Genomic DNA, 144,179 nt, shown 5'->3' with positions numbered 1-144,179 from the left:
CCACAGGTTGGCCAGGCCTGGGATAGATCATAAACATATGTGGATATCGGGGCCGGATGCCCAATTTTTTACCTCGTAGGGGCGGAGCGTACCTCCGTCCCTACAGCTGTTGGTGGGCAGGGGTAGTGGCAGAAGGTCGACCCCTGGCCTTGGATTTTGGATTTCCGATATCTGGGATGGAGGCAGGAGGCCGATCCCGGAACATCTGGGGCAGAAGGCCCCCTCACACATATGTTTTTATTGCTCAGGATGGAGGCAGGAGGCCGATCCCGGAACATCTGGGGCAGAAGGCCCCCTCACACATATGTTTTTATTGCTCAGGATGGAGGCAGGAGGCCGATCCCGGAACATCTGGGGCAGAAGGCCCCCTCACACATATGTTTTTATTGCTCAGGATGGAGGCAGGAGGCCGATCCCGGAACATCTGGGGCAGAAGGCCCCCTCACACATATGTTTTTATTGCTCAGGATGGAGGCAGGAGGCCGATCCCGGAACATCTGGGGCAGAAGGCCCCCTCACACATATGTTTATTGCTCTATTTTTGTCATGTAATTTTGGATCACCCTTATTAAGTTGTTTATCATGCTTAACCGTTCTTCTCCGCGCCACCTTAGTTAGAGAGGGAATTCTGCATTTTTAGTTTTAGTATTAATAGGCCTTCCTCTCAGTCAAAATAAAAAGCTGACCCCTTTCACGCCAATTACGGTTGTTGTGTCTTTATTTATTAGGATAAGTGTGCTTGAGTGGCGTGCGAATGCATCTGACGTGTGAAGTTTAATAAATCAGCCAGTATTATTTACCCTGCACAGAAACAAAATAACCCACCCAAATCTAACTCTCTCTGCACGTTACATCTGCCCCATCTGCAGTGCACATGGGGGGTCATTCCGAGTTGATTGCTAGCTACATTTGTTCGCAGCGCAGCGATCAGGCTAAAAAACGGCAGTTCTGCGCATGCATATAAGCGCAATGCGCACGCGCAACGTACGGGCACAACAACCGATGCAGTTTTGCACAGGGTCTAGCGATGCATTTCAGTCGCACTGGTGGCCGCAGAGTGATTGACAGGAAGTGGGCGTTTCTGGGTGGCAACTGACCATTTTCAGAGTGTTCGGAAAAACGCAGGCGTGCCAGGGAAAACGCAGGCGTGCCAGGGAAAACGCAGGCGTGGCTGGGCGAATGCTGGGCGGGTGTGTAACGTCAAATCCGGAACTGAACAGTCTGAAGTGATCGCAAGCGCTGAGTAGGTTTTGAACTACTCTGAAACTACACAAAAGATTTTTGCTCCAGAGGGCGGCGGCATAGCGTTTGCACGGCTGCTAAAAACTGCTAGCGAGCGATCAACTCAGAATGACTCCCCCCCCATGGTTTTGCCCAACTGCTAACAAATTTGCTGCTGCGATCAACTCTGAATTTTCCCCTTACTCAGCCGCTGCGATCACTTCAGCCTGTACGGGACCGGAATTGACGTCAGACACCCGCCCTGCAAACGCTTTGACACGCCTGCGTTTTTCCAGACACTCCCAGAAAACGGTCAGTTGCCACCCACGAACGCCCTCTTCCTGTCAATCTCCGTGTGATCGCCAGTGCGATGGGATTTTTCGCACCATCCCGCCGCTGCCCGTCGCGCCTGCGCATTGCGGTGCATACGCATGTGCAGCTCACACTTAATCGCTAGGCTGCGTTTTCGCACAGCCTGCGATCAGGTCTGAATTGCCCCCATTATCCGGTAATATGTAGTATTTCTGTAACTATTTTATTTCTCGTTTCTTCGCTCTGGTAATTATAGATGATAGAAGCCCCTAAACATCAACATTCCCAATATGTGGATCAGGGGAGCGTAAGATTGCCGACGCAGCCTCTGTAGACCTCAGAGAATAACCAACAGTGACAACTGGAAGCGACTGTCCTACTCAGAGACCCCATAAGATGCTGTGATGAACGCGGCGTGTCATTTCCTGTCTGACACGTTCTGCGTGGCCTGTAATCCTGCTGACACTTGTCCGCCATGAAGGTACCGCCTGGATCTGGCAATTGTGTGGCCATGCGGAACTGCCGGCATGCTGCATATATATTCCGAGAGTCACGTCTGATCCTTCAGTGATCAGGCTGAATGTCTAGATCCTAATGTAGCAGTTTAGGGGGAGATGTACCAAGGCGTGGTGAGTGATACAGTGGTGAGAGATAGTGGGGCCCATTTATCAACGAGTTTTAGCTATTTAAAAGTCGTTGCGTTTGATAAACGGTGCTCCAGCCAATCAGCTCCTAACTGCCATGTTACAGACTGTGGGGTCTATTTACTAAGCTTTGGACGGGAGATAAAGTGGACGGAGATAAAGTACCAGCTAATCAGCTCCTAACTGTCATGTTACAGAGTGTGTTTGAAAAATGACAGTTATTATCTGATTGGCTGGAACTTTATCTCCATCCAAGGTTTAGTAAATAGACCATGACAGGAGCTTGTTGGCTGGTACTTTACCTCTCTCCAAGGCTGCGTACATCTGCCCCTTAATGAGAGACTGAATAGGTGAACATCCTAACCTATAGGGAGCTGCCTCATATCAATGAATGGAGTAGGATGAAGACTGATAGAAATAATTCCGGAATAGAATAACTGTACGGTGACATTAGAACGTTAGCGCACATAGATTATACCATCCCTAAATACTTCCTTTACTCATTATAATCAAGGCTTTTGGGAGATTTATGACAATAGATAGAAAAAATAAAACTAATAAAACAAAGAAATTACAATGTAACATTACATTATGTCAAATCACCTATTGCATTGTATTTTTTAATAAAGTCATATTTTAAATAAAAGTAAAAGTAGCCATACTGCTTTCTCTGTCCAGTTCAAATGGATAATCATGCAGCAACAGTGCCACCCAGTGGCAGGTAAAGGTAATCCAGTGATTGTAACAAATTGTGGAGCTCGTTGAAGCCAATAACGCTTGATTGCGGCATAATGGGGAGACAGCGACCTCTGAGGTGTTATTATTATTATTATTATTATTATTATTATTATTATTGTTATTATTATTATTATTATTGTTATTATTATTATCATTTTTAAATTGTTTTATATTATTTCGTTTTCAAGGATATGTAAATGTTTGACAAGCAGGAGAAGAAGCTGAGGATATTTATGTGTCTCCTAGTAACAAGTAGTAGATCGTTAGCCGCCCAAAGAGATGTTAATAATGAAGATAATACCTGGCCGGACAGTCAGCTCCTGGGGCCAGGAGGATGTTTATAAGAATCAGCGCTAGCATATAATGTATGGTAAACACTGGCTGTCAGGATATGGTGTATGATGTGAATAGGCCCCGTTTTCTTCCTAATTAAAATCCACCCTTACTCTGAGCCTCACTGAGCTCCTGTAAGTAGCACCCTGCACTTCCCACTCCTGGGCAGACGCAGGGTTCCAGGAGGGGGGGGGGTTCCAAATGTTTGATTTCAGCGCGACCGTCGCCAGCCCATAAGGACGCATAATGCGTATGTAACAAGCTACAGTCTGCCCCCTGAAGGTGCAGTGTATGTAATACAGTGCGTCAGACATATGCTGTCCCAGTGATCACAGTGCAGTGTATGTAACACAGTGCGTCAGACATATGCTGTCCCAGTGATCACAGTGCAGTGTATGTAACACAGTGCGTCAGACATATGCTGTCCCAGTGATCACAGTGCAGTGGATGTAACACAGTGCGTCAGACATGTGCTGTCCCAGTGATCACAGTGCAGTGTATGTAACACAGTGCGTCAGACATATGCTGTCCCAGTGATCACAGTGCGGTGTATGTAACACAGTGCGTCAGACATGTGCTGTCCCAGTGATCACAGTGCAGTGTATGTAACACAGTGCGCCAGACATATGCTGTCCCAGTGATCACAGTGCGGTGTATGTAACACAGTGCGTCAGACATATGCTGTCCCAGTGATCACAGTGCGGTGTATGTAACACAGTGCGTCAGACATGTGCTGTCCCAGTGATCACAGTGCAGTGTATGTAACACAGTGCGTCAGAAATATGCTGTCCCAGTGATCACAGTGCGGTGTATGTAATACAGTGCGTCAGACATATGCTGTCCCAGTGATCACAGTGCGGTGTATGTAATACAGTGCGTCAGACATATGCTGTCCCAGTGATCACAGTGCGGTGTATGTAACACAGTGCGTCAGACATATGCTGTCCCAGTGATCACAGTGCGGTGTATGTAACACAGTGCGTCAGACATATGCTGTCCCAGTGATCACAGTGCGGTGTATGTAACACAGTGCGTCAGACATATGCTGTCCCAGTGATCACAGTGCGGTGTATGTAACACAGTGCGTCAGACATATGCTGTCCCAGTGATCACAGTGCGGTGTATGTAACACAGTGCGTCAGACATATGCTGTCCCAGTGATCACAGTGCGGTGTATGTAACACAGTGCGTCAGACATATGCTGTCCCAGTGATCACAGTGCGGTGTATGTAACACAGTGCGTCAGACATATGCTGTCCCAGTGATCACAGTGCGGTGTATGTAACACAGTGCGTCAGACATATGCTGTCCCAGTGATCACAGTGCGGTGTATGTAACACAGTGCGTCAGACATATCCTGTCCCAGTGATCACAGTGCGGTGTATGTAACACAGTGCATCAGACATATGCTGTCCCAGTGATCACAGTGCGGTGTATGTAACACAGTGCGTTAGACATATGCTGTCCCAGCGATCACAGTGCGGTGTATGTAATACAGTGCGTCAGACATATGCTGTCCCAGTGATCACAGTGCGGTGTATGTAACACAGTGCGTCAGACATATACAAGCCCAGCGATCACATTGCAGTGTATGTAACACAGTGCGTCAGACATATACAAGCCCAGTGATCACAGTGCAGTGTATGTAACACAGTGCGTCAGACATATGCTGTCCCAGTGATCACAGTGCAGTGTATGTAACACAGTGCGTCAGACATATGCTGTCCCAGTGATCACAGTGCAGTGTATGTAACACAGTGCGTCAGACATATGCTGTCCCAGCGATCACAGTGCGGTGTATGTAATACAGTGCGTCAGACATACGCTGTCCCAGCGATCACAGTGCGGTGTATGTAACACAGTGCTCAGACATGTGCTGTCCCAGTGATCACAGTGCGGTGTATGTAACACAGTGCGTCAGACATATGCTGTCCCAGTGATCACAGTGCGGTGTATGTAACACAGTGCGTCAGACATATGCTGTCCCAGTGATCACAGCGCGGTGTATGTAACACAGTGCGTCAGACATATGCTGTCCCAGTGATCACAGTGCGGTGTATGTAATACAGTGCGTCAGACATATACAAGCCCAGCGATCACAGTGCGGTGTATGTAACACAGTGCGTCAGACATATACAAGCCCAGCGATCACAGTGCAGTGTATGTAACACAGTGCGTCAGACATATACAAGCCCAGCGATCACAGTGCGGTGTATCTAACACAGTGCGTCAGACATATACAAGCCCAGTGATCACAGTGCAGTGTATGTAACACAGTGCGTCAGACATATGCTGTCCCAGTGATCACAGTGCAGTGTATGTAATACAGTGCGTCAGACATATGCTGTCCCAGTGATCACAGTGAAGTGTATGTAACACAGTGCGTCAGACATATACAAGCCCAGTGATCACAGTGCAGTGTATGTAACACAGTGCGTCAGACATATGCTGTCCCAGTGATCACAGTGCAGTGTATGTAATACAGTGCGTCAGACATATGCTGTCCCAGTGATCACAGTGAAGTGTATGTAACACAGTGCGTCAGACATATGCTGTCCCAGCGATCACAGTGCGGTGTATGTAACACAGTACGTCAGACATATGCTGTCCCAGTGATCACAGTGCAGTGTATGTAATACAGTGCGTCAGACATATGCTGTCCCAGTGATCACAGTGCGGTGTATGTAACACAGTGCGTCAGACATATGCTGTCCCAGTGATCACAGTGCAGTGTATGTAACACAGTGCTCAGACATACGCTGTCCCAGTGATCACAGTGCGGTGTATGTAACACAGTGCGTCAGACATATGCTGTCCCAGTGATCACAGTGCAGTGTATGTAACACAGTGCGTCAGACATATGCTGTCCCAGCGATCACAGTGCGGTGTATGTAACACAGTGCGTCAGACATATGCTGTCCCAGCGATCACAGTGCAGTGTATGTAACACAGTGCGTCAGACATATGCTGTCCCAGTGATCACAGTGCGGTGTATGTAACACAGTGCATCAGACATATGCTGTCCCAGCGATCACAGTGCAGTGTATGTAACACAGTGCGTCAGACATATGCTGTCCCAGTGATCACAGTGCGGTGTATGTAACACAGTGCGTCAGACATGTGCTGTCCCAGTGATCACAGTGCGGTGTATGTAACACAGTGTGTCAGACATGTGCTGTCCCAGCGATCACAGTGCAGTGTATGTAACACAGTGCGTCAGACATATGCTGTCCCAGCGATCACAGTGCAGTGTATGTAACACAGTGCGTCAGACATGTGCTGTCCCAGTGATCACAGTGCGGTGTATGTAACACAGTGCGTCAGACATATGCTGTCCCAGCGATCACAGTGCAGTGTATGTAACACAGTGCGTCAGACATATGCTGTCCCAGCGATCCCAGCGATCACAGTGCGGTGTATGTAACACAGTGCGTCAGACATATGCTGTCCCAGTGATCACAGTGCAGTGTATGTAACACAGTGCGTCAGACATGTGCTGTCCCAGTGATCACAGTGCGGTGTATGTAACACAGTGCGTCAGACATATGCTGTCCCAGTGATCACAGTGCGGTGTATGTAACACAGTGCGTCAGACATATGCTGTCCCAGTGATCACAGTGCGGTGTATGTAACACAGTGCGTCAGACATGTGCTGTCCCAGTGATCACAGTGCGGTGTATGTAACACAGTGCATCAGACATGTGCTGTCCCAGTGATCACAGTGCGGTGTATGTAACACAGTGCGTCAGCCATATGCTGTCCCAGTGATCACAGTGCGGTGTATGTAACACAGTGCGTCAGACATGTGCTGTCCCAGTGATCACAGTGCGGTGTATGTAACACAGTGCGTCAGACATATGCTGTCCCAGTGATCACAGTGCGGTGTATGTAACACAGTGCGTCAGACATATGCTGTCCCAGTGATCACAGCGCGGTGTATGTAACACAGTGCGTCAGACATATGCTGTCCCAGTGATCACAGTGCGGTGTATGTAACACAGTGCGTCAGACATATGCTGTCCCAGTGATCATGGTTCGCTACTCTCTGGAGCAGTGGTTCTTAAACTCGGTCCTCAGGGACCCCGAGCAGTTCATTGGCTAATGATTTCACTTGTGATTCTGCAAGGAGACCTGGAAAACATGCACTGTCTGGGGTCCTGAGGACTGAGTTTGAGAACCTGTGATCTGGTGCGATGAATGAGTCCTCAGATCCGCAGACACACACACACAGGAGACCTGGGAGGAAAATCTACTGCCACCGGGCACGTGCCGCAGCCCCATTCTGCATTCTGGGGCGTCGGAATGGGGGAGGGGGGTAAAGGGGGCAGCCCACCCCCCGCAAAGATGAGAGAGGCGCCTATCAACTATAGCAGAGGAGCGGCAGACGGTCAGGTGAAATACCGCTGCCGGCTGACGCACTTTACAGCTGAGGTGCAGCAGCTTCTCCTGCTTCCTCATCGCACCACGTCACTGTGTCTCAGGCTCCAGCCTTGTGTGTCTCAGGTGGTCCCGAACTCCTCCATGGTGCCACCTCCTTCCCCCACAGTGGCTCCGCCTCCTACCACAGTGGCTCCACTCCCTGGTCCCAGCGGCTCTGCCTGGAAACTCCCCTGCAGCCATGGAGGATGTAGTGGGAGAGGGAACACCAAGCCTGATCCGGCCTGCGCTGCCCCTGCCCTACCTGCCCTGGTCGGCTCACGGTGGCAGTGCCGTGGTTTGCTGGCATTTAGGGGGCGAAGCCTAATGCTGCAAAGTGCTCGCCTTTCAAAAATGTTCTATGGGAACCACAAAGTTCTAGTTACTCCCCTGCCTCTCACCGCCCTGCATCAGCCGCCTCGTCACTGCCTATTCTCCCACCATGACTGATGTTCCCGTAGATTCTGCGATCTTGGACACCGGATCACTGAAGCCGGTAGGAGGCGTCTGTGTACACAAGGACTGGTGCTGCGCAATGAGGCGACTAACCCACGGGGCAGCTCTGAACATCTTCCTCACCCTTAGTATAAACATATCGCCAGGGCCTTGGTGATGCCAGGAAAGGCTATGTGCGGGCAGTGCCTACCTGTGCAACACCCGCTCTGTGAATACATAGTCTCATAGTAAATATTACAGCGCTACTGATTTTGTGGGAAATTGACGCATTTCTAAGGCACAAAATACAGGCCAACACTAATACTACGTCAGCGCTGCTGGAGAACATTATCTGCTCCATATTGGGCAATTCCGCAGCACTGTGCGCGGCCCGGTACATGTGCACCAATGCATTAATAACAGTAATAAAATCTCTGATCTATATAATAAAGGCCGCCACGATTTGTCTGTATTGTTTGGAATCATATGGAACATGAAGGACAATCAGTCATGCAAATTACATAGGATGAAAAATATAATAAATGAGATAAATTATTGGGGTGATTTACGCTGACAAGTAATGTAGAACGCGGTAATGGACTCTGCACCAGGCCATTATGGGGACAGGCATATAAACATTGGGGGTCATTCCGAGTTGTTCGCTCTGTAAATTTCTTCGCATCGCAGCGATTTTCCGCTTAGTGCGCATGCGCAATGTTCGCACTGCGACTGCGCCAAGTAAATTTGCTATGCAGTTAGGTTTTTTACTCACGGTTTTTTCTTCGTTCTGGTGATCGTAATGTGATTGATAGGAAGTGGGTGTTTCTGGGCGGAAACTGGCCGTTTTATGGGAGTGTGTGAAAAAACGCTACCGTTTCTGGGAAAAACGCGGGAGTGGCTGGAGAAACGGAGGAGTGTCTGGGCGAACGCTGGGTGTGTTTATGACGTCAAACCAGGAACGACAAGCACTGAACTGATAGCAGATGCCGAGTAAGTCTGGAGCTACTCAGAAACTGCTAAGAGGTGTGTAATCGCAATTTTGAGAATCTTTCGTTCGCAATTTTAAGAAGCTAAGATTCACTCCCAGTAGGCGGCGGCTTAGGGTGTGTAAAGCTGCTAAAAGCAGCTTGCGAGCGAACAACTCGGTATGAGGGCCCTTGTTATTTGGAATTTTGATGTATTATTTCCCAATGAACACCCATCTTGCTGTATTAATAGAGCAGCACCCCTGGTGCCAGGCCCTCTCCGCACACGTTACAGAACCCCGTACACGTGTTTATACTGCGGTGATGCCCTCGCTGACACCAACCCCTCTGTACTTCCCAGCCTTCCTCCAGCACCAGCTCAGTCCGCACAAGAGCTTGTACTTTTAGAATTCCAGGAGTTCTTTGCAGCGGTGGTTGAAAAAGAATTTGATGACAAATCAAGTATTTAATGCTGTCTCGCGAGCCTCGCTCTCTGCCGCTGCGGCACTGAGGAGTTGGCAATCCAGCTAACACAAATACTGAGGGAAAACCAGGATTCAACTGGCGGACGCTGCACGGCTTCAGATATTCCACATTACACATTCCTCCTGATCGCTCAGAACACGGAGCCCGTGTTACACAATAGGGAAGACTGGAATGCCTTTCATTTATTGCAGAAATATTTTCTAGATATTTGTTTTAATAATGTAAAATCTGTTTCCTCCCCCCCGTTTTCCAGCGAGAGTTCCGCTTTTATTCTACAGCTCAAATGGAAAGAATCCATTTCCACTAGACATGAAGCATTGGACAACATAGGAGGCGAATCAGCGGCTAGACGGCTGCGGAGTCAGCCCAGATGAATGCAGACTGAGGATTAGGCGCTGGGCTCATTCACAAATTGCAGAGTGCAGATTTACGACGCTTATAAAGCGTACACCCACAGCGACTTTCATCTGCGGAACTGGCATTCAGCTAACTGGAAACCACGGGCAACGAGCGCCTCGTGCCTCAGTAGCTAGAGTATATGAGCGCCCACAAAATGGCTGCCCACGCCGTCTGTAGGTGCCAGGTGGGATGGGTCACTCAATTTGGACGATTGGGATTTTCAGCATCTTATGATTTGCAAATGAATTAGCAATTGCCCCAGATTTACACGCACAAGAGATTCCGGCCAATCACAGTGCACGGAACACAAAGAAGCCAATCAGCAAGCATCAGGAAATGTCACATGACCTAGTAAAGGAAGATGGCGGCCCTTTTGGCACTTCTTCTTCCTTCTTTGTTCTAAGGGAAGCCGTCTGTGACTTCTATGTGGCCTGGGGTAGGACTGCTGAGACTTACAGCGCACCGAGGGGGGCACGGCCAAACCATGGGCCTCCTTGTTCAGTATGTATCTATGGTGGGACACGTGGCTTGGGTAATCTGCCCCAGCTCTACCCCTCTTGCTGCCCCTGGCCAGGCCTCTTATTACCCTCATCTTCCCATCTGCACTGTGCGCCATACATCCCACGCAACTCATAGACCTCCATATAGCCCAACACGGAGGTCTCACCAAGAAGAATGAGTCTCCCGTGCCTTGTACTTCTGTCTAATACTTCTGTGTGTGCTCAGACCCTCTGACAGAGACTGATGAGACCTATCTTACAGCCACTGGTGTATTAGTATATAAGGGAAGGCTTGCTATGTACTGTATGCCCATCTTCAGGCCCTACCACCAGTAATGCCACCTCCGTCCATCTCCTGAGCACCAATCACATTCAGCGGGAGACAATTAAGGGAGATGAGGCGGACAGTAATAATAGGACCCTGCCAGCACATAACCATGTCCAGTGGTCGCTCTCCCTACCTCCTGCCTCACGCCTTGGTCATCTGTGCCTCGCTTACTTCCCGCCATCAGGCCGCCTTCTGCTTGCTCGTGCCTCAAGTCACCTATCTGTCTCCCTCTAGATTGTGAGCTCCTCGGACCAGGGCCCTCTCCCCTCCTGTTCAGTGGCGTAAGTTCGCCCCAGTCGCCCGGAGGCATGATAAATGTTGGTGCCCCCCTACATACTGTATACACACACACCCTTCATATGTAGCTATCCGGCACTCGTGTTGAACAGTAGTAGCGTGCTCAGGTGCCTTTCCCAATAGTAATATAAATACGGGATGCGGTCAAGATGCCGCCGTCCGGAATCCCGGCGGTCGAAATACCGACGCCGGAATCCCGACCACCACAATCCCGACATATTCTCCCTCCGTGGGTGTCCACGACACCCATAGAGGGAGAATATAATAGTGTGCTGAACGTAGCGAGGCACCGTGCCCGCAGCGTGGCGAGCGAGTGCGTTCCGCTCGCCACCCCTGTCGGGATTGTGTGGTCGGGATTCCGGAGTCAGTATTTCAACCGCCGGGATTCCGGCCGGCGGCATTTAGTACTGATCCCATAGATACACATACAAAGTGGAAGGCACTCCAAGTCAGTCATCACAATAAAATAGACACCAGCATACTTTTATAGCACACCTACAGTACTCCCTCACCCAACAGCGTGTCACAATGTAGATGCTTTGGCACAGTGGTGTGCCGATATACAGTATATATATAAAAAAAACACAAACGCCTCTTTCACTTAAACACACACACAAACACCTCTTTCACTTAAACACACACACGCCTCTCACTTACACTCACACCTCTTACTTACACACGCCTCCTTAGCTTAAACACACACATGCCTTCTTCACTTAAACACACACACCTCTTTCGCTTAAACACACACAATCCTCACTTACACACACGCCTCTCACTTACACACACCTCTCTCACACACGCCTCTCACTTACACAAAGGCCTCTCACTTACACATGCTTCCTTCACTTAAACTCACACACACGCCTCCTTCATTTAAACTCTCACACACACGCTTCCTTCACTTAAACACACAAACATGCCTCTTTCACTTATACACACACACACACATACACCTACACACACACATCTCCCTTACACGCACACACGCCTCTTTCATTAAAAAACACACACACACACACACACACAAACAAAAACAAACTTATGTTTTTTTCACTTACACACACGCCTCCTTCATTTAAACTCACACACACACGCCTCCTTCACTTAAACACACAAACATTCCTCTTTCACTTACACACACACACACGTACAGATGTGTCCACATACATCTTTGCTATATCCCGCCATGTATGGCAGTTTTGCATGCCATAGACTCAGAGATTTAGCCATGCCTTGTGATTTTTAATAATTTGCTTCTTTAATATGTTACTTTATACATATTCTATTATGGCAAACAAAAATGTAAAAATTCATCCACTCGCTACTCGTGAAAAACAGTTTAGCCGTGTTTTGCATGTTGTGACAAATTCAGAAAAAAGCAAAGATGTAAGTGGACACATCTGTATGTCTCTCACACACATACACACACACGCGCGTCTCCTTTACACGCATACACGCCTCTTTTACTTAAAAACACACACAAACAAAAACAAACACATGCTTCCTTCACTTACACACACACACACACAAAAACAAACACATGCTTCCTTCACTTACACACACACACACACACACACACACACACACACACACACACACCTCACTTAAACATGCACACATAAAACACAGTGCTGCCAACATTCATTAAAGACCCCCCAGCACCCCTCCCCTTTCCAACTACACCCCCCCCCCCCCCCACAGTGCAGCTTGAGGCAAGTGCTGCCAGTGCCTACCTGCTGCTATCAGCCCAACGGAAGAACAGAGAGCATCACTCGGCCAGCTCATCTGGAAGGGCCTGGCAGGAGCTGCGTTCTGGAGCTCCCCCTAGCTGTAGCCACAGCCAGCTCTCTGTATATACTAGGACAGGGGTGGCCAACCAGTCAGAGGTAAAGAGCCAGAAAAGATCTGTAGTCAAGGACAAGAGTCAGTATCATGCGCGCGCCGAAGGCGCGCATGCAAAAATGGCGTCGTGGCCTAGTTTTCACAAAGCCACACCCCATTTTGTGCACACACCTTTCGTTATGACGTTTGTAGGAGTATGACCTTGTGTCATAACTCCGTTTTTAGTCATGTTGTACAGTGCCAAATACATATAATGCCTCAGTACAGTGCCACATACATATAAAATTGTCAAAAAATGGGTGCCTCCACACTGCCAGAAACATATGTCCCCACAGTGCCACATACACATATGTCCCCACAGTGCCAGATACATATATGTCCCCATAGTGTCAGATACATATATGTCCCCACAGTGCCAGATACATATATGTCCCCACAGTGCCAGATACACATATGTCCCCACAGTGCCAGATACACATATGTCCCCACAGTGCCAGATACACATATGTCCCCACAGTGCCAGATACATATATGTCCCCACAGTGCCAGATACAAATATGTCCCCACAGTGCCAGATACACATATGTCCCCACAGTGCCAGATACACATATGTCCCCACAGTGCCAGATACATATATGTCCCCACAGTGCCAGATACACATATGTCCCCACAGTGCCAGATACATATATGTCCCCACAGTGCCAGATACATATATGTCCCCAGTGCCAGATACATATATGTCCCCACAGTGCCTGATACATATATGTCCCCACAGTGCCAGATACATATATGTCCCCACAGTGCCAGATATACATATGCCCCCACAGTGCCAGATACATATATGTCCCCACAGTGCCAGATACATATATGTTCCCACAGTGCCAGATATATATGTCCCCACAGTGCCAGCTATGCCCCCAATGACAGTGTCCCCACAGTGCCAGATATGCCCCCCCAGTGCCAGATATACATGTCTCCCCAGTGCCAGCTGTGACCCGTGCTAGGTATACATGTCCCCACAGTGCCAGCAATGCCTCCAGTGCCAGATATACATGTCCCCACAGTGCCAGATATATATGTCCCCACAGTGCCAGATACATATATGTCCCCACAGTGCCATATACATATATGTCCCCACAGTGCCAGATACATATATGTCCCCACAGTGCCAGATACGTATATGTCCCCACAGTGCCAGATACACATATGTCCCCACAGTGCCAGATACATATATGTCCCCACAGTGCCAGATACACATATGTCCCCACAGTGCCACATACACATATGTCCCCACAGTGCCAGATACATATATGTCCCCACAGTGCCAGATAGACATATGTCCCCACAGTGCCAGATACACATATGTCCCCACAGTGCCAGACACATATATGTCCCCACAGTGCCAGATACATATATGTCCCCACAGTGCCTGATACATATATGTCCCCACAGTGCCAGATACATATATGTTCCCACAGTGCCAGATATATATGTCCCCACAGTGCCAGCTATGCCCCCAATGACAGTGTCCCCACAGTGCCAGATATGCCCCCCCAGTGCCAGATATACATGTCTCCCCAGTGCCAGCTGTGACCCGTGCTAGGTATACATGTCCCCACAGTGCCAGCAATGCCTCCAGTGCCAGATATACATGTCCCCACAGTGCCAGATATATATGTCCCCACAGTGCCAGATACATATATGTCCCCACAGTGCCATATACATATATGTCCCCACAGTGCCAGATACATATATGTCCCCACAGTGCCAGATACGTATATGTCCCCACAGTGCCAGATACACATATGTCCCCACAGTGCCAGATACATATATGTCCCCACAGTGCCAGATACACATATGTCCCCACAGTGCCACATACACATATGTCCCCACAGTGCCAGATACATATATGTCCCCACAGTGCCAGATACACATATGTCCCCACAGTGCCAGATACACATATGTCCCCACAGTGCCAGACACATATATGTCCCCACAGTGCCAGATACATATATGTCCCCACAGTGCCTGATACATATATGTCCCCACAGTGCCAGATACATATATGTCCCCACAGTGCCAGATATACATATGTCCCCACAGTGCCAGATACATATATGTCCCCACAGTGCCAGATACATATATGTCCCCACAGTGCCAGATACATATATGTTCCCACAGTGCCAGATATACATGTCCCCACAGTGCCACATACACATATGTCCCCACAGTGCCAGATACATATATGTCCCCACAGTGCCAGATACATATATGTTCCCACAGTGCCAGATATACATGTCCCCACAGTGCCACATACATATATGTCCCCACAGTGCCAGATACATATAAGTCTCCACAGTGCCAGATACATATATGCCCCCACAGTGCCAGATACATATATGTCCCCACAGTGCCAGATACATATATGTCCCCACAGTGCCAGATACATATATGTCCCCACAGTGCCAGATATATATATATATATGCCTCACAGTGCCAGATACATATATGTCCCCACAGTGCCAGATACATATATGTCCCCACAGTGCCAGATACATATATGTCCCCACAGTGCCAGATACATATATGTCCCCACAGTGCCAGATATATATATGCCTCACAGTGCCAGATACATATATGTCCCCACAGTGCCAGATACATATATGTCCCCACAGTGCCAGATACATATATGTCCCCACAGTGCCAGATACATATATGTCCCCACAGTGCCAGATACATATATGTCCCCACAGTTCCAGATACATATATGTCTCCACAGTGCCAGATACATATATGTCCCCACAGTGCCAGATATATATATGCCTCACAGTGCCAGATACATATATGTTCCTACAGTGCCAGATATACATGTCCCCCCAGTGCCAGCTATGCCCCCAGTGCCAGATATATATGCCGCCACAGTGCCAGCTATGCCCCCAGTGCCAGATATATATGTCCTCACAGTGTCAGCTATGCTCCCAATGCCAGTGTCCCCACAGTGCCAGATACATATATGTCCCCACAGTGCCAGATACATATATGTCCCCACAGTGCCAGATATATATATATGCCTCACAGTGCCAGATACATATATGTCCCCACAGTGCCAGATACATATATGTCCCCACAGTGCCAGATACATATATGTCCCCACCGTGCCAGATACATATATGTCCCCACAGTGCCAGATACATATATGTCCCCACAGTGCCAGATACATATATGTCTCCACAGTGCCAGATACATATATGTCCCCACAGTGCCAGATACATATATTCCTCCACAGTGCCAGATACATATATGTCCCCACAGTGCCAGATACATATATGTCCCCACAGTGCCAGATACATATATGTCCCCACAGTGCCAGATACATATATGTCCCCACAGTGCCAGATATATATTTGCCTCACAGTGCCAGATACATATATGTCCCCACAGTGCCAGATACATATATGTCCCCACAGTGCCAGATACATATATGTCCCCACAGTGCCAGATAAATATATGATACATATATGTCCCCACAGTGCCAGATACATATATGTCCCCACAGTGCCAAATACATATATGTCTCCACAGTGCCAGATACATATATGTCCCCACAGTGCCAGATACATATATTCCTCCACAGTGCCAGATACACATATGTCCCCACAGTGCCACATACACATATGTCCCCACAGTGCCAGATACATATATGTCCCCACAGTGCCAGATACACATATGTCCCCACAGTGCCAGATACACATATGTCCCCACAGTGCCAGATACATATATGTCCCCACAGTGCCAGATACATATATGTCCCCACAGTGCCTGATACATATATGTCCCCACAGTGCCAGATACATATATGTCCCCACAGTGCCAGATATACATATGTCCCCACAGTGCCAGATACATATATGTCCCCACAGTGCCAGATACATATATGTCCCCACAGTGCCAGATACATATATGTTCCCACAGTGCCAGATATACATGTCCCCACAGTGCCACATACACATATGTCCCCACAGTGCCAGATACATATATGTCCCCACAGTGCCAGATACATATATGTTCCCACAGTGCCAGATATACATGCCCCCACAGTGCCACATACATATATGTCCCCACAGTGCCAGATACATATAAGTCTCCACAGTGCCAGATACATATATGCCCCCACAGTGCCAGATACATATATGTCCCCACAGTGCCAGATACATATATGTCCCCACAGTGCCAGATACATATATGTCCCCACAGTGCCAGATATATATATGCCTCACAGTGCCAGATACATATATGTCCCCACAGTGCCAGATACATATATGTCCCCACAGTGCCAGATACATATATGTCCCCACAGTGCCAGATACATATATGTCCCCACAGTGCCAGATATATATATGCCTCACAGTGCCAAATACATATATGTCCCCACAGTGCCAGATACATATATGTCCCCACAGTGCCAGATACATATTTGTCCCCACAGTGCCAGATACATATATGTCCCCACAGTGCCAGATACATATATGTCCCCACAGTGCCAGATACATATATGTCTCCACAGTGCCAGATACATATATGTCCCCACAGTGCCAGATATATATATGCCTCACAGTGCCAGATACATATATGTTCCCACAGTGCCAGATATACATGTCCCCCCAGTGCCAGCTATGCCCCCAGTGCCAGATATATATGCCGCCACAGTGCCAGCTATGCCCCCAGTGCCAGATATATATGTCCTCACAGTGTCAGCTATGCTCCCAATGCCAGTGTCCCCACAGTGCCAGATACATATATGTCCCCACAGTGCCAGATACATATATGTCCCCACAGTGCCAGATATATATATGCCTCACAGTGCCAGATACATATATGTCCCCACAGTGCCAGATACATATATGTCCCCACAGTGCCAGATACATATATGTCCCCACCGTGCCAGATACATATATGTCCCCACAGTGCCAGATACATATATGTCCCCACAGTGCCAGATACATATATGTCTCCACAGTGCCAGATACATATATGTCCCCACAGTGCCAGATACATATATTCCTCCACAGTGCCAGATACATATATGTCCCCACAGTGCCAGATACATATATGTCCCCACAGTGCCAGATACATATATGTCCCCACAGTGCCAGATACATATATGTCCCCACAGTGCCAGATATATATTTGCCTCACAGTGCCAGATACATATATGTCCCCACAGTGCCAGATACATATATGTCCCCACAGTGCCAGATACATATATGTCCCCACAGTGCCAGATACATATATGATACATATATGTCCCCACAGTGCCAGATACATATATGTCCCCACAGTGCCAAATACATATATGTCTCCACAGTGCCAGATACATATATGTCCCCACAGTGCCAGATACATATATTCCTCCACAGTGCCAGATACATATATGTCCCCACAGTGCCAGATACATATATGTCCCCACAGTGCCAGATACATATATGTCCCCACAGTGCCAGATACGTATATGTCCCCACAGTGCCAGATACCTATATGTCCCCACAGTGCCAGATACATATATGTCCCCACAGTGCCAGATACATATATGTCCCCACAGTGCCAGATACATATATTCCTCCACAGTGCCAGATACATATATGTCCCCACAGTGCCAGATACATATATGTCCCCACAGTGCCAGATACATATATGTCCCCACAGTGCCAGATACATATATGTCCCCACAGTGCCAGATACATATATGTCCCCACAGTGCCAGATACATATATGTCCCCACAGTGCCAGATACATATATGTCCCCACAGTGCCAAATACATATATGTCTCCACAGTGCCTGATACATATATGTCCCCACAGTGCCAGATACCTATATGTCCCCACAGTGCCAGATACATATATGTCCCCACAGTGCCAGATACATATATTCCTCCACAGTGCCAGATACATATATGTCCCCACAGTGCCAGATACATATATGTCCCCACAGTGCCAGATACATATATGTCCCCACAGTGCCAGATACGTATATGTCCCCACAGTGCCAGATACACATATGTCCCCACAGTGCCAGATACATATATGTCCCCAAAGTGCCAGATACATATATGTCCCCACAGTGCCAAATACATATATGTCTCCACAGTGCCAGATACATATATGTCCCCACAGTGCCAGATACCTATATGTCCCCACAGTGCCAAATACCTATATGTCTCCACAGTGCCAGATACATATATGTCCCCACAGTGCCAGATACCTATATGTCCCCACAGTGCCAGATACATATATGTCCCCACAGTGCCAGATACATATATGTCCCCACAGTGCCAGATACATATATTCCTCCACAGTGCCAGATACATATATGTCCCCACAGTGCCAGATACATATATGTCCCCACAGTGCCAGATACATATATGTCCCCACAGTGCCAGATACACATATGTCCCCACAGTGCCAGATACATATATGTCCCCACAGTGCCAGATACACATATGTCCCCACAGTGCCAGATACACATATGTCCCCACAGTGCCAGATACATATATGTCCCCACAGTGCCAGATACATATATGTCCCCACAGTGCCAGATACACATATGTCCCCACAGTGCCAGATACATATATGTCCCCACAGTGCCAGATACATATATGTCCCCAGTGCCAGATACATATATGTCCCCACAGTGCCTGATACATATATGTCCCCACAGTGCCAGATACATATATGTCCCCACAGTGCCAGATATACATATGCCCCACAGTGCCAGATACATATATGTCCCCACAGTGCCAGATACATATATGTTCCCACAGTGCCAGATATATATGTCCCCACAGTGCCAGCTATGCCCCCAATGACAGTGTCCCCACAGTGCCAGATATGCCCCCCCAGTGCCAGATATACATGTCTCCCCAGTGCCAGCTGTGACCCGTGCTAGGTATACATGTCCCCACAGTGCCAGCAATGCCTCCAGTGCCAGATATATATGTCCCCACAGTGCCAGATACATATATGTCCCCACAGTGCCATATACATATATGTCCCCACAGTGCCAGATACATATATGTCCCCACAGTGCCAGATACGTATATGTCCCCACAGTGCCAGATACACATATGTCCCCACAGTGCCAGATACATATATGTCCCCACAGTGCCAGATACACATATGTCCCCACAGTGCCACATACACATATGTCCCCACAGTGCCAGATACATATATGTCCCCACAGTGCCAGATACACATATGTCCCCACAGTGCCAGATACACATATGTCCCCACAGTGCCAGACACATATATGTCCCCACAGTGCCAGATACATATATGTCCCCACAGTGCCTGATACATATATGTCCCCACAGTGCCAGATACATATATGTTCCCACAGTGCCAGATATATATGTCCCCACAGTGCCAGCTATGCCCCCAATGACAGTGTCCCCACAGTGCCAGATATGCCCCCCCAGTGCCAGATATACATGTCTCCCCAGTGCCAGCTGTGACCCGTGCTAGGTATACATGTCCCCACAGTGCCAGCAATGCCTCCAGTGCCAGATATACATGTCCCCACAGTGCCAGATATATATGTCCCCACAGTGCCAGATACATATATGTCCCCACAGTGCCATATACATATATGTCCCCACAGTGCCAGATACATATATGTCCCCACAGTGCCAGATACGTATATGTCCCCACAGTGCCAGATACACATATGTCCCCACAGTGCCAGATACATATATGTCCCCACAGTGCCAGATACACATATGTCCCCACAGTGCCACATACACATATGTCCCCACAGTGCCAGATACATATATGTCCCCACAGTGCCAGATACACATATGTCCCCACAGTGCCAGATACACATATGTCCCCACAGTGCCAGACACATATATGTCCCCACAGTGCCAGATACATATATGTCCCCACAGTGCCTGATACATATATGTCCCCACAGTGCCAGATACATATATGTCCCCACAGTGCCAGATATACATATGTCCCCACAGTGCCAGATACATATATGTCCCCGCAGTGCCAGATACATATATGTCCCCACAGTGCCAGATACATATATGTTCCCACAGTGCCATATATACATGTCCCCACAGTGCCACATACACATATGTCCCCACAGTGCCAGATACATATATGTCCCACAGTGCCAGATACATATATGTCCCCACAGTGCCAGATACATATATGTTCCCACAGTGCCAGATATACATGTCCCCACAGTGCCACATACATATATGTCCCCACAGTGCCAGATACATATAAGTCTCCACAGTGCCAGATACATATATGCCCCCACAGTGCCAGATACATATATGTCCCCACAGTGCCAGATACATATATGTCCCCACAGTGCCAGATACATATATGTCCCCACAGTGCCAGATATATATATGCCTCACAGTGCCAGATACATATATGTCCCCACAGTGCCAGATACATATATGTCCCCACAGTGCCAGATACATATATGTCCCCACAGTGCCAGATACATATATGTCCCCACAGTGCCAGATACATATATGTCCCCACAGTTCCAGATACATATATGTCTCCACAGTGCCAGATACATATATGTCCCCACAGTGCCAGATATATATATGCCTCACAGTGCCAGATACATATATGTTCCCACAGTGCCAGATATACATGTCCCCCCAGTGCCAGCTATGCCCCCAGTGCCAGATATATATGCCGCCACAGTGCCAGCTATGCCCCCAGTGCCAGATATATATGTCCTCACAGTGTCAGCTATGCTCCCAATGCCAGTGTCCCCACAGTGCCAGATACATATATGTCCCCACAGTGCCAGATATATATATATATGCCTCACAGTGCCAGATACATATATGTCCCCACAGTGCCAGATACATATATGTCCCCACAGTGCCAGATACATATATGTCCCCACCGTGCCAGATACATATATGTCCCCACAGTGCCAGATACATATATGTCCCCACAGTGCCAGATACATATATGTCTCCACAGTGCCAGATACATATATGTCCCCACAGTGCCAGATACATATATTCCTCCACAGTGCCAGATACATATATGTCCCCACAGTGCCAGATACATATATGTCCCCACAGTGCCAGATACATATATGTCCCCACAGTGCCAGATACATATATGTCCCCACAGTGCCAGATATATATTTGCCTCACAGTGCCAGATACATATATGTCCCCACAGTGCCAGATACATATATGTCCCCACAGTGCCAGATACATATATGTCCCCACAGTGCCAGATAAATATATGATACATATATGTCCCCACAGTGCCAGATACATATATGTCCCCACAGTGCCAAATACATATATGTCTCCACAGTGCCAGATACATATATGTCCCCACAGTGCCAGATACATATATTCCTCCACAGTGCCAGATACACATATGTCCCCACAGTGCCACATACACATATGTCCCCACAGTGCCAGATACATATATGTCCCCACAGTGCCAGATACACATATGTCCCCACAGTGCCAGATACACATATGTCCCCACAGTGCCAGATACATATATGTCCCCACAGTGCCAGATACATATATGTCCCCACAGTGCCTGATACATATATGTCCCCACAGTGCCAGATACATATATGTCCCCACAGTGCCAGATATACATATGTCCCCACAGTGCCAGATATACATATGTCCCCACAGTGCCAGATACATATATGTCCCCACAGTGCCAGATACATATATGTCCCCACAGTGCCAGATACATATATGTTCCCACAGTGCCAGATATACATGTCCCCACAGTGCCACATACACATATGTCCCCACAGTGCCAGATACATATATGTCCCCACAGTGCCAGATACATATATGTTCCCACAGTGCCAGATATACATGCCCCCACAGTGCCACATACATATATGTCCCCACAGTGCCAGATACATATAAGTCTCCACAGTGCCAGATACATATATGCCCCCACAGTGCCAGATACATATATGTCCCCACAGTGCCAGATACATATATGTCCCCACAGTGCCAGATACATATATGTCCCCACAGTGCCAGATATATATATGCCTCACAGTGCCAGATACATATATGTCCCCACAGTGCCAGATACATATATGTCCCCACAGTGCCAGATACATATATGTCCCCACAGTGCCAGATACATATATGTCCCCACAGTGCCAGATATATATATGCCTCACAGTGCCAAATACATATATGTCCCCACAGTGCCAGATACATATATGTCCCCACAGTGCCAGATACATATTTGTCCCCACAGTGCCAGATACATATATGTCCCCACAGTGCCAGATACATATATGTCCCCACAGTGCCAGATACATATGTCTCCACAGTGCCAGATACATATATGTCCCCACAGTGCCAGATATATATATGCCTCACAGTGCCAGATACATATATGTTCCCACAGTGCCAGATATACATGTCCCCCCAGTGCCAGCTATGCCCCCAGTGCCAGATAAATATGCCGCCACAGTGCCAGCTATGCCCCCAGTGCCAGATATATATGTCCTCACAGTGTCAGCTATGCTCCCAATGCCAGTGTCCCCACAGTGCCAGATACATATATGTCCCCACAGTGCCAGATACATATATGTCCCCACAGTGCCAGATATATATATATGCCTCACAGTGCCAGATACATATATGTCCCCACAGTGCCAGATACATATATGTCCCCACCGTGCCAGATACATATATGTCCCCACAGTGCCAGATACATATATGTCCCCACAGTGCCAGATACATATATGTCTCCACAGTGCCAGATACATATATGTCCCCACAGTGCCAGATACATATATGTCCCCACAGTGCCAGATACATATATGTCCCCACAGTGCCAGATACATATATGTCCCCACAGTGCCAGATATATATTTGCCTCACAGTGCCAGATACATATATGTCCCCACAGTGCCAGATACATATATGTCCCCACAGTGCCAGATACATATATGTCCCCACAGTGCCAGATACATATATGATACATATATGTCCCCACAGTGCCAGATACATATATGTCCCCACAGTGCCAAATACATATATGTCTCCACAGTGCCAGATACATATATGTCCCCACAGTGCCAGATACATATATTCCTCCACAGTGCCAGATACATATATGTCCCCACAGTGCCAGATACATATATGTCCCCACAGTGCCAGATACATATATGTCCCCACAGTGCCAGATACGCATATGTCCCCACAGTGCCAGATACCTATATGTCCCCACAGTGCCAGATACATATATGTCCCCACAGTGCCAGATACATATATGTCCCCACAGTGCCAGATACATATATTCCTCCACAGTGCCAGATACATATATGTCCCCACAGTGCCAGATACATATATGTCCCCACAGTGCCAGATATATATTTGCCTCACAGTGCCAGATACATATATGTCCCCACAGTGCCAGATACATATATGTCCCCACAGTGCCAGATACATATATGTCCCCACAGTGCCAGATACATATATGTCCCCACAGTGCCAGATACATATATGTCCCCACAGTGCCAGATACATATATGTCCCCACAGTGCCAGATACATATATGTCCCCACAGTGCCAAATACATATATGTCTCCACAGTGCCTGATACATATATGTCCCCACAGTGCCAGATACATATATGTCCCCACAGTGCCAGATATACATATGCCCCCACAGTGCCAGATACATATATGTCCCCACAGTGCCAGATACATATATGTTCCCACAGTGCCAGATATATATGTCCCCACAGTGCCAGCTATGCCCCCAATGACAGTGTCCCCACAGTGCCAGATATGCCCCCCCAGTGCCAGATATACATGTCTCCCCAGTGCCAGCTGTGACCCGTGCTAGGTATACATGTCCCCACAGTGCCAGCAATGCCTCCAGTGCCAGATATATATGTCCCCACAGTGCCAGATACATATATGTCCCCACAGTGCCATATACATATATGTCCCCACAGTGCCAGATACATATATGTCCCCACAGTGCCAGATACGTATATGTCCCCACAGTGCCAGATACACATATGTCCCCACAGTGCCAGATACATATATGTCCCCACAGTGCCAGATACACATATGTCCCCACAGTGCCACATACACATATGTCCCCACAGTGCCAGATACATATATGTCCCCACAGTGCCAGATATACATATGTCCCCACAGTGCCAGATACACATATGTCCCCACAGTGCCAGACACATATATGTCCCCACAGTGCCAGATACATATATGTCCCCACAGTGCCTGATACATATATGTCCCCACAGTGCCAGATACATATATGTTCCCACAGTGCCAGATATATATGTCCCCACAGTGCCAGCTATGCCCCCAATGACAGTGTCCCCACAGTGCCAGATATGCCCCCCCAGTGCCAGATATACATGTCTCCCCAGTGCCAGCTGTGACCCGTGCTAGGTATACATGTCCCCACAGTGCCAGCAATGCCTCCAGTGCCAGATATACATGTCCCCACAGTGCCAGATATATATGTCCCCACAGTGCCAGATACATATATGTCCCCAAAGTGCCATATACATATATGTCCCCACAGTGCCAGATACATATATGTCCCCACAGTGCCAGATACGTATATGTCCCCACAGTGCCAGATACACATATGTCCCCACAGTGCCAGATACATATATGTCCCCACAGTGCCAGATACACATATGTCCCCACAGTGCCACATACACATATGTCCCCACAGTGCCAGATACATATATGTCCCCACAGTGCCAGATACACATATGTCCCCACAGTGCCAGATACACATATGTCCCCACAGTGCCAGACACATATATGTCCCCACAGTGCCAGATACATATATGTCCCCACAGTGCCTGATACATATATGTCCCCACAGTGCCAGATACATATATGTCCCCACAGTGCCAGATATACATATGTCCCCACAGTGCCAGATACATATATGTCCCCACAGTGCCAGATACATATATGTCCCCACAGTGCCAGATACATATATGTTCCCACAGTGCCATATATACATGTCCCCACAGTGCCACATACACATATGTCCCCACAGTGCCAGATACATATATGTCCCCACAGTGCCAGATACATATATGTCCCCACAGTGCCAGATACATATATGTTCCCACAGTGCCAGATATACATGTCCCCACAGTGCCACATACATATATGTCCCCACAGTGCCAGATACATATAAGTCTCCACAGTGCCAGATACATATATGCCCCCACAGTGCCAGATACATATATGTCCCCACAGTGCCAGATACATATATGTCCCCACAGTGCCAGATACATATATGTCCCCACAGTGCCAGATATATATATGCCTCACAGTGCCAGATACATATATGTCCCCACAGTGCCAGATACATATATGTCCCCACAGTGCCAGATACATATATGTCCCCACAGTGCCAGATACATATATGTCCCCACAGTGCCAGATACATATATGTCCCCACAGTTCCAGATACATATATGTCTCCACAGTGCCAGATACATATATGTCCCCACAGTGCCAGATATATATATGCCTCACAGTGCCAGATACATATATGTTCCCACAGTGCCAGATATACATGTCCCCCCAGTGCCAGCTATGCCCCCAGTGCCAGATATATATGCCGCCACAGTGCCAGCTATGCCCCCAGTGCCAGATATATATGTCCTCACAGTGTCAGCTATGCTCCCAATGCCAGTGTCCCCACAGTGCCAGATACATATATGTCCCCACAGTGCCAGATACATATATGTCCCCACAGTGCCAGATATATATATATGCCTCACAGTGCCAGATACATATATGTCCCCACAGTGCCAGATACATATATGTCCCCTCAGTGCCAGATACATATATGTCCCCACCGTGCCAGATACATATATGTCCCCACAGTGCCAGATACATATATGTCCCCACAGTGCCAGATACATATATGTCTCCACAGTGCCAGATACATATATGTCCCCACAGTGCCAGATACATATATTCCTCCACAGTGCCAGATACATATATGTCCCCACAGTGCCAGATACATATATGTCCCCACAGTGCCAGATACATATATGTCCCCACAGTGCCAGATACATATATGTCCCCACAGTGCCAGATATATATTTGCCTCACAGTGCCAGATACATATATGTCCCCACAGTGCCAGATACATATATGTCCCCACAGTGCCAGATACATATATGTCCCCACAGTGCCAGATAAATATATGATACATATATGTCCCCACAGTGCCAGATACATATATGTCCCCACAGTGCCAAATACATATATGTCTCCACAGTGCCAGATACATATATGTCCCCACAGTGCCAGATACATATATTCCTCCACAGTGCCAGATACACATATGTCCCCACAGTGCCACATACACATATGTCCCCACAGTGCCAGATACATATATGTCCCCACAGTGCCAGATACACATATGTCCCCACAGTGCCAGATACACATATGTCCCCACAGTGCCAGATACATATATGTCCCCACAGTGCCAGATACATATATGTCCCCACAGTGCCTGATACATATATGTCCCCACAGTGCCAGATACATATATGTCCCCACAGTGCCAGATATACATATGTCCCCACAGTGCCAGATACATATATGTCCCCACAGTGCCAGATACATATATGTCCCCACAGTGCCAGATACATATATGTTCCCACAGTGCCAGATATACATGTCCCCACAGTGCCACATACACATATGTCCCCACAGTGCCAGATACATATATGTCCCCACAGTGCCAGATACATATATGTTCCCACAGTGCCAGATATACATGCCCCCACAGTGCCACATACATATATGTCCCCACAGTGCCAGATACATATAAGTCTCCACAGTGCCAGATACATATATGCCCCCACAGTGCCAGATACATATATGTCCCCACAGTGCCAGATACATATATGTCCCCACAGTGCCAGATACATATATGTCCCCACAGTGCCAGATATATATATGCCTCACAGTGCCAGATACATATATGTCCCCACAGTGCCAGATACATATATGTCCCCACAGTGCCAGATACATATATGTCCCCACAGTGCCAGATACATATATGTCCCCACAGTGCCAGATATATATATGCCTCACAGTGCCAAATACATATATGTCCCCACAGTGCCAGATACATATATGTCCCCACAGTGCCAGATACATATTTGTCCCCACAGTGCCAGATACATATATGTCCCCACAGTGCCAGATACATATATGTCCCCACAGTGCCAGATACATATATGTCTCCACAGTGCCAGATACATATATGTCCCCACAGTGCCAGATATATATATGCCTCACAGTGCCAGATACATATATGTTCCCACAGTGCCAGATATACATGTCCCCCCAGTGCCAGCTATGCCCCCAGTGCCAGATAAATATGCCGCCACAGTGCCAGCTATGCCCCCAGTGCCAGATATATATGTCCTCACAGTGTCAGCTATGCTCCCAATGCCAGTGTCCCCACAGTGCCAGATACATATATGTCCCCACAGTGCCAGATACATATATGTCCCCACAGTGCCAGATATATATATATGCCTCACAGTGCCAGATACATATATGTCCCCACAGTGCCAGATACATATATGTCCCCACAGTGCCAGATACATATATGTCCCCACCGTGCCAGATACATATATGTCCCCACAGTGCCAGATACATATATGTCCCCACAGTGCCAGATACATATATGTCTCCACAGTGCCAGATACATATATGTCCCCACAGTGCCAGATACATATATGTCCCCACAGTGCCAGATACATATATGTCCCCACAGTGCCAGATACATATATGTCCCCACAGTGCCAGATATATATTTGCCTCACAGTGCCAGATACATATATGTCCCCACAGTGCCAGATACATATATGTCCCCACAGTGCCAGATACATATATGTCCCCACAGTGCCAGATACATATATGTCCCCACAGTGCCAGATACATATATGTCCCCACAGTGCCAAATACATATATGTCTCCACAGTGCCAGATACATATATGTCCCCACAGTGCCAGATACATATATTCCTCCACAGTGCCAGATACATATATGTCCCCACAGTGCCAGATACATATATGTCCCCACAGTGCCAGATACATATATGTCCCCACAGTGCCAGATACGCATATGTCCCCACAGTGCCAGATACATATATGTCCCCACAGTGCCAGATACATATATGTCCCCACAGTGCCAGATACATATATGTCCCCACAGTGCCAGATATATATATGCCTCACAGTGCCAAATACATATATGTCCCCACAGTGCCAGATACATATATGTCCCCACAGTGCCAGATACATATTTGTCCCCACAGTGCCAGATACATATATGTCCCCACAGTGCCAGATACATATATGTCCCCACAGTGCCAGATACATATATGTCTCCACAGTGCCAGATACATATATGTCCCCACAGTGCCAGATATATATATGCCTCACAGTGCCAGATACATATATGTTCCCACAGTGCCAGATATACATGTCCCCCCAGTGCCAGCTATGCCCCCAGTGCCAGATAAATATGCCGCCACAGTGCCAGCTATGCCCCCAGTGCCAGATATATATGTCCTCACAGTGTCAGCTATGCTCCCAATGCCAGTGTCCCCACAGTGCCAGATACATATATGTCCCCACAGTGCCAGATACATATATGTCCCCACAGTGCCAGATATATATATATGCCTCACAGTGCCAGATACATATATGTCCCCACAGTGCCAGATACATATATGTCCCCACAGTGCCAGATACATATATGTCCCCACCGTGCCAGATACATATATGTCCCCACAGTGCCAGATACATATATGTCCCCACAGTGCCAGATACATATATGTCTCCACAGTGCCAGATACATATATGTCCCCACAGTGCCAGATACATATATGTCCCCACAGTGCCAGATACATATATGTCCCCACAGTGCCAGATACATATATGTCCCCACAGTGCCAGATATATATTTGCCTCACAGTGCCAGATACATATATGTCCCCACAGTGCCAGATACATATATGTCCCCACAGTGCCAGATACATATATGTCCCCACAGTGCCAGATACATATATGTCCCCACAGTGCCAGATACATATATGTCCCCACAGTGCCAAATACATATATGTCTCCACAGTGCCAGATACATATATGTCCCCACAGTGCCAGATACATATATTCCTCCACAGTGCCAGATACATATATGTCCCCACAGTGCCAGATACATATATGTCCCCACAGTGCCAGATACATATATGTCCCCACAGTGCCAGATATATATTTGCCTCACAGTGCCAGATACATATATGTCCCCACAGTGCCAGATACATATATGTCCCCACAGTGCCAGATACATATATGTCCCCACAGTGCCAGATACATATATGTCCCCACAGTGCCAGATACATATATGTCCCCACAGTGCCAGATACATATATGTCCCCACAGTGCCAGATACATATATGTCCCCACAGTGCCAAATACATATATGTCTCCACAGTGCCAGATACATATATGTCCCCACAGTGCCAGATACCTATATGTCCCCACAGTGCCAGATACATATATGTCCCCACAGTGCCAGATACATATATTCCTCCACAGTGCCAGATACATATATGTCCCCACAGTGCCAGATACATATATGTCCCCACAGTGCCAGATACATATATGTCCCCACAGTGCCAGATACGTATATGTCCCCACAGTGCCAGATACACATATGTCCCCACAGTGCCAGATACATATATGTCCCCACAGTGCCAGATACATATATGTCCCCACAGTGCCAAATACATATATGTCTCCACAGTGCCAGATACATATATGTCCCCACAGTGCCAGATACCTATATGTCCCCACAGTGCCAGATACATATATGTCCCCACAGTGCCAGATACATATATGTCCCCACAGTGCCAGATACATATATTCCTCCACAGTGCCAGATACATATATGTCCCCACAGTGCCAGATACATATATGTCCCCACAGTGCCAGATACATATATGTCCCCACAGTGCCAGATACGTATATGTCCCCACAGTGCCAGATACACATATGTCCCCACAGTGCCAGATACACATATGTCCCCACAGTGCCAGATACATATATGTCCCCACAGTGTCAGATACATATATGTCCCCACAGTGCCAGATACATATATGTCCCCACAGTGCCAGATACATATATGTCCCCACAGTGCCAAATACATATATGTCTCCACAGTGCCAGATACATATATGTCCCCACAGTGCCAGATACCTATATGTCCCCACAGTGCCAGATACATATATGTCCCCACAGTGCCAGATACATATATTCCTCCACAGTGCCAGATACATATATGTCCCCACAGTGCCAGATATATATATGCCTCACAGTGCCAGATACATATATGTCCCCACAGTGCCAGATACATATATGTCCCCACAGTGCCAGATACATATATGTCCCCACAGTGCCAGATATATATATGCCTCACAGTGCCAAATACATATATGTCCCCACAGTGCCAGATACATATATGTCCCCACAGTGCCAGATACATATTTGTCCCCACAGTGCCAGATACATATATGTCCCCACAGTGCCAGATACATATATGTCCCCACAGTGCCAGATACATATATGTCTCCACAGTGCCAGATACATATATGTCCCCACAGTGCCAGATATATATATGCCTCACAGTGCCAGATACATATATGTTCCCACAGTGCCAGATATACATGTCCCCCCAGTGCCAGCTATGCCCCCAGTGCCAGATATATATGCCGCCACAGTGCCAGCTATGCCCCCAGTGCCAGATATATATGTCCTCACAGTGTCAGCTATGCTCCCAATGCCAGTGTCCCCACAGTGCCAGATACATATATGTCCCCACAGTGCCAGATACATATATGTCCCCACAGTGCCAGATATATATATATGCCTCACAGTGCCAGATACATATATGTCCCCACAGTGCCAGATACATATATGTCCCCACAGTGCCAGATACATATATGTCCCCACCGTGCCAGATACATATATGTCCCCACAGTGCCAGATACATATATGTCCCCACAGTGCCAGATACATATATGTCTCCACAGTGCCAGATACATATATGTCCCCACAGTGCCAGATACATATATTCCTCCACAGTGCCAGATACATATATGTCCCCACAGTGCCAGATACATATATGTCCCCACAGTGCCAGATACATATATGTCCCCACAGTGCCAGATACATATATGTCCCCACAGTGCCAGATATATATTTGCCTCACAGTGCCAGATACATATATGTCCCCACAGTGCCAGATACATATATGTCCCCACAGTGCCAGATACATATATGTCCCCACAGTGCCAGATACATATATGATACATATATGTCCCCACAGTGCCAGATACATATATGTCCCCACAGTGCCAAATACATATATGTCTCCACAGTGCCAGATACATATATGTCCCCACAGTGCCAGATACATATATTCCTCCACAGTGCCAGATACATATATGTCCCCACAGTGCCAGATACATATATGTCCCCACAGTGCCAGATACATATATGTCCCCACAGTGCCAGATACGTATATGTCCCCACAGTGCCAGATACCTATATGTCCCCACAGTGCCAGATACACATATGTCCCCACAGTGCCAGATACATATATGTCCCCACAGTGCCAGATACATATATTCCTCCACAGTGCCAGATACATATATGTCCCCACAGTGCCAGATACATATATGTCCCCACAGTGCCAGATATATATTTGCCTCACAGTGCCAGATACATATATGTCCCCACAGTGCCAGATACATATATGTCCCCACAGTGCCAGATACATATATGTCCCCACAGTGCCAGATACATATATGTCCCCACAGTGCCAGATACATATATGTCCCCACAGTGCCAAATACATATATGTCTCCACAGTGCCAGATACATATATGTCCCCACAGTGCCAGATACCTATATGTCCCCACAGTGCCAGATACATATATGTCCCCACAGTGCCAGATACATATATTCCTCCACAGTGCCAGATACATATATGTCCCCACAGTGCCAGATACATATATGTCCCCACAGTGCCAGATACATATATGTCCCCACAGTGCCAAATACATATATGTCTCCACAGTGCCAGATACATATATGTCCCCACAGTGCCAGATACCTATATGTCCCCACAGTGCCAGATACATATATGTCCCCACAGTGCCAGATACATATATGTCCCCACAGTGCCAGATACATATATTCCTCCACAGTGCCAGATACATATATGTCCCCACAGTGCCAGATACATATATGTCCCCACAGTGCCAGATACATATATGTCCCCACAGTGCCAGATACGTATATGTCCCCACAGTGCCAGATACACATATGTCCCCACAGTGCCAGATACACATATGTCCCCACAGTGCCAGATACATATATGTCCCCACAGTGTCAGATACATATATGTCCCCACAGTGCCAGATACATATATGTCCCCACAGTGCCAGATACATATATGTCCCCACAGTGCCAGATACATATATGCCTCATAGTGCCAGATATACATGTCCCCCCAGTGCCAGCTATGCCCCCAGTGCCAGATATATATGCCCCCACAGTGCCAGCTATGCCCCCAGTGCCAGATATATATGTCCCCACAGTGCCAGCTATGCCCCCAATGTCAGTGCCCCCACAGTGCCAGATATGCCCCCCAGTGCCAGGTATTCATGTCCCCACAGTGCCAGCAATGCCCCCAGTGCCAGATATACATGACCCCCCCTCTTCCCCCGTGGTGCTCACCGCGCTGCTGCTGCTGTCTGTGAGGAGAGGAGAGCGCAGCTTGCGCCTCTCCTGCCCCTCACTCTCCGGCGGCTGTGTCTCTCTTCAATTAGGCGCCGGTCCATGAGCCAATCAAAGCTCACGGACCAGCAGCCTTAGCTGCCGGTCCGCGAGCTCTGATTGGCTCACAGACCGGTGCTGAATTGAAGCGTGACGCCACGGCCGGAGAGTGAGGGGCAGGGGAGGCGCACGCTGCGCTCTCCTCTCCTCACAGACAGCAGCAGCAGCGCGGTGAGCAGTCAGGCAGTGGGAGACAGTGGAGATGTGCCCCCTTGAGGTCAGGAGCCCGGCGGCAGCCGACTCCACTGCCTCCCAGAGTTCCGCCCCTGCTCCTGTTCTCACAACCGTCTTCTGTTGAACTTCTCACCTACCCCGCGTCCGTCTCACCCGCACCTCCTCTCGCTCGTAGCCGTTCATCTCTCCCAGCGGCTGCCTGCCCCTAGTAGTACGCCCATTACTCCTTCGCTCACATTATTATTCTGCGTTACCTGTGCTCCATTTAGTTTTGTAATGTGATGTCGTGTGTACCCTGTATTGTTCTAATGTCTGCTATATGTACGGCGCTGCCAACCACATGTGGCGCCTTATTAATAAAATATAATAATAATAATAATAATAATAATAGGAAGGAGACTAATCGCGGTGACTGTGGCTCTCCTGCCTCAGCCAATCACCATCATTATGTGTAGCGTCCGGCACTCAGGGGTTTCTGTGCGGCGGATATAAGGATCCCCCAGCGTGACATAAGTATGATGTAATATACAGACAAGACTCAAACAGGTTTCTCCCGTCCTGGCAGCGAGCCCGCAGACGTCTGGGCAGAACATACACACAGAAGCGCTATTATTAGAACTGCCACTTACTGTACTCCTGACCGTGAGCGTAGAACAACGCAAAAGAATGACCTCAATATATTTATATATTCAAAAAACAACAAAGATCTGTGTCTGACATCGAGAAACACACAAATAAGTAAGACAGATCAATAAATAAAAAGAAAGATTTACAGTGATGCGTAGGACATAATATACAGGAGATTTTTATTTACAGGTATAAAGATAGAGGAGGAACGTTATAGGTTCCGAGTTTTCAAAAACGCAGATTTGTCTGCGAATATGCGTCGGGAATAAAGCGGCGAGCGGGTTGGCTTTGCCTGTAAAATAATCGCTGCGGTGAGATGTGCACTTCTGCAATCTGGACGCCCGCAGTGTAACATTCCCGCGGTCAGTCTGGCGTAAGCGTCGGTCCATCCTGAGTACTTGTATAATTCATCATGTTACCGTATTGTTGTGATTGGGTGCCGGCTCCCCGGGGTACTGACATGTAACAGGACACGTGCTAATCTCACTGTAAACATCTGGATTACGGAACACTACATTCGCACTACGCTGGTGTAAATCGCAGTGTTACTAGTAACGTACACATACGCAGTATATGTAAATGGCGCAGGCGGGAAGAATGCAGTTACTGATAATTAACGTGATGCGTCTCTCTAATGGTCATTGTAAAGAACACACATGTTGTCTTTGAAAATTGCACGTCAGTAAATGTATCATGACTTGTCTGTGTCAGTAAATATGGCGGGCATTTTCTATGCAGCTTCCCACATAAAGGATTGTTTTTTAGGTAACTGTAGACGGAGCGGCGATTTATCACTAGTCCTGCGGGTGACAGCTGAAGAACCCGTAATAAAAACGAGTTCAACTTTTATTAAAAGAAAGGAGAGTTCTGGAGAAACCAGACCCCCGGCTCAGCGCTCATGTTACTCACCACGGAGGCTTTGAAGAGACAATCACTAAACGCGGGGAGAAATGTCTTTACCAGCCGGAAAAGCGTCTGGTGACATCAGCACTTACTGCTGAAAAAATATACTGCCAATATTATATATATATATATATATATATATATATATAAAAATATATATATATATATATATATAAAAATATATATATAGCGGAACAGGTGGTGCGGCACTCCTAGTGACTACTTAAATCAAACACATGACGCCATTTTAGCAGACAACGTTTCGATGCCTTTATCGTGGCATATTCGTCAGGTCACACAATGAACGACAGTAATCTCACCTTATAACAACTAGTGATGAGCGGGTTCGGATCCTCGGAATCCGACCGCCCGAACTTCACCTTTTTTTTACACGGGTCCGAGCGACTCGGATCCTCCCGCCTTGCTCGGTTAACCCGAGCGCGCCCGAACATCATCATCCCGCTGTCGGATTCTCGCGAGACTCGGATTCTATATAAGGAGCCGCGCGTCACCGCCATTTTCACACGTGCATTGAGATTGATAGGGAGAGGACGTGGCTGGCGTCCTCTCCGTAATAGAAAAGACTAAGTCTAAGAGTGACATTGTTATAATTGTGGGGAGGATTGGGGACGGGGAGCAGCTGTTAGGGAGTACAGTGCAGGGTTTTGATTATACCACCAGTGATTTTAATCCTTTGTTTCTCTGCCTGAAAAAAACGATCCACCATATCTGTGCTTCTGTGGCTGTGCTCACTCAGTGTGCTGCACTGCTGCATGATATATCTGTGCTGAGTGCACTGCTCTGCTCACACTGCCTAATTGTGGGGACTGGGGAGCAGTTATAGCAGGAGTACAGTGCACAGTTTTGCTGACAGTAACCACCAGTCCAGTATACGTTTGTCTGCCTGAAAAACACTGTGGTGTTTTTTTTTTTCTTTCTTCAGGTCCGTTATACAGTATATTATATAAGCAGCAGTACGGTAGGCCACGGCTGTACCTACCTCCGTGTCGTCAGTGCACTCGTCGTCCATAAGTATAAGTAATACTATACTATCCATCCATCTACATTGTATACCTGTGGTGTTTTTTTTTCTTTCTTCATACTAGTTTAGCAGTCTGCTGACAGTGTCCACCAGGTCCGTTATACAGTATATTATATATATATAAGCAGCAGTACGGTAGGCCACGGCTGTACCTACCTCTGTGTCGTCAGTGCACTCGTCGTCCATAAGTATAAGTAATACTATACTATCCATCCATCCATCTACATTGTATACCTGTGGTGTTTTTTTTTCTTTCTTCATACTAGTTTAGCAGTCTGCTGACAGTGTCCACCAGGTCCGTTATACAGTATATTATATATATATATAAGCAGCAGTACGGTAGGCCATGGCTGTACCTACCTCTGTGTCGTCAGTGCACTCGTCGTCCATAAGTATAAGTAATACTATACTATCCATCCATCTACATTGTATACCTGTGGTGTTTTTTTTTTTCTTTCTTCATACTAGTTTAGCAGTCTGCTGACAGTGTCCACCAGGTCTGTTATACAGTATATTATATATATATATATATAAGCAGCAGTACGGTAGGCCACGGCTGTACCTACATCTGTGTCGTCAGTGCACTCGTCGTCCATAAGTATAAGTAATACTATACTATCCATCCATCTACATTGTATACCTGTGGTGTTTTTTTTTTCTTTCTTCATACTAGTTTAGCAGTCTGCTATCAGTGTCCACCAGGTCCGTTATACAGTATATTATATATATATAAGCAGCAGTACGGTAGGCCACGGCTGTACCTACCTCTGTGTCGGCAGTGCACTCGTCATCCATAAGTATAAGTAATACTATCCATCCATCTACATTGTATACCTGTGGTGTTTTTTTTTTCTTTCTTCATACTAGTTTAGCAGTCTGCTGACAGTGTCCACCAGGTCCGTTATACAGTATATGATATATATATATAAGCAGCAGTACGGTAGGCCACGGCTGTACCTACCTCTGTGTCGTCAGTGCACTCGTCGTCCATAAGTATAAGTAATACTATACTATCCATCCATCTACATTGTATACCTGTGGTGGCTTTTAGTTGTGCACAAAATATGGAGAACAAAAATGTGGAGGTTAAAAAAATAGGGAAAGATCAAGATCCACTTCCACCTCGTGCTGAAGCTGCTGCCACTAGTCATGGCCGAGACGATGAAATGCCATCAACGTCGTCTGCCAAGGACGATGCCCAATGTCATAGTACAGAGCATGTAAAATCCAAAACACAAAAGATCAGTAAAAAAATTACCCAAAAATAAAAATTAAAAGCGTCTGAGGAGAAGCGTAAACTTGCCAATATGCCATTTACGACACGGAGTGGCAAGGAACGGCTGAGGCCCTGGCCTATGTTCATGGCTAGTGGTTCAGCTTCACATGAGGATGGAAGCACTCATCCTCTCGCTAGAAAAAAGAAAAGACTTGCGGCAAAAGCACAGCAAAGAACTGTGCGTTCTTCGAAATCCCAAATCCCAAAGGAGAGTCCAATTGTGTCGGTTGCGATGCCTGACCTTCCCAAAAATGGACGGGAAGAGCTTGCGCCTTCCACCATTTGCACGCCCCCTGCAAGTGTTGAAAGGAGCACCCGCAGTCCAGTTCCTGATAGTGAAATTGAAGATGTCAGTGTTGAAGTACACCAGGATGAGGATATGGGTGTTGCTGGCGCTGGGGAGGAAATTGACAAGGAGGATTCTGATGGTGAGGTGGTTTGTTTAAGTCAGGCACCCGGGGAGACACCTGTTGTCCGTGGGAGGAATATGGCCATTGACATGCCTGGTGAAAATACCAAAAAAATCAGCTCTTCAGTGTGGAAGTATTTCAACAGAATTGCGGACAACAGGTGCCAAGCCGTGTGTTGCCTTTGTCAAGCTGTAATAAGTAGGGGTAAGGACGTTAACCACCTCGGAACATCCTCCCTTATACGTCACCTGCAGCGCATTCATAATAAGTCAGTGACAAGTTCAAAAACTTTGGGCGACAGCGGAAGCAGTCCACTGCCAACTAAATCCCTTCCTCTTGTAACCAAGCCCGCGCAAACCACACCACCAACTCCCTCAGTGTCAATTTCCTCCTTACCCAGGAAAGCCAATAGTCCTGCAGGCCATGTCACTGGCAAGTCTGACGAGTCCTCTCCTGCCTGGGATTCCTCCGATGCATCCTTGAGTGTAACGCCTACTGCTGCTGGCGCTGCTGCTGTTGCTGCTGGGAGTCGATCGTCATCCCAGAGGGGAAGTCGGAAGACCACTTGTACTACTTCCAGTAAGCAATTGACTGTCCAACAGTCCTTTGCGAGGAAGATGAAATATCACAGCAGTCATCCTGTTGCAAAGCGGATAACTGAGGCCTTGACAACTATGTTGGTATTAGACGTGCGTCCAGTATCCGCCGTTAGTTCACAGGGAACTAGACAATTGCTTGAGGTAGTGTGTCCCCGTTACCAAATACCATCTAGGTTCCACTTCTCTAGGCAGGCGATACCGAGAATGTACATGGACGTCAGAAAAAGACTCACCAGTGTCCTAAAAAATGCAGTTGTACCCAATGTCCACTTAACCACGGACATGTGGACAAGTGGAGCAGGGCAGACTCAGGACTACATGACTGTGACAGCCCACTGGGTAGATGTATTGCCTCCCGCTGCAAGAACAGCAGCGGCGGCACCAGTAGCAGCATCTCGCAAACGCCAACTCGTTCCTAGGCAGGCTACGCTTTGTATCACCGCTTTCCAGAATACGCACACAGCTGAAAACCTCTTACGGCAACTGAGGAAGATCATCGCAGAATGGCTTACCCCAATTGGACTCTCCTGGGGATTTGTGGCATCAGACAACGCCAGCAATATTGTGCGTGCATTACATCTGGGCAAATTCCAGCACGTCCCATGTTTTGCACATACCTTGAATTTGGTGGTGCAGAATTATTTAAAAAACGACAGGGGCGTGCAAGAGATGCTGTCGGTGGGCAGAAGAATTGCGGGCCACTTTCGGCGTACAGGCACCGCGTACAGAAGACTGGAGCACCACCAAAAACACCTGAACCTGCCCTGCCATCATCTGAAGCAAGAGGTGGTAATGAGGTGGAATTCAACCCTCTATATGCTTCAGAGGATGGAGGAGCAGCAAAAGGCCATTCGAGCCTATACATCTGGCCACGATATAGGCAAAGGAGGTGGAATGCACCTGTCTCAAGCGCAGTGGAGAATGATTTCAACGTTGTGCAAGGTTCTGCAACCTTTTGAACTTGCCACACGTGAAGTCAGTTCAGACACTGCCAGCCTGAGTCAGGTCATTCCCCTCATCAGGCTTTTGCAGAAGAAGCTGGAGGCATTGAAGGAGGAGATAAAACAGAGCGATTCCGCTAGGCATGTGGGACTTGTGGATGGAGCCCTTCATTCGCTTAACCAGGATTCACGTGTGGTCAATCTGTTGAAATCAGAGCACTACATTTTGGCCACCGTGCTCGATCCTAGATTTAAAACCTACGTTGGATCTCTCTTTCCGGCAGACACAAGTCTGCAGAGGTTCAAAGAACTGCTGGTGAGAAAATTGTCAAGTCAAGCGGAACGCGACCCGTCAACATCTCCTCCTTCACATTCTCCCGCAACTTTGGGTGCGAGGAAAAGGCTACGAATTCCGAGCCCACCCGCTGGCGGTGATGCAGGGCAGTCTGGAGCGGCTGCTGATGCTGACATCTGGTCCGGACTGTAGGACCTGCCAACGATTACTGACATGTCGTCTACTGTCACTGCATATGATTCTCTCACCATTGAAAGAATGGTGGAGGATTATATGAGTGACCGCATCCAAGTAGGCACGTCAGACAGTCCGTACGTATACTGGCAGGAAAAAGAGGCAATTTGGAGGCCTTTGCACAAACTGGCTTTATTCTACCTAAGTTGCCCTCCCTCCAGTGTGTACTCCGAAAGAGTGTTTAGTGCCGCCGCTCACCTTGTCAGCAATCGGCGTACGAGGTTACTTCCAGAAAATGTGGAGAAGATGATGTTCATTAAAATGAATTATAATCAATTCCTCCATGGAGACATTCACCAGCAGCAATTGCCTCCACAAAGTACACAGGGAGCTGAGATGGTGGATTCCAGTGGGGACGAATTAATAATCTGTGAGGAGGGGGATGTACACGGTGATATATCGGAGGATGATGATGAGGTGGACATCTTGCCTCTGTAGAGCCAGTTTGTGCAAGGAGAGATTAATTGCTTCTTTTTTGGTGGGGGCCCAAACCAACCAGTCATTTCAGTCACAGTCGTGTGGCAGACCCTGTCGCTGAAATGATGGGTTGGTTAAAGTGTGCATGTCCTGTTTATACAACATAAGGGTGGGTGGGACAATTCCATCTTGCACCTCTTTTTTCTTTCATTTTTCTTTGCATCTTGTGCTGTTTTTGAAGTATTTTTTGGAAGGGCCATCCTGCGTGACACTGCAGTGCCACTCCTAGATGGGCCAGGTGTTTGTGTTGGCCACTTGTGTCGCTTAGCTTAGCCATCCAGCGACCTCGGTGCAAATTTTAGGACTAAAAATAATATTGTGAGGTGTTCAGAATAGACTGGAAATGAGTGGAAATTATGGTAATTGAGGTGAATAATACTATGGGATCAAAATGAACCCGAAATTCAATGATTTAAGCTGTTTTTTAGGGTTTTTTGAAAAGAACACCCGAATCCAAAACACACCCGAATCCGACAAAGAAAATTCGGTGAGGTTTTGCCAAAACGCGTTCGAATCCAAAACACGGCCGCGGAACCGAACCCAAAACCAAAACACAAAACCCGAAAAATTTCCGGTGCACATCACTAATAACAACCATGATCACCCGGTGACTACAGCCAGCCTGTAGTATTGTGGAGCGCGATGTACAGCATGTTACTATGATGTCAATGATGTGTATTGCTTTTTCAGTAGAAAGCGTCATGTTGTCATGGTGATGGGGAGCACTAGGATGACGGAGCCGCTGTACGCGTCACCATCTATGCGCCAGGCGGAGCGGGCGTGTGATCCGCCTTCCGGAAGAGGCCAGTCACTGGGTGATCATGGTAAAATAGTGGGATAAAATGCTTGCACAGACTCCAATATGTGCATGTACACAGGTCACTAGTCAGGGCCCCAGCAGTGCAGGTTTTCCTGATGGCCTAGCTGGTGCACAGGTGTCGTCATTACTGACACACTATAGAATATGTGGTGCATCCATTCCTAACTGACATATTATACAGATCCACAAGTGGTCTGGAAATCATGAACTGTTGGGGTTCCTGGGGGCTGAGTGTTGGGGCTCCTGAGGGTTGAGGTTTGGGGTTCCTGAGGCTGAGTGTGGGAAACACTGCTTTAGAGAGTAGATATTCCGCTACATTCATACACAAAGTTATAATCAAGCCCAGGTCCGGCCCCAGGTCTAGTAACACCGTGTGAGAGGAATTTGTGGAGCCCCCATTCCAACGGCATCCCCTCCCACAGTAACAAAGAACACACATTGCACCCCAGGAATAAAAACAGACATTGTTTCCCACAGGAAAAGAAATCACATTAATTCCCCCACCGAAGACTGAGCAGATAAGAAGACAGAGCTTTCATGGAACATGTTGCAGAACTTGCAGTAGAGGCTCCCTCACTTGCCCTCCCTTACCCTTAGCAGCAGCCTCAGTGAGTCAGTCACTGCAGTGCAGTGTGTGGCTGTGTGACCTCCATGATGTAATGCCACCATGTCGCTGTTTGCAGGTCATGCCCCGGGCCGCATATGAGCAGCACGGAAAATGAGCCCAGTGATGTACGGGCCAGAAGTCAGTGTAATAGGCACTGCGGACACGTTGCTGCTGGTTACCACCAGTCCTCGGTTCCGGCATTGGCTGCACTGCACCGCTGTGTGCCCACTCTACTCGACTGGCCCTTGAGCCTGACCTGATCAAACTACCTATTGCAACATTCAACATTTTAAACTGCTTTACCTCTTGATCTGGTGGTGAAGCTGGTGCAGAACTGACATTAATACAATTGCTCCTACATGATAACTGAGGTAACACTGTACCACCAAACCAACATCAAAGCAGCCAGGTAGTGCCCCCCTCAGTGTGCCACATAGCACCCCATTTTTATATTCTCCCAGTGCCCCCCCCTAGTATGCCACATTGGCCCCAATATTGATATTATTCCAGTCACCCCCCACCCTCACCCCCAATATGCCACACAGAGCCCCCCCATTTTATGTCAGTGCTCCCCAGTATGCTACAGGGCAGGGGTGGATTGGGATGGAAAACCAGCCCGGGAAATTTTTGGAAGCAGCCCTACTGGGGGTGGAATAGCAAATTGTTTTCTACCAAGGTAAAAAAGATTCAGGCGCTTATTGGATGTTGCGTTTCTAATGCTGCTGCTATAAATTGGGGTAGTCACACCCAAAACCACAAGGAAAAATACACAGATAAGATAGCAGCGCTAAAATGAAAATGAATAACTTTGAAGGTTTGAGTGAAAAATTAATCACAATTTAATAAAACATGATTCTAAAAAGCACATCTTAAACTATATAAAAGACCGTATAATACACCACATTATGGCCACACATATGCTAAATCAAATAGTGTTAACAGCTGCCGTTAGGGTGTAGTCCGTTCCTGATGGTATATGGACTGGCAAAGAATTCTTTGTATATATCACTAGAAAATGAACCAAATAGATAGTCCCACATAGGTTGTTACCACTTTCAAGCCGCTGGAGGTGTAGTCCCTTGGAATTGTCCCTTTGTTGGTCTCAGACCCAGACGAGGGTTATTGTGGGATCCTCACTGCATTGCGGTATCCTCCTGTTATGAAAGGATGGGTGGTATTCCAAATGAGATGGTTCTTTGTGGGTTCAGTGCCCCAGTCCTGGTCCGGACACCCTAGGCAGCTGGATTTAGCAGAGAGTGGTGGTCTGGCAAGCCTCCTGACGCGTTTCACTGCAAGGCACTGCAGCTTTATCAAAGGTAAAGGTACCTTTGATAAAGCTGCAGTGCCTTGCAGTGAAACGCGAGGATAACAGGAGGATACAGGAGGATACCGCAATGCAGTGAGGATCCCACAATAACCCTCGTCTGGGTTTGAGACCAACAAAGGGACAATTCCAAGGGACTACACCTCCAGCGGCTTGAAAGTGGTAACAACCTATGTGGGACTATCTATTTGGTTCATTTTCTAGTGATATATACAAAGAATTCTTTGCCAGTCCATATACCATCAGGAACGGACTACACCCTAACGGCAGCTGTTAACACTATTTGATTTAGCATATGTGTGGCCATAATGTGGTGTATTATACGGTCTTTTATATAGTTTAAGATGTGCTTTTTAGAATCATGTTTTATTAAATTGTGATTAATTTTTCACTCAAACCTTCAAAGTTATTCATTTTCATTTTAGCGCTGCTATCTTATCTGTGTATTTTTCCTACTGGGGGTGGAGTCTGTTGAGGGGGTGGAGTCTGCTGAGGGGGTGGGATTCCTCCTTATAGGGTCTGATCCTGAGTTGGGCGCAGTTGCGGCCTGTCTTGCATCTTTCGCTGCAGTTGCGTCTGTGACTTTATGCTAATGACGCTACAATGCCCTTCCCTGGTGTACAGCCAGATATACAAGGACAGAGACGCCACTTTCAGTGTCTACAGATGCTGCAATAACGCTTTGTGAGTCTTTACACGCCATCAGTCGCACCATTGTAACGTTCACCAGCCCTATGCTACTGTAGGTGCAGATCATCCATCTGAGGAGCCTCCAATGTGAGCAATTCCATGGGGAACATTTACTAAGGTGGGAGGTTTTTTAGAACTGGTGATGTTGCTCATAGCAACCAATCAGATTCTACTTAACATTTATGTAGCTGCTTCTAGAAGATAATAGATAGAATCTCATTGGTTGCTATGAGCCAGTTCTAACAAAAACTCCCACCCTAGTAAATTTACCCCAATATCTCTATATGTAACCAGTTTCAGCAACACGCCCCCACTACGTTATATCTGCGTCTGATTAGCCAGCCCCCGGTAACCACACAGGAATGCCCAACACATTCCTTATACACTTCTTGGTGTGAGCGTCTGACTCTGTACAAACACCAGCGCAGTGCATGCGTGCTCGCTGTAACTCAGACACAAGCGCAGAAAAAAAAGAGCACAAGAAAAAAATAAAACTCACTGGCCCCCACAGGAAAAACCACACACATTGACCCCCACAGGAAAAACACACACACATTACCCCCCACAGGAAAACAATAAAACAAATGAGGTAAAATAAATAAATGTATAATACAGCTTTTGGTATTACAATTTGTGTCACATTGTCACTGCTGTGTGAAATGCCCGGTGACACCAAGAGGTTTTATAATTCTTACCTGTAGCGCTATATATTCATTTATTACCAGTTATGTAGCGCTAGCATGTTCCATGGCACTTTCTTTTCAAAGCTGAGCAGAAATGGATATACCATGTAACCATGGAGACAGCACCAGAGGTATACCGTGTAACCATGGCGACAGCAACAGAAGTATACCGTGTAACCATGGCGACAACACCAGAGATATGTGTAATCATGGTGACAGCAGCAGAGGTATACCGAGTAACCATGGCAACAGCACCAGAGGTATACCGTGTAACCATGGCGACAGCACCAGAGGTATACCGTGTAACCATGGCGACAGCACCAGAGGTATACCTTGTAACCATGGCGACAGCACCAGAGGTATACTGTGTAACCATGGCGACAACACCAGAGGTATACCGTGTAACCATGGCGACAGCACCAGAGGTATACCGTGTAACCATGGCGAAAGCACCAGAGGTATACCGTGTAACCATGGCGAAAGCACCAGAGGTATACCATGTAACCATGGAGACAGCACCAGAGGTATACTGTGTAACCATGGAGACAGCACCAGAGGTATACCGTGTAACCATGGAGACAGCACCAGAGGTATACTGTGTAACCATGGAGACAGCACCACCCCTCACATGTTAACAGACAAAACAGGCCCCACGTGCACATCAGCCCACCGTGGAACTTCTCTGTAAACCATGTGGCCAGTCCGCCCCTGGGTATATACAGAATATTTGGGTTACGGATCAGGCCCCTCTTTGCTACCAAAACTATTGTACAATATCATTACAGTGGGGGTACAGATGACAGCAGACCCTGTTTGGCCATGCTGGCACTTATGGTTCTCCATATGCTGACATCCTGGGGCAGGCTTGCTGCATACTTGCCTACCTGCCCCTCTCCATGAGGGAGAAAATGCTCTGTTCCTGGACTCTCCTGGTAATGTATGATTGCCATCACCTGTGGTGAGCCAGGTAATTGATAAGAAAGGTGTTTCACCACAGGTGATGGCAATCATACATTACCAGGAAAGTCCAGGAACAGAGCATTTTCTCCCTCATGGAGAGGGTCAGGTAGGAAAGTATGGCTTGCTGTGACTTATAGTTCCACTGCAAAGCATGAAATCAATTCTATTTTTTACCACTAATCCCCCCCCCCCCATCCATCACCACCAGGAAAGTGGGGACTAGCCCTAGGCTTTCAGCCCAGGCCTGGGGAGGTTCCCCGCTAGGAGGAACGCCTTTATTAGAGGGTCCCCACTTCCTGAAGAATTCCAGGCCTGGGGGTTGTTTACGTGATGGCAGGGGGACCCCATGATGTATGTCTCCATGCTATAGAGTAAGTTCCCTGGCTGATACAGCTCAGTTCTAGTTACTGATAAAAAGGGGGGTCCCACTGCGGTTTCCCCCCTGATTTTCCAATACCAGACTGGGCTCAGAGCTCCGCGGCTGGTTACGCTTTTGGGGGATTACGCCACAATTATTTTACCACAGTTTTCCATTATTTCACAGTAGAATACAGCAAATCCTGCGCAGATCAGTGCGATCTCTCACTGCATCTAAATGTGGATTCATACTGGGCTGTGACTTCTATTGTAAACGGGGCAATATAACCGGTACCGAGCGCAACACGCCAATCAATCAGTATCACCGTCAGCGCACGGTATTTGCACAAATTGTTGATTTTGAGTGTAAAACGTTAAGAAGTAAAACCATACATCTCACCTGTCCCGATTACAGAGGGACAGTTTCGTTATTCAGACACTGTCCCGCTGTCCCACCCGCGGGTCACAGTGTCCGCAGGCGGAGGAGCCAGTGATCACCGTTGTTCTACTCTGCAAAGCAGCCAGTGATCACTGAATTAGATGCTGTGCGGAGTGCGCATGCGGATGCCATCTAAACAGTGCAGGGAGTGAGGCGGGGGCTACTCAGGGAGCGCTGGGCACGCCTCCAAAATGTTGAAAACGGGGGTCGTACGATGAGGCCCCGCCCCTTCTTCTGAAGCCACACCCTTTCCGGTTGAGGGAGGGCCTCCGGCACGGCAGATACCGCACCTACTGATTCAAAAATTGGGAGGTATGGTCAAACACAAATCTTCCCCCCATACTATGAGTCCCCCACATGATAAGACTTTGCTGGTGTGGTGGTCCGGATATAAGGGGTGATTCAGACTTGTTAGCAAACCAAACAAAGCACAGTAATGGGCAAAACCATGTGCAGTGCAGCTGGGGCAGATGTAACATGTGTGTAATACACCCAGGGTTGGCAGGGTCTGTGTAAGTGTGTGAGAGTGGTATTATAGGTGTTGGGTGGCTGTGTGACTGACCTTTACCCTAACAGTGTTGTTCCCAGCTCCTTGTCTCATAGTACCGTCATATATAGTGTGGCAGATGCTCAATTAGCTTAGTGATATCTCTCAGGTGCTTGCAAGGGAGGGGTATTTCTAAGCAAGAAAAAAAACACATTTTGTTTCCCCCAGCACACTGAATGATAACAGTGACCAGATGTAAATCCCACACAATATTAGAATTCAAAGATCTTGGTTACATACATTTGCGCAAATGCATGAATAAGCCCCCAAGCTGCATCAAGGCGTCTCTGTATATTTGGGGTCCCCAGCACTACATCTAGGTGCAGGGTGCGGTACCCCAAAAATCAGCATAAGCCAGAAAGCCCAGGGCAGCATATCAGTGAAAAAACTGTAGTGTTAATAAATTAGTGTTAGGAAGCCGAAGCTATGGAGAAAGTGATACTAAAATGAAATGTAATTAAAATAAAGAAATAGTGTTAGTGAAGACATTAGTAAGTGAAAAGTGTTAATAGAATGTAAAGGTATGCCACACTACAGTCATCCAGCTCAGCCAGTCCGCCTAATGGTGGAGCCGGCCCTGCATGTATGTCACATATACAGCGTCTGTCATGGACATGCCTCTATTACACTCAGCGAGACGGTGGTCTGGGGTCTGCCTGTAATAGACATTGCTCCCCGGACGTGTCCTGAATGTTCTCTCCGCAGCATCATAAAGAGAAATAGCAGCTGAGAGTGATCAATGTCAGAGACGTGGGTAACAGGGGGTCCGCACGGTGCACGCTCCGGCCCACGTGTAGCTGTATGACATCCAGATGGATCGCTGACTTCCCTGCGTTCCCTGCAAACGTTCCCTGCGAGACTCCACTGGAATCACTGGGAGGACTTAGGAGCAGAGCTGCTGTACCCATACAGCTATAATGTACCCATACTAGCTGTACACATATAGATACAATGCACTTAAATTAGCTGTACCCATATAGATATAATGTACCCATACTAGCTGTATGCATATAGATATAATGTACCCATACTAGCTGTATCCATATAGCTATAATGTACCCATATAGATATAATGTACCCATACCATCTGTACCCATATAGATATAATGTACCCATACTAACTGTACCCATATAGATATAATGCACTCATACTAGCTGTACCCATATAGATATAATGTACCCATACTAGCTGTATGCATATAGATATAATGTACCCATACTAGCTGTATCCATATAGCTATAATGTACCCATATAGATATAATGTACCCATACCATCTGTACCCATATAGATATAATGTACCCATACTAGCTGTACCCATATAGATATAATGTACCCATACCAGCTGTACCCATATAGATATAATGCACTCATACTAGCTGTACCCATATAGATATAATGTACTCATACTAGCTGTACCCATATAGATATAATGCACTCACACTAGCTGTACCCATATAGATATAATGCACTCATACTAGCTGTACCCATATAGATATAATGTACCCATACCAGCTGTACCCATATAGATATAATGCACTCATACTAGCTGTACCCATATAGATATAATGTACCCATACCATCTGTACCCATATAGATATAATGCACTCATACTAGCTGTACCCATACTCATACTAGCTGTACCCATATAGATATAATGTACCCATACCAGCTGTACCCATATAGATATAATGTACCCATACCAGCTGTACCCATATAGATATAATGCACTCATACTAGCTGTACCCATATAGATATAATGTACCCATACTAGCTGTACCCATATAGATATAATGCACTCATACTAGCTGTACCCATACTCATACTAGCTGTACCCGTATAGATATAATGTACCCATACTAGCTGTACCCATATAGATATAATGTACCCATACCAGCTGTACCCATATAGATATAATGCACTCATACTAGCTGTACCCATATAGATATAATGTACCCATACTAGCTGTACCCATATAGATATAATGCACTCATACTAGCTGTACCCATACTCATACTAGCTGTACCCATATAGATATAATGTACCCATACTAGCTGTACCCATATAGATATAATGCACTCATACTAGCTGTACCCATATAGATATAATGTACCCATACTAGCTGTACACATATAGATATAATGCACTCATACTAGCTGTACCCATAGAGCTATAATGTACCCATACTAGCTGTACACATATAGATACAATGCACTTAAATTAGCTGTACCCATATAGATATAATGTACCCATACTAGCTGTATGCATATAGATATAATGTACCCATACTAGCTGTATCCATACAGCTATAATGTACCCATACTAGCTGTACCCATATAGATATAATGTACCCATACTAGCTGTACCCATATAGATATAATGCACTCATACTAGCTGTACCCATATAGATATAATGTACCCATACCATCTGTACCCATATAGATATAATGCACTCATACTAGCTGTACCCATATAGATATAATGTACCCATACCATCTGTACCCATATAGATATAATGCACTCATACTAGCTGTACCCATATAGATATAATGTACCCATACCCGCTGTACCCATATAGATATAATGCACTCATACTAGTTGTACCCATATAGATATAATGTACCCATACCATCTGTACCCATATAGATATAATGCACTCATACTAGCTGTACCCATATAGATATAATGTACCCATACCATCTGTACCCATATAGATATAATGCACTCATACTAGCTGTACCCATATAGATATAATGTACCCATACCAGCTGTACCCATATAGATATAATGCACTCATACTAGCTGTACCCATATAGATATAATGTACCCATACTAGCTGTACCCATATAGATATAATGCACTCATACTAGCTGTACCCATACTCATACTAGCTGTACCCATATAGATATAATGTACCCATACTAGCTGTACCCATATAGATATAATGTACCCATACCAGCTGTACCCATATAGATATAATGCACTCATACTAGCTGTACCCATATAGATATAATGTACCCATACTAGCTGTACCCATATAGATATAATGCACTCATACTAGCTGTACCCATACTCATACTAGCTGTACCCATATAGATATAATGTACCCATACTAGCTGTACCCATATAGATATAATGCACTCATACTAGCTGTACCCATATAGATATAATGTACCCATACTAGCTGTACACATATAGATATAATGCACTCATACTAGCTGTACCCATAGAGCTATAATGTACCCATACTAGCTGTACACATATAGATACAATGCACTTAAATTAGCTGTACCCATATAGATATAATGTACCCATACTAGCTGTACCCATACTCATACTAGCTGTACCCATATAGATATAATGTACCCATACTAGCTGTACCCATATAGATATAATGTACCCATACCAGCTGTACCCATATAGATATAATGCACTCATACTAGCTGTACCCATATAGATATAATGTACCCATACTAGCTGTACCCATATAGATATAATGCACTCATACTAGCTGTACCCATACTCATACTAGCTGTACCCATATAGATATAATGTACCCATACTAGCTGTACCCATATAGATATAATGCACTCATACTAGCTGTACCCATATAGATATAATGTACCCATACTAGCTGTACACATATAGATATAATGCACTCATACTAGCTGTACCCATAGAGCTATAATGTACCCATACTAGCTGTACACATATAGATACAATGCACTTAAATTAGCTGTACCCATATAGATATAATGTACCCATACTAGCTGTATGCATATAGATATAATGTACCCATACTAGCTGTATCCATACAGCTATAATGTACCCATACTAGCTGTACCCATATAGATATAATGTACCCATACTAGCTGTACCCATATAGATATAATGCACTCATACTAGCTGTACCCATATAGATATAATGTACCCATACCATCTGTACCCATATAGATATAATGCACTCATACTAGCTGTACCCATATCGATATAATGTACCCATACCATCTGTACCCATATAGATATAATGCACTCATACTAGCTGTACCCATATAGATATAATGTACCCATACCCGCTGTACCCATATAGATATAATGCACTCATACTAGCTGTACCCATATAGATATAATGTACCCATACCATCTGTACCCATATAGATATAATGCACTCATACTAGCTGTACCCATATAGATATAATGCACCCATACCATCTGTACCCATATAGATATAATGCACTCATACTAGCTGTACCCATACTCATACTAGCTGTACCCATATAGATATAATGTACCCATACCAGCTGTACCCATATAGATATAATGCACTCATACTAGCTGTACCCATATAGATATAATGTACCCATACTAGCTGTACCCATATAGATATAATGCACTCATACTAGCTGTACCCATACTCATACTAGCTGTACCCATATAGATATAATGTACCCATACTAGCTGTACCCATATAGATATAATGTACCCATACCAGCTGTACCCATATAGATATAATGCACTCATACTAGCTGTACCCATATAGATATAATGTACCCATACTAGCTGTACCCATATAGATATAATGCACTCATACTAGCTGTACCCATACTCATACTAGCTGTACCCATATAGATATAATGTACCCATACTAGCTGTACCCATATAGATATAATGCACTCATACTAGCTGTACCCATATAGATATAATGTACCCATACTAGCTGTACACATATAGATATAATGCACTCATACTAGCTGTACCCATAGAGCTATAATGTACCCATACTAGCTGTACACATATAGATACAATGCACTTAAATTAGCTGTACCCATATAGATAATAAGAATTTACTTACCGATAATTCTATTTCTCGGAGTCCGTAGTGGATGCTGGGGTTCCTGAAAGGACCATGGGGAATAGCGGCTCCGCAGGAGACAGGGCACAAAAGTAAAGCTTTTACAGGTCAGGTGGTGTGTACTGGCTCCTCCCCCTATGACCCTCCTCCAGACTCCAGTTAGGTACTGTGCCCGGACGAGCGTACACAATAAGGGAGGATTTTGAATCCCGGGTAAGACTCATACCAGCCACACCAATCACACCGTACAACTTGTGATCTAAACCCAGTTAACAGTATGATAACAGAGGAGCCTCTGAAAGATGGCTTCCTAAACAATAACCCGAATTAGTTAACAATAACTATGTACAAGTATTGCAGATAATCCGCACTTGGGATGGGCGCCCAGCATCCACTACGGACTCCGAGAAATAGAATTATCGGTAAGTAAATTCTTATTTTCTCTATCGTCCTAAGTGGATGCTGGGGTTCCTGAAAGGACCATGGGGATTATACCAAAGCTCCCAAACGGGCGGGAGAGTGCGGATGACTCTGCAGCACCGAATGAGAGAACTCCAGGTCCTCCTTTGCCAGGGTATCAAATTTGTAAAAATTTACAAACGTGTTCTCCCCTGACCATGTAGCTGCTCGGCAGAGTTGTAATGCCGAGACCCCTCGGGCAGCCGCCCAAGATGAGCCCACCTTCCTTGCGGAATGGGCCTTAACAGATTTAGGCTGTGGCAGGCCTGCCACAGAATGTACAAGTTGAATTTTGTTACAAATCCAACGAGCAATCGACTGCTTAGAAGCAGGTGCACCCAACTTGTTGGGTGCATACAGTATAAACAGCGAGTCAGATTTTCTGACTCCAGCCGTCCTTTAAATGTATATTTTTAAGGCTCTGACAACGTCCAACAACTTGGAGTCCTTCAAGTCGTCTGTAGCCGCAGGCACTACAATAGGCTGGTTCAGGTGAAATGCTGATACCACCTTAGGGAGAAAATGCGGACGCGTCCGCAGCTCTGCCCTATGTCGAATGGAAAATTAAATAAGGGCTTTTATAAAACAAAGCCGCCAGTTCAGATACTCTCCCGGCCGAAGCCAGGGCCAGTAACATAGTCACTTTCCATGTGAGATATTTCAAATCCACATTCTTTAGTGGTTCAAACCAATTGGATTTGAGGAAATCTAAAACTACATTTAGATCCCACGGTGCCACCTTAGGCACCACAGGAGGCTGTATATGCAGTACTCCTTTGATAAAAATCTGGACCTCAGGGACTGAGGCCAATTCTTTTTTGGAAGAATATTGATAGGGCCGAAATTTGAACCTTAATAGATCCCAATTTGAGACCCATAGACAATCCTGATTGCAGGAAATGTAGGAAAACGACCCAGTTGAAATTCCTCCATCGGAGCACTCCGCTGCTCGCACCACGCAACATATTTTCGCCAAATACGGCGATAATGCTTCGTGGTGACTTCCTTCCTTGCCTTTATCAAGGTAGGAATGACTTCTTCTGGAATGCCTTTTCCTTTTAGGATCTGGCATTCAAACGCCATGCCGTCAAACGCAGCCGCGGTAAGTCTTGAAAAAGACAAGGACCCTGCTGAAGCAGGTCCCTTCTCAGAAGTAGAGGCCACGGATCGTCCGTGACCATCTCTTGAAGTTCCGGGTACCAAGTCCTTCTTGGCCAATCCGGAGCCACTAGTCTTACTCCTCTTTGCCGTATAATCCTCAATACCTTTGGTATGAGAGGCAGAGGAGGAAACACATATACCGACTGGTACACCCAAGGTGTTACCAGCGCGTCCACAGCTATTGCCTGCGGATCTCTTGACCTGGCGCAATACCTGTCCAGTGTTTTGTTGAGGCGAGACGCCATCATGTCCACCATTGGTTTTACCCAACGGTTTAATAGCATGTGGAAAACTTCTGGATGAAGTCCCCACTCTCCCGGGTGAAGGTCGTGTCTGCTGAGGAAGTCTGCTTCCCAGTTGTCCACGCCCGGGATGAATACTGCTGACAGTGCTATCACGTGATTCTCCGCCCAGCGAAGGATCCTGGCAGCTTCTGCCATTGCCCTCCTGCTTCTTGTGCCGCCCTGTCTGTTTACATGGGCGACTGCCGTGATGTTGTCCGACTGGATCAACACCGGTCTTCCTTGAAGCAGAGGTTCCGCCTGGCTTAGAGCATTGTAGATTGCTCTTAGTTCCAGAATGCTTATGTGAAGAGACTTTTTCAGGCTCGACCACACTCCCTGGAAATTTCTTCCCTGTGTGACTGCTCCCCAGCCTCTCAGGCTGGCATCCGTGGTCACCAGGATCCAATCCTGCATGCCGAATCTGCGGCCCTCCAATAGATGAGCCTCCTGCAACCACCACAGAAGGGATACCCTTGTCCTCGGCGACAGGGTTATCCGCAGGTGCATCTGAAGATGCGACCCTGACCATTTGTCCAACAGATCCCTTTGCATGGAATCTGCCGAAAGGGATTGCTTCGTAAGAAGCTACCATTTTTTCCCAGGACTCTTGTGCATTGATGTACAGACACCTTTCCTGGTTTTAGGAGGTTCCTGACCAGGTCAGATAACTCCTTGGCTTTTTCTTCGGGAAGAAAAACCTTTTTCTGAACTGTGTCCAGAATCATCCCCAGGAACAGCAGACGAGTTGTCGGCATTAATTGGGATTTTGGAATATTCAGAATCCATCCGTGCTGCTTTAGCACCTCTTGAGATAGTGCTAAACCCATCTCTAGCTGTTCTCTGGACCTTGCCCTTATTAGGAGATCGTCCAAGTATGGGATAATTAATACGCCTTTTCTTCGAAGAAGAAATATTATCTCGGCCATTACCTTTGTAAAGACCCGAGGTGCCGTGGACAAACCAAACGGCAGCGTCTGAAACTGATAGTGACAGTTTTGTACAACGAACCTGAGGTACCCCTGGTGTGAGGGGTAATTGGAACGTGGAGATACGCATCCTTGATGTCCAAGGATACCATAAAGTCCCCTTCTTCCAGGTTCGCTATCACTGCTCTGAGTGACTCCATCTTGAACTTGAACTTCTTTATGTACAGGTTCAAGGACTTCAGATTTAGAATAGGCCTTACCGAGCCATCCGGCTTCGGTACCACAAAAAGAGTGGAATAATACCCCTTCCCTTGTTGTAGAAGAGGTACCTTGACTATCACCTGCTGAGAATACAGCTTGTGAATGGCTTCCAAAACCGTCTCCCTTTCTGAGGGGGACGTTGGTAAAGCAGACTTCAGGAAACGGCGAGGTGGCTCTGTCTCTAATTTCAACCTGTACCCCTGAGATATTATCTGCAGGATCCAGGGATTTACCTGCGAGTGAGCCCACTGCGCGCTGTAATTCTTGAGACGACCGCCTACCGCCCCCGAGTCCGCTTGCGAAGCCCCAGCGTCATGCTGAGGCTTTTGTAGAAGCCGGGGAGGGCTTCTGTTCCTGGGAAGGAGCTGCCTGTTGCTGTCTCTTCCCTCGTCCTCTGCCTCGTGGCAGATATGAATAGCCCTTTGCTCTCTTATTTTTAAAGGAACGAAAGGGCTGCGGTTGAAAGGTCGGTGCCTTTTTCTGTTGGGGAGTGACTTGAGGTAGATAGGTGGATTTCCCGGCCGTAGCCGTGGCCACCAATCCGATAGACCGACCCCAAATAACTCCTCTACGCATCGCCTGTCCACTGTCGTGTCCATAAAGCTCTTCTGGCCGAAATGGACATAGCACTTACCCGTGATGCCAGTGTGCAGATATCTCTCTGTGCATCACGCATATAAAGAAATGCATCCTTTATTTGTTCTAACGACAGTAAAATATTGTCCCTGTCCAGGGTATCAATATTTTCGATCAGGGACTCTGACCAAACTACCCCAGCACTGCACATCCAGGCAGTCGCAATAGCTGGTCATAGTATAACACCTGCATGTGTGTATATACCTTTTTGGATATTTTCCATCCTCCTATCTGATGGATCTTTAAGTGCGGCCGTCTCAGGAGAGGGTAACGCCACTTGTTTTGATAAGCGTGTTAGCGCTTTGTCCACCCTAGGAGGTGTTTCCCAGCGCTCCCTAACCTCTGGCGGGAAAGGGTATAAAGCCAATAACTTCTTTGAAATTAGCAGTTTTTTATCGGGGCACCCCACGCTTCATCACACACGTCATTTAATTCTTCTGATTCGGTAAAAACTACTGGTAGTTTTTTCACACCCCACATAATACCCTGTTTAGTGGTACCTGTAGTATCAGCTAAATGTAACATCTCCTTTATTGCCAAAATCATATAACGTGTGGCCCTACTGGAAAATACGGTTGATTCGTCACCTTCACCACCGGAATCAGTGCCTGTGTCTGGGTCTGTGTCGACCGACTGAGGCAAGGGGCGTTTTACAGCCCCTGACGGTGTTTGAGGCGCCTGGACAGGCACTAATTGAGTGTCCGGCCGCCTCATGTCGGCAAACGACTGCTTAAGCGAGTTGACGCTATCCCGTAATTCCACAAATAAAGGCATCCATTCTGGTGTCGACCCCCTAGGAGGTGACATCCTCATATTTGGCAATTGCTCCGCCTCCACACCAATAACGTCCTCATACATGTCGACACACACGTACCGACACACAGCAGACACACAGGGAATGCTCTATACGAAGACAGGACCCACTAGCCCTTTGGGGAGACAGAGGGAGAGTCTGCCAGCACACACCAAAAAGCGCTATATATGACAGGGATAGCCTTATGATTAAGTGCTCCCTTATAGCTGCTTTTATATTAATATATTGCCATTTATTTTGCCCCCCCTCTCTGTTATACCCTGTTTCTGTAGTGCAGTGCAGGGGAGAGACCTGGGAGTCTTCCTGACCAGCGGAGCTGTGACAGAAAATGGCGCCGTGTGCTGAGGAGATAGGCCCCGCCCCTTTTTCGGCGGGCTCGTCTCCCGCTATTTAGTACATTTAGGCAGGGGTAAATATCTCCATATAGCCTCTGGGGCTATATGTGAGGTATTTTTAGCCTTTTTAAAGGTTTTCATTTGCCTCCCAGGGCGCCCCCCTCCCAGCGCCCTGCACCCTCAGTGACTGCCGTGTGAAGTGTGCTGAGAGGAAATGGCGCACAGCTGCAGTGCTGTGCGCTACCTTAAGAAGACTGCAGGAGTCTTCAGCCGCCGATTCTGGACCTCTTCTTGCTTCAGCATCTGTGAGGGGGCCGGCGGCAAGGCTCCGGTGACCATCCAGGCTGTACCTGTGATCGTCCCTCTGGAGCTTCATGTCCAGTAGCCAAGAAGCCAATCCATCCTGCACGCAGGTGAGTTCACTTCTTCTCCCCTCTGTCCCTCGTTGCAGTGATCCTGTTGCCAGCAGGAATCACTGTAAAATAAAAAACCTAAGCTAAACTCTCTAAGCAGCTCTTTATGAGAGCCACCTAGAATTGCACCCTTCTCGGCCGGGCACAAAAATCTAACTGGAGTCTGGAGGAGGGTCATGGGGGGAGGAGCCAGTACACACCACCTGACCTGTAAAAGCTTTACTTTTGTGCCCTGTCTCCTGCGGAGCCGCTATTCCCCATGGTCCTTTCAGGAACCCCAGCATCCACTTAGGACGATAGAGAAATAATGTACCCATACTAGCTGTATGCATATAGATATAATGTACCCATACTAGCTGTATCCATATAGCTATAATGTACCCATACTAGCTGTACACATATAGATATAATGCACTCATACTAGCTGTACCCATATAGATATAATGTACCCATACTAGCTGTACACATATAGATATAATGCACTCATACTAGCTGTACCCATAGAGCTATAATGTACCCATACTAGCTGTACACATATAGATACAATGCACTTAAATTAGCTGTACCCATATAGATATAATGTACCCATACTAGCTGTATGCATATAGATATAATGTACCCATACTAGCTGTATCCATATAGCTATAATGTACCCATACTAGCTGTATCCATATAGCTATAATGTACCCATACTAGCTGTATCCATACAGCTATAATGTACCCATACTAGCTGTACCCATATAGATATAATGTACCCATACTAGCTGTACCCATATAGATATAATGCACTCATACTAGCTGTACCCATATAGATATAATGTACCCATACTAGCTGTCCAGATATAGATATAATGCACCCATACTAGCTGTACCCATAGAGCTATAATGTACCCATACTAGCTGTACACATATAGATACAATGCACTTATATTAGCTGTACCCATATAGATATAATGTACCCATACTAGCTGTACACATACAGATATAATGCACCCATACTAACTGTACCCATATATATATATATAATATACCCATACTAGCTGTACCCATATAGATATAATGTACCCATACTAGCTGTACCCATATAGATATAATGCACTCATACTAGCTGTACCCATATAGATATAATGTACCCATACTATCTGTCCAGATATAGATATAATGCACCCATACTAGCTGTACCCATAGAGCTATAATGTACCCATACTAGCTGTACACATATAGATACAATGCACTTATATTAGCTGTACCCATATAGATATAATGTACCCATACTAGCTGTACACATACAGATATAATGTACCCATACTAACTGTACCCATATATATATATATATATATATATATAGAAGTAGAGTCTACGGCGCTTAGGTGTAGCTATGTGCTTTCTATACCTTAAAATTAGAATAACCTTTTGTATAGATAAAGTATCAATATAAAATATACAATAAAAACACTTCTCAAACTTTGAGTGGCAGCTTATAATACAGAAAAATGTGCTTGGCATGCACACATATGGATTTGGAGGAATTGGTGAAAATAAGCGCCCAAGAGTGTGAATTATAAAACAAGGTGAGTATAATGAAGGTATCTATGGTGGGTATGTTAAAACCAGTTAGAAAACTTATCTGAAAAACCAGAGAAGCTAGATTCAGGCGATGCTCCTTTTGATGAGAATTCAAGATGATAAATGGCTTATCTGTCCATTAGAGGAAATGTCAGCAGGTGGTCCCAACGCGTTTCGTCCGTCATCAGCAGGACTTGATGAAGTCCTGCTGATGACGGACGAAACGCGTTGGGACCACCTGCTGACATTTCCTCTAATGGACAGATAAGCCATTTATCATCTTGAATTCTCATCAAAAGGAGCATCGCCTGAATCTAGCTTCTCTGGTTTTTCAGATAAGTTTTCTAACTGGTTTTAACATACCCACCATAGATACCTTCATTATACTCACCTTGTTTTATAATTCACACTCTTGGGCGCTTATTTTCACCAATTCCTCCATATATATATATATATATATATATATATATATATATATATATATATATAATGTACCCATACTAGCTGTACCCATATAGATATAATGTACCCACACTAGCTGTACCCATATAGATATAATGTACCCATACTAACTGTACCCAGAGCTATAATGTACCCACACTAACTGTACCCATATAGATATAATTAACCCATACTAGCTGTACCCATACAGCTATAATGTACCCATACTAACTGTACCCATATAGATATAATGTATCCATAGAGCTATAATGTACCCATACTAGCTGTACCAATAGAGCTATAATGTACCCATACTACCTGTACCCATATAGATATAATGTACCCATACTAGCTATAATGTACCCATACTAGCTGTACCCATATAGATATAATGTACCCATAGAACTATAATGCACCCATACTAACTGTACCCGTATAGATATAATGTACCCATACTAACTGTACCCATATAGATATAATGTACCCAGACTAACTGTACCCATAGAGCTATAATGTACCCAGACTAACTGTACCCATAGAGCTATAATGTACCCAGACTAGCTGTACCCATATAGATATAATGTACCCATACTAGCTGTACCCATATAGATATAATGTACCCATACTAGCTGTACCCATATAGATATAATGTACCCAGAGCTATAATGTACCCATACTAACTGTACCCATATAGATATAATGTACCCATACTAACTGTACCCATAGAGCTATAATGTACCCATACTAACTGTACCTATATATATATATATATATATATATATATAAATAAATATATAATGTAACCATACTAACTGTACTCATGTAGATATAATGTACCCATACTAGCTGTACCCATAGAGCTATAATGTACCCATACTAACTGTACCCATATAGATATAATGTACTCATACTAACTGTACCCATAGAGCTATAATGCACCCATATACATATAATGTACCCATACTAACTGTACCCATAGAGCTATAATGTACCCATACAGATATAATGTACCCATACTAACTGTACCCATATAGATATAATGTAACCATACTAACAGTACCCATATAGATATAATGTACCCATACTAGCTGTACCCATAGAGCTATAATGTACCCATACTAACTGTACCCATATAGATATAATGTACCCATACTAACTGTACCCATAGAGCTATAATGTACCCATGCTAGCTGTACCCATATAGATATAATGTACCCATATTGATATTATGTACCCATACTAACTGTACCCATAGAGCTATAATGTACCTATACTAGCTGTACCCATGTAGATATAATGTACCCATACTAACTGTACCCATATAGATATAATGTACCCACATAGACATAATGTACCCATACTAGCTGTACCCATAGAGCTATAATGTAACCATACTAACTGTACCCATATAGATCTAATGTACCCATACTAACTGTACCCATAGAGCTATAATGTACCCATACTAACTGTACCCATATAGATATAATGTACCCATACTAACTGTACCCATATAGATATAATGTACCCACATAGATATAATGTACCCATACTAGCTGTACCCATAGAGCTATAATGTAACCATACTAACTGTACCCATATAGATATAATGTACCCATACTAGTTGTACCCATATAGATATAATGTACCCATACTAACTGTACCCATAGAGCTATAATGTACCCATACTAGCTGTACCCATATAGATATAATGTACCCATACTAGCTGTACCCATAGAGCTGTAATGTAACCATACTAACTGTACCCATATAGATATAATGTACCCATACTAACTGTACCCATAGAGCTATAATGTACCCATACTAACTGTACCCATATAGATATAATGTACCCATACTAACTGTACCCATATAGATATAATGTACCCACATAGATATAATGTACCCATACTAGCTGTACCCATAGAGCTATAATGTAACCATACTAACTGTACCCATATAGATATAATGTACCCATACTAGTTGTACCCATATAGATATAATGTACCCATACTAACTGTACCCATAGAGCTATAATGTACCCATACTAGCTGTACCCATATAGATATAATGTACCCATACTAGCTGTACCCATATAGATATAATGTACCCAGACTAGCTGTACCCATATAGCTATAATGTACCCATACTAACTGTACCCATATAGATAAAATGTACCCATACTAGCTGTAGCCATATAGATATAATGTACCCATACTAGCTGTAGCCATATAGATATAATGTACCCATACTAGCTGTATCCATAGCTATAATGTACCCACACTAACTGTACCCATAGAGCTATAATGTACCCATATAATGTACCCACACTAGCTATACCCATATAGCTATAATGTACCCATACTAACTGTACCCATATAGATAAAATGTACCCATACTAGCTGTAGCCATATAGATATAATGTACCCATACTAGCTGTATCCATAGAGCTATAATGTACCCATACTAGCTGTACCCATATAGATATAATGCACTCATACTAGCTGTACCCGTATAGATATAATGCACTCATACTAGCTGTACCCATATAGATATAATGTACCCACACTAGCTGTACCCATATAGATATAATGTACCCACACTAGTTGTACCCATATAGATATAATGTATCCATACTAGCTGTACCCATATAGATATAATGTACCCACACTAGCTGTACCCATGTATATATAATGTACCCATATAGATATAATGTACCCACACTAGCTGTACCCATATAGATATAATGTACCCACACTAGCTGTACCCATATAGATATAATGTACCCACGCTAGCTGTACCCATATAGATATAATGTACCCACGCTAGCTGTACCCATATAGATATAATGCACTCATACTAGCTGTACCCGTATAGATATAATGCACTCATACTAGCTGTACACATATAGATATAATGCACTCATACTAGCTGTACCCGTATAGATATAATGCACTCATACTAGCTGTACCCATATAGATATAATGTACCCACACTAGCTGTACCCATATAGATATAATGTACCCACACTAGCTGTACCCATATAGATATAATGTACTCATACTAGCTGTACCCATATAGATATAATGCACTCATACTAGCTGTACCCATATAGATATAATGTACCCACACTAGCTGTACCCATATAGATATAATGTACCCACACTAGCTGTACCCATATAGATATAATGCACTCATACTAGCTGTACACATATAGATATAATGCACTCATACTAGCTGTACACATATAGATATAATGCACTCATACTAGCTGTACCCATATAGATATAATGCACTCATACTAGCTGTACACATATAGATATAATGTACCCATATAGATATAATGTACCCACACTAGCTGTACCCATGTAGATATAATGTACCCACACTAGCTGTACCCATGTAGATATAATGTACCCATATAGATATAATGTACCCACACTAGCTGTACCCATATAGATATAATGTACCCACACTAGCTGTACCCATATAGATATAATGTACCCATATAGATATAATGTACCCACACTAGCTGTACCCATATAGATATAATGTACCCACACTAGCTGTACCCATGTAGATATAATGTACCCATGTAGATATAATGTACCCACACTAGCTGTACCCATATAGATATAATGTACCCACACTAGCTGTACCCATATAGATATAATGTACCCATATACCCTGTACGACGACAGGTAACGGACGGATATACCAGGATATATAAAGCTGCATTCTGTACGGTATTTCTCTATTATAAAGTAATAAAAGTTGGATTTAGGAGCTCTCAGGCCCCGTGTCTCATATTTCCTGTGTAATGTTGCACATTATGTGGTTGCTGGTTAGATTGCCGTCCTTTGGTTCTACACGGATCAGCTTTGCTTAACACAAAGGAAGTAATCTTTCTGAAATCGCTGAGCAGATCTTGTAACGAGCAGCCAGATTTTCCAGCTGATCCGGGAGAAGCCCTTAATAATGCTGCAGATCTGGAGATTTATTATTTTATCCTTTATATTATTTCACAGAGGATTGGCCGGTATTGTATATGTCACAGTACAGTCCGATGTTTCCTCACCTAGAACTTACACAGTGCACCCTCAGCAGCTCTACCAGACTGAATCATCTGCCTCAGGCGCGGTCTCTGGGTGCTGGAACCAATTGCTTAGGTCAGTGGTTTCCAAACGTTTTTGAATCACGGCGCCCTAGAACATCAGAATCTTTTTCACGGCACCCCCTAGGCCAAAACTTTCTTATTGAGAAATTTAGAAAGAAATATTATATTAAGTAGATCGCGTTTATATGTCCTCCTTAGGGTCAGGTGTGTGGTGAGGGACAAGTTTTGCTTCTGTTTGGCCACATATTTTATGACTGGCAGCCACCAGCACTGGTTTTGCCTATTATATTTACCATGAATAATTTGAATTGGTCCTGGACCACCAACCCAGGGCACCCCTGCAAGTGTCCCGAGGCACCCCAGGGAGCCACGGCCCACAGTTTGGGAACCTCTGGCTTAGGTTACAATGTAAGTGGTTTCTTTATTTCCTCATAGCCATGTGTTCTCAGTGTGTACATTTAAAAAAACCAGTGCAGTCACACAGTGGTTAGCATTGCTATCTCACAGTGCTGGGACCATGGGTTAGATTCCGATCAGTGTGCCTCTGTGTAGAGTTTGTATGTTTACATTGTGTTTGTGTGGATTGGTTTCCATTAGACATGATGTAACCAGCTTATAACAAAATGTTGCATGTGACAAGTAACCGATTGCAAGCTCCACTGGCTCGCGGACCGGTGAGCACAACCAGAGAACCTCTGTAAAAGTGCAGCACAATATGCGTTACATAAATGGTAATAGTTCTTCTCCCATTACACCTCCTCCCCCGGTGCACTCAGCCGCTCTTTCAGTTTCCACTACCACCTGCAGGGTGATGACACCACACCTACCTTTATGTACCACCTACCGCCTGTACGGTGATGACACCACGCCTTTATGTACCACCTACCGCCTGTACGGTGATGACACCACGCCTTTATGTACCACCTACCGCCTGTACGGTGATGACACCACGCCTTTATGTACCACCTACCGCCTGTACGGTGATGACACCACGCCTTTATGTACCACCTACCGCCTGTACAGTGATGACACCACGCCTTTATGTACCACCTACCGCCTGTACAGTGATGACACCACACCTTTATGTACCACCTACCGCCTGTACAGTGATGACACCACGCCTTTATGTACCACCTACCGCCTGTACAGTGATGACACCACACCTTTATGTACCACCTACCGCCTGTACAGTGATGACACCACACCTTTATGTACCACCTACCGCCTGTACGGTGGTGACACCACACCTTTATGTACCACCTACCGCCTGTACAGTGATGACACCACACCTTTATGTACCACCTACCGCCTGTACAGTGATGACACCACACCTTTATGTACCACCTACCGCCTGTACGGTGATGACACCACGCCTTTATGTACCACCTACCGCCTGTACGGTGATGACACCACGCCTTTATGTACCACCTACCGCCTGTACGGTGATGACACCACACCTTTATGTACCACCTACCGCCTGTACAGTGATAACACCACACCTACCTTTATGTAATACCTACCGCCTGTACGGTGGTGACACCACGCCTTTATGTACCACCTATCGCCTGCACGGCGATGACACCACACCTTTATGTACCACCTACCGCCTGTACAGTGATGACACCACACCTTTATGTACCACCTATCGCCTGCACGGCGATGACACCACACCTTTATGTACCACCTATCGCCTGCACGGCGATGACACCACACCTTTATGTACCACCTACCGCCTGTACGGTGATGACACCACGCCTTTATGTACCACCTACCGCCTGCACGGCGATGACACCACGCCTTTATGTACCACCTACCGCCTGTACAGTGATGACACCACACCTTTATGTACCACCTACCGCCTGTACAGTGATGACACCACACCTTTATGTACCACCTACCGCCTGTACGGTGGTGACACCACACCTTTAAGTACCACCTACCGCCTGTACAGTGATGATACCACACCTTTATGTACCACCTACCGCCTGTACGGTGGTGACACCACACCTTTAAGTACCACCTACCGCCTGTACAGTGATGACACCACACCTTTATGTACCACCTACCGCCTGTACGGTGGTGACACCACACCTTTAAGTACCACCTACCGCCTGTACAGTGATGACACCACACCTTTATGTACCACCTACCGCCTGTACGGTGGTGACACCACACCTTTATGTACCACCTACCGCCTGTACAGTGATGACACCACACCTTTATGTACCACCTACCGCCTGTACGGTGGTGACACCACACCTTTATGTACCACCTACCGCCTGTACAGTGATGACACCACACCTTTATGTACCACCTACCGCCTGTACGGTGATGACACCACACCTTTATGTAATACCTACCGCCTGTACGGTGGTGACACCACGCCTTTATGTACCACCTATCGCCTGCACGGCGATGACACCACACCTTTATGTACCACCTACCGCCTGTACGGTGATGACACCACACCTTTATGTACCACCTACCGCCTGCACGGCGATGACACCACACCTTTATGTACCACCTACCGCCTGTACGGTGATGACACCACACCTTTATGTACCACCTACCGCCTGTACGGTGATAACACCACACCTTTATGTAATACCTACCGCCTGTACGGTGGTGACACCACGCCTTTATGTACCACCTATCGCCTGCACGGCGATGACACCACACCTTTATGTACCACCTACCGCCTGTACGGTGATGACACCACACCTTTATGTAATACCTACCGCCTGTACGGTGATGACACCACACCTTTATGTACCACCTACCGCCTGTACGGTGATGACACCACACCGTTCCTCCTCTGACTCTCTCCCTAAATCTTCGTCCGAGTCTCTGCTCGCCTCTCTCTTCCTGGCTGGACAGATTCAGTTTGGGTCAGATCAGTACTTATCTCCCCCCTTCCATCTAGACCTCTCTCCAGGCTGGATGTCATACTCTCATTCCTGCAGCGTCCATCTGTGAAATAGGCCTAAAACTCTTGTCCATGCAGCCACCATCTCCAGCCTCATCCTCTCTGACCTTCTCCTTACAGTCCATCAGCGTCCCACCTTCACTACAGCCCCCGACATCTCCACCATCCAGCGGACATCTGCCCTGTGGTTGCTCAGACTGGCGAAAATGCGTCTTAGTCACAGCGCTATGAAGCGGCACGAGACTGTGCCGATTAATGTGATTTGTAGCACCTGTATATTGTGTGTGACTAAGTCTGTATACAGGGGATCTGGTCAGCATGTACGTGATGCCGGCAAACACATGACCGACGCCGGAATCCCGACACTAGTTGGGAGACCGGTGCCGGAAGACCTACAACCCGAAGTTAAGTATTAGGGGAAAATGTTACGGACCAAGTGGCGGGTGTTAGGGTTAGCCACCCCTAGGGGGGATAATCCTAGCCGCCAACCCCAGAGGTTTAGGGGGGAGAGAGAGAGTGTGAGTGTGTGAAGTGGGGGAATAAAAATACTTCCCCCCTCCGCTGTCGGGATCTTTAATGTCAGGATGCCGGTGTAGGTATGCGACAGCCAGCATAGAGGGTCATTCAGACTCCGTAGCACTCCGCACAGTCTCCTCATGTATCCTAGACACATTGGTGGGTCATACAGACTCCGTAGCACGCCGTACAGTCTCCTCATGCATCCTAGACACATAGGGGGCCAGTCTCAGGTGCACGCCGCACAGTCTCCTCGTGCATCCTAGACACATAGGGGGTCATTCAGACTCAGTGGCACTACGCACAGTCTCCTCGTGCATCCTAGACACATAGGGGATCATACAGACTCAGTAGCACACCGCACAGTCTCCCCTTTATCCTGGACACATAGGGGGTCATTCAGACTCAGTAGCACTCCACACAGTCTCCCCTTTTATCTTAGACAAATAGGGGGTCATTCAGACTCAGTAGCGCTCCGCATAGTCTCCTTGTGCATCCTAGACACATAGGGGGTCATTCAGACTCAGTAGCACTCCGCACAGTCTCCTCGTGCATCCTAGACACATAGGGGGTCATTCAGACTCAGTAGCACCCCGCACAGTCTCCTCGTGCATCCTCGACACATAGGGGTCATTCAGACTCAGTAGCACCCCGCACAGTCTCCTCGTGCATCCTAGACACATAGGGGGTCATACAGACTCAGTAGCACTCCGCACAGTCTCCTCGTGCATCCTAGACACATAGGGGGTCATACAGACTCAGTAGCACTCCACACAGTCTCCTCGTGCATCCTAGACACATAGGGGGTCATACAGACTCAGTAGCACTCCACACAGTCTCCTCGTGCATCCTAGACACATAGGGGGTCATTCAGACTCAGTAGCACCCCGCACAGTCTCCTCGTGCATCCTCGACACATAGGGGTCATTCAGACTCAGTAGCACCCCGCACAGTCTCCTCGTGCATCCTAGACACATAGGGGGTCATACAGACTCAGTAGCACTCCGCACAGTCTCCTCGTGCATCCTAGACACATAGGGGGTCATACAGACTCAGTAGCACTCCACACAGTCTCCTCGTGCATCCTAGACACATAGGGGGTCATACAGACTCAGTAGCACTCCACACAGTCTCCTCGTGCATCCTAGACACATAGGGGGTCATTCAGACTCAGTAGCACTCCACACAGTCTCCTCGTGCATCCTAGACACATAGGGGGTCATACAGACTCAGTAGCACTCCACACAGTCTCCTCGTGCATCCTAGACACATAGGGGGTCATTCAGACTCAGTAGCACCCCACACAGTCTCCTCGTGCATCCTAGACACATAGGGGGTCATTCAGACTCAGTAGCACTCCGCACAGTCTCCTCGTGCATCCTAGACACATAGGGGGTCATTCAGACTCAGTAGCACTCCGCACAGTCTCCTCGTGCATCCTAGACACATAGGGGGTCATACACACTCAGTAGCACTCCGCACAGTCTCCTCGTGCATCCTAGACACATAGGGGGTCATTCAGACTCAGTAGCACTCCGCATAGTCTCCTCGTGCATCCTAGACACATAGGGGGTCATTCAGACTCAGTAGCACTCCGCACAGTCTCCTCGTGCATCCTAGACACATAGGGGGTCATACACACTCAGTAGCACTCCGCATAGTCTCCCCGTGCATCCTAGACACATAGGGGGTCATACACACTCAGTAGCACTCCGCACAGTCTCCTCGTGCATCCTAGACACATAGGGGGTCATTCAGACTCAGTAGCACTCCACACAGTCTCCTCGTGCATCCTAGACACATAGGGGGTCATTCAGACTCAGTAGCACTCCGCACAGTCTCCTCGTGCATCCTAGACACACAGGGGGTCATTCAGACTCCGTAGCACTCCGCACAGTCTCCTAGTCGTTGCATATTAGATGCATTTTCATTCGAAAAGCATAAAGACGCCCATCCCTAGAAGACTCTCACGCGGCCTGGCGTGCCAAGGAGCCATTTGACGTGACTGCAGCAAAGATGTATGACGACAAAACTGTAATTCTTAACGGCCACATTCACGCCGCATGTGTGGTTCAAATATAAACTATAACATGGTCACTCGTGGACTGGGTTTCCTGGGTGCAACTTGTAGAATCCCAAAATATATTCAATTATGAACGAGAAACAAAGACATTGGTTTTAAAACTTTTATTTTCAGTTACAGCCTCTTATCAACAAGAAGGACACAACGCGGTCCTTACAGTCAGCGATTCTGGGTCTCCACAAGCCAGCCACACATTCTGGTGGTCAGGACAATTGGCGGGTGACCTTGTGGCTGTAGGGGAGCGGGCGGCTGACCCTGTGGTTGTAGGGGAGTGGGTGGTGGCTTACCTTGTGGCTGCAGGGTAGCGGGCGACTGACCCTGCGGCTGTAGGGGAGCGGGAGCTGATCCTGGGGCTGTAGGGGTGCGGGTGGTGGCTGACCCTGCGGCTGCAGGGGAGCGGGTGGTGGCTGACCCTGCGGCTGCAGGGGAGCGCGCGGCTGACCCTGTGGCTGCAGGGGAGTGGGTGGTGGCTGACCCTGCGGCTGTAAGGGTGCGGGTGGTGGCTGACCCTGTGGCTGTAGGGGAGCGGGCGGCTGTAGGGAAGGCTGGAAACTAAACTATTATCTCCAAGGCTAGAAACCTCCACATCTCACAGTTACTGGAGCTGCGTTACCTTATTTCTGACCATGTTGGCTATACCAGTCACTCATCTGACCACTGCTTTAAGTCTTCAGCATGTTATCACTAAACCACTGGTCCTCAGATATAAACACAGCGTCATTCATCGTCAAGTGCTAGACTTAAAGCTGTCACTTATAGAGCAAAGATAATCCCCATAAGGACCTTCCTTCCTCTCTAATCTTAGGATACGGGACTTCTTCAGGCCACACTTCAGCATCAAATCCTCAGACGAGGTCACATTGCAGCACCAGACGTCTCCACACGCCGGGAAATGTCTACTTCCCTCGCACAGAACAATCGACCAGCGTCCTCACTGAAGACGCGTCTTCATGTTTTACGCTGCCAAACAATTACTGGGATTTTATCCATTCACCATCTGTCCTATCTTATTTTACGGTAAGGCAGGAGGCCGGTTCTCGGAGCAGCCCTGACTCCCGGGGAATACACAGCGCTGTACGGCACATTATAATAAGAGCATTACAACGTGCAATATCAGTGTAGATCATTGCTAGCTATAGGAGGTGGGGGAACGCAGTAAACGGGGAACCCTGAGAATTCCACCAAAGACGGTAGAGACGTACACAGCGCAGATGGCGCTCATTAGTGGTCTTTTGGCGATATGACATCATGCAGATATTAAAATAAGATAGCGGTAAGGGACGTTCAATGACATGATTACGCGACAGCAAACTGTGACTGCAGGACTGACAAAGGCTTACCCACAGTATGAAGACGCTTTAGTGTAACCATAGGAGCTTACGCTCTGATCCAACTGCAATTATGGACACTGCCCGAGAGGTACCAATTACACAGGGAAACTGTAGCGTCCTTTGATAGGAGCGGCCGCGCTGTTCTCTGTTCTGCGTTAGGGAGAGCCAGGCAGTTACTTCCATGCAGAACCATGTGAAGCGCAGGACTGGAATCTGTTTCATGCAGAGCCAGACGCTGCGTATCCTGCCAACAGTAGCAGGCTTTCTACAACATCTACCACACGAGCGGATGCCCAGGAGAGCGATGCCCCCACTTCAGACAGGAGACAAAGAACTCGGGCACAACGAGGAACGCAAAGGGCAGAAGACCAAGCGCGGCCAACACAGAGTTCCTGACCTCTGGAGACTTTCCCACCGCGACTGGGCAGGTGCCGCTGCTTAGACTGCACAAGATGTTTTGGAAGAAATGATGCAGTTTGGTAACATTCTGGGAGAAACGTTTGTCATTACTCTGTATATAACAGCATGTCTGGGAGAGGAATGACTCTGTATATAACAGCATGTGTGCAATGTGAGAAATGTGATACATTCATAGAATGGAGATTTATTCCCGTCATTCGGAGAGATAAGACGTTATCTATCAGAATCACTTCCGCTATCGTCCGGCTCTGACCCAGCGTCCGGCCCGGCCGTGACCCCATCGTCGCTGTTCTTATCCCAGTCCTTCATGGATGCCCCCATCATGTAGTCATCGCGCAAGATGTTCCACTCCGGCGTCTTCTCTGTTTTTATAGTAACCTGGAGAATATAATAAAACGTAAATAAAACACTAATGAATGAAGAGACCTCATATATAAATCACACGCACCCGTCTCAGCCAATCACAGCACTCGCTGACTGCAGTATACACTCAATAAGGGAAAGCTCAGGACAGTGCAGGGCAGCAAGGTAAGGTGGGGGGGGGGGGGGCTCCGCGCATGGGCAGTGAGGTCGGGGGGGGGCGCATGGCCAGCGAGGTCCCGCACATAGCTTAAAGCTAGCGGCAGGGCAGACATTGAGGACGCAATATCCTACGGCCACGCCACAGTCACCGGGTGATCAGTACAGACACATGCTACCGCTAGTGTATGACTATGGTGATAGCACGGTGGTATGCACAGATACTATTGGCCAAGCAGTGTTGCTTCTTGTCCTCTATCATATTGGATCCCACCAGCAGGTCACACAATGTACAATACAGAACAAAGAAACGATGTGGAAGCAGAGGAGACAATGTGAGAATGGTAACGCATGAGTGTGATATCAGGCAGTAATTGTGACACTGCGTCTGACAAAAGGCAACAGCTCCCCCATGTGGTTATATCAGGTATCAATCACGTCTCCAACATGGCTTATGCTGCATTAATAATACCTCATTATTATTGTAACCCCTCCCCAAAGGGCAGATACGCAGGGCCCCCACGCCTGCGGAGTCCGCTCCTATGAATGAATCCAGAGCTCAGTACACATGAATGATAAGATCTGTGACATGTACCCATCACCTCCCCACAGGGGAGCGCTAAAGTCATGTAGGCGACATAAACCCATAAGGGATGAGGCACATCCCTGAGGCACGAGGTGAGGACCAGGATGGCGATAGGACTAGCAGAGACTAGGTGAAGGGAAGAGGCAGCATGAAGAGCTGCATTACAAGGCTTTATGGGAGTTGCAGCTCAGCAGTATCTGCAGTGAAACAGAATGCCCATTCCTACAGCCTTACTCTCCATTGTGCAACAGTGCCGAGGAATTTGCTTACACACAGCTGGAATCCAGCAATAAACGTGTGTACAGAAGAGATTGACGTTATTTGCACAAGACAAACACAATGCAGCAGAGGACACACTCATGGGAGAACTTCTGTCTACTCTCACCACAAACAGGAGGAGATCTCAGGCCGTGCAAACGGCGGGACTTACGCTCTGCTCCTTCCTATGGTCGAGAGCGCACACAGCGGCTACACCCAACACTGGCCAGAGATATTATACACACGCGGACCATGTACTAATAACCAAAGATATTACACCCGGACCATGTACTAATAACCAGACACACCACACACACAGACCATGTACTAATAACCAGACACCCGGACCATGTACTAATAACTACATACCCGGACCATGTACTAATAACCAGACACCCGGACCATGTACTAATAACTACATACCCGGACCATGTACTAATAACTACATACCCGGACCATGTACTAATAACCAGACACCCGGACCATGTACTAATAACCAGACACCCGGACCATGTACTAATAACTACATACCCCGACCATGTACTAATAACCAGACACCCGGACCATGTACTAATAACCAGACACCCGGACCATGTACTAATAACCAGACACACCACACACACAGATCATGTTCTAATAACCACACACACAGACCATGTACTAATAACTACATACCCGGACCATGTACTAATAACCAGACCATGTACTAATAACTACATACCCGGACCATGTACTAATAACCAGACACCCGGACCATGTACTAATAACCAGACACCCGGACCATGTACTAATAACTACATACCCGGACCATGTACTAATAACCAGACACCCGGACATGTACTAATAACCAGACACCCGGACCATGTACTAATAACCAGACACCCGGACCATGTACTAATAACCAGACACCCGGACCATGTACTAATAACCAGACACCCGGACCATGTACTAATAACTACATACCCGGACCATGTACTAATAACCAGACACCCGGACCATGTACTAATGACTACATACCCGGACCATGTACTAATAACCAGACACCCGGACCATGTACTAATAACCAGACACCCGGACCATGTACTAATAACCAGACACCCGGGCCATGTACTAATAACCACACACACAGACCATGTTCTAATAACCACACACACAGACCATCTTCTAATAACCACACACACAGACCATGTTCTAATAACCACACACACAGACCATGTACTAATAACCAAAGATATTACACCCGGACCATGTACTAATAACCAGAGATACCAGACACCCGGACCATGTACTAATAACCAGAGATACCAGACACCCGGACCATGTACTAATAACCAGAGATACCAGACACCCGGACCATGTACTAATAACCACACACCCGGACCATGTACTAATAACCAAAGATATTACACCCGGACCATGTACTAATAACAAGAGATACCAGACACCCGGACCATGTACTAATAACCAGAGATACCAGACACCCAGACCATGTACTAATAACCACACACCCGGACCATGTACTAATAACCAAAGATATTACACCCGGACCATGTACTAATAACCAGAGATACCACACACCCGGAACATGTACTAATAACCAGAGATACCAGACACCCGGACCATGTACTAATAACCAAAGATATTACACCCGGACCATGTACTAATAACCAGAGATACCAGACACCCGGACCATGTACTAATAACCAAAGATATTACACCCGGACCATGTACTAATAACCAGACACACCACACACACAGACCATGTACTAATAACTACATACCCGGACCATGTACTAATGACCAGACACACGGACCATGTACTAATAACCAGAGATATTGTACACACGGACCATGTACTAATAACCAGACACCCGGACCATGTACTAATAACCAGAGATATTATACACACGGACCATGTACTAATAACCAGACACCCGGACCATGTACTAATAACCAGACACCCGGACCATGTACTAATAACCAGACACCCGGACCACGTACTAATAACCAGACACACGGACCATGTACTGATAACCAGACACACCACACAAACGGACCATATACTAATAACCAGACGCACCACACACACGAACCATGTACTAATAACTAGACACACCACACACACATGTACTAATAACCAGACACCACACACACGAACCATGTACTAATAACTAGACACACCACACACACATGTACTAATAACGAGACACCACACACACGAACCATGTACTAATAACTAGACACCACACACGGACCATGTACTAATAACCAGACACACCACACACACGAACCATGTACTAATAACTAGACACACCACACACACATGTACTAATAACCAGACACCACACACACACGAACCATGTACTAATAACTAGACACACCACACACACATGTACTAATAACCAGACACCACACACACGAACCATGTACTAATAACTAGACACCACACACGGACCATGTACTAATAACCAGACACACCACACACACAGACCATGTACTAATAACTACATACCCGGACCATGTACTAATGACCAGACACACGGACCATGTACTAATAACCACACACACAGACCATGTACTAATAACCAGACACCCGGACCATGTACTAATAACCAGACACCCGGACCACGTACTAATAACCAGACACACAGACCATGTACTAATAACCAGACACACCACACACACGAACCATGTACTAATAACCAGAGATATTATACACACGGACCATGTACTAATAACCAGACACCCGGACCATGTACTAATAACCAGAGATATTATACACACGGACCATGTACTAATAACCAGACACCCGGACCACGTACTAATAACCAGACACACGGACCATGTACTAATAACCAGACACCCGGACCACGTACTAATAACCAGACACACGGACCACGTACTAATAACCAGACACCCGGACAATGTACTAATAACCAGACGCACCACACACACGGACCATATACTAATAACCAGACGCACCACACACACGAACCATGTACTAATAACCAGACACACCACACACACACACACACATGTACTAATAACCAGACACCACACACGGACCATGTACTAATAACCAGACACCCGGACCATGTACTAATAACCAGACACCCGGGCCATGTACTAATAACCACACACACAGACCATGTTCTAATAACCACACACACAGACTATGTTCTAATAACCACACACACAGACCATGTTCTAATAACCAAAGATATTACACCCGGACCATGTACTAATAACCAGAGATACCAGACACCCGGACCATGTACTAATAACCAGAGATACCAGACACCCGGACCATGTACTAATAACCAAAGATACCAGACACCCGGACCATGTACTAATAACCACACACCCGGACCATGTACTAATAACCAAAGATATTACACCCGGACCATGTACTAATAACCAGAGATACCAGACACCCGGACCATGTACTAATAACCAGAGATACCAGACACCCAGACCATGTACTAATAACCACACACCCGGACCATGTACTAATAACCAAAGATATTACACCCGGACCATGTACTAATAACCAGAGATACCAGACACCCGGACCATGTACTAATAACCAGAGATACCAGACACCCGGACCATGTACTAATAACCAAAGATATTACACCCGGACCATGTACTAATAACCAGAGATACCAGACACCCGGACCATGTACTAATAACCAAAGATATTACACCCGGACCATGTACTAATAACCAGACACACCACACACACAGACCATGTACTAATAACTACATACCCGGACCATGTACTAATGACCAGACACACGGACCATGTACTAATAACCAGAGATATTATACACACGGACCATGTACTAATAACCAGACACCCGGACCATGTACTAATAACCAGAGATATTATACACACGGACCATGTACTAATAACCAGACACCCGGACCATGTACTAATAACCAGACACCCGGACCATGTACTAATAACCAGACACCCGGACCACGTACTAAAAACCAGACACACGGACCATGTACTGATAACCAGACACACCACACAAACGGACCATATACTAATAACCAGACGCACCACACACACGAACCATGTACTAATAACTAGACACACCACACACACATGTACTAATAACCAGACACCACACACACGAACCATGTACTAATAACTAGACACACCACACACACACACATGTACTAATAACCAGACACCACACACACGAACCATGTACTAATAACTAGACACCACACACGGACCATGTACTAATAACCAGACACACCACACACACGAACCATGTACTAATAACTAGACACACCACACACACATGTACTAATAACCAGACACCACACACACGAACCATGTACTAATAACTAGACACACCACACACACATGTACTAATAACCAGACACCACACACACGAACCATGTACTAATAACTAGACACCACACACGGACCATGTACTAATAACCAGAGATACCAGACACCCGGACCATGTACTAATAACCAAAGATATTACACCCGGACCATGTACTAATAACCAGACACACCACACACACAGACCATGTACTAATAACTACATACCCGGACCATGTACTAATGACCAGACACACGGACCATGTACTAATAACCAGACACCCGGACCATGTACTAATAACCACACACACAGACCATGTACTAATAACCAGACACCCGGACCATGTACTAATAACCAGACACCCGGACCACGTACTAATAACCAGACACACAGACCATGTACTAATAAACCAGACACACCACACACACGAACCATGTACTAATAACCAGAGATATTATACACACGGACCATGTACTAATAACCAGACACCCGGACCATGTACTAATAACCAGAGATATTATACACACGGACCATGTACTAATAACCAGACACCCGGACCACGTACTAATAACCAGACACACGGACCATGTACTAATAACCAGACACCCGGACCACGTACTAATAACCAGACACCCGGACCACGTACTAATAACCAGACACCCGGACAATGTACTAATAACCAGACACACCACACAAACGGACCATATACTAATAACCAGACACACCACACAAACGGACCATATACTAATAACCAGACGCACCACACACACGGACCATATACTAATAACCAGACGCACCACACACACGAACCATGTACTAATAACCAGACACACCACACACACACACACACGTACTAATAACCAGACACCACACACGGACCATGTACTAATAACCAGACACACCACACACACGAACCATGTACTAATAACTAGACACACCACACACACATGTACTAATAACCAGACACCACACACGGACCATGTACTAATAACCAGACACACGGACCATGTACTAATAACCAGACACACGGACCATGTACTAATAACCAGAGACACCACACACACGTACCATGTACTAATAACCAGAAGCTCCTGTGCTACTAACCAGAGATATCACACACGTATGGTCTAATAACCAGAGTTACCACACAAGTATGGTCTAATAACCAGAGATACCACACACGTATGGTCGAATAACCAGAGATACCACACACATATGGTCTAATAACCAGAGATATCACACACGTATGGTCTAATAACCAGTTACCACACTCGTATGGTCTAATAACCAGAGATATCACACACATATGGTCTAATAACCAGAGATATCACACACGTATGGTCTAATAACCAGAGATATCACACACGTATGGTCTAATAACCAGAGATATCACACACGTATGGTCTAATAACCAGAGATATCACACACATATGGTCTAATAACCAGAGATATCACACACATACTACTTACAGGGACGCGTTACACTCTGCGGCTGGTAGTATTACCGTTCCTTTATTACTGTTGCATAGAAAACCTTTGAGCACTTCAATCTGATTTTGGAACTTTCTCTGCTGTAAGGGTCTGACGCAGCACATTGCCGCTATAAAGATGGTGTAATGAGCCCCTCGTCTACAAGCATGGGCAGCTGATTCTGCTGGGGGCTGTGTGCAGAACACTGGTCACACCAGCAACGCTATACCGGATCTCCAGCGCTGCGCAGGACGCTGGGGAGTACCTCGTCGGTCCAGCACTGGAATATAAGGACTAGCAGTGCAGTGTGTACCTACACGTCCTCACAGCATTATATAACTGATACAAGAACAGGCCGATAAGGAGAAGATATCCAGCTGAGGTAATGAGGTACAGCGCTGCGCCGGATGCTGGGGAGTACCTCGTCGGTCCAGCACTGGAATATAAGGACTAGCAGTGCAGTGTGTACCTACACGTCCTCACAGCATTATATAACTGATACAAGAACAGGCCGATAAGGAGAAGATATCCAGCTGAGGTAATGAGGTACAGCGCTGCGCCGGACGCTGGGGAGTACCTCGTCGGTCCAGCACTGGAATATAAGGACTAGCAGTGCAGCGCTGTACCTACACGTCCTCACAGCATTATATAACTGCTACAAGAACAGGCCGATAAGGAGAAGATATCCAGCTGAGGTAATGAGGTACAGCGCTGCGCCGGACGCTGGGGAGTACCTCGTCGGTCCAGCACTGGAATATAAGGACTAGCAGTGCAGCGCTGTACCTACACGTCCTCACAGCATTATATAACTGCTACAAGAACAGGCCGATAAGGAGAAGATATCCAGCTGAGGTAATGAGGTACAGCGCTGCGCCGGACGCTGGGGAGTACCTCGTCGGTCCAGCACTGGAATATAAGGACTAGCAGTGCAGTGCTGTACCTACACGTCCTCACAGCATTATATAACTGATACAAGAACAGGCCGATAAGGAGAAGATATCCAGCTGAGGTAATGAGGTACAGCGCTGCGCCGGACGCTGGGGAGTACCTCGTCGGTCCAGCACTGGAATATAAGGACTAGCAGTGCAGCGCTGTACCTACACGTCCTCACAGCATTATATAACTGATACAAGAACAGGCCGATAAGGAGAAGATATCCAGCTGAGGTAATGAGGTACAGCGCTGCGCCGGACGCTGGGGGGTACCTCGTCGGTCCAGCACTGGAATATAAGGACTAGCAGTGCAGCGCTGTACCTACACGTCCTCACAGCATTATATAACTGATACAAGAACAGGCCGATAAGGAGACGATATCCAGCTGAGGTAATGAGGTACAGCGCTGCGCCGGACGCTGGGGAGTACCTCGTCGGTCCAGCACTGGAATATAAGGACTAGCAGTGCAGCGCTGTACCTACACGTCCTCACAGCATTATATAACTGATACAAGAACAGGCCGATAAGGAGAAGATATCCAGCTGAGGTAATGAGGTACAGCGCTGCGCCGGACGCTGGGGGGTACCTCGTCGGTCCAGCACTGGAATATAAGGACTAGCAGTGCAGCGCTGTACCTACACGTCCTCACAGCATTATATAACTGATACAAGAACAGGCCGATAAGGAGACGATATCCAGCTGAGGTAATGAGGTACAGCGCTGCGCCGGACGCTGGGGAGTACCTCGTCGGTCCAGCACTGGAATATAAGGACTAGCAGTGCAGTGCTGTACCTACACGTCCTCGCAGCATTATATAACTGATACAAGAACAGGCCGATAAGGAGAAGATATCCAGCTGAGGTAATGAGGTACAGCGCTGCGCCGGACGCTGGGGAGTACCTCGTCGGTCCAGCACTGGAATATAAGGACTAGCAGTGCAGTGTGTACCTACACGTCCTCACAGCATTATATAACTGATACAAGAACAGGCCGATAAGGAGAAGATATCCAGCTGAGGTAATGAGGTACAGCGCTGTGAGTATAATAAGGCAATGTCCGAGGAGAAACACGTGTATATAACGTACCTTCTGTAACATCACAATCTGTACAGTGCCGGCTTTCATGGAAGTGCTGCTGACGTATACGGTGTGCGACGTGTATGTTAGTAGCACCTTTTCTCCATACACACGGCTAATAGGCACATCCCGTACACTATAATAAAATTACTAACGCTGGTGGTTCGCTTATCCATAACCTGCACGCCTCTTCACAACCGCACACATTATAGAACCTTCCCGAGAGGCCGCCATGTTGTGGGGTGACCCAATATGTATGAGAAGCCAGCTTATCAATTCTCTAACAACTGGCAATATCTGCGAGGTATGAGACACACCGTGGCTCGTCTCACTGACGCCACTAACTCCTAATAGTATTGCACAATGTCACAGCTGTGCTTTCCATAGACAACAGGGACTCAGCAGAGGTCACTGTATAACCAGACCCCACACTGCGCGGAGACCGTGTGTATTTAGCTGTGTCTATATGCTGGAGCCACAGGCCGGCCGGGGGTAAGAGGCTCATTGTGTGCAGGTTACATGGACAAGTGCTGGGTAAATAAGGCAGACAATGGTGGTAATCCCATCTATCCAGCCGGCTTTGTGTAGGTGGAATGCAGAGGAGCAGGGATAAGTGCCCCAGCCGGCCACCCACTGCCCCACTACTGCTGGTTTCGGTCAGCTCTGGATGGCGCAACAAGCGCAGAGAATTGCATTCCGGGTATATGTACATATTGCGCACACACACATTACCAAACACGCCAGTAACGGGAAATCACGGAATAGAAAACTGTGCATGAACACCGGCAAATATGGTACAAAAATGTGTATCCGATTATATATGTACCAGAGATCTCCTGTCACACTAGATATATATTATACTAGGTGCTTCATCGCGCCCTACGGGCGCTCTTCACACCGTCGCAAGGGGCTACGCCCCGTTAACCCCCGCATGCCTTTCTGGGGTTCAATATTTGTATTATATGGAGTATTACCTGCATTCCTTTGTTAGTGGTTAAATATTGCACAATGAAAGGGCGTGCGATGGTGAAGCAGGCGCAGCCCCTTGCGACGGCGTGAACAGCACCTGCAGGGCACGATGTACAGAATGTAGCGGGTGCAGAAGGGGGGGGGGGGGGAGGGACTGCGGATGGGGGAAGGTGTCTGTAGATGCTGCCGGTGGAGGGGGGGCGGATGCGGGGGGGGCCTGAATGGGGAAGAGTCGGGAGGTGTTGCGGGTGGGGGAGGGGCAGAGGAGTGGGTGCTGCAGATGGGGGAGGGGTCCAGAGGCGCTGCAGGTGGGGGAGGGGCAGGGGCGAGGATATTGCGGATGGGTGAAGGGTTCCAGAGGTGCTGTGGAATGGGAAGGGGCGGGGGTGCCGGGGGTGGGGTAGGGGGTCTGGAGGCGCTGCAGATGGTGGAGGGGCAGGTGCGGGGGTGCCGTGGGTGGGGGAGGAGTGGTTGAGGGGGGGACTGTGGATGGAGGAGGGTGTATGCAGATGCTGCGGGTGGAGGGGGGCAGGTGTGGGGGGAGACATATATGGGGGTGGATGGTGGAGGGGGTCTGGAGGTGCTGTGGGTGGTGGAGGGGCGGGGGAGTGGGAGTCGCGGGTGGTGTGGGGGGTCTGGAGGCACAGCGTGTGGGGGAGGGGTGGAGTGCCGCATGTGGTGGAGGGGAAGGTGCAGAGGTGTGGTGCATTGGGGAGGGGTCTGGAGGCAGTAACAGGGCCAGGACAGGTCTAGGGTTGACGGGGCCAGGACAGGGGTGACGGGGCCAGGACAGGGGTGACGGGGCCAGGACAGGGGTGACGGGGCCAGGACAGAAATGACAAGGACAAGATAGGGGTGACAGGACCAGGACAGGGGTGACAGGGCAAGCACAAGGGTGACGGGGCCAGGATAAGGGTGACGGGGCCAGGATAAGGGTGACGGGGCCAGGATAAGGGTGACGGGGCCAGGATAAGGGTGACGGGGCCAGGATAAGGGTGACGGGGCCAGGATAAGGGTGACGGGGCCAGGATAAGGGTGACGGGGCCAGGATAGGGGTGACGGGGCCAGGATAGGGGCGACGGGGCAAGGCCATGGGTGACGGGGCCAGGATAGGGGTGACGGGGCAAGGCCAGGGGTGACAGGGCAAGGCCAGGGGTGACAGGGCAAGGCCAGGGGTGATAGGGCAAGGCCAGGGGTGACAGGGCAAGGCCAGGGGTGAAAGGGCCAGGATAAGGGTGACAGGGCAAGGCCAGGGGTGACAGGGACATGACAGAACACAGGGCACGGGAGAGATTGGTATTAGGGACAGAACAGTGGTGACAGACAGATGTGTCTTACTGGAGTCACTGCTGCTGGCTGCTGCTGTTCCACTCCAACCTGTTGGGATCTGCTGCTGGTGGAGACTTGGCATGGCTGACTCTCTCAGGCTGGAGTCCTGCTTCCTCTGCCCGCCCGCATCCCTCCCCCTCACTCCTCAGTCACACACCACGGACCTCGCACGGCTGCCGGGCACTGTGGTAAGGGGAGACTGGGAGTGACTGGTTAGCCCCCAGGAGACGCTGCGGCTGGAGGGAGGTGGTGGTCGGAGCCTGCCCGCCGGCTAAAGTGTGTGAAGGAGCTGGGCGCACCTCACTGCAGGCGGTAGCGCTGCACCTAGCGGTGGGGTTGCCGGGGCTGGAGATAACAGAGGCAGTATGGAACCTGCACAGCGGCAGGTGCCCCACAAAACTGCTGCTAAGAAGCGTGGAGTGTGCCAGAAAGTGACGCTCCTCCGCACCAGAGAGACCCTGCTGAGTATGCTGATGTGGGGGGTCAAGCACACAGTGAGCTGGTGCCCGTCTGTCTGTACGGCATACCCCCTCACACACCCCCATACCTCCCAACTGTCCCGATTTTCGCGGGACAGTCCCATATTTTTGGGTCTGTCCCGCTGTCCCACCCGCGGGCCGCAGTGTTCCGCGGTAGTGCGGGAACAGTTGGGAAGCTCCTGTACTCGCTGTTCTGCTTAGCAGAGCAGCGGTGAATAGACGCTGTGCGCATACCGTCTATTCAGTGGAGACAAGAGGAGAGGGGGCATCAGGGGGTATGGATTAAGGGGAGGGCCTGGCAGCAGAGCCGGATTAAGGGGGGGGTACGTAAAAACCTAATCTAATGGGAGAACCCGCGTCCACGCGCACAGCGCCAGAAGAGAAGTGGATTGGGGCTGGCAGATGTTTTCCAGTAGCTGAGAAGCGACGCACTAGTAACAGGGGTGACGGGGGGACGGGCAATGTGCCGCAGCACCGGTAACAGGGGTGACAGGGGGCGGGCTATGTGCCGCAGCACCAGTAACAGGGGTGACAGGGGGGGCAGGCTATGTGCCGCAGCACCGGTAACAGGGGTGACGGGTTATGTGCCGCAGCACCAGTAACAGGGGTGACGGGGGTGCAAGCTATGTGCCGCAGCACCGATGGCGGGGGCAGGCTATGTGCCGCAGCACAGGTAACAGGGGTGACGGGGGGCGGGCTATGTGCCGCAGCACCGGTAACAGGGGCAGACTATGTGCCGCAGCACCGGTAACAGGGGTGACGGGGGCAGGCTATGTGCCGCAGCACAGGTAACAGGGGTGACGGGGGCAGGCTATGTGCCGCAGCACAGGTAACAGGGGTGACGGGGGCAGGCTATGTGCCGCAGCACCGGTAACAGGGGTGACGGGGGCAGGCTATGTGCCGCAGCACCGGTAACAGGGGTGACGGGGGCAGGCTATGTGCCGCAGCACAGGTAACAGGGGTGACGGGGGGCGGGCTATGTGCCGCAGCACCGGTAACAGGGGCAGACTATGTGCCGCAGCACCGGTAACAGGGGTGACGGGGGCAGGCTATGTGCCGCAGCACAGGTAACAGGGGTGACGGGGGCAGGCTATGTGCCGCAGCACAGGTAACAGGGGTGACGGGGGCAGGCTATGTGCCGCAGCACCGGTAACAGGGGTGACGGGGCAGGCTATGTGCCGCAGCACCGGTAACAGGGGCAGACTATGTGCCGCAGCACCGGTAACAGGGGTGACGGGGGCAGGCTATGTGCCGCAGCACAGGTAACAGGGGTGACGGGGGGCGGGCTATGTGCCGCACACTTCTCATACATGGCAGACACATCAAACACAGAAATGCGATTTGGGAGCGTGGCGTCTTACCAGAACCCATGTGTTTCATCTGAGCCCCCTTCCCGAGGGGCAGAAATAAATTACACACGGGAGCCCAGAAACCTGAGCAGTGTACACTCAATGACAGAACGTGTGTAATAGGTTGTACAAGGATAACGCAATACTACACACTGGGAGATACGAGAGGGAGAGAGCTGGCCCCCTTCCCAAACCTAACTCACTCCATATGGGCACGCCATGGCCTCTGCCTATCACCCCGGCCAGGGGGCACACAGCAAATATACATCACAGGCTTATACCTAGAGATACCAACAGCACAACACACACACACACACACACACACACACACACACACAGCAAATATACATCACAGGCTTATACCGAGAGATACCAACAGCACAAACACACACACACCACACTGACCCACACACACACAGCAAATATACATCACAGGCTTATACCTAGAGATACCAACAGCACAAACACACACACACCACACTGACACACACACACACACAGCAAATATACATCACAGGCTTATACAGAGAGATACCAACAGCACAAACACACACACACCACACTGACACACACACACACACACACACACAGCAAATATACATCACAGGCTTAAACCGAGAGATACCAACAGCACAAACACACACACACCACACTGACACACACACACACACAGCAAATATACATCACAGGCTTATACCGAGAGATACCAACAGCACAAACACACACACACCACACTGACACACACACACACACAGCAAATATACATCACAGGCTTATACAGAGAGATACCAACAGCACAAACACACACACCACACTGACACACACACAGCAAATATACATCACAGGCTTATACCGAGAGATACCAACAGCACAAACACCACACTGACACACACACACACACACACACACACACACAGCAAATATACATCACAGGCTTATACCGAGAGATACCAACAGCACAAACACACACACCACACGGACACACACACACAGCAAATATACATCACAGGCTTATACCGAGATACCAACAGCACAAACACACCACACTGACACACACACACACAGCCAGCAAATATACATCACAGGCTTATACCGAGAGATACCAACAGCACAAACACACACACCACACTGACACACACACAGCAAATATACATCACAGGCTTATACCGAGATACCAACAGCACAAACACACCACACTGACACACACACACAGCAAATATACATCACAGGCTTATACCGAGAGATACCAACAGCACAAACACACCACACTGACACACACACACAGCAAATATACATCACAGGCTTATACCGAGAGATACCAACAGCACAAACACACACACACACCACACTGACACACACACACACACACACACACACACACACACAGCAAATATACATCACAGGCTTATACAGAGAGATACCAACAGCACAAACACACACACTGACCCACACACACACACAGCAAATATACATCACAGGCTTATACCGAGAGATACCAACAGCACAAACACACACACCACACTGACACACACACAGCAAATATACATCGCAGGCTTATACCGAGATACCAACAGCACAAACACACACACACCACACTGACACACACACACACACACACACACACACACACACACAGCAAATATACATCACAGGCTTATACAGAGAGATACCAACAGCACAAACACACACACTGACCCACACACACACACAGCAAATATACATCACAGGCTTATACCGAGAGATACCAACAGCACAAACACACACACCACACTGACACACACACACACAGCAAATATACATCGCAGGCTTATACCGAGATACCAACAGCACAAACACACCACACTGACACACACACACAGCAAATATACATCACAGGCTTATACCGAGAGATACCAACAGCACAAACACACACACACCACACTGACACACACACACACACACACACACAGCAAATATACATCACAGGCTTATACAGAGAGATACCAACAGCACAAACACACACACTGACCCCCACACACACACACATCAAATATACATCACAGGCTTATACCGAGAGATACCAACAGCACAAACACACACACCACACTGACACACACACACAGCAAATATACATCACAGGCTTATACCGAGATACCAACAGCACAAACACACCACACTGACACACACACACAGCAAATATACATCACAGGCTTATACCGAGAGATACCAACAGCACAAACACACACACTGACCCACACACAGCAAATATACATCACATGCTTATACCGAGATACCAACAGCACAAACACACACACCACACTAACACACACACAGCACAATGCCACACACACACACACACACACAGCGCACACTGCCACACACACACACACACAGCACAATGCCACACACACACAGCGCACACTGCCACACACACATAGAGCGCACACTGCCACACACACAGCACAATGCCACACACACAGCGCACACTGCCACACACACAGCGCACACTGCCACACACATCACAATGCCACACACATCACACTGCCACACACACACAGCACACACTGCCACACATACACAGCACAATGCCACATACACACACACAGAGCGCACACTGCCACACACACACACACACACAGCGCACACTGCCACACACATCACAATGCCACACACATCACACTGACACACATACACAGCACAATGCCACATACACACAGCACAATGCCACACACATCACACTGACACACATACACAGCACAATGCCACATACTGCCACACACACACACACACAGTAAATATTAATCACAGGCTTATACCGAGAAATACCAACAGCACAAACACACCACACTGACACACACAGCACAATGCCACACACACACACACACACACACACACACACACACACAGCGCACACTGCCACACACACACACAGCACAATGCCACACACACACACACACACACTGACACACCACAATGCCACACACACTGACACACACTAGCGGTACACAGCACACTGCCACACACACAGAGCACACCGCGCCACACACACACAATAAAACTAACACACACACACACCAGCAGTACACAGCCACACACACCAGCAGTACACAGACACACACACCAGCAGTACACAGACACACACACACTAGCGGTACACAGCACACTGCCACACACAGTCACACTAACACACACATAGCACACTGCCACACACACACACACACACCAGCAATACACAGCACACTGTCACATACACACTAGCGGTACATAGCACACTGCCACACACCGCACAATGCCACACATATCTTACACACAATCACACATAGCACACTGCCACAGACACACACAGCAGCGGTACACATCACACTGCCACACACTCACACAGACACCCGCCAGGGGTACACACATCAAACCCGTCAGGGGTACACATATCACACAGACATGAGCCAGGGGTACACACACCACACTGACACCCGCCAGGTGACTATCACACACACCATGGGGGGCACAGGTGTTCCCACCATCAGAACCAGAGCCTCCATGTGATACTGACAGCGGAATGCCAGGCGGCTCGCTGTACCTGTGTGAGCTCAGAAGAGCGGAATAATCTGATCAACATCAACACAAGAGACGCTTCTCTATTACCATTAATTCTAGACGAGTAATACAGCGTTCCAGCAAGTCATCGCCAGAAGACGCCGAGGTGCTCATTCATCTTAATGTGATCCTGATGACAAGGCAGCCGGGCAGGACTGGCTGGAGATGTGAAGCCGACTGGAAAAGCAAACGTTAATGAAATCCAAAAGCAAGAAGCGGCAGAATTGGTCATACACCGTTTTAAGGTGCACGGGGAACATGAGCCACAGATAAGCTGGCACAGCCCGGAGGAGGCGATGCCACTCACTGCACGGGGAACATGAGCCACAGATAAGCTGGCACAGCCCGGAGGAGGCGACGCCACTCACTGCACGGGGAACATGAGCCACAGATAAGCTGGCACAGCCCGGAGGAGGCGACGCCACTCACTGCACGGAGAACATGAGCCACAGATAAGCTGGCACAGCCCGGTAGAGGCGACGCCGCTCACTGCACGGGGAACATGAGCCACAGATAAGCTGGCACAGCCCGGAGGAGGCGACGCCACTCACTGCACGGAGAACATGAGCCACAGATAAGCTGGCACAGCCCGGAGGAGGCGACGCCGCTCACTGCACGGGGAACATGAGCCACAGATAAGCTGGCACAGCCCGGAGGAGGCGACGCCACTCACTGCACGGAGAACATGAGCCACAGATAAGCTGGCACAGCCCGGTAGAGGCGACGCCGCTCACTGCACGGGGAACATGAGCCACAGATAAGCTGGCACAGCCCGGAGGCGGCGAGGCCGCTCACTGCACCGGGGAACATGAGCCACAGATAAGCTGGCACAGCCCGGAGGAGGCGAGGCCGCTCACTGCACGGGGAACATGAGCCACAGATAAGCTGGCACAGCCCGGAGGAGGCGACGCCGCTCACTGCACGGGGAACATGAGCCACAGATAAGCTGGCACAGCCCGGAGGAGGCGAGGCCGCTCACTGCACGGGGAACATGAGCCACAGATAAGCTGGCACAGCCCGGAGGAGGCGACGCCACTCACTGCACGGGGAACATGAGCCACAGATAAGCTGGCACAGCCCGGAGGAGGCGACGCCACTCACTGCACGGAGAACATGAGCCACAGATAAGCTGGCACAGCCCGGAGGAGGCGACGCCGCTCACTGCACGGGGAACATGAGCCACAGATAAGCTGGCACAGCCCGGAGGCGGCGAGGCCGCTCACTGCACGGGGGAACATGAGCCACAGATAAGCTGGCACAGCCCGGAGGAGGCGAGGCCGCTCACTGCACGGGGAACATGAGCCACAGATAAGCTGGCACAGCCCGGAGGAGGCGAGGCCGCTCACTGCACGGGGAACATGAGCCACAGATAAGCTGGCACAGCCCGGAGGAGGCGACGCCGCTCACTGCACGGGGAACATGAGCCACAGATAAGCTGGCACAGCCCGGAGGAGGCGAGGCCGCTCACTGCACGGGGAACATGAGCCTCAGATAAGCTGGCACAGCCCGGAGGAGGCGATGCCACTCACTGCACGGGGAACATGAGCCACAGATAAGCTGGCACAGCCCGGAGGAGGCGACGCCACTCACTGCACGGGGAACATGAGCCACAGATAAGCTGGCACAGCCCGGAGGAGGCGACGCCACTCACTGCACGGGGAACATGAGCCACAGATAAGCTGGCACAGCCCGGAGGAGGCGAGGCCGCTCACTGCACGGGGAACATGAGCCACAGATAAGCTGGCACAGCCCGGAGGAGGCGACGCCGCTCACTGCACGGGGAACATGAGCCACAGATAAGCTGGCACAGCCCGGAGGAGGCGAGCCGCTCACTGCACGGGGAACATGAGCCACAGATAAGCTGGCACAGCCCGGAGGAGGCGACGCCACTCACTGCACGGGGAACATGAGCCACAGATAAGCTGGCACAGCCCGGAGGAGGCGACGCCACTCACTGCACGGAGAACATGAGCCACAGATAAGCTGGCACAGCCCGGAGGAGGCGACGCCGCTCACTGCACGGGGAACATGAGCCACAGATAAGCTGGCACAGCCCGGAGGCGGCGAGGCCGCTCACTGCACGGGGGAACATGAGCCACAGATAAGCTGGCACAGCCCGGAGGAGGCGAGGCCGCTCACTGCACGGGGAACATGAGCCACAGATAAGCTGGCACAGCCCGGAGGAGGCGAGGCCGCTCACTGCACGGGGAACATGAGCCACAGATAAGCTGGCACAGCCCGGAGGAGGCGACGCCGCTCACTGCACGGGGAACATGAGCCACAGATAAGCTGGCACAGCCCGGAGGAGGCGAGGCCGCTCACTGCACGGGGAACATGAGCCTCAGATAAGCTGGCACAGCCCGGAGGAGGCGATGCCACTCACTGCACGGGGAACATGAGCCACAGATAAGCTGGCACAGCCCGGAGGAGGCGACGCCACTCACTGCACGGGGAACATGAGCCACAGATAAGCTGGCACAGCCCGGAGGAGGCGACGCCACTCACTGCACGGGGAACATGAGCCAAAGATATGCTGGCACAGCCCAGAGGCGGCGACGCCACTCACTGCACGGGGAACATGAGCCACAGATAAGCTGGCACAGCCCGGAGGCGGCGACGCCACTCACTGCACGGGGAACATGAGCCACAGATAAGCTGGCACAGCCCGGAGGAGGCGACGCCACTCACTGCACGGGGAACATGAGCCACAGATAAGCTGGCACAGCCCGGAGGAGGCGAGGCCGCTCACTGCACGGGGAACATGAGCCACAGATAAGCTGGCACAGCCCGGAGGAGGCGACGCCACTCACTGCACCGGGAATATAAGCCACAGATATGATGAATGTAACTTCATGGCCTCTGCGTGAGTCCACGCCACCTTCTTGCCGCTTCTGCTGAGCGCATAACTTCGGTCGGTACTTTTCATCTGATAAATAAATATGTTTATATCTGTTGTCACGGGAAACGGCACGAAGTTACTCTCTAGAAGTTCTGGGCAATAAAACGATCATCTCCAGCTGATACAAAGGCAGGGCTGGGAGAGACTGAAGCCAGAGAGATGAAGCTGCATATCTTAGTAAAAGCTGCCAGAGGGTGCGCCCATGGCAATGGATAAAAGTGATCAGAAGTTCCCCCCCAGCGTTGATTACAGAGAAGTAACTTGTGCGTATCAGCATCTCCCCGTTATTGGAATATATAAAATGCTGAATGAGTAATGAGCTCCTACGCGGCCAGAACACGCACAGACACAAAGCATATGACAGTGTATTTATGTGGTAATTGGATGAAGTCCGGCTACTAGCGCAGGAAAAGCTCTTATAGAGCCGCAGAGGTCCAAGTGCTTTCTGTCCGCTCACATCAAAGTGCGCACAGCAAGGCTCCCATAGCGGGGGAACACTGCCCGGTATCCCAAGAGGAGAGCCTGCGATGGGAGGGTGAGAGGTGGGCCCAATACTGCCCGCTGCCAAGAAACCCTGCTGGCCTGTGATGCACTTATCCCGGGGACACTGGCACAGCACAGCCTCAGACATCCAGAGAGTTCCTCCGCGCTGCGCACGGCTGCGAATGGCGGATCATGGGCGTCACCAGCTGCTCTATTTACAGTGGTCCGCTGTGTAACTAGGAGACATAGGTGTCCTGTGAGGTTCTTCCAACATATACAGGGGTGACCCGGACACTATGGCTGAACACACAGACTCTATATAATGCGGCATGGCATGCATCCAGCAGCTGCAGAGACCCCGCCCCCTCTCCTGCCAGAGATAGAGTGTGTGAGTGAGACAGCGGGAGGGGGAAAGAGGGGACAGAGATGACACACAGATGAGGGGGGATGTGGGGAGGGCAGAGATGGCAAGTGAAGAAAAGACGCTTGTCAGCATGTTTGCCCCCCCAGCTGCAGCACTACCTGTGGCCCCACCCACAAACCCCCATGCCCTGTCTAATGGGGGGGGGGCTATAATCACAGAGAACAAGAGTGAGATGGGGGGGGGGGGGGGGGGGGGGGGGGGAGGGGAACAGAAATAGCAGGCACGGTGGCAAAAAGCAGGAAAGACATGAGGGAGGGGGGCGAGCACAAGGCTGGAGACACACTGGGGGGGGGGGGACACATGACATGAGGCTGGAGAGACATGGGGGGATATGAGACTAGAAAGACAATGGGGGGCTTGTGGCAGGAGAAGCATGGGGGAATGACGCTAGAGAGGGCCGGTGAAGGGAGGGGAGGGGGGCATGAGGTTAGAGAGATGCAAACACCTTCAGCTCTAATTCCAGTTGGTATAGTGGCGGCTTCCCAGGACACACGCGGTCACTGATCACGGCTTAGAACACTACAGTAGATGACTGGGGGGCGTAGGGGACAGGGAGAAACCTTACACCACAACCCCCCCCCCCCCCCCTCGGTAGTGTGACTGCCAGCATCCAGACCACCAGGAAATCACACCTAACCCAATCATGCAAAGTTATTTATATAGAAAACAAACGCTCTGTAAAGATGGCCCCTGTGTATGTGAGCTTACAATCAAATGATACCTAAAGACAAGCAAATAAGAGATGCTACTAATACCCCTGTCACACCTGCCTCTGACCCGGGATATTACTGGGGTAACCTGGGCCCTGGGATGGTGTGACAGGATCTACCTGGGTTGTGTGTCCCGGGTAATCCGCACTGTGAAAGCAGATAATACACCTTCCTTACAGCCATGTTACAGCACACAGCATCACTCTGTACAAGGTAACACTGCCCCCTGCAGGCTGCAGTCTGGTACTGCATGACACAGCAAAGTGGATTGCCACCAAATTGACGGAACGTGCGGCATTATTTCACAAATATAAACACTTGTTTCTTCTTATTTTAAAGAAACTTTAAACAAATACAGACTGGAAACGGCGCAGGGACTGAGCATGGAACGCACCTTTTTGGGTTCTCTCTGCTTGGCCGCTTCGCCTTTGCTCTCTCTTCCTCGCAGCACATCAATGAAATCCTTCTTGGATACGGACGACATAAGTTTACTTTTCTTCCTCTCCGAGCCGCCGGCCTCTTTCATTTGATCACTTATGTTACTCTGATGCGTTCTTACAGCGTTAAACAACTGCACAACACCTCTGCGGAGACACGAGCAGACAGGTCATACATTCATCAAGCCGCAATTCCCGTCATACCAATGAGAACAGGCGTTGTGGGCCCTTCAACAGACGTGAATAAAACATAAGCAACAACAAACGCAGCGACAAGAAACGGCCCCTATATGCCATCGGCCCCCTTACATGAGACCACCACAAGCAAGGACAGATCTACAGCCACATGCGGGGGCGAGGTACATTACCTGGGTCACCCTCCCATCCCAGCCTATCACATCATCCACTTCATCGGCCATTCAAAACATCTCTAATTGCAGGGAATGTAGATACTCCTTTCCCAGTGGTGAAAATAAGAATTTACTTACCGATAATTCTATTTCTCATAGTCCGTAGTGGATGCTGGGGACTCCGTAAGGACCATGGGGAATAGCGGGCTCCGAAGGAGGCTGGGCACTCTAGAAAGATTTATGACTACCTGGTGTGCACTGGCTCCTCCCACTATGACCCTCCTCCAAGCCTCAGTTAGGACACTGTGCCCGGACGAGCTGACATAATAAGGAAGGATTTTGAATCCCGGGTAAGACTCTTACCAGCCACACCAATCACACCGTACAACTCGTGATACTATATCCAGTTTGACAGTATGAAAACAACTGAGCCTCTCAACAGATGGCTCAACAATAACCCTTTAGTTAGCAATAACTATGTACAAGTATTGCAGACAATCCGCACTTGGGATGGGCGCCCAGCATCCACTACGGACTACGAGAAATAGAATTACCGGTGAGTAAATTCTTATTTTCTCTGACGTCCTAGTGGATGCTGGGAACTCCGTAAGGACCATGGGGATTATACCAAAGCTCCCAAACGGGCGGGAGAGTGCGGATGACTCTGCAGCACCGAATGAGAGAACTCCAGGTCCTCCTCAGCCAGGGTATCAAATTTGTAGAATTTAGCAAACGTGTTTGCCCCTGACCAAGTAGCTGCTCGGCAAAGTTGTAAAGCCGAGACCCCTCGGGCAGCCGCCCAAGATGAGCCCACCTTCCTTGTGGAATGGGCATTTACAGATTTTGGCTGTGGCAGGCCTGCCACAGAATGTGCAAGCTGAATTGTACTACAAATCCAGCGAGCAATAGTCTGCTTAGAAGCAGGAGCACCCAGCTTGTTGGGTGCATACAGGATAAATAGCGAGTCAGATTTTCTGACTCCAGCCGTCCTGGAAACATATATTTTCAGGGCCCTGACTACGTCCAGCAACTTGGAGTCCTCCAAGTCCCTAGTAGCCGCAGGCACCACAATAGGCTGGTTCAAGTGAAATGCTGAAACCACCTTAGGGAGAAATTGAGGACGAGTCCTCAATTCTGCCCTGTCCGTATGAAAAATTAGGTAAGGGCTTTTATAGGATAAAGCCGCCAATTCTGAGACACGCCTGGCTGAAGCCAGGGCTAACAGCATTACCACCTTCCATGTGCGATATTTTAAGTCCACAGTGGAAAGTGGTTCAAACCAATGTGATTTTAGGAATCCCAAAACTACATTTAGATCCCAAGGTGCCACTTGAGCATCTCTTGAAGTTCCGGGTACCAAGTCCTTCTTGGCCAATCCGGAGCCACGAGTATAGTCCTTACTCCTCTCCTTCTTATGATCCTCAGTACCTTGGGTATGAGAGGCAGAGGAGGGAACACATACACTGACTGGTACACCCATGGTGTTACCAGAGCGTCCACAGCTATTGCCTGAGGGTCCCTTGACCTGGCGCAATATCTGTCTAGTTTTTTGTTGAGGCGGGACGCCATCATGTCCACCTTTGGTTTTTCCCAACGGTTCACAATCATGTGGAAGACTTCTGGGTGAAGTCCCCACTCCCCCGGGTGGAGGTCGTGTCTGCTGAGGAAGTCTGCTTCCCAGTTGTCCACACCCGGAATGAACACTGCTGACAGTGCTATCACATGATTTTCTGCCCAGCGAAGAATCCTTGCAACTTCTGTCATTGCCCTCCTGCTTCTTGTGCCGCCCTGTCTGTTTACGTGGGCGACTGCCGTGATGTTGTCCGACTGGATCAGCACCGGCTGACCTTGAAGCAGAGGTCTTGCTAGGCTCAGAGCATTGTAGATGGCTCTTAGCTCCAGGATATTTATGTGAAGTGATGTCTCCAGGCTTGACCACAAGCCCTGGAAATTTCTTCCCTGTGTGACTGCTCCCCAGCCTCTCAGGCTGGCATCCGTGGTCACCAGGACCCAGTCCTGAATGCCGAATCTGCGGCCCTCTAGAAGATAAGCACTCTGCAACCACCACAGGAGAGACACCCTTGTCCTTAGAGACAGGGTTATCCGCTGATGCATCTGAAGATGCGATCCGGACCATTTGTCCAGCAGATCCCACTGAAAAGTTCTTGCGTGGAATCTGCCGAATGGAATCGCTTCGTAAGAAGCCACCATTTTTCCCAGGACCCTTGTGCATTGATACACTGACACTTGGCCTGGTTTTAGGAGGTTCCGGACTAGCTCGGATAACTCCCTGGCTTTCTCCTCCGGGAGAAACACCTTTTTCTGGACTGTGTCCAGAATCATCCCTAGGAACAGCAGACGTGTCGTTTCGGAATCAGCTGCGATTTTGGAATATTTAGAATCCACCCGTGCTGTCGTAGCACTACTTGAGATAGTGCTACTCCGACCTCTAACTGTTCCCTGGACCTTGCCCTTATCAGGAGATCGTCCAAGTAAGGGATAATTAAGACGCCTTTTCTTAGAAGAATCATCATCATTTCGGCCATTACCTTGGTAAAGACCCGGGGTGCCGTGGACAATCCAAACGGCAGCGTCTGAAACTGATAGTGACAGTTCTGTACCACAAACCTGAGGTACCCTTGGTGAGAAGGGCAAATTGGGACATGGAGGTAAGCATCCTTGATGTCCAGAGACACCATATAGTCCCCTTCTTCCAGGTTCGCTATCACTGCTCTGAGTGACTCCATCTTGAATTTGAACCTTTGTATGTAAGTGTTCAAGGATTTCAGATTTAAAATAGGTCTCACCGAGCCGTCCGGCTTCGGTACCACAAACAGCGTGGAATAATACCCCTTTCCCTGTTGTAGGAGGGGTACCTTGATTATCACCTGCTGGGAATACAGCTTGTGAATGGCTTCCAATACCGCCTCCCTGTCGGAGGGAGACGTTGGTAAAGCAGACTTCAGGAACCGGCGAGGGGGAGACGTCTCGAATTCCAATTTGTACCCCTGAGATACTACCTGCAGGATCCAGGGGTCCACTTGCGAGTGAGCCCACTGCGCGCTGAAATTCTTGAGACGACCCCCCACCGTACCTGAGTCCGCTTGTAAGGCCCCAGCGTCATGCTGAGGACTTGGCAGAAGCGGGGGAGGGCTTCTGTTCCTGGGAAGAGGCTGCCTGCTGCAGTCTTTTTCCCCTTCCTCTGCCCCGGGGCAGATATGAGTGGCCTTTTGCCCGCTTGCCCTTATGGGGACGAAAGGATTGAGCCTGAAAAGACGGTGTCTTTTTCTGCTGAGAGGTGACCTGGGGTAAAAAGGTGGATTTCCCAGCCGTTGCCGTGGCCACCAGGTCCGATAGACCGACCCCAAATAACTCCTCCCCTTTATACGGCAATACTTCCATATGCCGTTTGGAATCCGCATCACCTGACCACTGTCGCGTCCATAACCCTCTTCTGGCAGAAATGGACAGCGCACTTACTCTTGATGCCAGAGTGCAAATATCCCTCTGTGCATCTCGCATATATAGAAATGCATCCTTTAAATGCTCTATAGTCAATAATATACTGTCCCTGTCCAGGGTATCAATATTTTCAGTCAGGGAATCCGACCAAGCCACCCCAGCACTGCACATCCAGGCTGAGGCGATTGCTGGTCTCAGTATAACACCAGTATGTGTGTATATACTTTTTAGGATATTTTCCAGCTTTCTATCAGCTGGCTCCTTGAGGGCGGTCGTATCCGGAGACGGTAACGCCACCTGTTTTGATAAGCGTGTGAGCGCCTTATCTACCCTAGGGGGTGTTTCCCAACGCGCCCTAACCTCTGTCGGGAAAGGGTATAATGCCAATAATTTTTTAGAAATTAGCAGTTTTTTATCGGGGGAAACCCACGCTTCATCACACACCTCATTTAATTCTTCTGATTCAGGAAAAACTACGGGTAGTTTTTTCACACCCCACATAATACCCTTTTTTGTGGTACTTGTAGTATCAGAAATGTTCAAAACCTCCTTCATTGCCGTGATCATGTAACGTGTGGCCCTACTGGAAAATACGTTTGTTTCCTCACCGTCGACACTGGAGTCAGTGTCCGTGTCTGTGTCGACCATCTGAGGTAATGGGTGCTTTAGAGCCCCTGACGGTGTTTGAGACGCCTGGACAGGTATTAACTGTTTTTCCGGCTGTCTCATGTCGTCAACAGTCTTTTGTAAAGTACTGACGCTATCACGTAATTCCTTCCATACGACCATCCAGTCAGGTGTCGACTCCCTAGGGGGTGACATCACTATTACAGGCAATTGCTCCGCCTCCATACCATTTTCCTCCTCATACATGTCGACACAACGTACCGACACACAGCACACACACAGGGAATGCTCCGATAGAGGACAGGACCCCACTAGCCCTTTGGGGAGACAGAGGGAGAGTTTGCCAGCACACACCAGAGCGCTATATATATACAGGGATAACCTTATATAAGTGTTTTTCCCTTATATAGCTGCTGTATTATTAATCTGCCAAATTTAGTGCCCCCCCTCTCTTGTTTTACCCTGTTTCTGTAGTGCAGGACTGCAGGGGGGAGTCAGGGAGCTTCCCTCCAACGGAGCTGTGAGGGAAAATGGCGCTTGTGTGCTGAGGAGATAGGCTCCGCCCCCTTCTCGGCGGCCTTTCTCCCGCTTTTTTAAGGAAAAACTGGCAGGGGTTAAATACATCCATATAGCCCAGGAGCTATATGTGATGTATTTTTAGCCATCTAAGGTGTTTTTATTGCGTCTCAGGGCGCCCCCCCCCCAGCGCCCTGCACTTTCAGTGACCGGAGTGTGAAGTGTGCTGAGAGCAATGGCGCACAGCTGCGGTGCTGTGCGCTACCTTGTTGAAGACAGGACGTCTTCTGCCGCCGATTTCACCGGACCTCTTCAGTCTTCTGGCTCTGTAAGGGGGCCGGCGGCGCGGCTCTGGGACCCATCCATGGCTGGGCCTGTGATCGTCCCTCTGGAGCTAATGTCCAGTAGCCTAAGAAGCCCAATCCACTCTGCACGCAGGTGAGTTCGCTTCTTCTCCCCTTAGTCCCTCGATGCAGTGAGCCTGTTGCCAGCAGGTCTCACTGAAAATAAAAAACCTAAACTAAAACTTTCACTAAGAAGCTCAGGAGAGCCCCTAGTGTGCACCCTTCTCGTTCGGGCACAGAGATCTAACTGAGGCTTGAAGGAGGGTCATAGGGGGAGGAGCCAGTGCACACCAGGTAGTCCTAAAGCTTTTACTTTTGTGCCCAGTCTCCTGCGGAGCCGCTATTCCCCATGGTCCTTACGGAGTCCCCAGCATCCACTTAGGACGTTAGAGAAAGGGTTTTCCAAGCCCCATGCACTGTAGCACGGACCAAGGCCATAAACATAGCACAGAGTCTTTATTCTACGTATACAGGAACTCTCCCCTCAGGTGTGAGTAGCTGAACCAGGCCCTGACACCAGCCCGGCGGTCCCTGTCGGCTCTTCCACATCGTAGACAGTGGAGACTGTACATGTGACCTAATAATTCACCAGCAGCTGGTGCCTCGTACCTCAGCGCTGTCTGGCCTCTAGTCAATAGATAAACCGAATATCAGATCAGCCCATGAAACGGTCGCGGGGTGAAACCAACCGAACGCTTAGACTCGTACAGATGCCAGGACGGAGACCGGGTTACACACTGCAGCCACGAGATGCTCCCATATTACACTATTATATAGTATTATGTTGGTCACATGTAACACTTTCTGCAGCATCTCCCTGTACTGATCTCTCCACATACATCATTTTCCTCTTTCATGGCTGATGTGAAGGTTTATTAGAACCAGACAACACACAGAACACGAGCTGCAATATCAGCTATAAATATATGTGCACAACACAACAGGAAAATATAATGTTACCTTGTGGCAATCCTCTGCAGATTCCTCTCCACGTCTCTGTCTTTAACGACATCTGGCTTTGTTCTGCACATCATCTCCCACTGTCGTTTCTCATCAAACTGCAATACAGACGGAACGTCAGGGGACACGAAGCAAATGAAGGAGCAAACGCAGCACGAGACCCACAGGGAAAACTAAATAAAGAATAAGTAGCTTGGCTGTGGCCTCACCCTACGGCCATTAGGAGACCCCAGAACTGATTGGCCCTTAGGGGGCCATTAAACAAGTCCATACTTTGCCAAAGCACAAATCTCTCTATTCTCCCCCCAATAGTACCTTCGTTATACTTCATCTGAATGTAATCATGAGCTACTTACCTTCTACCACAGACCATCCCACCTACCCGTCACTAGCATACAACCGTCTGCTCATCCCCCGATAGTGTCATTATAATGCGCTATACTATAACCGCACAGTGTAACAGATACATAGGTGGCTCTTATGGGGCACAAACAGATTACCCACACACATAGTACAAGCAGCCATAGGTCAGACATCCTCTAGTGACACTGACTGAGGCACGAGGCATAAACCTCTGAATGACGTATTCAGCCCATGCGTAGGGGACGGCCTCTGTACTAGGACTCATACACTCTGCAGTTTTCCCTCACTAGTCTCATTTATAATGAACATTGTTACCTACGTACGACTTACCAACCTAACTGGTAAGTACATTAGAAGCCTGCGGTCCTTTTATGAGCAGTCTAACAGAAACGGACCTATTACCCAAGATCTCACACTCTATAGACATACCCCCCATACAGCTCGCAACGTGCGCCCCGCTCGCAGGTGTGTACGCACCCATGCAATACTACGGATCAGGATGCAAACTATAGTTTTCATTCATCCGACACTTCCCTGCCGACATGAAATGCATTTTCCACCTTTCCCTGTGCCGCATATCCCCCCCCATCTGTATCCTCAGACATAACGGAAAGGTCTCGGCTCTCTCAGAGGAAGCCGTCAAGAAACCGCCAAGCGCACCTGTTTCTTTTTCTCCAGTTTCTCCAGCTTGTCCCGCTTTTTCTCCTTCTCTAGAGATTTACTTTTCACCAGGATGGTGCTGGCCCGGTCTGACGAGACTCTCTTATTCAGGACTTTGGCCATCGCATCCGCCCAGCCTTTGTTTCGGTCTTCATCAGTCTCGTCTTTTGCGCCAGGGCCTGTTGAATCCAGCTCATCGCCGCCATCAGAAGAGGAGCCTCCATCTTTAACGTCGGAACTCCCTTCTGAACCTGAAGACGAGCATCAGAACAACATTTTTAATACAAATTTAAAAAAAATTAGTGTGAATAGATAAATTACGTAGGGGTAAATCAATAGCAAAGTACAGACACAGTATGTCCCAATACATCATTGCCGCAGTCACGCCAAACCGCTCCTCTCCGTGCGCCGGTTCCCGCGAGACTCTGCTAGTGTTGGGCGTCTTTTTTGCTGAAAATACCTTAGTCACAACGCGATGGCCGCTAGAATGCACCAAGACACTGAGCTACTGCGTCTGATTCTGTACACGATGTTCTGTTCTGCTCTGTATACAGACTCTGTCGCACACAGCATACAGACTCTGTCGCACACAGCATACAGACTCTGTCGCACACAGCATACAGACTCTGTCGCACACTGCATACAGACTGTCGCACACAGCATACAGACTCTGTCGCACACAGCATACAGACTCTGTCGCACACAGCATACAGACTCTGTCGCACACAGCATACAGACTCTGTCGCACACAGCATACAGACTCTGTCGCACACAGCATACAGACTCTGTCGCACACAGCATACAGACTCTGTCGCACACAGCATACAGACTCTGTCGCACACAGCATACAGACTCTGTCGCACACAGCATACAGACTCTGTCGCACACAGCATACAGACTCTGTCGCACACAGCATACAGACTCTGTCGCACACAGCATACAGACTCTGTCGCACACAGCATACAGACTGTCGCACACAGCATACAGACTCTGTCGCACACAGCATACAGACTCTGTCGCACACAGCATACAGACTGTCGCACACAGCATACAGACTGTCGCACACAGCATACAGACTGTCGCACACAGCATACAGACTGTCGCACACAGCATACAGACAGCATACAGACTCTGTCGCACACAGCATACAGACAGCATACAGACTCTGTCGCACACAGCATACAGACTCTGTCGCACACAGCATACAGACTCTGTCGCACACAGCATACAGACTGTCGCACACAGCATACAGACTGTCGCACACAGCATACAGACTGTCGCACACAGCATACAGACTCTGTCGCACACAGCATACAGACTCTGTCGCACACAGCATACAGACAGCATACAGACTCTGTCGCACACAGCATACAGACTCTGTCGCACACAGCATACAGACAGCATACAGACTCTGTCGCACACAGCATACAGACTCAGCACAGTCTCCTTGTGGGTCCTAGTCACATTGTGTTGCAGCTAAGACACATTTTTGACACAAAAAAATAAAAAAAAAGCAAGCCGCCTATCGTTACCTGGTTATTGGTTTGACATGGAACATTGGGGCAGATGTATAACCTGGAGAAGACATAAGGAAGTGATAAACCAGTGATAAGTGCAAGGTGATAAACACCAGCCAATCAGCTCCAACATGTAAATTAACAATTAGGAGCTGATTGGCTGGTGCGTGTATCACCTTGCACTTATCACTGGTTTATCACTTCCTTATGCCTTCTCCAGGTTACTACATCTGCCCCATTGTCATTTGCTGTAACGGATGAGGAGCTGTTTGTCCTGACGAAGGTCCTGATTGGACCGAAACGTTCATTTACAACCACGCTGCCACGTGAGGACACACACAGTTTAGTAGCCATTTACAGAAGACAGGAAGGCTTTGATAGAGATTAGTAAGTGTGATTACGGTCTGTGTAAACATCTTCAGAATCTACTTTGTTACAAATTATTAATGGTTGGCAATGTACAAAGCAGATTCATTTAAACGCACTTAAATTTTCGCAATAAATACATTTCAGCCTAAAGTTTTCCCTATCTCCATAGAACACGGCGAGTAACTCGCTGACGATTTCCATGTGTCCATTTGCTGAACAGATAAGATGAAATAAATCCCCCACTAGATTCCCTCTGCAGCTATTACTGGGAACAGAGTACAAGACTGACCTCTAGAGGATACATGGAGTAACGCAGCAGCAACTGAAGAGTCCCCAAACATAGTTATAATTACAGTCACTGTCATTATTATGGGCCGAGCACACAGTAATAGGATCTCTGGACAGTTTGGCCACATGCTTGGTACCTTAGGGCTGAAGAGCCGGATTACTTCCAGAGGAAACGTGTTAGCGCAGTTTGGAAGATAACCACCCACCCAGGCTGACCGCAGCCATCTGCAACCAGATTCCAGGACCAGCATAATAATGATCTGAGGAGTGATGGGGGTGACCCGCTGCAATGTCGCAGTGTGGTGCCGCGGCAATACATGCCCTTATTGCTCAATACGGACCGCTGGAAAAGGTAAGAAAGGCCGATCATCGCCGTGTCTCTTCCAGAAGGTCTATATAATTGCAGAATGTTTCTGGGGCGCACATCGCCATCTATATATGACCCCGGACGCAGCAACAAGTAGTGCCACATTATTGTTTTTTTATTTACATGTTTTAGTGCTAGCAAAAAGCACTCTGAATACGGTACCGCAACAGGATGCGATGCCAGTAAAAGCCGCCAATGGTTGCGGTAAAGGGGCTCATACATCTAGGACTGATTGCTGCAAATCCCCCAACATCAGGGTCAGGGAATCTGGGGAACCAACGTGTTTGTCAATCACGACCAAAAAATGACCTGGGATTTGTAACACGCACAATTTCCCCGTTTCCTCAACAGAACGCTGTTCACTGAGGGCAGACGATCGGCGGATCGGGGAAATGTGGCGCTGACGTACATGAAGCGCAGCTAATAGACGTGACACATGCACCGGAATAGCGAGCAGCGGACAATCCCTCCAATAGTAACAGGAAATAGTTAAACTGCCTATAACTAAGCCCTTCCATGTAATACTACTTATTTAATAAGATCCAGATTGAGAAAACCATAGCAATATGTATTTCCACACAAGAAGCGCAGATGGGAGAGAAAAAAATATTTCCACACAGGACGCCACCAGCGCAGGGGGACGGTTACCTTACACTTCAAATATTGCTTTGGAACGGTGCTCGCGGCCTGTTTTACTTGGTAATAAAAAGCAGATCTCCGGAAGACAGTGCAGGCAGTTATCTGTCCGTGTCTACTTTATGTTGCGTGATCAATCCTAGGTGGTCCCAAGACACCAACAGCTCAGCTAAAGCGCCTCAGATGTTCCCGAGCTGCGCACAAGGTCTCAGGCGGTCGCCAACATCACACGGGGAGCTTGCAGAATGTTACATGGCTTATGTTATACAGCTGTAACCTAGTGTTCCGTTATAGGAACCACTGCGACCAGCTACACTGCAGGTCAGCAAGGTGAGCCCATCCAACAGAGACAGGGGATGGCGGGAGGACACTCACAGACCCCTATGTCTCCCATCGTGGCAGCTAAGAGCGCAGAGCGCGCCCTCACCAGACCCCTCTATCCAGAGAGCATGGGGAACGTTTAGGCCCCTTTTCTGATTACTTTCTTTTTTTTGCATATTTGTCACACTTCATTGTTTCAGATCTTCAAACAAAAATTATAAGACGGACAAACATAATAACTGTCTGTGCCGCAGCCATACACCCCCCCCCCCCCCCCCCCCGATAACCGGAGAGCAGGGTCTCACGTTGCTGTGGAGGAAATCCGGCCCACTCACTGCAGAATTGCTCCGTCAGCCTCATTGGAAGGTTCTCCAGCATGGGCTGCCCATTTAGGGTCCTGCCACTGCATCTCTGGACTGAAGTCAGGACGGTCACTAGGCCACTCCAAAACCTTACACTGGTTTCTTCACCGCCGCTCGAGGTGGACTTGCTCCAGATCGTTGTCTTGCTGGGGATATGGTCATTAGGTCGACCATGCGTTTTTTACTATTTATTTTTTTGAACTTTTTTAAACTTTACGATCCACGTGGACTACGACTGTGAATAGTAGCCTGTGCCAAGGGCTGCAGGGCAAGGCACCTTGCTCGAAGTGAGGGGACACGGTGCACTAATTGGGGTTCCCGGTCACTTTACGATGAAAACAACACCAAAAAAAGAAAAAAATATGTCGAACTTTTTCAATGTCAACCTTGTTCTTGTCGACATAATGACTGTGTTGACCTAGTCACTGTCGACCAATAGTGAGCAACCTAATGCATGTCAACCCTATGACCCATACCCATCTTGCTGAGTAACCCATTTGTGCATCAACTCCAGATCACAGATTTCTGGCCGGACAGTCTCCCTCAGAATGTTCTGGTAGACACCACGAGTCATGATTCCAGCAATTATGGCAAGTCACCCAGGTCCTGAAGCTGCAAAGCATCCGCCGCTCCATCCCACTACTATCACCACCGCGTGCGACTGTTGGTATGATGCCGTTAATGTGGATTGCTGCGTTAGCTTTATGCCAGATGTAACGGGACTCACGTTTTCCAAAAAGTTTCATTTTTGACCGTAGATCATTAGGCCAAAAGGTTTGTAGGTTATTAATGTGTTTTTTGGGGCATTTGTGAGACGAGCCTTTCTGTTCCTCTAGGTGGTTTCCGCCTTGCGCCTCTCCCCTGGATACCATGTTTGCCCAGTCTCTCTGGTATGGTGGAATCAAGAACGCTGACAGTATCTGTAGCGAGTGACGCTTGCAGATGTTCCTCTGGGGACTTTTGTGACTTCCTGGATGAAACACCTATGCGCTCTTGGAGAGGTTTTGGTAGGCCGGACCCCCCCCTCCCCCCCCCTGGGAAGACTCATCACTGGTCCAAGTCTTATTCTGGTTCACTGTGGTCCCTTTGTAACACTTTACAGACAAACTTATTTTCTCATTTGTACTGGCATCCCTTTTGATCACAGCATAATGAACCCAAATATCGATTCAATTTGGTTCATTTGTTTATTATTATTATCTTCCTTTATTTATATGGTGCCACAAGGGATCCACAGCGCCCAATTACACAGTACATAATCAAATGACAAAACAAGAAAACAGCACTTCCAGTACAAGACAATATAGGACAGGTATAGAAAACCCGGGGTTAGGTGCCATCAGGGGGGAGTATGGAGTATGAGATAGTGTAAGTAAGAAAAGGTACATGAGGAAAGAAGTCCCTGCTCTTGCGAGCTTACAAGCTAAAAGGTGAGGGGTTAACAAACCGGAGTGACACAGATGGGGTAGACAGTTAGCATAGACAAGAGGGTTAGGAGGAGAGTTGGCTGGGTTTGGTGAAGAAGTGGGTCTGGAGAGCCCGTTTGAAGTTCTGTAGAGAGGTAGGGAATTCCAGAGATAGTGAGCACCACGTGCAAAATCTTGGAGGTAGGGGTGGGAGGAAGTAATCAGTTGGCAGGAGAGACGGTGAGCATTAGCAGAGCGAAGAGGACGGGTGGGACTATAAAGCGAGATAAGGTCAGAGATGTAGATGGGAGAGGAGTGGGTGAGGACATTGTAGGTGAGTGTGAGAAGCTTGAATTGGATTCTGAAAGGGAAGGGAAGCCAGTGAAGGTCCTGCAAGAAAGGGGAGGTGGATGTAGTACGTTTGGTGTGGAAGGTGAGCCGGGCAGCAGCACTGAGGATAGATTGGAGTGGAGAGATGTATGTGTCAGGGAGACCAGATAGGAGGAGATTGCAGTAGTCTAATCTGGAGATGACCAGTGAGTGAATGAGGGTCTTCGTAGCATCCTGGGTGAGAAAGGGTCTGATCCTGGAGATGTTTTTGGAGGTGGAAATGGCAGGTTTTTGAGAGGTACTGAATGTGTGGTTTGAAGGAGAGGGAGGAGTCAAAGATTCCTCCAAGACAGCGCACTTGGGGGCTAGAGGAGATAGTTGTGCTATCAATGGATAATGAAATTGTGGGAGGTGAGGGTGTGCGGGAGGGAGGGAAGATGATCAGCTCAGTCTTAGACATGTTAAGTTTAAGAAAGCGCTGGGACATCCAGGAGGAGATAGCAGAGAGACAGTTGGAGATACGAGTGAAGAAAGCTGGGGAGAGGTCAGGGGAGGAAAACGAGTTTTATGGTAATAACTTACCCTTGTTAACACTCTTTCTGCGAGGTACACTGGGCTCCACGAGTCTGGACAATGGGGTGTAGAGTAGAGATGAGCGCCGGAAATTTTTCGGGTTTTGGTTTTGGGTTCGGTTCCGCGGCCGTGTTTTGGGTTCGACCGCGTTTTGGCAAAACCTAACCGAATTTTTTTTGTCGGATTCGGGTGTGTTTTGGATTCGGGTGTTTTTTTCCAAAAAACCTAAAAAACAGCTTAAATCATAGAATTTGGGGGTCATTTTGATCCCAAAGTATTATTAACCTCAAAAACCATCATTTCCACTCATTTTCAGTCTATTCTGAATACCTCACAATATTATTTTTAGTCCTAAAATTTGCACCGAGGTCGCTGGATGACTAAGCTAAGCGACCCTAGTGGCCGACACAAACACCTGGCCCATCTAGGAGTGGCACTGCAGTGTCACGCAGGATGTCCCTTCCAAAAAACCCTCCCCAAACAGCACATGACGCAAAGAAAAAAAGAGGCGCAATGAGGTAGCTGTGTGAGTAAGATAAGCGACCCTAGTGGCCGACACAAACACCAGGCCCATCTAGGAGTGGCACTGCAGTGTCACGCAGGATGTCCCTTCCAAAAAACCCTCCCCAAACAGCACATGACGCAAAGAAAAAAAGAGGCGCAATGAGGTAGCTGTGTGAGTAAGATAAGCGACCCTAGTGGCCGACACAAACACCGGGTCCATCTAGGAGTGGCACTGCAGTGTCACGCAGGATGTCCCTTCCAAAAAACCCTCCCCAAACAGCACATGACGCAAAGAAAAAAAGAGGCGCAATGAGGTAGCTGTGTGAGTAAGATAAGCGACCCTAGTGGCCGACACAAACACCGGGCCCATCTAGGAGTGGCACTGCAGTGTCACGCAGGATGGCCCTTCCAAAAAACACTCCCCAAACAGCACATGACGCAAAGAAAAAAAGAGGCGCAATGAGGTAGCTGTGTGAGTAAGATAAGCGACCCTAGTGGCCGACACAAACACCGGGCCCATCTAGGAGTGGCACTGCAGTGTCACGCAGGATGGCCCTTCCAAAAAACACTCCCCAAACAGCACATGACGCAAAGAAAAATTAAAGAAAAAAGAGGTGCAAGATGGAATTGTCCTTGGGCCCTCCCACCCACCCTTATGTTGTATAAACAGGACATGCACACTTTAACCAACCCATCATTTCAGTGACAGGGTCTGCCACACGACTGTGACTGATATGACGGGTTGGTTTGGACCCCCACCAAAAAAGAAGCAATTAATCTCTCCTTGCACAAACTGGCTCTACAGAGGCAAGATGTCCACCTCATCATCATCCTCCGATATATCACCGTGTACATCCCCCTCCTCACAGATTATCAATTCGTCCCCACTGGAATCCACCATCTCAGCTCCCTGTGTACTTTGTGGAGGCAATTGCTGCTGGTCAATGTCTCCGCGGAGGAATTGATTATAATTCATTTTAATGAACATCATCTTCTCCACATTTTCTGGATGTAACCTCGTACGCCGATTGCTGACAAGGTGAGCGGCGGCACTAAACACTCTTTCGGAGTACACACTTGTGGGAGGGCAACTTAGGTAGAATAAAGCCAGTTTGTGCAAGGGCCTCCAAATTGCCTCTTTTTCCTGCCAGTATAAGTACGGACTGTGTGACGTGCCTACTTGGATGCGGTCACTCATATAATCCTCCACCATTCTTTCAATGTTGAGAGAATCATATGCAGTGACAGTAGACGACATGTCCGTAATCGTTGTCAGGTCCTTCAGTCCGGACCAGATGTCAGCATCAGCAGTCGCTCCAGACTGCCCTGCATCACCGCCAGCGGGTGGGCTCGGAATTCTGAGCCTTTTCCTCGCACCCCCAGTTGCGGGAGAATGTGAAGGAGGAGATGTTGACAGGTCGCGTTCCGCTTGACTTGACAATTTTCTCACCAGCAGGTCTTTCAACCCCAGCAGACTTGTGTCTGCCGGAAAGAGAGATCCAAGGTAGGCTTTAAATCTAGGATCGAGCACGGTGGCCAAAATGTAGTGCTCTGATTTCAACAGATTGACCACCCGTGAATCCTTGTTAAGCGAATTAAGGGCTCCATCCACAAGTCCCACATGCCTAGCGGAATCGCTCCGTGTTAGCTCCTCCTTCAATGTCTCCAGCTTCTTCTGCAAAAGCCTGATGAGGGGAATGACCTGACTCAGGCTGGCAGTGTCTGAACTGACTTCACGTGTGGCAAGTTCAAAGGGCATCAGAACCTTGCACAACGTTGAAATCATTCTCCACTGCGCTTGAGACAGGTGCATTCCACCTCCTATATCGTGCTCAATTGTATAGGCTTGAATGGCCTTTTGCTGCTCCTCCAACCTCTGAAGCATATAGAGGGTTGAATTCCACCTCGTTACCACTTCTTGCTTCAGATGATGGCAGGGCAGGTTCAGTAGTTTTTGGTGGTGCTCCAGTCTTCTGTACGTGGTGCCTGTACGCCGAAAGTGTCCCGCAATTCTTCTGGCCACCGACAGCATCTCTTGCACGCCCCTGTCGTTTTTTAAAAAATTCTGCACCACCAAATTCAAGGTATGTGCAAAACATGGGACGTGCTGGAATTTGCCCATATTTAATGCACACACAATATTGCTGGCGTTGTCCGATGCCACAAATCCACAGGAGAGTCCAATTGGGGTAAGCCATTCCGCGATGATCTTCCTCAGTTGCCGTAAGAGGTTTTCAGCTGTGTGCGTATTCTGGAAAGCGGTGATACAAAGCGTAGCCTGCCTAGGAAAGAGTTGGCGTTTGCGAGATGCTGCTACTGGTGCCGCCGCTGCTGTTCTTGCGGCGGGAGTCCATACATCTACCCAGTGGGCTGTCACAGTCATATAGTCCTGACCCTGCCCTGCTCCACTTGTCCACATGTCCGTGGTTAAGTGGACATTGGGTACAACTGCATTTTTTAGGACACTGGTGAGTCTTTTTCTGACGTCCGTGTACATTCTCGGTATCGCCTGCCTAGAGAAGTGGAACCTAGATGGTATTTGGTAACGGGGGCACACTGCCTCAATAAATTGTCTAGTTCCCTGTGAACTAACGGCGGATACCGGACGCACGTCTAACACCAACATAGTTGTCAAGGCCTCAGTTATCCGCTTTGCAGCAGGATGACTGCTGTGATATTTCATCTTCCTCGCAAAGGACTGTTGAACAGTCAATTGCTTACTGGAAGTAGTACAAGTGGGCTTACGACTTCCCCTCTGGGATGACCATCGACTCCCAGCAGCAACAACAGCAGCGCCAGCAGCAGTAGGCGTTACACGCAAGGATGCATCGGAGGAATCCCAGGCAGGAGAGGACTCGTCAGAATTGCCAGTGACATGGCCTGCAGGACTATTGGCATTCCTGGGGAAGGAGGAAATTGACACTGAGGGAGTTGGTGGGGTGGTTTGCGTGAGCTTGGTTACAAGAGGAAGGGATTTACTGGTCAGTGGACTGCTTCCGCTGTCGCCCAAAGTTTTTGAACTTGTCACTGACTTATTATGAATGCGCTGCAGGTGACGTATAAGGGAGGATGTTCCGAGGTGGTTAACGTCCTTACCCCTACTTATTACAGCTTGACAAAGGCAACACACGGCTTGACACCTGTTGTCCGCATTTCTGTTGAAATACTTCCACACCGAAGAGCTGATTTTTTTGGTATTTTCACCAGGCATGTCAGTGGCCATATTCCTCCCACGGACAACAGGTGTCTCCCCGGGTGTCTGACTTAAACAAACCACCTCACCATCAGAATCCTCCTGGTCAATTTCCTCCCCAGCGCCAGCAACACCCATATCCTCCTCATCCTGGTGTACTTCAACACTGACATCTTCAATCTGACTATCAGGAACTGGACTGCGGGTGCTCCTTCCAGCACTTGCAGGGGGCGTGCAAATGGTGGAAGGCGCATGCTCTTCACGTCCAGTGTTGGGAAGGTCAGGCATCGCAACCGACACAATTGGACTCTCCTTGTGGATTTGGGATTTCGAAGAACGCACAGTTCTTTGCGGTGCTTTTGCCAGCTTGAGTCTTTTCAGTTTTCTAGCGAGAGGCTGAGTGCTTCCATCCTCATGTGAAGCTGAACCACTAGCCATGAACATAGGCCAGGGCCTCAGCCGTTCCTTGCCACTCCGTGTGGTAAATGGCATATTGGCAAGTTTACGCTTCTCCTCCGACAATTTTATTTTAGGTTTTGGAGTCCTTTTTTTACTGATATTTGGTGTTTTGGATTTGACATGCTCTGTACTATGACATTGGGCATCGGCCTTGGCAGACGACGTTGCTGGCATTTCATCGTCTCGGCCATGACTAGTGGCAGCAGCTTCAGCACGAGGTGGAAGTGGATCTTGATCTTTCCCTAATTTTGGAACCTCAACATTTTTGTTCTCCATATTTTAATAGGCACAACTAAAAGGCACCTCAGGTAAACAATGGAGATGGATGGATACTAGTATACAATTATGGATGGACTGCCGAGTGCCGACACAGAGGTAGCTGCAGCCGTGGACTACCGTACTGTGTCTGCTGCTAATATAGACTGGTTGATAATGAGATGTAGTATGTATAAAGAAGAAAGAAAAAAAAAACCACGGGTAGGTGATATACAATTATGGATGGACTGCCGAGTGCCGACACAGAGGTAGCTACAGCCGTGGACTACCGTACTGTGTCTGCTGCTAATATAGACTGGTTGATAATGAGATGTAGTATGTATAAAGAAGAAAGAAAAAAAAAAACCACGGGTAGGTGGTATACAATTATGGATGGACTGCCGAGTGCCGACACAGAGGTAGCTACAGCCGTGGACTACCGTACTGTGTCTGCTGCTAATATAGACTGGTTGATAATGAGATGTAGTATGTATAAAGAAGAAAGAAAAAAAAAAAACCACGGGTAGGTGGTATACAATTATGGATGGACTGCCGAGTGCCGACACAGAGGTAGCTACAGCCGTGGACTACCGTACTGTGTCTGCTGCTAATATAGACTGGTTGATAATGAGATGTAGTATGTATAAAGAAGAAAGGAAAAAAAAACCACGGGTAGGTGGTATACAATTATGGATGGACTGCCGAGTGCCGACACAGAGGTAGCTACAGCCGTGGACTACCGTACTGTGTCTGCTGCTAATATAGACTGGTTGATAATGAGATGTAGTATGTATAAAGAAGAAAGGAAAAAAAAACCACGGGTAGGTGGTATACAATTATGGATGGACTGCCGAGTGCCGACACAGAGGTAGCTACAGCCGTGGACTACCGTACTGTGTCTGCTGCTAATATAGACTGGTTGATAATGTGATGTAGTATGTATAAAGAAGAAAGAAAAAAAAAACCACGGGTAGGTGGTATACAATTATGGATGGACTGCCGAGTGCCGACACAGAGGTAGCTACAGCCGTGGACTACCGTACTGTGTCTGCTGCTAATATAGACTGGTTGATACTACATCTCATTATGTATAAAGAAGAAAGAAAAAAAAAACCACGGGTAGGTGGTATACAATTATGGATGGACTGCCGACACAGAGGTAGCTACAGCCGTGGACTACCGTACTGTGTCTGCTGCTAATATAGACTGGTTGATAATGAGATGTAGTATGTATAAAGAAGAAAGAAAAAAAAAACCACGGGTAGGTGGTATACAATTATGGATGGACTGCCGAGTGCCGACACAGAGGTAGCTACAGCCGTGGACTACCGTACTGTGTCTGCTGCTAATATAGACTGGTTGATAATGAGATGTAGTATGTATAAAGAAGAAAGAAAAAAAAAACCACGGGTAGGTGGTATACAATTATGGATGGACTGCCGAGTGCCGACACAGAGGTAGCTACAGCCGTGGACTACCGTACTGTGTCTGCTGCTAATATAGACTGGATGATAATGAGATGTAGTATGTATAAAGAAGAAAGAAAAAAAAAAACCACGGGTAGGTGGTGGTATACAATTATGGATGGACTGCCGAGTGCCGACACAGAGATAGCTACAGCCGTGGACTACCGTACTGTACTGTGTCTGCTGCTAATATAGACTGGATGATAATGAGATGTAGTATGTATAAAGAAGAAAGAAAAAAAAAACCACGGGTAGGTGGTGGTATACAATTATGGATGGACTGCCGAGTGCCGACACAGAGGTAGCTACAGCCGTGAACTACCATACTGTGTCTGCTGCTAGTATAGACTGGATGATAAATAATGATATAAAAAATATATATATATATATCACTACTGCAGCCGGACAGGTATATATTATATAATGACGGACCTGCTGGACACTGTCTGTCAGCAGAATGAGTTTTTTATAGAATAAAAAAACACCACACAAGTCACACGACGAGTGTTTAACTTTTTCAGGCAGACAATCACAATATACTGGTGGTCAGTGTGGTCAGGTCACTGGTCAGTCACACTGGCAGTGGCACTCTGGCAGCAAAAGTGTGCACTGTTTGATATGTACTCCTGGCTCCTGCTATAACCTATAACTGCTCCCCAGTCTCCCCCACAATTAAGCTGTGTGAGCACAGTCAGATATTATACATAGATGATGCAGCACACTGGGCTGAGCACAGATATGGTATGTGACTGAGTCACTGTGTATCGTTTTTTTCAGGCAGAGAACGGATTATATTAAATAATAATAAAACTGCACTGGTGGTCTCACTGGTCAGTCACTAGTATAACTAACTAACTACTATCAGCAAAATTCTGCACTCTCTGAGTACTCCTCCTAAGCTCCAGTAAATGAAGTGTCTCACTCTCACTCTCCTATCTATTTCTAAACGGAGAGGACGCCAGCCACGTCCTCTCCCTATCGATCTCAATGCACGTGTGAAAATGGCGGCGACGCGCGGCTCCTTATATAGAATCCGAGTCTCGCGATAGAATCCGAGCCTCGCGAGAATCCGACAGCGTGATGATGACGTTCGGGCGCGCCCGGGTTAACCGAGCAAGGCGGGAAGATCCGAGTCGCTCGGACCCGTGTAAAAAAACATGAAGTTCGGGCGGGTTCGGATTCAGAGGAACCGAACCCGCTCATCTCTAGTGTAGAGTAGGATCTTGATCCGAGGCACCAACAGGCTCAAAGCTTTGACTGTTCCCAGAATGCACAGCGCCGCCTCCTCTATAACCCCGCTTCCCAGCACAGGAGCTCAGTTTAGTTAACCAGCCCAATGCAGTAGCAGTAAAAGAGACGACAACGGTTAGTAGCCACATACACCACATTCTCACGACAGGAGAAGTGTCAGCGGCTAATGCCATATCAATCCAAAGAAGCTAAGTGCGTCAGGGTGGGCGCCTTGTGGAGCCCAGTGTACCTCGCAGAAAGAGTTTTAACAAGGATAAGTTCTTACCATAAAACTCGTTTTCTGCTGCGGGGTACACTGGGCTCCACAAGTCTGGACAATGGGGATGTCCTAAAGCAGTTCCTTATGGGAGGGGACGCACTGTAGCGGGCACAAGAACCCGGCATCCAAAGGAAGCATCCTGGGAAGCGGCAGTATCGAAGGCATAGAACCTTATGAACGTGTTCCCGGAGGACCACGTAGCCGCCTTGCACAATTGGTCAAGGGTCGTACCACACTGGGCCGCCCAAGAAGGTCCAACAAACCGAGTAGAATGGGCCGTAATGTGAACAGGAGCTGACAGACCAGTATTCACATAAGCATGCGCAATCACCATTCTAATCCACCTGGCCAGGGTCTGCTTGTGAGCAGGCCAGCCACGTTTGTGAAATCCAAACAAAACAAAGAGAGAATCAGACTTTCGAATAGAAGCAGTTCTCTTCACATAGATACGGAGAGCCCGTACCACATCCAAAGACCGCTCTTTGGGAGACAAATCAGGAGACACAAAAGCTGGAACCACAATCTCCTGATTAAGGTGGAACGAAGAAACCACCTTAGGTAAATATCCGGGACGAGTCCTAAGAACCGCCCGGTCACGGTGAAAAATCAGATATGGGGAACTACAAGACAAGGCACCCAAATCTGACACTCTTCTAGCAGAGGCAATAGCCAGCAAGAACACCACCTTAAGGGAAAGCCACTTAAGGTCAGCTTGAACCAAGAGGTTCAAATGGAGGCTCCTGCAACGCCTCCAAAACCACCGACAAGTCCCAAGGAGCCACTGGCGGGACATAGGGAGGTTGGATACGCAACACACCCTGAGTGAAAGTATGAACATCAGGTAAAGTCGCAATTTTTCTCTGAAACCACACCGACAAGGCAGAAATATGAACCTTGAGGGAGGCCAGACGCAGGCCTAAATCTAGGCCCTGCTGTAGAAAAGCCAAAAATGTGGCTGTACTAAACTTGGAAGCATCATAATGGTTAGATGCACACCAAACAAAGTAGGAATGCCAGACCCGATGGTAAATCCGAGCAGAGGCCGGTTTCCGGGCCCACAACATAGTTTTAATGACCTCTTCAAAAAAAACCTTAGCTCTTAAGACGGAAGCTTCAAGAGCCACGACGTCAAAGACAGCCGGGCTAGGTCCTGGTAAACACACGGGCCCTGAACGAGGAGGTCTGGGCGTTGTGGAAGTAGAAGTGGACGCTCTGACGATAGGCCTTGCAGGTCTGAGAACCAGTGCCGTCTGGGCCACGCCGGAGCTATGAGAATCAGATTTCCTTTTTCTTGCTTGAACTTCCGAATTACCTTGGGCAGGAGTGACACCGGAGGGAACACGTACGGCAGCCGAAACCTCCACGGCACTAACAGCGCATCCACGAATGCTGCTTGAGGATCCCTTGTCCTTGCTCCGAAGACCGGAACCTTGTGATTGTGTCGAAACGCCATCAGATCCACATCTGGAAGACCCCACCTTTCCACGAGGAGTTGAAACACTTCTGGATGGAGGCCCCACTCGCCGGCATGCACGTCCTGACGACTGAGAAAGTCCGCTTCCCAATTCAGGACTCCCGGAATGAATATTGCCGGTAGATGGCGTTCTGCCCAACGTAGAATCCGTGAGGCTTCCTTCATTGCCAAACGGCTTCGAGTGCCGCCTTGATGATTTATGTAAGCCACTGTGGTGGCGTTGTCCGACTGTACTTGAACAGGACGGTTCTGAATCAAATGCTGGGCTAGGTTCAACGCATTGACGACCGCCCGCAATTCCAGAATGTTGATCGAGAGAAGAGATTCCTCCTTGGTCCACCGACCCTGCAAGGAGTGCTGCTCCACAACCGCGCCCCAACCTCTCAGACTGGCATCTGTTGTCAACAGGACCCAGTTGGATATCCAGAAGGGACGGCCTCTGCACAATTGTCGGTCCAGAAGCCACCAGAGCAGCGACAGACGGACCTCCGGAGTCAAAGAGATCATGTGAGACCTGATCCGGTGAGGCAGGCCGTCCCACTTGGCTAGAATCAGCTTCTGGAGGGGGCGAGAATGGAATTGAGCATACTCCACCATGTCGAATGCTGACACCATGAGGCCCAGCACCTGCATTGCCGAATGTATCGACACTTGCGGACGCGAAAGGAAGCAACGAATCCTGTCCTGAAGTTTCAGGACTTTCTCCTGAGACAAGAACAACCTCTGGTTGTGAGTGTCAAACAGCGCTCCCAGATGCACCATGCTCTGAGCAGGGACCAGGGAGGATTTCTTCCAGTTGATGAGCCACCCGTGGGCTTGTAGAAACCAGACCGTCATATCCAGATGACGCAGAAGAAGATCTGGGGAATTTGCCAGGATTAACAAGTCGTCCAGATACGGCAGTATCCTGACCCCTTGACGGCGGAGTACCACCGTCATCACCGCCATAACTTTGGTGAAGACTCACGGAGCCGTTGTTAAACCAAAAGGTAACGCCCGAAACTGGTAATGGAGGTTGCCAATAGCGAACCTCACGTATTGTTGATGTGACACTGCTATAGGAATATGCAGGTAAGCATCCTGTATGTCCAGGGAGACCATGTAGTCCCCAGGTTTCAAGGCCAGAACTATAGAGCGAAGGGTTTCCATACGGAACTTGGAAACCTTCACAAACTTGTTCAGCGCCTTGAGGTGGAGAATGGGCCGGGAGGACCCATTCGGTTTCGGGACTAGAAAGAGCGGAAAATAGTACCCCCGGCCCCTCTGAGCAAGAGGCACCTGTACTACGACTCCTGTATCCAGGAGGATCTGTACCACCGAATGCAGAGTGTTTGCCTTTGTCTGGTCCAACGGGACGTCTGTCTGGCAAAATCGATGAGGGGGTCGGTTTTTGAAGGCTATGGCGTAACCTCGAGTGACGACTTCCCGTACCCAGGCATCTGAAGTGGTCTTCAACCAGTCCTGGGTATACCCTAGAAGCCGCGCCCCACCCTGGGATCCCCCAGGGGGAGGCCCGTCCCGTCATGCGGCAGGCTTATCGGTCTTGGCTGCTGGCTGACGGGCAGCCCAGGCTCTTTTGGGCTTCAGCTTACCAGGTTTGGAAGTGCGGGCCTGCTTATGGTACGCCTGACCTTTTGCTTTACCTGAAGGACGTGCCTTTGGCCTTCGACACAGAAGGAGCTGTATTAGGCAGACAGGCAGTTTTGGCAGTAGCCAAGTCAGCCACTATCTTATTTAAGTCCTCCCCAAACAGAATATCCGCCTCGAAAGGGAGTACCTCCAGGGTTTTTCTAGAGTCCAGATCCACAGACCAGGATCTCAGCCACAATATCCTGCGAGCCAGGACTGACGTAGTAGAGGCCTTGGCTGCTAGGATACCGGAATCAGAAGCCGCCTCTTTAATATATCGAGAAGCTGTGACAATATATGACAAGCATTGTCTAGCATGGTCAGAAGAGATTTCAGCTTCTAACTCCAAGGCCCATGCTTCAATAGCCTCTGCAGCCCATGTAGCTGCAATAGTGGGCCTTTGTGCAGCACCCGCGAGGGTGTAAATCGCTTTCAGACAACCCTCCACACGTTTATCCGCAGGATCTTTTAGAGACGTGACGGTAGTGACAGGTAGAGCTGAGGAAACCACCATCCTAGTCACATGTGAGTCTACTGGAGGAGGCGTTTCCCAATTCTTAGACAGCTCCGGCGCGAGGGGATAGCGAGCCAGCATCTTCTTTTGAGGCACAAACTTCGTACCCGGGCTTTGCCGGGGTTCCTGATGTATATCCACTAGGTGGTCAGAGTGAGGTAAAACTTGTTTAATCACCTTCTGACGCTTGAACCTATCTGGTTTCTTAGGAGGAACGGATGGCTCGGGATCATCCGTAATCTGCAGAATTAATTTAATAGCCTCCAAAAGATCAGGAACATCCACATGTGAACTACCCTCCCCATCAGCCGTATCTGAGTCAGAACCTGTGGGGTCAGTGTATGTGCTGTCTTCATCAGACGAGGTGTCAGTGACAGCAGTGTATTGTGAGGAGACGAGCGCTCGCTTAGAGGACCTCTTGGACTTAGGCAAGCGTTGGTCAGACTTTTTAGTAGTCAGGGACTGGTTCAACTTCTTTAATTGAGCAGATAAATCGTCCGCCCACGGCGGGTTAGCTGCAGGGACCACATACGGTTGTACCGGCATTGGGGGTCCCATAGGGGGTGTTAGTTTATGAACTAGCGTATGCAGAAGCGTGGAAAAAGCGGCCCACGGAGGGTCAGTATGTGCCTCCGTTGCCACAGTCCCACTGGGGGGCAAGGAGCCCCCAGAAACAGAGCCCACAGCTGCTATATTCTCCCCATATGTGCCTGTGGCTTCAGCAACACCAGCAGTGTGTTCCGCCTCAAAACCGTTACCCTCAGAAGCAGACATGATATAACTTGCAGTATGAGGTAACACAGTACAATTATTAGCAGCACTATATCCCTAAACCCAAACCCCTGCGCAGTGTAGTCAGCACCAGCAGAGATAAAGGAGAGATATGGTGACTAAATCACAGAGAAAAAATAAGATTTTAAACCTACCGGTAAATCTTTTTCTCCTAGTCCGTAGAGGATGCTGGGGACTCCGTAAGGACCATGGGGAATAGATGGGCTCCGCAGGAGACATGGGCACTAAAAAGAACTTTAGATATGGGTGTGCACTGGCTCCTCCCTTTATGCCCCTCCTCCAGACCCCAGTTAGAGAAACTGTGCCCAGAGGAGACGGACAGTACAAGGAAAGGATTTTTGTTAATCTAAGGGCAAGATTCATACCAGCCCACACCGTATAACATGGAATATACGAACCAGTTAACAGTATGAAACAAAACAGCATCAGACCGAGACTGATCAAAACTGTAACATAACCCTTATGTAAGCCAAAATTATATACAAGTCTTGCAGAATTTAGTCCGCACAGGGACGGGCGCCCAGCATCCTCTACGGACTAGGAGAAAAAGATTAACCGGTAGGTTTAAAATCTTATTTTCTCTTACGTCCTAGAGGATGCTGGGGACTCCGTAAGGACCATGGGGATTATACCAAAGCTCCAAACCGGGCGGGAGAGTGCGGATGACTCTGCAGCACCGATTGAGCAAACATGAGGTCCTCCTCAGCCAGGGTATCAAACTTGTAGAACTTTGCAAAGGTGTTTGAACCCGACCAAGTCGCCGCTCGGCAAAGCTGTAATGCAGAGACCCCTCGGGTAGCCGCCCAAGAAGAGCCCACCTTCCTAGTGGAATTGGCCTTTACCGAATTTGGTAACGGCAATCCAGCCGTAGAATGAGCCTGCTGAATCGTGTTACAGATCCAGCGAGCAATAGTCTGCTTAGAAGCAGGAGCGCCAACCTTGTTGGCTGCATACAGGACAAACAGAGCCTCTGTTTTCCTAACCCGAGCCGTTCTGGCCACATAAATTTTCAATGCCCTGACCACATCAAGGGACTCGGAATCCTCAAAGTCCCGCGTAGCCACCGACACCACAATAGGTTGGTTCATATGAAAAGATGAAACCACCTTAGGCAAAAATTGAGGACGAGTCCGCAACTCTGCTCTATCCACATGGAAAATCAGATAAGGGCTTTTGTGCGATAAAGCCGCCAACTCAGACACTCGCCTTGCCGATGCCAAGGCCAACAACATGACCACTTTCCAAGTGAGATACTTTAATTCCACCGTTTGAAGAGGCTCAAACCAATGAGACTTAAGGAACCTCAACACCACGTTAAGGTCCCATGGTGCCACTGGAGGCACAAAAGGAGGCTGGATATGCAGCACTCCCTTCACAAAAGTCTGTACTTCTGGGAGAGAAGCCAATTCCCTCTGAAAGAAAATGGATAGGGACGAAATCTGAACCTTAATGGAGCCTAATTTTAGGCCCAAATTCACTCCAGTCTGTAGGAAGTGAAGAAAACGGCCCAGATGGAATTCTTCCGGAGGAGCATTCTTGGACTCACACCATGACACATACTTCCTCCATATACAGTGATAATGTTTTGCTGTCACGTCCTTCCTAGCCTTCAGCAGAGTAGGAATGACCGCATCTGGAATGCCCTTTTCTGCTAGGATCCGGCATTCAACCGCCATGCCGTCAACGCAGTGCGGTAAGTCCTGGAACAGACAGGGCCCCTGTTGCAACAGGTCCTCTCTGAGAGGAAGAGGCCACGGATCTTCTGTGAGCATTTCCTGCAGATCCTGATACCAGGCCCTTCGAGGCCAATCTGGAACAATGAGAATTGTCTGTACTCCTCTTCGTCTTATGATTCTCAATATCTTGGAAATGAGAGGAAGAGGAGGGAACACATAGACCGACGGGAACACATAGACCGACTGGAACACCCACGGTGTCACCAGGGCGTCCACTGCTACCGCCTGAGGGTCCCTTGACCTGGCGCAATACCTCGGAAGTTTCTTGTTGAGGCGTGACGCCATCATGTCTATTTGAGGCAGTCCCCACTGACTTGCAATCTCTGCGAAGACTTCCTGATGAAGTCCCCACTCTCCTGGATGTAGATTGTGTCTGCTGAGGAAGTCCGCTTCCCAGTTGTCCACACCCGGAATGAAGACTGCTGTCAGAGCGCTTACATGATTTTCCGCCCAGCAAAGAATCCTGGCAGCTTCCGCCATTGCCACCCTGCTCTTTGTTCCGCCTTGACGGTTTATATAAGCCACTGCGGTGATGCTGTCTGACTAAATCAGAACCGGTAGGTCGCGAAGCAAATTCTCCGCTTGACGAAGGCTGTTGTATATGGCCCTTAATTCCAGTACGTTGATGTGTAGACAAGCCTCCTGGCTTGACCATAGCCCTTGGAAGTTTCTTCCGTGTGTGACTGCTCCCCATCCTCGGAGGCTCGCGTCCGTGGTTACCAGAACCCAGTCCTGAATGCCGAACCTGCGACCCTCTCTAGAAGGTGAGCACTCTGCAGTCACCACAGGAGAGATACCCTGGCCCTGGGGGACAGGCTGATCATCTGATGAATCTGTAGATGCGACCTGTACCACTGGTCCAGAAGGTCCCACTGAAAAGTCCTCGCATGGAACCTGCCGAATGGAATGGCCTCGTAAGACGCCACCATCTTTCCCAGAACTCGAGTGCAGTGATGCACCGACACCCTTTTTGGCTTCAAGAGGTCCCTGACCAAGTTCAGGAGTTCTTGGGCCTTTTCCCTCGGGAGAAAAACCCTTTTCTGGTCTGTATCCAGAATCATGCCTAAGAAAGGCAACCAGGTCATTGGAACCAACTGTGACTTCGGGAGATTGAGAATCCAGCCGTGCTGCTGCAACACCCTCAGGGAGAGTGATACGCTGTTTAGCAACTGCTCTCTTGATCTCGCTTTTATTAGGAGATCGTCCAAGTACGGGATAATTGTGACTCCCTGCTTGCGCAGGAGCGCCATCATTTTCGCCATTACCTTGGTGAAAATCCTCGGGGCCGTGGAAAGCCCAAACGGCAACGTCTGAAATTGGTAATGACAATCCTGTACAGCAAATCTCAGGAACGCCTGATGAGGCGGATATATGGGGACATGACGGTATGCATCCTTTATGTCCAGGGACACCATATAATCCCCCACTTCCAGGCTGGCAATGACCGCTCTGAGCGATTCCATCTTGAACTTGAACCTTTTTAAGTATAGGTTTAAGGATTTTAAATTCAGAATGGGTCTGACTGAACCGTCCGGTTTCAGGACCACAAACAGGGTTGAGTAATACCCCATCCCCTGCTGAAGCAGGGGAACTTTGACCACCACTTGTTGAAGACACAATTTTTGAATTGCATTTAAAACTACCTCCCTCTCTGGGGAAGAAGCCGGTAGGGCCGATTTGAAAAACCGTCGAGGAGGCACCTCTTCGAATTCCAGCTTGTAGCCCTGGGAAACAATGTCTATTGCCCAGGGATCCACCTGTGATTGAACCCAGACGTGGCTGAAAAGTCGAAGACGTGCCCCCACTGGGGCGGACTCCCTCAGCTGAGCCCCAGCGTCATGCGGTGGATTTAGTAGAAGCCGGGGAGGACTTCTGCTCCTGGGAACTAGCTGCAGTTGGCAGCTTTTTCCCCTTGCCCTTACCTCTGGCAAGAAAGGAAGATCCCCATACTCTCTTGGATTTATGCGACCGAAAGGACTGCATCTGATAATGTGGCGTTTTCTTAGGCTGTGAGGAAACATAAGGCAAAAATAAGAATTTACTTACCGATAATTCTATTTCTCATAGTCCGTAGTGGATGCTGGGAACTCCGAAAGGACCATGGGGAATAGCGGCTCCGCAGGAGACTGGGCACAAAAGTAAAAGCTTTAGGACTAGCTGGTGTGCACTGGCTCCTCCCCCTATGACCCTCCTCCAAGCCTCAGTTAGGATACTGTGCCCGGACGAGCGTACACAATAAGGAAGGATTTTGAATCCCGGGTAAGACTCATACCAGCCACACCAATCACACCGTACAACCTGTGATCTGAACCCAGTTAACAGCATGATAACAGAGGAGCCTCTGAAAAGATGGCTCACAACAATAATAACCCGATTTTTGTAACTATGTACAAGTATTGCAGACAATCCGCACTTGGGATGGGCGCCCAGCATCCACTACGGACTATGAGAAATAGAATTATCGGTAAGTAAATTCTTATTTTCTCTGACGTCCTAGTGGATGCTGGGAACTCCGAAAGGACCATGGGGATTATACCAAAGCTCCCAAACGGGCGTGAGAGTGCGGATGACTCTGCAGCACCAAATGAGAGAACTCCAGGTCCTCCTCAGCCAGGGTATCAATTTTGTAGAATTTTACAAACGTATTTGCTCCTGACCAAGTAGCTGCTCGGCAAAGTTGTAAAGCCGAGACCCCTCGGGCAGCCGCCCAAGATGAGCCCATCTTCCTTGTGGAGTGGGCATTTACAGATTTTTGGCTGTGGCAGGCCTGCCACAGAATGTGCAAGCTGAATTGTACTACAATTCCAACGAGCAATAGTCTGCTTAGAAGCAGGAGCACCCAGCTTGTTGGGTGCATACAGGATAAACAGCGAGTCACATTTTCTGACTCCAGCCGTCCTGGAAACATATATTTTCAGGGCCCTGACAACGTCTAGCAACTTGGAGTCCTTCAAGTCCCTAGCAGCCGCAGGCACCACAATAGGTTGGTTCAGGTGAAACGCTGAAACCACCTTAGGGAGAAACTGAGGACGAGTCCTCAATTCCGCCCTGTCCGAATGGAAAATCAGATAAGGGCTTTTACAGGATAAAGCCGCCAATTCTGACACGCGCCTGGCCCAGGCCAGGGCCAACAGCATGACCACTTTCCATGTGAGATATTTTAACTCCACAGATTTAAGTGGTTCAAACCAATGTGACTTTTTGGAACCCAAAAACTACATTGAGATCCCAAGGTGCCACTGGAGGCACAAAAGGAGGCTGTATATGCAGTACCCTTTTTACAACGTCTGTACTTCAGGGACTGAAGCTAGTTCTTTTTGGAAGAAAATTGACAGGGCCGAAATTTGAACCTTAATGGACCCCAATTTCAGGCCCATAGACACTCCTGTTTGCAGGAAATGTAGGAATCGACCCCGTTGAATTTCCTCCGTCGGGCCTTACTGGCCTCGCACCACGCAACATATTTTTGCCAAATGCGGTGATAATGTTTTGCGGTTACATCCTTCCTGGCTTTGATCAGGATAGGGATGACCTCATCCGGAATGCCTTTTTTCCTTCAGGATCCGGCGTTCAACCGCCATGCCGTCAAATGCAGTCGCGGTAAGTCTTGGAACAGACAGGGTCCTTGCTGAAGCAGGTCCCTTCTTAGAGGTAGAGGCCACGGATCCTCCGTGAGTATCTTTTGAAGTTCCGGTTACCAAGTCCTTCTTGGCCAATCCGGAGCCACGAATATAGTGCTTACTCCTCTCCATCTTATCAATCTCAGTACCTTGGGTATGAGAGGCAGATGAGGGAACACATACACTGACTGGTACACCCACGGTGTTACCAGAGCGTCTACAGCTATTGCCTGAGGGTCCCTTGACCTGGCGCAATACCTGTCGAGTTTTTCCCAACGGTTTATAATCATGTGGAAGACTTCTGGGTGAAGTCCCCACTCTCCCGGGTGGAGGTCGTGTCTGCTGAGGAAGTCTGCTTCCCAGTTGTCCACTCCCGGAATTGCTGACAGTGCTATCACATGATTTTCCGCCCAGCGAAGAATCCTTGCAGCTTCTGCCATTGCCCTCCTGCTTCTTGTGCCACCCTGTCTGTTTACGTGGGTGACTGCCGTGATGTTGTCCGACTGGATCAACACCGGCTGACCTTGAAGCAGAGGTCTTGCTAAGCTTAGAGCATTGTAAATGGCCCTTCGCTTCAGGATATTTATGTGAAGTGATGTCTCCAGGCTTGACCATAAGCCCTGGAAATTCCTTCCCTGTGTGACTGCTCCCCAGCCTCGCAGGCTGGCATCCGTGGTCACCAGGACCCAGTCCTGAATGCCGAATCTGCGGCCCTCTAGAAGATGAGCACTCTGCAACCACCACAGGAGGGACACCCTTGTTCTTGGTGACAGGGTTATCCGCTGATGCATCTGAAGATGCGACCCAGACCATTTGTCCAGCAGGTCCCACTGGAAAGTTCTTGCGTGGAATCTGCCGAATGGGATTGCTTCGTAGGAAGCCACCATTTTACCCAGAACCCTTGTGCATTGATGCACTGAGACTTGGCTCGGTTTTAGGAGGTTCCTGACTAGCTCGGATAACTCCCTGGCTTTCTCCTCCGGGAGAAACACCTTTTTCTGGACTGTGTCCAGGATCATCCCTAGGAACAGAAGACGAGTCGTCGGAACCAGCTGCGATTTTGGAATATTGAGAATCCAATCGTGCTGCCGCAACACTACCTGAGATAGTGCTACACCGACCTCCAACTGTTCCCTGGATCTTACCCTTATCAGGGAATCGTCCAAGTAAGGGATAACTAAAATTCCCTTCCTTCGAAGGAATATCATCATTTCGGCCATTACCTTGGTAAAGACCCGGGGTGCCGTGGACCATCCATACGGCAGCGTCTGAACTGATAGTGACAGTTCTGTACCATAAACCTGAGGTACCCTTGGTGAGAAGGGTAAATTTGGACATGAAGGTAAGCCTCCTTGATGTCCCGAGACATCATGTAGTCCCCTTCTTCCAGGTTCGCAATCACTGCTCTGAGTGACTCAATCTTGAATTTGAACCTCTGTATGTAAGTGTTCAAAGATTTTAGATTTAGAATCGGTCTCACCGAGCCGTCCGGCTTCGGTACCACAACAGTGTGGAATAATACCCCGTTCCCTGTTGCAGGAGGGGTACCTTGATTATCACCTGCTGGGAATACAGCTTGTGAATGGCTTCCAAAACTGTCTCCCTGTCAGAAGGAGACATCGGTAAAGCCGACTTTAGGAAACGGCGAGGGGGAGACGTCTCGAATTCCAATTTGTACCCCTGAGATATCACCCGAAGGATCCAGGGGTCTACTTGCGAGTGAGCCCACTGCGCGCTGAAATTCATTGAGACGGGCCCCCCACCGTGCCTGATTCTGCTTGTAAAGCCCCAGCGTCATACTGAGGGCTTGGCAGAGGCGGGAGAGGGTTTCTGTTCCTGGGAACTGGCTGATTTCTGCAGCCTTTTTCCTCTCCCTCTGACACGGGGCAGAAATGAGGAACCTTTTGCCCGCTTGTCCACGAAAAGACTGCGCCTGATAATACGGCGTCTTCTCATGTTGAGAGGCGACCTGGGGTACAAACGTGGATTTCCCAGCTGTTGCCATGGCCACCAGGTCTGAAAGACCGACCCCAAATAACTCCTCCCCTTAATAAGGCAATACTTCCAAATGCCGTTTGAAATCCGCATCACCTGACCACTGTCGTGTCCATAACCCTCTACTGGTAGAAATGGACAACGCACTTAGACTTGATGCCAGTCGGCAAATATTCCGCTGTGCATCACGCATATATAGAAATGCATCTTTTAAATGCTCTATAGGCAAAAATATACTGTCCCTATCTAGGGTATCAATATTTTCAGTCAGGGAATCCGACCACGCCAACCCAGCACTGCACATCCAGGCTGAGGCGATTGCTGGTCGCAGTATAACACCAGTATGTGTGTAAATACATTTTAGGATACCCTCCTGCTTTCTATCAGCAGGATCCTTAAGGGCGGCCATCTCAGGCGAAGGTAGAGCCCTTACAAGCGTGTGAGCGCTTTATCCACCCTAGGGGGTGTTTCCCAACGCACCCTAACCTCTGGCGGGAAAGGATATAATGCCAATAACATTTTAGAAATTATCAGTTGTTATCGGGGGAAACCACGCATCATCACACACCTCATTTAATTTCTCAGATTCAGGAAAACTACAGGTAGTTTTTCCTCACCGAACATAATACCCCTTTTTGGTGGTACTCGTATTATCAGAAATGTGTAAAACATTTTTCATTGCCTCAATCATGTAACGTGTGGCCCTACTGGAAGTCACATTTGTCTCTTCACCGTCGACACTGGAGTCAGTATCCGTGTCGGCGTCCATATCTGCCATCTGAGGTAACGGGCGCTTTAGAGCCCCTGACGGCCTATGAGACGTCTGGACAGGCACAAGCTGAGTAGCCGGCTGTCTCATGTCAACCACTGTCTTTTATACAGAGCTGACACTGTCACGTATTTCCTTCCAACAGTTCATCCACTCAGGTGTCGACCCCCTAGGGGGTGACATCACTATTACAGGCAATCTGCTCCGTCTCCACATCATTTTTCTCCTCATACATGTCGACACAAACGTACCGACACCCAGCACACACACAGGGAATGCTCTGATAGAGGACAGGACCCCACTAGCCCTTTGGGGAGACAGAGGGAGAGTTTGCCAGCACACACCAGAGCGCTATATATATACAGGGATAACCTTATATAAGTGTTTTTCCCCTTATAGCTGCTGTAATTTCAATACTGCGCGTAATTAGTGCCCCCCTCTCTTTTTTAACCCTTTCTGTAGTGACTGCAGGGGAGAGCCAGGGAGCTTCCCTCCAACGGAGCTGTGAGGGAAAATGGCGCCAGTGTGCTGAGGAGATAGGCTCCGCCCCCTTATCGGCGGCCTTATCTCCCGTTTTCCTATGTATTCTGGCAGGGGTTAAATGCATCCATATAGCCCAGGAGCTATATGTGATGTATTTTTTTTGCCGTCTAAGGTATTGTTTATTGCGTCTCAGGGCGCCCCCCCCCCAGCGCCCTGCACCCTCAGTGACCGGAGTGTGAAGTGTGCTGAGAGCAATGGCGCACAGCTGCGGTGCTGTGCGCTACCTTATTGAAGACAGGACGTCTTCTGCCGCCGATTTTCCGGACCTCTTCTGCTCTTCTGGCTCTGTAAGGGGGACGGCGGCGCGGCTCTGGGACCCATCCATGGCTGGGCCTGTGATCGTCCCTCTGGAGCTAATGTCCAGTAGCCTAAGAAGCCCAATCCACTCTGCACGCAGGTGAGTTCGCTTCTTCTCCCCTTAGTCCCTCGATGCTGTGAGCCTGTTGCCAGCAGGACTCACTGAAAATAAAAAACCTAATTTAAACTTTTACTCTAAGCAGCTCAGGAGAGCCACCTAGATTGCACCCTTCTCGTTCGGGCACAAAAATCTAACTGAGGCTTGGAGGAGGGTCATAGGGGGAGGAGCCAGTGCACACCAGCTAGTCCTAAAGCTTTTACTTTTGTGCCCAGTCTCCTGCGGAGCCGCTATTCCCCATGGTCCTTTCGGAGTTCCCAGCATCCACTAGGACGTCAGAGAAAAAGTTGATTTACCTGCAGTAGCTGTGGAAACCAGGTCCGTGAGACCTTCCCTAAACAATTCCTCACCCTTGTAAGGCAAAACCTCCATATGCCTCTTCGAGTCGGCATCACCCGTCCATTGTCAGGTCCACAGGGCTCGCCTAGCAGAAAATCGCTATAGCTTTGGCTCTGGAACCCAGTAGGCCAACGTCTCTCTGAGCATCTCTCATATATAAGACCGCATCCTTAATATGACCCAAGGTCAATAAAATGGCGTCCTTATCCAGCGTATCAATATCAGCAGATAAGGTATCTGTCCACGCTGCAACAGCGTTACAAACCCAAGCCGACGCTATGGCCGGTCTGAGTAATGTACCAGTACGTGTGTAAACTGACTTCAAGGTAGTCTCCTGCCTGCGATCAGCAGGATCCTTGAGGGCCGCGGTATCTTGAGATGGCAACGCTACCTTTTTGGATAAGCGTGTCAACGCATTGTTCACCCTTGGGGAAGATTCCCACCGTATCCTGTCCTTAGCCGGGAAAGGATACGCCATTAGAATCCTTTTGGGAATCTGCAGTTTCTTGTCTGGAGTTTCCCAAGCCCTTTCAAACAACTCATTTAGCTCATGTGAAGGGGGAAAAGTAACCTCAGGCTTCTTTTCTTTAAACATGTGGACCCTCGTGTCAGGTACAGAGGGGTCATCCGTGATATGCAACACATCTTTTATTGCAATAATCATATAATTAATACTTTTAGCCAATTTTGGCTGCAACTTCGCATCATCATAGTCGACACTGGAATCAGAATCAGTGTCGGTATCAGTGTCTACTACTTGGGATAGTGGGCGCTTTTGAGACCCCGAAGGTCCCTGCAACATAGTGAAAGGCAGAGCCTGACTCCCTGAACCTTCCCTGGACTCAGCTTTGTCCAACCTTTTGTGTAATAAATTCACATTTGCATTTAAAACATTCCACATATCCAACCAGTCAGGTGTCGGCGTTGCCGACGGAGACACCACACTCATTTGCTCCACCTCCTCCCTAGAAGAGCCTTCCGCTTCAGACATGCCGACACACGCGTACCGGCACCCCACACACTCAGGGAAATCTGTAATCTGGAGACAATTCCCACACAAGGCCCCCTGGAGAGACAGAGAGAGAGTATGCCAGCACACACCCAGCGCCAATGACCCTGGAAAATATTCTCAGAGAAATACAGCGCTTTTATAAATTCACTGCGCCAAATATGTGCCCCCCCCCCCTCTTTAAAACCCTCTGTCACCGTGTTCAGCAGGAGAGAGTCCGGGGAGCCAGCTTCTCAGCGGTGTGCTGTGGAGAAAATGGCTCTGGTTAGTGCTGAGGGATCAAGCTCCGCCCCCTCAGCGGTGGGCTTCGGTCCCGCTCGATTTTTTCAAAAACTGGCGGGGGATACCTATATACAGCCCTCAGCCTATATATATACTTTTGCCAGTCCTAGAGGTGTAAAATTGCTGCCCAGGGCGCCACCCCTGCGCCCTGCACCCATCAGTGCCTCCGTGTGTTGTTGTGTGTGGGAGCAATGGTGCGGTACCTCAGTGAAGATCTGAAGTCTTCTGCCGCCTGTGATGTCTTCTATCTTCTCATACTCACCCGGCTTCTATCTTCCGGCTCTGCGAGGAGGACGGCGGCGCGGCTCCAGGACGAACTGCAAGGAGAGACCTGCGTTCCGACTCCCTCTGGAGCTAATGGTGTCCAGTAGCCTAAGAAGCAGAGCCTAGCATTTAAGTAGGTCTGCTTCTCTCCCCTCAGTCCCACGATGCAGGGAGTCTGTTGCCAGCAGTGCTCCCTGAAAATAAAAAAACCTAACAAAACACTTTCTTTCAGGAAACTCAGGAGAGCTCCCTGTAATGCACCCAGTCTCCTCTGGGCACAGTATCAAACTGGGGTCTGGAGGAGGGGCATAAAGGGAGGAGCCCGTGCACACCCATATCTAAAGTTCTTTTTAGTGCCCATGTCTCCTGCGGAGCCCGTCTATTCCCCACGGTCCTTACGGAGTCCCCAGCATCCTCTAGGACGTAAGAGAAATACGTAATACAGTATATCTTTGTGAAAATCCTATATTAGATAAAACCTGACGCACCAAGCCCCCTCAGGTTATAGAATATAGGGATAGCAAGTTGAGTGAAAGACACAAGATGGACACCACTCAGCTATCAATGCACACACAGATAGTCACAGTTTGTACAATGCAGAGGTTATTACAGACAATAATACTGCACTGGACTAGCTTACACAGCTATATAACAATAGATATAACACTACACAGTAAGAACTGGATGTATATCACAGGGTAATTACTAATTGTACTATAAACCCCTGACTAAATGCACTCTTTCTTAGTGACACTGACTAAAAAAGGCAGGTAGAATACTTAAGTGTCATGTAAAGTCACAGCGCTGACAACCAGGCGGCTTTACATAGGAGGATTTGCCCAAGCAGTCCCAGGAACAGTGAGCTGAGGGATAATGGCGCCGCAGACACTGCCAGAGAGTGAGGAAAAGACAGAGATGCAGCTCCAGGGCGGAAACACTTGATGGAAATGGCGCCCTGGGGCTGGGGGAGGGGCTTCAGGTCTAAGCCTTATCCCCCTTGCTGGCAAAACCACCGGGTACTGTGGGCGATATTAAAATCGGTTTTAAGAGGAAACCTGACCTGCGCCCATGCCCTGGTGATCTAGTGGGATCGCCTGTACTGCCACAGTGTCCACTGCCAGCGCGCGCAGCCCGCCTCCCACTGACCGCACCGGATCGCAAGCGGGACCCACTTACCACCTCCGTCGTGTGTGCCTGACAAGAATAAAAACGGAGCCTCCTGCTGTAGGTACCCGGCAACCAGGGCTCGGGAGTGTACAGCGCCGCTGGGGAGAGCTGGAGCTGCAGCAGAGAATGTCACAAGACATTTACCACCGCTGCTGCCCTTGAAGTCTTCACTTTTTACCTCATAAAAAGCTTTTCTTAGGGCTGCCTGGAGCAGTCCCTCTGTTATGTGCCTGCTTACTGCAGCACCAACTTACAAAACTGAGCTCCTGTGCTGGGAGGCGGGGTGATCTAGGAGGCGGCGCTGTGCATTCTGGGAACAGTCAAAGCTTTGAGCCTGTTGGTGCCTCGGATCAAGACCCTACTCTACACCCCATTGTCCAGACTTGTGGAGCCCAGTGTACCCAGCAGCAGAAAGGTAAATCTGAGTATGGTCAGCGTAGAGATGATATTTTAAGTCAAAAGAGCTAATGAGCTCACCTAATGAGGACGTATAGAGAGAAAAGGAGAAGCCCAAGAACAGAACCTTGGGGGACACTTACTGGTAGAGGAAGTGGGGGGGGGGGGGGGGGGGGGGGGGTGGAGTCATGAGAGGAGACAGAGAATGAACGGTCAGAGAGGTAGGACAGCCAGGAGAGGGCAGTATCACGTAGACCAAGAGGGTGAAGGATTTGCAGGAGGAGAGGGTGGTCCACAGTGTCAAAAGCAGCAGAGAGGTAAAGGAGAATAAGCAGAGAGTAGTGGCCCCTGGATTTAGCAGCATGGAGGTCATTGCAGACTTTTGTGAGGGCAGTTTCAGTGGAGCGGAGAGGACGGAAACCAGACTGGAATGGGTCAAGCAGCGAGTGGGAAGAAAGAAAGACAGTGAGGCGGTTGTAGATAATATGCTCAAGGAGTTTGGAGGCAAAAGGGAGGAGAGAGATGGGTCGGTAGTTGGAGAGATTGGTTGGATCAAGGGTAGGTTTTTTAAGAATAGGGGAGACAAGTGCAGGCTTGAATAACCATCGCACACAGGGCCAGTCGGTGTTGGATCACTTTGTTCTTCAATAAATGAAATGATCAGTTAATAACGGAATCCTATCATTACTCAGAGTCTGTATTCTGTATAGACCGAACATCTGAAATAAGAGAAGAAATGGAGAAGGAGGGAAACACTCACACCGCTGGAAATATGTGCCCCCTGAGTAGTAATCTTATACCCCTTATACTACACAGACGTGTCCTCATATCTTTGCTGCAGTCACACCAAACAGCCCTTCTCAGCACGCCAGGTCATGTGACACTCTGCTGGCACCGGGTGTTTTTGCCGAAAACGCATCTTAGTCGCAACACAATGCAGAATATGATATATGACACTTGTATATCTGTGTGCGACGGAGTCTCTGAATCTGTACACAGAGTGCTACAATGTAGCAGCAGCAGCTTTTTCCAATACAAGTTCTATTCTGCACCGTATACAGCCTCAGTCACACACAGAGTATACAGGTGTCATATCACATTACTCAGTGCAGTCTCCTGGTGCGTCCTAGTCACATTGTGCTCTGTATACAGCCTCAGTCACACACAGTATACAGGTGTCATATATCACATTACTCAGCGCAGTCTCCTGGTGCATCCTAGTCACATTGTGCTCTGTATACAGCCTCAGTCACACACAGAGTATACAGGTGTCATATCACATTACTCAGTGCAGTCTCCTGGTGCGTCCTAGTCACATTGTGCTCTGTATACAGCCTCAGTCACACACAGTATACAGGTGTCAAATATCACATTACTCAGTGCAGTCTCCTGGTGCGTCCTAGTCACATTGTGCTCCGTATACAGCCTCAGTCACACATAGTATACAGGTGTCATATATCACATTACTCAGTGCAGTCTCCTGGTGCGTCCTAGTCACATTGTACTCCATATACAGCCTCAGTCACACACAGTATACAGGTGTCATATATCACATTACTCAGCACAGTCTCCTGGTGCGTCCTAGTCACATTGTGCTCCGTATACAGCCTCAGTCACACACAGTATACAGGTGTCATATATCACATTACTCAGCGCAGTCTCCTGGTGCGTCCTAGTCACATTGTGCTCCGTATACAGCCTCAGTCACACACAGTATACAGGTGTCATATATCACATTACTCAGCGCAGTCTCCTGGTGCGTCCTAGTCCCATTGTGCTCCGTATACAGCCTCAGTCACACACAGTATACAGATGCCATATATCACATTACTCAGTGCAGTCTCCTGGTGCGTCCTAGTCACATTGTGCTCCGTATACAGCCTCAGTCACACACAGTATACAGGTGTCATATCACATTACTCAGCGCAGTCTCCTGGTGCGTCCTAGTCACACTGTGCTCCGTATACAGCCTCAGTCACACACAGTATACAGATGTCATATATCACATTACTCAGCGCAGTCTCCTGGTGCGTCCTAGTCACATTGTGCTCCGTATACAGCCTCAGTCACACACAGTATACAGGTGTCAGATCACATTACTCAGCGCAGTCTCCTGGTGTGTCCTAGTCACATTGTGCTCCGTATACAGCCTCAGTCACACACAGTATACAGGTGTCATATCACATTACTCAGCGCAGTCTCCTGGTGCATCCTAGTCACATTGTGCTCCGTATACAGCCTCAGTCACACACAGTATACAGATGTCATATATCACATTACTCAGCGCAGTCTCCTGGTGCATCCTAGTCACATTGTGCTCCGTATACTGCCTCAGTCACACACAGTATACAAGTGTCATATATCACATTACTCAGCGCAGTCTCCTGGTGCGTCCTAGTCACATTGTGCTCCGTATACAGCCTCAGTCACACACAGTATACAGGTGTCATATCACATTACTCAGCACAGTCTCCTGGTGCGTCCTAGTCACATTGTGCTCCGTATACAGTCTCAGTCACACACAGTATACAGGTGTCACATATCATATTACTCAGCGCAGTCTCCTGGTGCGTCCTAGTCACACTGTGCTCTGTATACAGCCTCAGTCACACAGTATACAGGTGTCACATATCAAATTACTCAGCGCAGTCTCCTGGTGCGTCCTAGTCACATTGTGCTCCGTTTACAGCCTCAGTCACACACAGTATACAGGTGTCGCATATCATATTACTCAGCGCAGTCTCCTGGTGCGTCCTAGTCCCATTGTGCTCCGTATACAGCCTCAGTCACACACAGTATACAGGTGTCATATATCACATTACTCAGCGCAGTCTCCTGGTGCGTCCTAGTCACATTGTGCTCCGTATACAGCCTCAGTCACACACAGTATACAGGTGTCATATATCACATTACTCAGCGCAGTCTCCTGGTGCGTCCTAGTCACACTGTGCTCCGTATACAGCCTCAGTCACACACAGTATACAGGTGTCATATATCACATTACTCAGCGCAGTCTCCTGGTGCGTCCTAGTCACACTGTGCTCCGTATACAGCCTCAGTCACACACAGTATACAGGTGTCATATATCACATTACTCAGCGCAGTCTCCTGGTGCGTCCTAGTCACATTGTGCTCCGTATACAGCCTCAGTCACACACAGTATACAGGTGTCATATCACATTACTCAGCGCAGTCTCCTGGTGCGTCCTAGTCACATTGTGCTCCATATACAGCCTCAGTCACACACAGTATACAGGTGTAATATATTACATTACTCAGCGCAGTCTCCTGACGATTGTGAACGGCTCAGTGAGATTTTATGGTAAAAGCGTTTTGGGGTTAATGGGGTACTTAATAGCTTGTGGGCCATCTTAGGGAGAGCAGCATGTGGGGTAATGAGAAGGTTATATTGAGTATATGTGGAATATCTTCACTATGTGTCGCTTTAATTTACTACTGATATTAACGGGCTATACATTATCTATCAGTGCACCCCATAACTGCTTAGGGGGCAATACTCTCTGCGATGTGCCCCCATGCAGGCACTCTGCGACAATGCAGCTACGGATTATTTCCTTGCATGCTACAGATGTGCGCAGGAAAGCGGAGTTTGCGTACCATAACAACGGCGGAACACTGCAAAGGACAGAACTGTCCCTAACTTATTTTTAGCAGTATATAGGAAGCCAAAGAAAAAAATCTGAGGGGTTACAGCACATTTTGGGCAACAGTTTTCATAAATGTGCCTTATTAAAAGGCTCCAAAAAATTATATGGCTCCGTAATGAAGTTATAGCATTTTCGTCATTCCAAATTCACCTTGGAGTGTTCCGGAAACAACGTATAAAGCAAAACTCAACTTAAGCAAATATAAATTGCACCAGGGCGCTGTCAGACACTATACGGCGCTGATGTGAGACAGAGCCTCAGACTCTCGCACTGACAGCTGATTGATGCGCATGAAGCGCTGGACTGTACGGCTCTCCCAGTGCGTCACACACAGGAGGGCGCATGTACAGCGGATTCTTCCTGCCGGCTCCTGAAGCTGCAGGAGAAATCCTGGTTATGCGCAGGGATGCATATGTCCGGGCTGACAATCAGCCGTGGGATAAATAGAATCTGCCCTTTACACGCTCGCTAATTACACAGACACTACCGGCTGCACAGAGCGGCCTGGATGCTGCTGCCCACCAGCTGAGTAGTTAGTATGGCGGCCAGCGTGCGGGGTGAGTGATGAGGGGACACAGCAGCAGCAAAGCTTCTGATAACGCAGCCGCCATACTGGCAAAGCATTATGGGCACCACGTGAGTAAGAACGAATGCTGAGCTGTTCACCACTTGCCCAACACCACGCAGCGGCACCTGAGAACGGCGCTACGGATACTCACCGGTCCTGCCCTAGCACCTCCTCGCACATCACACGGAGATCCCACACACGCACAATGCAGCACCCCGAGCCGTTCTGTACCAGCACTAGACTGACTCCAGGCAGGCGGGACAGAGATCATTTCAGGGGTGTGGCGTCCCACAGCGCGGCCACCCACAGCGCGGCCACACGCGGCGTCCCACAGCGCGGCCACACGCCGCGTCCCACAGCGCGGCCACACGCCGCGCCCCACAGCGCTGCAATGAGGCGTGCCACAGCTTGGTGATACGAGGCGTCCCACAGCACGGCGACGCAGGGAGTGCCCAGGGACGCGGGGAGTGCCCCGCGGCGCAGCGACGCAGGGAGTGCCCCACGGCGCGGCGACACGGGGAGTGCCCCACAGCACACCGACACGGGGCGGCCCACAGCGCATACCAGTACACTGACCCCACAGTCACATACATGCTGGTGAGCAGAAGCACCACACTCACACTGAGGCTAGGCACAGGACCCGAGGTAAGCAGCCTGTAGGAGCACAAATCCCAGCAGGGCTACAAGTTCTTGCCAAAGTATGCTGTGACTTGTAGTTCCCCCGCTTGCCTGGTGTCAGTTGCCCCACTCCCAGCCCCCATGTCCCCACATACCCGCAGGCACGTCCATGGCTCTCCCTGGTGATCACACACGTGCTGCCGTCTCTCTTTCCGGACCGGGCGGCCGCTCATGGTGACGCACTTCCTGTCTGCTGCTGGTGTGGGCATTGGCCGCCGCCATCTTTGAGTTGGGAACCCGCCCGTACCTGTCGCTAATGCCACCTGGCGGCCGGCCTGATCCCTGCGTGTTCCCGCCATTAGTCGCAGCCAGTGCTATGGTGATTGTGGGGGAGACCTGGGGCAGGCTGTGACAGGCTCAGATTACTGCTACTTTATCTCTCTCCGAGCTGTGATACATCTCCCCCAATAATCTGAGCACACCCATGCCAGGCGGCGGGCGCTGTGTACGGGTTGTTATTATTATTATTCTTTATTATATACAGTATCTTGTGCAGTAAATGTACGATGACCAGGGCGGGGTAACTAACGCGCAGTCACCATTGCTCCGATCGTACTCGCTCTCTCCCGCAGTCACCGGGAATATACCGACATTGAGCTACGATGACGCCATTCAGCACGAAACGTGTCATTGGCCTGCCCACTTTTCATCCGTGAGCGGGATGCAGCGGTGAGAGGGTCTGCTGGCGGGTGGAGGGGCAAAATGTTGGAGACTTGCCACCTTTTCTTTTCGGGAGCCTCCCGGCCATCCTGGGAGAGTAGTTAAGTGTATCCACACCTCCAGGTGCCAGGTCATATTTTTCCCATGGCTCTGGATTTCAGATTCTGTTTTGCCCAGCCCTCCTGGTGTGAGTTCAGTTTTGCCTATGGGTACAAGGTTCTGGAGGCATTTGGAATCCTTCTGAAGGGGGGGAGGGGAGGCATAATATTAGAACTCTGTTTATAATTTCACTGCTCACCACAATGGCGGCTGTTGTCCAGGCAACACTGCTGAAGGGGATTACCTGTGATGAGTTATTCTGTTAGCTTCACCTGTTGGGTACAGTGACGATTTTAGGGCCGGGCCAGCCGTGCATTTGCACAGAGCGCCGTGCCGCGGCCATTGTGTGCCGTATTCTATGCAGTCTGGCTGGCCAGATCGCATAGAATACTGTGAAAACGTCTCTCCCAAAATGGCCGCCACCTGAGAGAGGACAGTTTTGATGGGTACTAGAGGAGGAGGCCATTTTGGGAGGGACATTTAGACATAGCCCAGAGGGAGGTGGCAGGCAGTGGCACAGCAGTGCAGGGAATTTGGTTGTGGCAGCGGAGGGAGCAGGCTAGCAGAAGTAGAATGAAACGGGCCCTGACAACTAGCAGGACCAGGTACAGTGCTAATTTTAATGGGCATTGTGATTAGAACTCGGTGAGGCATGGTAAAAAAAAAAAAAAAAAAAAACACTTGAAGAAGTGCGCAATAAAGACCTCTGGTGCAGCTACACTTTGTGCACGAGTGACTAGCTGCAGCCACTCAAACATAACATAGATAGAAGTGAGGCATGGGGCATTGCTGTGTAGGGCATAATATGGTGCTAGGGGCATTGCTGTGTGGGGCATAATATGGTGCTAGGGGCATTGCTGTGTGAGGCATAATATGGTGCTGGGTCATTACTGTGTGGGGCATAATATGGTGCTAGGGGCATTACTGTGTGGGGCATAATATGGTGCTAGGGGCATTACTGTGTGAGGCATAATATGGTGCTGGGTCATTACTGTGTGGGGCATAATATGGTGCTAGGGGCATTACTGTGTGAGGCATAATATGGTGCTGGGTCATTACTGTGTGAGGCATAATATGGTGCTGGGGCATTACTGTGTGAGGCATAATATGGTGCTGGGTCATTACTGTGTGGGGCATAATATGGTGCTAGGGGCATTACTGTGTGAGGCATAATATGGTGCTAGGGGCATTACTGTGTGAGGCATAATATGGTGCTAGGGTCATTACTGTGTGGGGAATAATATGGTGCTAGGGGCATTGCTGTATGAGGCATAATATGGTGCTAGGGGCATTGCTGTGTGAGGCATAATATGGTGCTAGGGGCATTACTGTGTGAGGCATAATATGGTGCTGGGTCATTACTGTGTGGGGCATAATATGGTGCTAGGGGCATTACTGTGTGGGGCATAATATGGTGCTAGGGGCATTACTGTGTGAGGCATAATATGGTGCTAGGGGCATTACTGTGTGAGGCATAATATGGTGCTAGGGTCATTACTGTGTGGGGAATAATATGGTGCTAGGGGCATTGCTGTGTGAGGCATAATATGGTGCTAGGGGCATTACTGTGTGAGGCATAATATGGTGCTAGGGGCATTACTGTGTGAGGCATAATATGGTGCTGGGTCATTACTGTGTGGGGCATAATATGGTGCTGGGTCATTACTGTGTGGGGCATAATATGGTGCTAGGGGCATTACTGTGTGGGGCATAATATGGTGCTAGGGGCATTACTGTGTGAGGCATAATATGGTGCTAGGGGCATTACTGTGTGGGGCATAATATGGTGCTAGGGGCATTACTGTGTGAGGCATAATATGGTGCTAGGGGCATTACTGTGTGAGGCATAATATGGTGCTAGGGGCATTACTGTGTGAGGCATAATATGGTGCTAGGGGCATTACTGTGTGAGGCATAATATGGTGCTAGGGGCATTACTGTGTGGGGCATATGGTGCTAGGGGCATTACTGTGTGAGGCATAATATGGTGCTAGGGGCATTACTGTGTGAGGCATAATATGGTGCTAGAGGCATTGCTGTGTGAGGCATAATATGGTGCTAGGGGCATTGCTGTGTGAGGCATAATATGGTGCTGGGTCATTACTGTGTGGGGCATAATATGGTGCTAGGGGCATTACTGTGTGAGGCATAATATGGTGCTAGGGGCATTACTGTGTGGGGCATAATATGGTGCTAGGGGCATTACTGTGTGGGGCATAATATGGTGCTAGGGGCATTACTGTGTGAGGCATAATATGGTGCTAGGGGCATTACTGTGTGAGGCATAATATGGTGCTAGGGGCATTACTGTGTGAGGCATAATATGGTGCTAGGGGCATTACTGTGTGAGGCATAATATGGTGCTAGGGGCATTACTGTGTGAGGCATAATATGGTGCTAGGGGCATTACTGTGTGAGGCATAATATGGTGCTAGAGGCATTACTGTGTGAGGCATAATATGGTGCTAGGGGCATTACTGTGTGGGGCATATGGTGCTAGGGGCATTACTGTGTGAGGCATAATATGGTGCTAGGGGCATTACTGTGTGAGGCATAATATGGTGCTATGGGCATTACTGTGTGGGGAATAATATGGTCATCTCCAGACTGGACTACTGTAATCTCCTCCTGACTGGCCTCCCTGACAAATACCTCTCTCCACTCCAATCTATCCTCAATGCTGCTGCCCGGCTCATCTTCCTTATCAAACGCACTACGTCCACCTCCCCTCTCCTACAGGCCCCTCACTGGCTTCCCTTCCCTTTCAGAATCCAATTCAAGCTTCTCACACTCACAAAGCCCTCACCCACTCCTCTCCCATCTACATCTCTGACCTCATCTCCCTTTACACTCCCACCTGTCCTCTTCCCTCTGCTAATGCACGCTGACTCTCCTGTCTTCTGATTACTTCCTCCCACTCCTACCTCCAAGATTTCTCACGTGCTGCTCCTTTTCTCTGGAATTCTCTATCTCTCCCCCTCAGACTCTCCACCTCCCTACAGAACTTCAAACAGCTCTCAAGACCCACTTCTTTACCAAACCCAGCCAAATCTCATCCTAACCCTCTGTTCCACGCTCTCTATGTACCCCGTCTGTGTCACCCAGGTCGGTCTACCCCTCCCCTTAGAATGTAAGCTCTCACGAGCAGGGCCCTCCTTCCCTCATGTGCTTATCCTTTATCTTACTTTAATAATCTTCAACTGCATCAACTCCAGCAGTCTTCTGCCACCTGATACTTATTCCAGTGTAATCTGCTGATGTAGCTATGTCTATATACCCCCTGTACTTATCCTATTTTGTCTTCAACTGTAAGTTGCTGTTTTCCTGCTTTGATTATTTGCTTATGTACTCTGTAATTGGGCGCTGCGGAACCCTTGTGGCGCCTTATAAATAAAGGATAATAATAATGGTGCTGGGGCATTACTGCGCAAGGGATAATTTGGTGCTGGGGCATTACTGTGTGGGGCATATTATGGTGCTAGGGACATTACTGTGTGAGGCATATTATGGTGCTAGGGACATTACTGTGTGGGGCATAATATGGTGCTAGGGACATTACTGTGTGGGGCATAATATGGTGCTAGGGGCATTACTGTTGGGCATAATATGGTGCCTGGGGCATTACTGTGTGGGGCATAATATGGTGCTGGGGCATAACAAGGGGCTTACTGTGTGGGGCATAATATGGTGCTAGGGGCATTACTGTGTGGGGCATAATATGGTGCTGGGGCATTAATGTGCTGGGCATAACAAGAGGTTTACTGTGTGGGGCATAATATGGTTAAGGTAGTATTTTCCTGCAAGACCATGCCCCCCTTTTTCTAGTGCGCGTGCATTTGGGGGGGGAGGGGGTGTATCTTTTTGTGTGTGCACTGGGAGACAATTTGCCTGGAGACAGCCCTGGTTGGGCGGTTATGTAACTCCTCTCTCGGAGTCAGGTAGTTGTTGGTCATTAATATACCTGGTAGTTTCCTGTGCTAGTCCTGTGTTAAGGTGCATACACACTGAGGGATTTTAACTATGAGAGATTTTGACTGAGCGTTTTCCCTTGAACTGGCTGTAGGAGATTTTGACTAACTTTACCAGTGATTTTGGCTATGGGCGATTTTGGCTAACTCATTTAAGCAAGGGGACGCTTTTTCTTTTCCAGCGACCTAGCCAAAATTGGCTATATAGTCAAAATCTCTCAGCTATATCGCTCCGTGTGTATGGACCTTAAGTCTCTGGCTGTTCCAGTATAGGCTCCTGTCTCTGCTATTCAGTGCTATCCAGATCACCTGCTCAGCCTACCTGCAGTATTCAGGTTCCATAGTCATTCAGGTAACTCTGTATGTCCCTCATTATTTCCAGCTGCTGTTTCTGGTCTCTATTGTAACCCCGTGTGCCTCAGTGCACTCTGCTGTACTCCTGCATGTTCTGCCTGTATACCATTGACCGTGTTTGGGTACTCTCTTACACCCGGCAGTGATCTTGGTTTGTGTATGACACATTTGCAGTGAAATGAATTTAACAACAACCGTCTACACTACTCTGCCACTGTCGCACACTGTTGTCTGACAGTGGAGAGCTGAGAGCGCAGCTGGGGCGACGGCGGAAGATTTTATTAGCGGCGAATCAGCTGCTGAGCTACAAACAGTGACTGGTAGAGAAGTAATTGTTTATAGAGTTGAGCGGACAGGCCACAGTGTCTGGAATCCAGGTTACACAGGGAACAAGCATGAGAGAAGAGCTGCATAACGTCAGTACTGGAGACACTGGACAGAGGCCTGGCATAGCACACATACGTATATCTGGTGTAGGTACCTCAGTAAATCACAAGATATACAGCCATTGCCTGAGTTTAGACTGACATAGCCGCTTTCACATTATTGGCTGAGAAGAACACAGGAGCACATCGGTAGCAAAAGCGACAGTACCCGGGAATTAAACACAGGAGCTGAGGATTGTACATAGGTAGCAAAGACTGCACCCAGGACCACAGTGGTAACACAAGTAAGAGGAACTGAGGATTGCACACATTGGCTTTCCCTTCTAGTCAGGAAGCAAGTGTTACAGGGGCTAAGTATTGCACACTGGTAGCAAAAGTCACCTGAGCTAAGGCCTGAAACCAGGATCACACTGACAATTTTCTGTGTAGGAAACAATGATAATAAGGCTGGATATTATTATAAGGCTGCACAATTAAACTGACATGTGAGAAAGGTTACCAGCTTGCAGCATCATCTTCATATAGGCTACCAAGTAACGTATCTGTGAACAAGGCTCTACACATTACTACGCGTATGATAGTTAGAATGACAGTCACTGCTAGGTGATTGTTCTGTGAGCTTGCACTTGTGCCCACCCTGCATCACCTTCTGACTCTCTGGCTTTCTCTCTGGATTACGTTCATGTCTTTTCCCTGTGTTACAGGTGGGTTAAATTCGCAAAGACCCAGATGGGTGGATTCCCAGAAAAGTACTTCAACAAACAACTTGAATATATAAATACAGTGTATGAATTTATTGTATACTTAGCTAAGGTTATTGATCATTTCAGCAGATGTTCAATACAGCAATCACATCAGCATACTCAGGAGCCCCGCCCTCTGCGTCTAGATGCTGAGTTATATTCAGATCATCCTGGCACTTCTGCAGTCAGTGGGTCATCCAGGCTGTCCAGTCTGTTAAGGCTACTGACCCACCCGAAGGTCACATACTTATAGAGTTACCGACCATCCTCAGATGTGGCAATACCATATAAGGGCATAATCCTACAGATCACATACTGATTGGGTTACTGACCAACAGGATATATGATGCACAAAGGAATGTATAATGCTGTATGCAAAGTCCTGTTATTCACACTCATATAATGAACAGAATGAAGTTAAAAACACATATTGTGTATAGTCAGTATACAATCTGACATTCTGTTCTTTGTTTTAGGTGCCAAAACTGCCTGAAAGCATCAGTTTAATATAGTGAAATTTATATTTTTGTATCACTCCTCACACCCTGCCAGCTATTATTGTCTTCTTATACAACAGATGTGGGCAGGTTCTACATCTGTGCGTGCGTCCTAATGAATACCACCAGGCGATGCAGATCGGCAGGTATGTTGGGCGTGTCCCTGTGTCAGGAAAGACGCAGTTCCACTTACACCAGAGGCCAAAAATCCATTGGACATTCTCCGCAACCACAGGGCGGAGTGGCCGATGTTTGAACGATGTTGTGACTTTTTGTGTGCCACCGCAGATGACAGCTGCAGCTGTAATATAATGCAGGCCGATGTCAGTCTGCTGAAGCTTACTCTGCCATAGGATGCAGACTCTGGGCCTGACACGGGCACAGGAGAAAATGTCCTGTCATTTATCAAACGCAGTCTGTAACATGGCAGTCAGGAGCTGATTGGCTGGTACTTTATCTCTCTCCAAGGCTAAGTACATCTGCCCACAGGTACCAACCAATCAGCTTTTAGCTATCATGTTACAGGCTGCGGGCCTAATTCATGTTTGTACGCCATGCGCGATATTCACTCAATGGAGTGATCATCGGCAGACTGTGCTGCGATCCCGCTCGCTATGAGGATTTATGGAAAAGTGATTGACAGTAAGAGACCGTTTGGAGGTGGTAACGGGGAGTTTACAGGGAGTGGTTACAAATACGCAGACGTGTCATGGTGTTTTCTCTTGCGTCCTAGAGGATACTGGGGTTCCATTTAGTACCATGGGGTATAGACGGGTCCACTAGGAGCCATGGGCATTTTAAGAATTTGATAGTGTGGGCTGGCTCCTCCCTCTATGCCCCTCCCACCAGACTCAATTTAGAAAATGTACCCGGAGGAGCCGGTCACAGCTAGGGGAGGTCCTGAAGAGTTTTCTGCATTTATTTTCTCTGTTATTTTCAGGCAGGACTGGTTTGCACCAGACTGCCTGCTTCGTGGGACTTAGGGGGGGGGGGGGCCCGACCTCTTGAACGGTTAATGGTCCCGTTCCCCGCTGACAGGACACTGGCTCCTGAGGGAACTAATCACAAGCGTACATTCCCGCAGCACACTGCCTCCCCTAACAGAGCCAGAAGAGTGAAGAGTGGTGAGTACTAAGTCGGGGTCCCGGTTAGCGGGTCGCCGGCCATTATGGCGGCATGAGGGTACGGTGATGCACGGCTTCTAACCGGGGCGGAATGCGTCTCCAGACACAGTACACAAATGCGTCTCAGTACACTGTACACAGTATCCACACTGGCCAAAACAGACTTAAAATGGATTTCTCCATTTTAAGCACCAGATTACCTCAGCCAGTATAAAAAAGCGGGAAGACCGTGCACCATTGAGGGGGCGGGGCTTCACTATGAGCAGATCCAGCAGCTCACCAGCATCATTTTTCTTCTGCAGTGGACACAGACGCTGACTGATAGGGACGCGCAGCTCCTCTGGAGAGACTCCAGATTACCTCAGTGGTACCAGGGGGTCATAGTGGGGGGGGGGGGAGCAATTGTTAGTTTACTAAGTCCCCTATCAGGGTACTTAGTCTGCGACCCGGCTAAGCTTGGCATTAGCGATAAGGGCGCTGTGGGGGCTGGCTCCAAATAACTCTGTGTCTCCCTGGAAGGAATCTTTGTGGGTAATTGTGCTTAACCTTTTCCTGTGTGTGTGTGCTGTCACCAGTAGCGGATCTTGCCACAGGCAAGCAGGATTTTTCGCCAGGGCGCCGCCGCCGTGGCAAGATCCACTACTGGTGCCGTGCAGTGCGCGATGACATCATCGTGCACCGCACGGCATTGTGGGAGCGGCCATAGACGCTAGAGATCATAATTGACCTCTAGTGTCTATGCGGTACTATGGGAAAGGCGTCATGACGTCTCTCCCATAGATCCGGGGAGTGGCGCCAGCGGCCGGAGACGGAGGGCAGCAGCGGTCGGGAAGTAGGAGCGGGGATGGTGAGGTTTTTTTTGTAATGGTATGTGGCACAGCTACAGGGGGCACAGTATTGGGGGCACAACTACTGAGGGCACAGCTACAGGGGGCACAGTACTGGGGTCACAACTACAGGGGGCA

General features: G+C 48.4%; 1 protein-coding gene across 1 annotated transcript; it reads right to left on the bottom strand.

Moving 5' to 3' along the window:
* Nucleotides 1–69,185: 69,185 nt before the first annotated feature.
* RRP15 (ribosomal RNA processing 15 homolog) lies at nt 69,186–135,582 on the bottom strand. Its single transcript, XM_063919120.1, has 5 exons — nt 135,479–135,582; nt 99,970–100,220; nt 98,947–99,044; nt 92,645–92,834; nt 69,186–71,225 (listed from the first exon to the last, which is right to left on the bottom strand). Exons 1-5 carry the CDS (start codon nt 135,492–135,494, stop codon nt 71,061–71,063), a joined length of 720 nt encoding a protein of 239 aa, XP_063775190.1. The 5' UTR covers nt 135,495–135,582; the 3' UTR covers nt 69,186–71,060.
* Nucleotides 135,583–144,179: the final 8,597 nt, after the last annotated feature.

This window comes from Pseudophryne corroboree, chromosome 4 (genome assembly GCF_028390025.1).
Source record: "Pseudophryne corroboree isolate aPseCor3 chromosome 4, aPseCor3.hap2, whole genome shotgun sequence".
In the NCBI taxonomy this organism is placed as follows: Eukaryota; Metazoa; Chordata; class Amphibia; order Anura; family Myobatrachidae; genus Pseudophryne; species Pseudophryne corroboree.
The sequence above is the reverse complement of the archived record's forward strand: the minus strand, read 5'-3'. Positions and strand labels throughout refer to the sequence as shown.

Coding starts and splice junctions, on each gene's coding strand:
- RRP15 (XM_063919120.1), bottom strand. Junction 92,835..98,946: donor CTGCAGAGGATTGCCACAAG/GTAACATTATAT, acceptor GTGTCTCCGCAG/AGGTGTTGTGCAGTTGTTTA. Junction 71,226..92,644: donor AGCAGAGAGAACCCAAAAAG/GTGCGTTCCATG, acceptor TATATTCTCCAG/GTTACTATAAAAACAGAGAA.